We start from the raw sequence: 144,179 nt of genomic DNA, 5'->3' as shown, positions 1-144,179 counted from the left end.
GGTAATGCACGTGTCCCTGCTCAGTGCTCGTCTGCTCGGGTTCTCTACCTGTGACTTCGATTACAGTTCTTAGCAGGAATCAAGCAAGACAGCCCTGAGCTGTGCAGTACTCTGATGGGTGCCCATGCAGAAGGCGGCCAGAAATGCACAGCATCATGAAACTCGCCCCATGCCATCCCTAAGATGTCATGCAGCGTAAAGGCAGAAGGGAAGAAGAGCCCTTGCCGGCACTGCAGTGCACCACAGCAGCTACAGGACAAAGCCCCCTGGTGGGGGCCCTGCTTAGATTGGCCAAAAAAAAAAAAAAAAGAAAAAAAAAGAAAAAAAAGAAAAAAAAAAAAAGAAGCCTTCTGGCTGGAGGGTTAAAGCCTTTCCTTAACAACATAACCCCTGTCGCAAAACAGCTCTTTCGTTAAGTCGCAACTGCAGAGGGGTTTTGCTCACTCAGCCACGTCCCTTAGAGGTGGCTGGAGGATGAGATTTGCAGAACCCCAGGGAAGAGGTTTCTGGCTTGTCCTGAGAGAAGATTATTATGCAGCAAATATTCCTACAGCCTTTCCCAGGCATGATGAATAAAAGGCAGCGAGTACATGCTGGGTTTTTTTGTTGTTGTTGTTTCCACAGCTAGCTTGGAAAGTGAGGTATCGCCACAACATCTTTTCTTTCCTCTTCAAAACCAGTCATCAAGAAACCCTGTGTTTTTGGTATATCCAAAGATCTCAGGAGTTGCATTGGATTTTGGCATTGGAGATCATACAGGAAAGGATCTCAAACAGGAAAAAAGAAAAAAACTAACCTCAAACAGGTTGGTATGTGAGTACATTTTAAACAAATCCAGCATCTACCATGCAAGTTAGAAAGAAAACATTGGACAGGAAAACTGAGGGCATTAGGAGAGGATGTCTAACCATGATGTCAGTTAGCACCCAGGGCAGGCCCTTGAATCAGACCTATTTGTACTGTTTGACCATCTTCCCGATGCATAACCCTCCTCCCAACTACCTGATTATTAATGGCTTTATTGGAGACACCATGTCTCCGTAGCAACTTACATTAAACATGCTCAGGCATCTTCATGACTCCACTCAGGCAATTTCAGTGTCAATTTCCTGCATCCTGCCACCAGATACGCATAATTTTTCATGCACACTACTTTTAGTACCTGCCTAGAACAAGGATTTCTTCAATTCGTCCTGGCAATATATGTGCATGAATGTGGATAAAACATTTTATTTCTACCTTTTCAAGGAAAAGAAATTAAGAAATTGACAGGGATTATAAACAAAACCTGTGTCAATGTCATTTACCCTTACTGAAAGTCACACAGAGTGATATTTATTTTCCACTATCCAAAACCACTGGTAATGTCTTAATGCTTGGCAGCAGCAGTATCTGATCTCCTGCTGTGTTCCTTTCCCATTGTCCTGCCAAAGCTGAAAATTTGGAAAGTGGAACATCTTCTGAAACTGTTTTGGCGTACAGCTTGTTGATGAGAGGAAAGGAGTTTGTCTTTAGTACTAAGCAATACTGGAATTCTTCTTAGTTGCATGCTTTATACATCTCTTCAGTTTTTAATTGTACAAATAAAATTTTAAAAATACCTCATAAATGTTATATGGAGTGGAAGCCTTACTAGACATATTTTACCATGCCTTGAGTAAAAAGTTATCATGCATTTTTCCTCTTCCGTAACTAACTTTTGTGTAATGATACCTGGAAGGCTTTAACACAAGCACATTTTCAATAATGTTATACTACCCATTTAAAGACAGTCACTGTAAGCAGTGGATTCCTCTGCCTCAGGGGACCAGGGAACTTCAAGGCTTGTGCACTATCCTGCCTCACAGAAAGGATTAACAGCGTCATCTTCAAGGACACTGCAAAGTAGCATGTGATGCAGTGCACCAATTTGCTTAATAATACATGGAAAAGAAGGGGTTTTTTTTGAGAGGGGGAGTGTTGTGGCCCACTGACATCACTAGGGTCTCTAAACTGGATAGCAACCATTAAGACGCACACGGGTGTGGGAAGTTCACATAAAAGGAACATGGTGGGACAAGTGTGAGCTTTCCAGAGGACTGCCACACAAGGCAACAAGGAGAATCGTACCGTGCCCTATTTTGGCCTCAGAGAGCAGCTGTGTGAGTACAGACCTCCTCCAAGGTCTGCTAAAATGAATACTTCCACTGGCTGCAATAGCATCAGTGAAGCCCCAAATCAAGGCAAGAAACAGCAAGAAACATGAGAAAATTGAGGGAGCTGATGAAAACAGAAAAAGCAAGGAGGACTGCAGCCAGAGCAGAGTGTCTCCTGATAACATCAGGAGATGTAGAAGGTAGGGTCAGTGGGAATGCTCCATTGCAGGCCCAGATGTGGCCAGACTTTTTGGAAGGCGATCAGTTCCTCACTTCCTACCTTCACACTCTACAGACAGGAGGGTTAAGGCAAGGAAGAAGGAAGAAAAAAAATTAAACTATTTCCTAGTGGAGCTGTTTGGTATGGCTCTTTTGGGAGGAGTGTAATTTGTTATCATTTATTTGCCTCCATAAAAATGAACACAGTGTAATGCCAGCACTATAGCTCTATGTGAGTACCCTTAAAAGTAGTAAACCTAAGCAAAAGGAATGGACACGTCATTGCCCCCAAAATACAATTATAAACACTCTCCAACTTAAATAACATTACTACTGCATATTTTAAAGGGAATCTGAAAGGAGAAAGCTTTTGTCAGTGAAAAGTAGGATCCAACACAGTGTTTTAACCAGCAAACCAGCTGTAACAATAAATGAAAGAAATACATTTTTGCCCCGGCAATAATATGCTTCAGAGGTGCAGTTACACAGGATACCTGCAGTTTGCTGGTATTAAAGAAGGGTGGCCTCTGACCCTTTGCTTCATAATTCACCACAAGCATGCAGGTATCCGGTGTAAGTGGCCATCATTTCACACGGTATTACTCACTTGCGAGTATAAATCACGGCGGCTGGGCCAGGGTACCCAGCTAAGAAGGAGGGTGGGCTAGGTGAGACGGTACCCTTTCATTTCCCGAGGGTCGGCTTTTTCCGAGGGATCGCGGGCTCCTCATGCCTCAGTTTCCTCATCGACGAGCTGGCACACATCTCTTTTTGCAAAATTAATCGCAGTTTCTCACAGGCTGCCTGCCTTGCGGTGGGCTTTCGGGGGGAGGAAGCTCAGATACTCTTTCTCCCTCAGGTTCCTTTTATTTATTTGTTTATCTAGTCTAAATACTCGCTGTGGAGAGCGGTGCCGAGCCCCCAGCCGGCCGCCCTAGGGGCCGGATCGCGGCCCGGGGGGTGCGGAGCGGCCGCCGGAGGGCAGCGAGTCACGGACGGCACCGGCTCCCCCCCGGCACCGGCTCCCACGTCACCGGCTCCCGGCCACCCCCCCCCGGCTCTGCCCTACCCTCACGGGGCCCGACACCCCCCCTCCCCGGTGTTTTACCCCCTCGCATCGGAGGGGGAGGCGATGCGGAGCCCCCGCCGGCCGCACCAAGCGGTGTCCCGACCCCCGGCGGGGACCGAGCCCCCCGGCCAGGGTGCATCTGTCACCCCCCGCCCCAGCTCCTCCGAGGATGACGGTGTGAGGGGGCTCGCCTGGGCACCCCGGGGTGGGACGGGGGGTCGGAGGGGACCATCCCGCTTGCGGAGCGGCTTTCGGGTCGTTTTTGCGAGGCGGGTGGGGGGCGGGTTGGGGGAGGTGGGTTTAATTTTCCCTGCCTTCGATTGAAGGTATGAATGAATTAAATTTCCGTGTCAGGTATGAGAAGGGTAGGAGAATATTGTGTGTAGATAAACCTTGCCGCCCCCTGCCCCTGAGAGACCCCCATATACAATGTAGAGATGATGAATAGGCTCTGGGAGAGGAGATCGAAGTTCAGTCCGCACCGGCTCCACTCTCTCCTACAAAACTATAGGGCAATTAATTGTGGCTTGTCCCCTCATCCTTCATCTCCTGGTGGCACATATCGATGGAGATTACTGCTGATGGACCATTTTATCACCCTAAATAAACAGTCACCACCTTCTCTAACCTCAATCTAATATATGGCTATCTGCTATGTTTAAGGGTGCTGGGTAACTAATGATGTAAAATAGCTAAATCATACAGGTTACCAGCAGTCTAGAGAAAAAAAAAAAAATCCAAATATTCCCCATACCGATCCACTTCACAGCATGTTATATATACAGTGTGTCCCCGTAAATTGAATGGGAAGAGGCGTGCAAACTGCTTGCTTGCGTGACACTTTAGTTTTACACAGCATATTTATTACAGTGGCAGGCTGGCGCTTTCTGGTGCAGGTAGAGGAGTCGCAGACTTCTCTGCTGCGAAAGCCTCTCCCCAGCAGCGAAGGGCAACCCTACCCGGGAGCAAGCCGACCCCGCACCCCACAAACTCGCCCTAGGAGATCTCCTCGCCGGCCCCCTCCCCCAGCTCCCAGAAATACCCTCAGCCTTCCAGATTCAGAGCTGGGAAGAAAACGGTCCCCAGCCGCCTGCCACATTATCAGGATTTTAACATAATCCCCTTTACTTCCCTGGGAGTAAAGACTGCAGGGCCCTAATTAAGGCCGTTTCTTGGTTGGTTCCTTTTTTTCTCTTTTTTTTTTCTTTTTTTTTTTTCCCCGAACTAAACCCCTTTCAATTTAAAACAATTACACACAGGCCTTTAACCCACAGCTCCTTGGCGGCTCTCGCCACCCTCTCTCGCCCAAGACCGTGCCATATTCATTGATATTTGACGACCAAGGCGTGTGTCTATGGGGAAACCGCCCCCCATCCATCTTCCCACGGCGGCCGCCCGGCGCCGGGCCGGGCCGGGCGCAGGGGAGCCGGGCCCGGGGGGTGGCGGACAGCCCCGGAGCGCCTCGGGCTTTCCCGGCGCGGAGGCGGCGAGGCCGCCACCGCCCCCGCGGGAGCCGCCAGCCCGCCCGCTGACCCGTGGCTCTGGGGCGGCCGCTCTTCGGGGCACCGGAGGAGTTTGCAGGCGCCTCTCCCGAGCGGGTCAGCCCGGGGGGTGAATCCTGCCGGGAGGGCCCCGGAGAAGATAGGGATGCTCGGGGATGGGGAGAGAGGGCGTTTGAAAAACAGAGAAGAAGGGGATGCTCGGAGAGGGTGTAATTTGAAAAAGAAGGGGAAACGGGGCACTCGGTTGGCGGAGGAGGTACATCTAAAGTTAAAACCCGAGCAGCAGGCGGGCGCCTTGCCGCCCACCCCAAACCAGCAGGATGCAGCCAGCAAGGCCGAGGCGGCGGCCCTGCACCCCGCGGCCGGGAGGGGATCGGGCCCTGCGGGTTTCTGTCCCTGGCTGGAGAGACACACACCCACACCCACACCCACAACTACACACCTACACACACACACACACACACACCCCGCAAGGCGCCTGCTTGTCCGCCTCGGAGTTTCGGTGGGGCAAGCGAGTATAACTCCAACCGAAGTCGATCGCGCCACCCCTCAGCCACAGCCCCGACCTCCTTCCCCTCAAACGGGCACCGGAGCGGGGAGCGAGGGACGGGGTCGGAGCGGATGAAAACCGCCGCCAGCGCACGGACTCCTTCCGTGACCCCCCGGGCACTCCGGGACGGCGCAGGGGCAGCCAGGACGATGCCCTGCGACTTCGCTTCGCTGCGCCTCCGGCCCTGCGAGCGAGTGGCGTGCGTGGCGCGCCACGGACCGCAGCTCCCCTGCTCCTTCCTCACTTACTGTGCGCTTTTTTTTTAATTTATTTTTTCTTTATTTCTAAGAAGGAGTTGCCCAAAGCAAACACACCTGGTCCGAGAAGGTGGAAACACTCGGGTTAAAAGTTTTGCTCACTTAATAACCGCTGGAGGGAAAGTCGCCTTGTAAACAAGTTCAATGATGAGACTTTTTAGACCTAGCTGCAGGAAAAAAAAAAAAGGGGGGGGGGGAGAAGGACAGACCGTGCTGGCAGTCCCCGGCCCCGTCCTTCGGACGGCGAGCGCGGCCCCGTCCCGGCCGGACACGGGTCACACGCGTCCTTTCCGCCCATCGACACCTTTGCTTTCTCGAACCCACCTTCAACAGCGCGGTTGGGAAGAAACTGTGCAGGCTTCGCCTGCAACTCTGCGGCATGCTATTATTCCACTCCCTCCTTAAAAATGCTCCCCCCCAGATCGCTTTTTTTTATCTTCCTTTCTCTTTTTAAAACCTTTATCTTGCAGATTTGCAGAGCTGCTCCGAGAAGTAAAACATGTATTGTCTGAACGGTTCCGCTGGCGATTAAAAGTGCATTTCAGATTCCATTAAGTGCATGTAATTTATGAGATCACGTTTTCTGCACCCGCGAATAGAAAGAAAATACACTAACACGTTTCACTACAAGGTAAAACTAAGCATGAGGAAGTCGCTCAAAACAAAGTCGGTATCCAATATAGAAAGATTTGCAACGTTAAGAAGCGGGGGGGATGCCCACCAAACTCAGAGTCAACTTTCCTCTCGCTCTTCAAGATGTACGCGCAATGCTTGAGACTATGCTAGCATCCACGCAGTTCAATTAATACACAACAGAGTTTCATGGAAACTTTCAAAACAAACCCCGCATCTGAAATGAAATTAAACGAATACGCATTTCGCTTGGGCATGTGTTTACGGACCGCTGCTTTGGGGTATCGTTTGTCCGTTCAACAGCCTTCCTTAAATAGATATTTCAGGGAGGGGGACAACAAAAATGAAGAAATTTAAGATACCTTAGGATAAAAGAGGGTGTTTGAAACAATGGGAAAAAAGTGCACACGCTGAAGCCATGTTCCAGTGTTTTAACAGGGACAGATCCGTATGCTCTGAATGTTAGCAATAAATCTGATCAATTAATATAGTTCATCTACTTTTTTTCACCCCGTGAATCTCCTCGGTTGTGTAGTATCGACAGATACAGGAACAAAAGACAGGCAAAAGAACCAATTTCCAAAATCACAAACCTCTCATCGATACGGATGTTTGATAATAGGGGTGCCCCCCTCTCAAAAAAAAAAAAAAAAACTACAACAAAACACCTCTATAACTGGCAATACCAGTATTAAACGTTTTCTAACCACCAAGTCCTAAATTAATTCTGACAGTCAGGCAGACGACTTTTTCGTCTAGAAAACCAGCTTTTCTTACTAAATGATCATGTCATGCTTTTCCGTAGGGGTGAAAACTAAAACCGGCGAGGTGTTAACGAGGTCTGAAAGGAAAACGATACTCCGAGATAAGAGGGAGGAAAACTTTGCCCTCGTCCATCGGATGAAAACTGCAACTTTTCCCCTGCCCAGCTCGGAGAAGTAATTGATTTCTGGGTATTCAGCGAAGCCCGGGCTTCCCAGGCAGGAACGGAGTGAGACGAGCAACGCGAGAAAGGACCAGTTTTATAGCAAGTTGCTCTGAAGCATTTCTGAATCCAGTTTCCTAAGTAGCCCTCCGAGAGAAACCTACCCCCACAGCAGCCTTCCCGGGGAAGCGTGCCTTCCAGGGAAGGACGTGGGTCTCGGACAAGAAGAGCTATCGTCGAGGGGCTACCGCCCGCCTCCCGAAAGCACTGGGAACAACGCAAAAGCAGCCTGAAGGAGGGAAGGGCAGGGCGGAGGATGCTCCTCACGGAGGGAGCGGTGCAAGCACCGACTGCCGTCCCCCAGCCTGGGGCGTCCCGAGGCTGTGCCGATGCGGGGGGAGGAGGAGGATGGCGGGGCGGGGGACTGCGACATGGGGCACGATACGTACGGTTGTTGGGGTCACTGGTGTGCTGGTTCAAGGGGATGATCTCCATGCGTTGCTGCCCGTACAGGTAGTAGTCCAGCTCCTCGGCCGTGCACCGGAACCGGGCGGCAGCGCGCTCGCCGCATTTGCTGCCGCCGCCGCCGGCCCCGCACAAGTCCTTGCCCTGCAGGGGAGCGGGCGCTCCCCCGGCCGGGGGCTCGGAGCTCTGCAGCGGCCCGAAGACCGGGAGCTGGGTCACAGGCAGGGAGGTCAGGCCGGCCAGGGAAGCGGCCGCCGCGGCCACGCAGGAGGAGGTGGAGGAGGAAGACGGAGTGGAGGAGGAAGAGGACGAGGAGGCGGAGGAGAGAGAGGCCGGGCGCTGGCGGAGGCTGTCGGCCGGGGGCTCGGCTCTGTCGGGCGGCTGGAGCTGGGCGAGGGCCCCGCTGCTCTTGAGCTGGCCGCTCTGCGGGAAGAGCTGCTGCCAGTGCTGCAGATAGGCGGGATCTACCTTCAGGAAAGCGGATCCGCCGGGGTCGCCGGGCTTCAGCATCGCGCTGCCTGTGGAGCGGAGAGGAAGGGGGACAGCAGACGTGAGACCCCCGCCCCGCCCCGGACGGGCCGCCCCGACGCCGCGGCGCCTCTCCGCGCTCGGACACGCCGGCCCACGCGTGGGCGTCCCGCGCCGGCTGCCCGCGGTCGGCGGCGGGACCGTCCCCGACTCGCTTCCCCGCCCCTGCCAGGCTCGGCAGAAGAAAAACCTCGTCCCGAAGAGCCCCAGGGCGGACAGGCGAGAAACGCGCTGGCCCCGGCGACCAGACTTTGCCCCCCCGCCTCCCTCGGAGCGCGGGCAGGAGGGCAGCAGCGGCGGCGGGCAGCCCCTCACGCCCGCGGACGGAGAGCCAGCCGCCCCGGGGGGCGCGCAGCCCACCCCGTCCCCGGCGCAGGCAATCTCTTTCCCTTTCAGTTCCCTTCCCTCCCTCGGCGGGAGCAAACGACTCACAAAGTTGACAACAGGGAGGAGGAAACTTCAGCCCCACGCACAGACGCGCGCGTTTTTTTTCTCTCCGGGCGCTCCAGCGTTTACAGGAGGAGGACGCGGCCCGGCAGCACCCCACCCCCGGGAGAAGGTACCCCGCTGCGGCCCCGGCTGGGCTGGCTGTGCCGGGGCCCCCGCCCCGGAGCTGCCTTACCTGAACGGGGTGCGCCGGAGCGGCTGCTGCGCGGTCGGCGTGCGGAGGTGCGGGCAGCCCCGACAGCCCTGGAGGCGGAGGAGGGTGGAGAGGAGAGGCTTTCCTGGTCTTCGTCCAGGGGGAACCGGTGTGATCCTCTCCCAGGTGCCGGGGACCGGCGGGCCGGCTAGCTGCGAGCCGCCGGGCTCCCTCTGCCGTGGCTGCGCATCGCAGTCGCGCCCGGGCTCTTTGCTGGGCTCTGGCAGCCTCCGGGCTAGACACGTGGGTTTTACGACAGCGCAAAATACAAGAGAGAGTGTGCGTGCGTGTGTGTGTGTGTGTGTGTGTGTGCGTGTGCGCGTGTGTTTGGTGTGTGGTGTGTGTGTGCGAGAGGGAGGGGAGGGAGCGGGAAGCTACCAGCGAGCTTGAACGCAGAGCCCTTTTTTTTTTTTTTTTTTTTTGGCAACTTCCCCCACTTTGTTCCTTGCTCAACTTTTAAAGGTGTCCCTTTCTTGCCTTCCCCTCCTCTGTCCCTCCCTCCCCCGCTCCCCCCACCCCCCGCACCCCCACCACCCCCTACGCCACCCAGCCTCCTCTACAGCGCCGGGAAGAGTCGGGCTCTCGCCCTGGTGGAAGGGCAGCGATAGCCCGGCGCAGCCCCGACCAGGAGCCGCGTCGCTGTGCGGTCCCCAGCGCCGGGGCGGTGGCGGTGGCCAGCGAGCGCTTCGCACCCTGCCAGGCTCCCGGCAACCACGGCCTTGCCTCACTTGCCTTTTGCTCCCCCCGACGAGGGTGGATTTTAGAGACCTTCCCGGCCCATTTCGCTGTCCTGATACTCTCCCGGCTACTTCACGTGTCTCCTGGCATGACCCCGGTCCCCTCGGCTACCTGAGACCTGCCCCAGAAGGTCCCAACACCGGTGAGGAAACTCACCGCCCCAGAATGTCCCCTGCAGCACGTCTCTCTCTTGCTCTCTGTGCTCGCTTACAGCACAGAGCAAGAACTATGCAGACGGAGGTGCAACCTGTGGCGAGAAACTTCTCATTTCTAGCGACCTTTTCTTTCCACTATGCTTAAAAATTGGCTGCTTTTTTTTTTTCCGCCCCGCTACTCAGTGAGTATTTTAATAGGTTTTTTCAGTTTCTTTCCTACACTGTATGAAAAACTAGACGAGAACTATAATCTCTTATGTATAGAGCATGTACATAGCATCCCATGCATTTAAGACCAAATACTTACACAAAGTGTTTGTGCCACCAAAACATCTCTCTAGGTCAGAAAAGCCCCCACTGTCAGGTGTCCCGCTGACACTAAACGCACGCTTGCTGACAAACATAACATGTCCGCGTGTAAACTGTTTTTGCCTTTCCCCCCACCCTGTTCCTAGTTTCTTTCTTTCCCACCCTTCATCCTCGCAGACCCTGGGAAAGCTGCTGCTGTTTAGACTTTGTCTGTGTCTAAGGCAGGACATTTTAACACAAATTTGAACAGGGCTGGGGCAAAAAATGTTTTGACTGGCGTAATTTTGACAAGGTCATCCGTCATGTGCTGTATAGATTGATAACACCTAAGTTAAAAGCAAACACGAGTAGGAAAGCCCCCCGATTTTTATGGGTTATAAAGTTGGCTATAAAAGCCTTCTTGATGTCTTTGATCAATTCCATTGTGCAACATGTAATGAATTTTCAGCCCTTTCGCTCTAATAATCCACGTTCTGAAGTTCTGAAACGCTGCCGTGCGCCGTGCAGCCGAGGAACAGAGGTGCGGGGTGGGAGTCTGTCCGCACACTCGCCATCGTGCGCACAGCGCGCTGTTGGGTACCCTCCTCTGCCAATGGGTTTTCTCTGTTTTCACCGCATTAATACAGTGTCTCGTCCTTGGCCAGCTCCCTCCTGGTCACGATTTTATATCGCCCCTTACGACTCTTTTCATTTTTTTTTTTAAATGTGCACTTCTGCGTTATTGCTGTTTTCCTTACCGGACGTCTTTTAAAAATACCCAATCGCTTTTAGTGGCAGCAATCTCTGAAAATTCGTTTCACGCTAGAAAAACGTGATGAAGTGGGGAAAAGCTCCTTGCTAATGGGCTTAAGTACATTGTCAATATCTGCACTTGCCTTGAGTTGTTAACAGAAATATTCCATGCGGGTTCATATTAGGAGGACTTTAATCTGTTACTGTGGGTTGGGGGTTTTTTTGGTTGCTTTTTTTTTTTTTTTCTTTTACAGCTAGAAAAGTAGCGCTTCGAGCGATCAGGGTGTCAGAATGAAATTTATAGACCCCCTGACACTTTGGGACCCAGCCTAAGTGGAGGAGAGGGGAAGAAAGAAGTAGAAGGCTCGCCGCCTTCGCCCGTTCTCAGGGCCGGGCGGGCGGCGGGAGAGGGCGACGCGGGCGGCGGGCGGGAGGGACCCGGTCCCCGCAGGTCTGCGGGGCTGCGGCCCGGCAGCACCGTCTGGCGCTCCCCGTGACTCCGGCGGACCCAAGAAGCCTCGTCCTTTGGCTTTTTATTTTATTATTCTTTTTACTTAGGGACAAGCACCCCCGGCTGCGCCGGGCTTGCTCGACCCGCGCCGGGAAAGGCGGATAGCGACGGCGGGGAAGCTGCGGGAGCGGTGGGGGAGCTGCGCTGCCGAGGGGCGAGCGGGGGGAGCGGGGCGAGCGGGGCTCCCCGCCCCGGGGAAGGGGGCGAGATGCCCGCTTAGGACAGAAAACGGCTCTGGTCCCAGCCTCTCCAAAAGTCTCCCGTCTCCTTCGTCCCCTCGGAAAGAGCTGGACTAGCAGATCTGCGAGCGTGTTTGCCAGCCCCGGAGCCTGCGCCCCCCCGGGATGGCTGTAGCCAACCCTGACCTCTGGTCTCGCTTCCCCAGGCAGAGCGGTGTCTGCGCGTCCCTTTTGTCTCCCCCGAGTTTCTCTACCGCCTATTTGTTACTATTTCTTAGTCGTTGGTTTGATTTTTTTTTAATTATTATTATTTTTTTCCTCCTGGATGCGACTTCTGTGTGTAAAGATGCGGAGGAAAAGGAAGGAGTTATTAACTACTGCCTCTCCTTCCCCTTCTCTCAGGCTTTTTCATTATTAGAGGACGAGCGCTGAAACAAATCACATTGACCGTTTAGAAAGCGATCAAACCTTTATAAAAATCCATCGCCTACGAATCGATTGGTGAATATTTGCTAGGAATTTGTTCAAAAGAAATAAATAAGGAGGGTAAGTGTATTAAATGCAAAGGGGGAACACGGTGGTGTTTTTCTTCATTGATTAATGACCTCTAAAATAAAACAAGCGGGAAGAGGAGCCAAGATCGATAAATTAACTACCCAAATTCATCATTTTCCCTGCGATTTTTTCTTTTCTTTTCTTTGATTGTTTTTGTTTGTTTGTTTGTTTTGTAAATAACCCTTAGGAAGGATGTCCGTCTCTTTGGAAACTTGAAAGTTTTATTTTATGCTGGGGGTAGAAAAGGGAGCTAAACCCCTCTTAGGAGGGGATTGAATCGGGGACACCCTATCTGATTTCGTTTGACACACAATTAAAAAGTTTGCCTTTCATATTAATTAATTCTCCTGATCTGGGTAAGACAAATGGTCGGTTACCTCTGACAGGAGTCCGATAAAGGATTCAGCATCTTTCCTTCTTGCCCTAGGCGTCTCCTCATTCCAGTTTTAAGGTCATGAGCGGCTGAGTTAATAATTCATTAATATAGACATTTATTCAGATGGGATTCATGGGGATTCGCGCTCTCCTACAGCTCACCGTCTGGATTTAGTTTCCCTCGAAGCGAAGAAGAGGGGGAGGAGGAGGGATGGAGGAAGGCTCTACGCAATGCACGGACCTATTTCTACACACGTGGTCCGAACGTGGTACCCCCAGCGAGAACCCTGCCTGGGGCAGGTCAGCCCACCCGTCCGGCAAGCCCGGGGGGGCTTCCCCCGAGCCCCGCACGGCCGGGCGGCCCCGGCGCCGCTGCCGCTGGGGAGCGGGGCCGCGTCCCGGGCCTCCCCGCGCAGCGGCGGGGCGACGGGGCGGCCTGGCGGCACTCGCCACCTCCCGAGCATTTCCTGAACTGAAGCCAGGCACTTCCCCCCCTACGTCCCACCCCGCCTCCTTCTCTTTCCCCGAAACTGGAAAGCAACCAAGGCGTGGCGAGAGCGGCTAAAACTGGCCAAAAAAGCTGTTTCCCCCACGCCCGCCCCTGGCTAACAGCACGCCCCGGGGTCAGGCGAGGGATGCGGAGCGGAAAGGGCTGCGTCGGTCCGGCGGTGGCGAGCCCCGTGGGTCGGGAGAGTGCCGAGGGAGGAGACCCTGCTCTCCAGAGCCCGGACCTCCGCGCTGAGCTCCCTGCGCGCCCCCGGCGGCCGGCGACCTGCCGGCGCAGGCGGCTCAGCCCCCGCGTCCAGCGCCGCCAGGTGAAGGGGCCAGCCCCGCTGCGCGCCCACGGAGACACCCACCTCCTCCCCCACCCTCCCCCCCGGGCTGCTTTCCCTCGTGGGAAAGGAGCGGCGGCAGGAGGGCCAGACCCCCGCGGGCGGAGCGGCGGCCGCAGCCGCCGGGAGGGGCCGCAGGGGGCGCCCGCGGGGCGAGGGCCAGGGGGAGGCGCGGCGGGGCCGGTGGCCGCTGCCGCGGCGTTGCCTGCGAGACGCCCCGGAGGGATGGCAATGAGAGGGGTGCGGGAGAGGCAGCCCCCCCTCCCCGAGGCAGCCGCCCCCCCCTCCCCCGCTGCCCTCTCTCTGGAGGTGCTGGTGTGCGGCAGAGCCTGGGAGGTGCGGGTCCCTGTCTGAGTCCCTTTTTGGGTGCCTGGGGGATGAAGGGGTCCCTCAAAAATTGGGATTGGGATGCTTCCTTGGGAGCAGGTAAGAAAGCCCCGAGGAGGCTGTGGGGAGAGCAGAAAGCACCTGGTCACGTGGAATTGGACTGAGATTATTAAATGATTTGGCAATGGCCACCAAACAGATGCCAGCCCGATGCATAATGACTTTCTGCCACTATTGACCTGATACGGATGTGAACTAGTGACCTTTGAGGTGAAATGCTCTATAGTCTATTACCAATTCCCCCAGCCACCAAATCCCCCTCACAGGCAGATTCAAATATTTATGTCCATCAGCAAAAAAAACTCTGCTCCAAGCAAGGCACACCGCAGATGGGATGAGAGAAGGAATTACTCAGTTGTAAAGACCAAGTAAAAATAAATCAAGTCAGGGTACAAATAAAGTTGAACTTAAACATGCCAAACTTGGGTTAATTTAATTCCTACTTTCACGCACAGCCTATCTGAAAGTATTCTCAATTATTGGACAATTAAATTAACTATTCAAATATAGGTTTTGTCTCTTTTTTCCCCCTTTTTTTTTTAACCAAAGACACAGTTTAATCTATGATACAGTATATTAAGACAGCTTTCCAGATAGGATTATACAATTTAAGATCCATTCTCTGGGTGATAACAAGATTAGTAGTCAGAATACTTTAAGCACATCTGACATCTTTAAGTACAGTTTTCACAATTTTTTGATTTCTGCATGGTTGAGTGCACACTCTTACACGTATTTCATTCACTGTAGTTTCAGAAAGGGTGTAAGGGAGCACTCTGAAAGGCAGACCTCCTTTACAATCCCTCATGTCAAGCTCTCCAAAACTAAGCAACTCAACATTTTGAATGCTTAAGGAAGACTGGGTGGCTACTTCAAACAGCAAAACATAGTCTAGAGAGTTTTCCTGTACTTTATCTAAAAATAGCTCTCATAAATACGGAATCTATTAAATATGATTGTTTGCATGTGACATGAGAATGATAAGGTCTGGACAAAACTCAAGAATAGTAGCATGTCAATGGTTAGTATTGTCATGAGAATGCCGTGGTTTTACCACAATGTTTGCATAAATAAATGGAAATTATGGGGTTCTTTTTCAATTTTGGCTTAGCATCACAATCATGACTCAATGTCAGAAAAAACCAGAAAACCCTCACACTTTGTGTTTTCCACTTAACTGCTTTTTCACAACATATACTTTTCTAGCAGATTTTTCTAGGCCTGCACCCTGGTAGTTTTTTTGTTGTTTTGTTCCCCCCCCCCCCTTCATAAATCACCAGTGAATCTATTGATGAGGAAAGGAAAAGACTGACAGCCCCAGGGAACAAAAGTTCAAAGCAGGGACTGTGTCTTCCTTTGCCTTGTGTACCATGTGGTAAAAGGCTGCAAGAACACATCTGAAATACCTGCCCTGCCAATGTTCTTTGTTTTTTGCTGGACTATGTCTGGTAGATGATTTTTTGCTTAAAATAAGCCTCTATGTGGTACTTACTTCAGTAAGTCAAATTCTGGAATACAGGTGTTCATTCTAATGTCATTATTCAGGAACAGCTGTTTTGGTAAACTTTCATGTGTAGAGAAGGCCTTGGGGAGAGGGTGATAGCTCTTCTGGAAGAGACGTGTGGTGTGTACCGTTCACACTGTGAAAAACCTCTGGTCACAGCTTTAGCACCGAGTAGAAAACTTTGGGCTGCTACAGCAGTACTAATAAATAGCACCTCACGACCAACGGAGTTTACGATGTAAATGAATAAAAATGAACAGCATATGAAGATGAACTTTACAGGACGAATACCTAAATCAACAATTGAAATAACTAAGTAACTACAGTAGAGACCTTGCCACTCCACCATAGTTGCTTTCGTTCTATTTCTGGTGCTTTAGCAGACAAATGTTTGTTTCAGTTCTTCACGTGGTTAAGTACTTGCCATAATGTTACCTGGAACTATGGGTTCATAGCAACTGAAGTCTAGAACTGAATCCAGAAATACAGCTGCTCAAAGAATAAATGACATAGATAAAACAACTGGATTTTCAATAGAGAGCATTCATATTGCAGCTGGCAATTTTCTGCTTACTTTCTGACATCCTCCAGCGTGAATTATTCATGGCAAGGGAGCCAAAACCAAACCAGCTGATGTATGGAAATACACGGAACAACCACACAGCTTAGGCTAGAAACCTGCCTAAGCGCCCCATTGTGAAATCCTGCACTCTTCCCTTCTCACTAACAAAAAGCAGTTTTTCTAGTTTCCTGTTTGCCTTCTGACAACCAGACTGGCCTTATTATTTCACCTTGTGCATCCGTGCTAAATCTATACTGGGAGCTAACTGCCTTGTTTGGAGAAAACAAGTAGGCTCTCTGTATCCTGTCACAGGCACTTAGCCTCTAGCCAGCCGAACAGACATTAAAAAAAGACAACCCTAAAACCCAAAGCTGTTAGAGAGACATGATTTTGTGAGCTATTCCACATTTTGGCTGGAACAGGTTAGGTGTTCTGCTACATTGGCAATGCAAGTACTGATTTTTGGGTTTAGAAAGAAGAGATGGAAAGTGTACACTGAAAAGAAACACTTCGGTCACTGAGTTCAAGTGCACTACAATTGCAGGCAACTGTGGTATAGCTGTTAAGTTCAAAAAAGTTAAAAAATAAATCCCTTCTTTCTACTGTATGCTTTAAGAGCCCTACCTTCTCCTGCTTCCCGCCAAAATACCCGATAACAAACTTGAGACTTTTAGTAGAAAAGACCCCCAAGAAATAATCTCCAGAATACAATGTACCATAGGTAAAGAAATGGAAAGACAAGGGATGCTATGGGCCTCTGCGCTGGAAGAGGAACAGGTCAAATGAAAATGATCAGGGGACCTTAGAAAGTGAATACCCCACACAGAACAGAGGAAATAAAAATGTTCACAGCAGCCGCTGATAACCACAGGGAAAGGTTCCACTAGGCCGAAATGTAATGGTCAGTTTTATCTCATAAACATAAGAAAATCTTAACTAGATAATACTGAGAACCCTCCAAGATGTTAAGCACATCAGTGCACTTGTAGCAATTGCTGATGCTTGAAAGACAAACACAGATAATTTATCAAAACACAATTTTGCATCACGAAAAAGCAGAAAACCCAAGGCCAACCACCACAGATAAAATGGAAGTACAAAGAAAGTGTGAGCCAGCTTACAGCACAGGTAACGCCTGTGTTGGCAGTTTGGAATAACTGTTGAGGAAAATGAAGGGTTATGAATCAAACAGCAAGCTATAAAACTCCATCTAACTTCTTGACAACAAATTTTGCAGGAAAGCAGCAGAGACTTAGGCACTGGCTATCTGCAGCCTGCTGTGCAAACTGTCTGCAGAACAGCTACTGGCTACAAGGGGCAGATGGAACTTGACCAGAATGTGAGGACTCAGGTGGCATTCACGGCTGTCCCGTGTGGACGACTGGGTGAAATGCAGGAACAAAATTTAAGCTTCTGCCTGACAACCACTGTAGAGAAATCTCACATTTCAGAGCCACGGGCTAAACCATGTTCACCTGCAAGAGTGTCAAATCTATACGTGTGATTGCAGTCACTGCTGCGATCACAAGACTTTGGTTCCTCCCCAAAGCCAAGAGCAAACCTCGGAATGCTGTTGCTGTAACACTTCACTTCTGGTACACACACAGTTGCTCTAGCAACATGTATGGGATACTTTCTTTCACTTAATCTCAAAAGGATTACCATTGCTGCTTTTGTTCCAGTGAGAGAAGCCCACTACAGAGATTTTAAGACATACTGTTTAGACTTCCACAACAGCATAGACTGAAGGTCTTGGAGTTTTCAAAGTACAGAATTTGATTTTCTGATGTTCTTTCATGTTGGTTATTTAACTTACAGTATGAGAAAGTGACTTCAAAACAGATTCAACAGTTTATACAGCACATTTATAAGACAACATGTAAATAGTAAGGTACAAAGGTGTTTCATATTTTGGCAACCTAACCACAATATTACACTTTCACTTTGGAATTTGTTCTTAAAGTGTAAGATGCTATTGCCCTAAAATAATTTATTGCATCTCTTCTGAAGCTTACAATATTCAGACGGAAGTAGGAAAAGCAATCACATCCTTATTCAGTCCAGTCAGACTAATGCAGAGCACCCTCAGAGGCAGGTTAATTTGATTCTTCTGCTGAATGAGAGGGACCTCCCACACTATTTGTTGTGCTGGCTGAACATGCTGTAATTTTTAGCTGTCAGATGACAAAAATAAGCCATAGCTGGGAAGTTCTTCACACATACACATATATTGAGAAGAAATTCTCTGTGTATGCTCTTTGTGTGATGCTGGAGGCTGTGATATACACAGCCCGTGTCACTTAAAGAAGACAGGTGCAGGAGGAACTTGCAAAATGACCTCTACCACTCCACCAGAAAGGCATTTGGGATAAGTTTACGATTTCTTTCTTTAACAAAGCGTCTACTAAACAGAATGTGCTTAGTGCTAAACTTGAACATTTGTTTGTTGATACCTTATTTTAGGCTAATTAGTCACCTAAATGCATTTACTCTTTTACTGCAAAACTGCTGGTAAGGACTATTGTTTCCTTAGAGCCTTTATGTTTTTGAGTTTTCCAAGAGTTAGTATTTTTAACCTATTACATTTAAATTTCCAGGGAATATCAAAAAAGTCAAAGTCATGTTGCCAATATAATGCATGATTAACTGACATGCAAAACATGCAGTTCAACACAGTTTTTTCAAGTCAAATTAATCATTACTTGTGTTGTTTCTTTTCAGACATACAAACTGAAATTACACTTTGTACATATGGATGGATTATTATGCTATTTATCTGAAATGGATTAATAACATTCTGGAATGTTATCACTACTTTTGATATGAAACCACCCATTTCTCTGTTAGAACACACTTTTAATGCATGCCAGGCAAGTCAATTAACCTAGGACTCTCTTGACATTCAAAATCTTCTACATTTCAGAATAATTTCCTGTCTATTCTGCACCTACATGGATTACTAAAACATGCCACACACTTCAATAGAATGGTACTACTTAAGATAAAATGCCCTAAAACCCACTGATAACATAAAAACTTTAACAGTGACTTAGCTTTTACTATTTAATCACTTAGGGTACAAGTGAGCTTCATTACAGAGGTGAAACAAAAGGACTTATCACACAAATCTAACCTAATCTAAATCACGACTTGTCCTAGCCGTCAAAATTCCATACACAATATTTTTGAAGTTCTGAATGATTCAAGCAAGAAATTAAGTTCACTTTCTCTGTTGCCAAGTTGCTGTCCTTTCTGTTACTGAACAGCAGACTCTAGTTACATCTCAAGGAGGTGAGAAAGGTATGCTCCTGATCTTACGCTTCTGCTCTGTTAAACTTCTCTTTCCCTGAGTAACCCTGGCATGTACCTTTCAAAATGTATTCCTCCTGCCATTTTGACTGTTAATTTGGTTGTCCACCATGCAGTCTTGTTCTTTGTGGTACTTTCTGAGAGTTCTTCAGATTTCTAAAAAAATCACAGAAAAGCAGAGGCAGAAGATCTGAGTAGCTAGCAAGAAAGCCCAGAGACACTTCTTTCAGAAACACGCATCAGGAAATGTAAAGATATAGAAGTAGTGTACAGAAAAACAGTGGGAAAAAAAAAAAGTAGAGATGATATTTTTCTGAGCATCTCTTTCAGGCTTTCACAACCTCAAGACAAAGGCTTTATAGATTTAGCATAGAATTGCAACATTAGACTACCTTCAGTGCATGCAGAACAATGTAAGTAATACAGACCATAAATAAATGTTATATTAAAGCATTTCTTTTATTATTATATAAATAGTTCCAAAGCAAAAGTAATAGGCTGGAAGGAACAAAAGCAAAGACAAAACATGCACTTCGAGAAGCTCCCTTACTTCTTTTTTATTTCATTTTTTGGTAAGCAAGAGTAAAGAACAGTAAGAATGGGCAAATTTTGATGCCATCAGCATCAAAGTCCCACTGATTTCAGCAGGATAAGTGCTATAGTAAACACTATCAGGAATTCAGAGTACAAAGCTTCCATTTTTAAATCAAGCACTTATTGCTCACCTTACCATTGCTGGAAAATACTGAAAATTTGCATGCTTTGATCACATACTTTAGACAAAAGCAGTAAGAAAAATTTTAATATATATTTATGCCATGGCTAAAGACTACAGTAATTCTCTTGAAGAGTGATTTGGAGGGAAAATGATTCCTCAGCTAAAACCACGTGACCTGAAGAAATGACAGAATCGTTATTACTTCTTTTTAACTTTGCCTAATCATGTACAAAGGGTGATAATATTCACAGACCGAATTCTGAATAACCTGAGAACCTCTTTCAAGTTCAGCATGAGAATTCAGTTTTTCCACAAAGCCTTTTTAGGCTTTGAACAAGACAGCATTCAAAGACACAATTTTCAGAGTTTATCTTCCATGGAGTATGCTCAATGGCTATTTTCTGTAGTATTTTTTATAAAAGAGAATGAGAAATGGTATGCTGATGTGTGTGTAGGCAATATAGCGTTTCCTGAATACAATTTGAACTTGAGTCACAAAACACTTATCTTCATTCATTTCTGTTAAAATATCCACTATGGACAGATATAGAATTCTGGAAATTAATCTGACGGCTACGTAATATGTTATCTTTGTATCCTAAGAAGTAGATTGAAAATCAATAGGGTTTCAGTCAGAAGGAATAGACTCTGCATAAAACAGAGTATGATACTGGATTTAATAGATCTGGTTTAGTATTCACGAGAATTTTGGAACACATTTTCACTTGACAAATGGCCAAGCTACATACTTGAGAAAAAGATGAGTTAGTTAAAGGTAGTCACCTACTAGCTTGAATAAGTACGTGGAAGTTACCATTTCAAAAAAATGAATTATTGTTAAGCATATTTAATTTCAGTTTATTCAATGGGATGTTTACACTGTACTGTTACTAAGAAAACAGTTCCTAAGCATTTTACACCTAGATTGGTACAATTGTCTCTGTTTAAAATCGACTGTGACTGTGGTCCGCAAAGTGACCATATAAAAATGGCACCTTCCAACAGCCTTACTCCTGGTCTGCATTGAGTCATAGCTGCTTTTCCTTCTTCTATTTTTCTGTAATTAAAATATATTTTTTTACCACTTTTAATTCCTGGTAGTTGCATAGAATCAACACAGCTGTGGGAGAATGAGCTAGATACTTTTCCTTTTACATAAGATAAGCAGATTTATTAGCTAACCTCTGATTCTTTAATCTTTATTATCGGTGATATGGTGTGATCAGAAAAAAAAGCAGCTTTACTTTTAGAACACAGGTTAGGTTTTCAGGACTGGCTACACTGAAGCCCCTCAAAAGAACAAATGCAATATAGAAAATCTAAGAGAAAATGAAAAACACAACTTTCATTGCACTACAGTTATATCCACTTAAAAGCCATATTTTAAGCATTTTGCTATATAAAATCTGTTGAAAAAAATGACTAGTATTTGATACCTTGAGTGTTTGATTACCAAACTCATCTAAAATACATTTTTGGTTAAATACACCAGTAATATTCCATATATTATTTTAAATCTCTGAAACAGTGACTCAAGAAGAACGGAATTAAGATTTCATTTTTCTATCCCTTTAAGATTTCACTTTCTACTTCAGGAAAGTCAGATCACTTACTGAAATATCCCAGATAATTTCAAAACATTCTGGAAAATAGATGTTGACATAAAGAGGACTTGACTATATAAAACATTTAAAATAATATAATCTACAAAGAAGAATGAACTGGTATTTTGTCAGTCTTTTCAAGAAACACAACAGACACCAAATGTATCTAAAAAAGGCTGAGAATAATACCTATTAGTTGTCTATAAGATAAGAGTTGGTAAAAAAGGGCATTTGATTTACGAGGCAGGAATACCTTGAGCGTCAATAAAGAATGCAAACAAGGAAACCAGGTGCAGTTTCTTTCTGGAACCAATGACGAGTGATTTAGCTTTACATGTCTTAGGTTTACATTTCAAGAAAAGCTGAGCAGAAGACCAGTGCTAATAGACACTGTGCTGCAAAATGGAGTAATCTAACACCTGAACACCTAAGCAGACCTCCCAGACTGTATAGCATTAGATTGCATCTGGGCAAATGAATACCCAATTGATAGTGCTGTACACATAAAATGGCCTAGATACGAACATTTTGCAAAGGATATTACAAGACTTGCACTGAGACAGATAAAGACTAAAAGAAACAGGACCTAAGGACAAAAACTATGCCATATAAATGGGTTGAGACTGGATGGCTGAAAAACTGTGAGATGTCAGTAATGACACCCCTTTCTTCATGATACTATACGCCGATAGCTTGGTTTCTGTTCCCAGACCAGCTACGCTCCCCGGTAATAAAAAAGGCAAACTTCCCTGTCTGCAACAGTGTCTTTACGGACATACTAGTTCTTATGCATCTTTGTAAAAAGCTTTCATACCTTCTGATGAAAAATGATGTATGTGCTAGGTATTACAACTATTAATTGAATTACAATGTGGAAACCCACACACTGGCCAGGAGAGTTGGTTATTAACCATCAGACCACTTCTGCTGGCCTGCTTTGTGCTCTGGTATGTACAAGATACTCTTGAGTATGTGTGCCTGAGAATATATGCATGAGAGAGAGGGACAGAAAGAGAAAGGCAGAATCACTATGCACATAATAGAACTCAATGAAAACAAGAACTAAATCAATCTCGGTTGCCAAGAGACCTAATATTCTATTGTGATCAAAATAATGCCAAAGGAAATAGAGAGATCTAGCAGCAGCAGCAAAAAATTCATCATCAGTCAGGGTATGAAGATCAAAAATAAACTCTTAAGAATATTGTTTCACAGTGCAGAAGACAGGGTCCAGCCTGAGAGAAAGCCAAGAGACTTCTTTGAAAGATATTGCCACATTTGCAATGTGTTACAATCACTAAAATAAAATTAAAAAGAATGATGATTGAATATTAGATGGCAACATGCTGGATCTTCTATTGGTAACAGATTTTTTTCTTAAAATCTGGACTGATAATTGTTTTACTTTGTGGCTTTATTAAGAAGTTCTCCACCATCAAAGAAAGATTAACAATGTGAGAACCCAGAGGGATTAGAGAATCAAGAAAAACTGTAACTGTTTAGACCAAAGATTTGGCAAAACATAATAGTGCCTTGAGGTGTTGGAGCATAAAATGCCAAAAGTATTTGTAGCTTGAGAATTGTGACAGGCTCAAGATTTGGAACTACAGAATTGTTAGTGTTGGCAGCCTCGTTAGAGGGCAGCTGACTCACAATGATCTTAATTTTGTTCTCAAAGTGGGATGTGAACAGTTCACAAAGTTCTGTTGATGGAGGAAGAGCCAGATTAGACAGCTTCCCTGCAATAAAAAGTTAAAGAGAGTAGGGCAGTCTGCCCGTTCAGCAATTAAGTTGGAATAATAAACAGATCTGGCTTGTTTCAAAACATCTCTGTACACATTTATATGGTCCAAACTTGTAAGTGTACATGCAGTCAAGAAGTCCTCAAACAGCATTTAACTTGCAGCCCAGAACATTCACTTTTGAGTACTTCTGCCAAAAAGAAGTCTACAGAAGTGGTATGCCCTTTAGGATGTTATGAGGGTGGTGCAGCTATTATATATTTAGGAGAAAATCTGGAACTTCCTGAAGCAATCAGTAGTGTAACAGGAAGCTGCTTTTGTCTGGCAGACAATTATATTTAGTTAAAAATGCATAGAAAGGTAAGGTATCACAAAACTTATTTAAGTTTTACTCAGACTTTATTCCATTAAGATTTTTTTTATTTGGCCAAGAATAAATGGTAGGAACAAGTAAAAAGAAATAGTGGCAATTAAAAACCTCCTTCACAATTTTTATCTACAAACCCTCTTACCAATATCTCTAACATAGCAGATGGCTATCCTCCAGATGAAGAAACCAGGCCAGTGAAAAAAATAGGTCTTAATCTTACATGGAGTAAGTATGGGTTTAGACTTCATACATAAAAATGTATTATTTGAAATCAATGGAACAAATGTCATGTGAACAGCTAAACATATGTGCAGTATTTGGGGGGCTTTTGTTATTTGTCCCAGGACACAAACATAACTGTTATGAAACCGAATTAGGACACTGGAATCTCCTATTCTCACTGCCTCTGCCTTTTACAGCCAACGACAAATAGAGATTGCACTGTCACATTTCATTCCCAGCAGCTGAAGAACAGATGACTTCATAAAGCACTGTCCACACACCTCTGGCACTTCTGAGGTGACAACTTATGTCAGAACAGCTTTATTTATATTGTTTGCCTTCAAGAGGGCTGTCTCAAAAGTTGCTCAACTGATGTTAGTGGTGTGTTAAACTTTAAAGATAAAAGGGATGAGAATTATGAAGTATGAGGGAAAAATCAGACATGCTGAAAGAGTATCTGAAATGAGCTCAATAATAAGGTGGGGACAGGGGTGGAATAAAAAAAATTAACCTGCCTCACAGAAGGCAGGGAGAGAAGACTACTGCATCACATAGGAAGCAGGCTAGGCTAATGCCTAGACAAGAAACACGAGCAGGAAAAACAGTTAGTGCAATGCCTTAAAATCTTACCATTGCTGATAGAGTAAGACTGAGGCTGACTGACAACATGGGAAAGTGGATTTACTTTATGCCATGGCTGCATCTTCTATGGCGTGTTTGTCCCAAACAGCTCGTGATCTCAACTGATCTCTCAGGAAGTCCCACAAAGACAGACGACTTGATTTAGATTACAGAAAGCCTTGGAGGCATGCTCTGTAGAGGAATTCTGCTATCAGAGGATACTGTACAACCCATAACTTTTAAAATCCGCAGTGATTTTGACTCTGTGCTTCAGCTATAGCCCTATTTCTATCATGGTATTGAAATAATGAGAAAGCTTAAACCTGGAAAACAAATTCAAACAGCAATCCAAACACCATCACAAGACGTATCAAAAATTATTCCAATGCAGTAAGAGTGCCTCTCTATCACAAGGCGTATGAGTCTGGGACGCAAGATCTAAGAGTCCTAGATATTCTTCAGCTATCCCTGCTTGTATGAAATATATGGTATGCACATGCAGTAATAATTCACAATGAACTAGTGACATTTATTGAGAGGATGGAGCACAAGGATCACAGCTTCATCTAAAATCCCAAGAAAAACTGTGCAATGGTCTTGTACAATTGCAACTGGTAGTAGACTATTTATTTTACGAATTTCACTGTGGAAAGTCATTCAGTGGAAAGTGGTCCAGAAGTGAATCGATTTCCTTTGCCTGTGCCCTTAAATTTGATGAATAGAGCCTTTGGTAAAGCTACTGAAAGTCCTATTCGTGGCAGCTAGATCACGGAGTACAATGTTGTTCTTGGAGCTAACTCTGAGAATGGGACGTTTAACATTTGGGGGGTTAACTACATATTGCAAAATCTTTCCTAAATTGCCTCCACATTCATATAGGTTTTGCCTTGTTTCTCTTATGCTTTTTCCATATTAATTACTAGCAGAGAATTCTTCAGTTACTTCTGCATGATGAAGAAGAGGATAACATGTTGCTGTTTGTTCTATTTTAGGAACTGGAGCAATTTGCTTTACCCTCAATGGCTTCAGTGTTTATTTTTGTAAGATTAAAGACAGAGTGCATATGGCAGTAATTCTGGTATTTCTTCTTGCGGATGAATCACACAGAACAGTTGGACACATTGGGAAATCATATTACTGCATATTTTATCATCAGAAAGGGTTGTAAGCAGTAAAGTGACAGAAGTTCAAACTCTCAGTAAAAACAGGAGGTTAATAGAATCATGGAACATTTGAGGTTGGAAGAGACAGCTGGAGGTCATCTCGTCCAAGTCCCTGCTCAAGCAGAGATACCTACAGCCAGTTGCCCAGGACCGTGGTCAGGCACCTTTTGAGTATCTTGTAGGATGGAAACTCCACCACCTCCCCGAGCAACCTCTGCCAGTGCTTGGTCACCCTCACAGTGAAAAAGTATTTCCTGATGTTCAGATGAAGCCTCCTGTGTTTCAGTTTGTGCTTGTTGCCTCCAGTCCTGCTATGGTGCACCACTGAAAAGAGCCTGTCTCCATCCTCTTTGCACTTTCCCTTTAGGTATTTATATACATTGGTGAGATCCCCCTGAGCCTTCTCTTCTCCAGGCTGAACAGTCCCAGATCTTTCAGCCTTTCTTCATAGGAGAGATGCTCCAGTCCATTCATCATCTTCATGGCCCTTCACTGGGCTCTCTCTAGTCTGTCCATGTCTCTTGTACTGAGGAGTCCTGAACTGGGGTCCCATCATCCACACCAGCATTAAAACTGCATTAAATAAAAATTTTTAAATTAAAATTATGACATATAGTAGCTGGTTTTCCTGATTTGACATGTTAATTAATATAGAAATTAATAATGTAACTTTCAGTGATGCTACAGGGAAGAGTGATGAGGAAAAAAAAACAAAGCAGCAAGAAAGCTGTTAGCAAGAATCGTGCATGTGTGGGCACAGCTGTATGATTTAGCTCAGCTACCCAAATGTTTTGATCAAAAGAAAACCAACAGCATCATTTAACACCTAGATAACCCTTAACTTTTTTGTCTCAGTCCTTAGTAGTGTGAAAAAGAGGAATTCACTCCTATTCCAGTCAGCCCCACTCTGTAGGCCTAACAAGACATCAGAAGTGATACAAAAGCAGGCAGAAGGAAGCTGGCAACTGCATGGGACTGCAACGTGGGCAAGTCATCACCAGCATCTGCGACAGATCCTGAGAGGAACTGTGTTGTTGAATTAGTCAGTTGTCTTTGCAATGCTTTGCAAAGAAAAATACAAAAGCATTTATATATCTGTTGAGTAGAAAGGAAACAGGCACAGAGAGGTCCAATCGACTACGAGATCCTAGAATTGAGTCTGTCCTAGATGGCTATTTGACATTTTTTAGGATGCATCTACATGTTCTATTTAATCTAACATAACAGCAGGCGTCTCTCACTATCCCACTTTTCTACCCTCTGTTTTTTCTTCACCAACATAAAACTGGATCCACTAATTATGCCCCATCTATTAATCACATGCCCCATCCCTGGAAACATTCAAGGTCATGTTGGACGGGGCTCTGAGCAACTTGATGATGTCCCCGCTCATTGCAGGGGTGTTGGACTAGATGACCTTTAAATAGTCCCTTCCTACCCAAACTATTTTATGATTCTATGATTATCAGGCTCTAGAAGGAGCTGTTCTGGTTCACTGATCCACCAGATAACTAATCTACAAAAAAGAAGGGTATGTTCTCTATCAGATCAGCAGGTTTATCAGACTCCCTGCATAGCTGTTTGATTATTTCATATGACATAAAGGACCAGATAGAGCTTGCCACTTGCGACGCACACGAAGAGAGAAGAAAGAATAGGATCACCTCTTTTTGGCAATAGCCCACAATTAAGTCAGATTAGGAGCAATACAGAAGGACATCTTTGTCCTGTTGCACCTGTAAGGACTCCCATCAGTTTCTTTTCTTATCTATCACAGACCCTTCTCCCCACAGTCATACTTCTCGCTGATAGTAGCATCTCATGGGCTACCTGTACCATCTCCGGTTCTTACACACAGATCAGTTTCCCTCTTCTATGACTGGAGAAAAGGCCTTGAAGAAAAGAAGATTAAGGAGTGTAGGCTATGAAACAATGAAAAATAACATGTAGCTCCAGTTACAGAGAAAGAGGATAATCTTCTTATCAATGTTATTCATTGTCTAATCCTTAATAACATACAGTAACATCCAGGGGACAAATGTAAAATGGGTGGCTAGTATTATCATTAGTGAGTGAATACTCAGACTTGTTACCTTTTCCTCTCCTATTCTATCTGCTGCAGACTTTCTGTTGAAAATTTTTCTGAGTAATTATGAGTAAACACAAAAGGTCTTGACCCAATGGACCTTCCCCTTACCATGATATTCAATGGGAAATGCTCCTTTGATGACCTTTGGATGTAATGCTATAATGACAGCCTCATAACTGCACATATGTTAAAGTTACATGTTAGGCTGATGAAACCATGAAAACTTTTTTTTCATCCTTTTGATGAAAAATCACTGTTCTTGGTCCATAGACATTACATTTGGGAAAGGAAAAAGGGGTCAGTAAAAGCAGCTGAACTGCAAAACCAGCTCCCTATCTACAGCACTCATCTCTCAAGCTACTGTTCTGCCATGCTGAGAGAAGCGCAAGATACATCTGTTATTAGTTTTTAGGTGTCTCTTGGCTGGCAACTTCTGAAACATCTACTTCAGTCCTGCAGAAAAAAAATCCTTTGGTCTCCAAAGAGTATTCCATTCTAATCAAAGCGATTTCTCCCTGTTTCTCTACATTTTTCTCAAAGTCCAATAATGCTACTCCTGTTTCCTATGGGGTTGAACCAAGGCAGGAAAATTGAATTAAATAAAATTTAAAATAATGGAAATCTGCAATCTATAACTACATTCACAAAAAAGGTTTTGCCTACATGAGGCATACCAGTAATTCTTGAAAATAAAAAGTATATTCCTTGTTCATCCTTGGAACTTTTTGAACCTATTTCTTCTTAGAATAAAGTACCTCAGCCGTAGCTTTCCAACTAGAATTTGAGTAAACACCGTCTTTTATGTCATCCCTTCTGCTCCTGATCCTGACTCCTTTCAGAGTCAATGGTAGTAGCCACTAGGGCTATGTGTTGTCACTGGGAAACTTTAATAACACTTTTCTTTTGCCTTCAAGTGAAAAAGGAATCACAAGGCGAGACCAAAAATACGTATTTCTGAGTGTAATTTGGCCTTGTTATTATTACTTTCTTCAGTCTGTCTTTTTCTTTTTGTGCTGTTGGGATTTCTTGGAAAAAAGGCATACAAAATAAACATGAACTGCTTGTCTTTTCACTGATTCTTCTCCTCATAATTATACCCTTTTATCCAGAATAAACTAGATTAAGTCTGTTCTCCCAAGTCCTATTGAATTTACCACACTGATCATGAGATAACGCTAAAAGTGATGTGTAGTCACTAAGTACACAAGATTTGATGTAGTTGAAAATAGTCTTTCCTCGTGTTGTGGTGATACTAGTCCGAACTAGGTTGCCACACGGCTTTTGACATCAGACTTTTCTCCTGATTTAAGGCTTCCTGAGGTTAATGGCAGCTTTGATGACACCTGAAGTCAGACCAGGCACTCACCACTTCCGTTAGCCCATTCACTCTACTCCTGTGTGCACTTTTTTTAGACGATTTCTTTCAGAGTTTCTGGCAGTACTTTCCAGGCTGGAATGTAAAATTCTGAGGCTGTTTGGAAAGCCAAATCCTCAAAATACCAAACTCTCTTTTCAGCTGCCAATATTTTCATGAGAGAAATGGAACTGCCACTGCAGCTTCTGAGCTCTCATAAGTAGTTGGGTCTGTGTCAGAGATGGCTGTGACAGTGTGCGAAGCCTTTTTCCTGCTCCTCAGTCACAGGGTCCTCTTACCTGGAGTATCCTAATTTCTCCTGCTTCAGGAATGGCAGCTGCCAATAACTAGGGTCTGCTACCTTTTAATGTTTGTAGGGATAATGTTCATAATAATACAGCCCACAGCTCATGAACTATAGCTATGTATAATCATATATGATCATTTCTCATTTCCCTGAGAAAGGAGCTGTAGCTGCATTCTTTGCAAAGACAATGGTGTATCTAAAAGACCTCTTCTTCCCTCCCCAAGCCAATTCTGAAAAACACTTCCTTGTGAAGCCCAGGGTTCTGTTAAAAACAGTCTTATTATTCTGAAATACGATGCCTTCCAAACACATCTGTTATTCAGAAAACAAAATACAGACAATTTGCAACTGGTTAGTGGACTACAATTTTAGAATCAAGCAAATAATTTAACTGATTTCAACCATTTACCCATGTGGTCAGTCTTATAGCCATTACCTGCATGATATCAGCAATAGCACATGATATTACTGACAACAGCTGGGATTACTCATGCCATAAGCTTTGTTTTGTTTTGTTTTGTTTTTTCCCCTCCAAGGCATGACTTTAGCTTCTGTAGCTTTGAATGCCTGTAAAGATCATTTGAAAATATACTTGCTATTAGATTTTCTTGTTTTGCTGACATTACTGCTAGGTAGATACAGAAAGGAAACATTAATAGGTGACGAAGCACAGGTTTAGGGAAGGAGAACTGCTTTCTACCTCATTCAACTCACTCAGACAATTCAGGACTTTGAAGATGATCCTGTTGGAAAAGCAGATGCAAAGCTGGCTATGAGCTCAGTGCCTGATGGGCTCCTAACATGCTCAGCCAACCAGCTTCAACTGAAGCAGCTGAGATTTGTTTAAGATCTTAACAAAATTCACTGTTTGCTTTATCAGGTCCTTGCCGAGCAGGGAGAGACAAAGTTTCCAGGCAAGCTAAACGTTAAATAAGGCATTTGTGGATAGTGACACTAGCTGGTTATCCAATTTCAGACAGGATGCCAAGGCTTCATAGAGTGACACAGAGGTCTGTATACTGCTGGAAACAGTATCTCAGACAGGTATTCAAAGCATTATCTCACAGCACAATTTTGACCTTGCTGTGATTCAGGATGAGCTAGTTCCACTTGATTTCTTGTCAGCATCCTGATGTCTTAATAGCAGAAGCAATCGCATCCACTGGATGATAGGGAAACAGTTGTCACTGTACTGCTGGGAGCTGCTGCAGTGAGGACTCGTCACTCTCCCAAAACAGTAACTTTTGAAAAATACAGATGGGGCCTGCAACTGATCTCTGTGTAGCAATGAGGTAGTGATATAAGTCACTGTGCAGGCAAATGAGCTAAAACTTTTTGTGAATCTCTGAAAAAGTCAGTGGAAAGGGAAGAGAAGGGAAGGGAACCCGAAGCTTTAACGTCATGTTTATTCCAGCTTGCCACAGTATGAACTTGTGCCGGTCTTCTTACCTGTCCCTCACAGATGACCTGCTCCTGACCCAGCTTTCACAGAGGAGTTCTTTCTAATGAATTCATCTGAAAGTCATGGTCATCTTATTTTCCTCTGGAGGTCAGGATTGGGACACCTGACAATTTTGGTCATTCGTGTTATGGCTGAAATACAACTTGTGATACTATCTGTAGTCATGGGGGCCTATTCTAGGTCTGAAGGAAGAAGCATGAATCACGTCTCTGTATTTGAACTGGTAAGAGGTTCAGACACAACTATGGATAAGCTTCATTTAATCAGATCATAGCTGTGAAACGTCTCTTCTACCACTCATACATTCTGGCAGAAGAGACCACATGTGGACACTCCTAGTCTCACTAGAAAAAAACGTCCTTAGCCAAGCTGATCCTTACAGGCTGCCAAATGTCCAAATCCTACACTACCAAACGTAGAAATCCTACTCAGACAGAAAATGCAATTAATGGGGAAGCATCACAGACAGAAGACAGAGAGAAGAAAAGGTCAGCCAACAAGGACACCCCTGCTGGAAGGCTTCACCAACGCGCTGTTCATGTGCTCTTGAGTATCCTGCTTTGACAGAGGCAAACACCAATTTGTAAGAACTGAGTTTACACTGATGCTAAAGAGGCACAAAAAAAGATCCAAGTTCTAATTTACATTTCAAACACTCATTTTGCTTTTCTAAATGGTTTGAATCTAATTTCCTAATGACATTATAATTTATGAAGCGTGTCATTAAAAGACAACACTTTAACTGTGGATGACATTGTTTATCCTCTAGGGGAACATTTGCTGCATTAGACATAATATACATAGCCAATGTGTTTATGAAACGAGTACCAATTTTGTCGTCACTTTCAAGAAGATTTACTGGTTCAAATTTACAGATTGGTGTCCTAAGTGTGAAAACAGTAGTTTGCATGTCACATGATATATCAGTCTGCTTTTATAGCAACGTATGAGCACAACAGTTGTGAATAAACTTCGGATTTACAACACTACTGAGGTCTCCTACAAAGGGATACATATAAAGCTGTCACTTCTCTGGCTACGCTCTCTGAAGTTAGAGAATTTTGACACAGAACATTGCTAAATCTAAGAAAGTGCTGGCTTTTCTGTCAACTGGGAGAGAGACAGGGCATAGCCCCAAAAAGGAAAAAGCTTTCCTGGAACTGAATTTTAAGTATTCACTGTAATCCCTTGCCTTTAGCAGCAGCCACAACTGGCAGTCTTACGGGTGACTTTTTTCTCACTTGTCAGGTTGATGGAAGGAAAGATGTGAAGGAAGAGATCTGTAAAAAGTGACTTCCCTAGAAGCCTGCAGTGCCAATGAAATCATAAGAATGCTAATGTTTAAAGAAGCCTGAACATTTTGGAACAGAATAGTACATGGACTTTATCAATCTGATGTTTTAATGAGGAGAAAAATGCCACCAGTAGTTTGCCAAGCCAAAATTTCTCTATTTCTAAGAATACCATTGACATATCCCTAGATATAATCAGAGAAACATCTGCTCTGTTTCTACTCTGCCGCTCCTTCTGCTAGAAACCAGGGCCATATTTTAAAATGTGTAAAAACTGACATAAAAATAAATCAGCTTCCAGGTAGCATTTATGGGATTTGAGTTAAATCCACAGAAGTCTATTTTGAACTGAAAAACAATAATCAATGTAAGGCTTTTGGGCCTCTAATGAGGATTATCTAGGATTTAATGGATTAAATAATATAAATGGGATTCTGTAATCTGTTTCACCCTCCAAATCATTCCTTTGTCAACCAAAACTCTCTGAGATGTGCCATCCAAAACATTATGTAATTAAGGTGTGCTTTCAGACAGAGAGAAAATATGGCATCCAGCAAAGTATAAGCAACCTAAAGACTGAAGAAATAACAAACTTTTCAATGGCATTACAATTACACTAAGCATTTTAGAATGTAAAAAAACGTATGAAGTCATATTTCTGAAAGCATTTCCCAGTAAAATGATATTAACACATCTGATCCTTGAGCTCTTTATCCCAGGTTCTTTTGCTTGCAGTCACAAATTTAATTCCTTTCTGTAGAATCAAAGAATGGTTTGGGATGGAAAAGACCTTTAAAGGTCATCTAGTTCAACCCCCCTGCAATAAGCAGTGACATCTTCAACTAGATCAGGTTGATCAGAGACCTGTTATATTTATTCACACCAATTTAAATTCCCCAGACTGTTTCCACTTTTTCTTTGATGTTACAATGCTTCATATCAATAGATGATAAAACTGAAAATCAGTAAAACACTTAAAGGCAAGGTACTAAGAGCAAGTACATACAGTTAATGCTTAGCATTCTTGCTTCACAGGAAATACAGCGAACAAAAATGGCAAGCAGAAAACATGTAATCAGCATTGGTTTCTGATGAATTAAATATTAAGAAGTGACAGCAGTATGAGCAAATTGTCATTCCAGACAATTGCATTTCTATGCATTATGTATATTCTATGTATTTTGTAAGACATTCTTGTTTTAAAATGTTTTGTGTAGTCTTCAGGGCTTAGGTGGGCTGCTGACACTTTAAAAAAATATCTTTAAAACACTACTCTTTTCTACTAGCTTAACCCTGTAAAGTCTAAAAACAATACTGAAAAATTCCCCAATCGCTGAAAGCTCCTTTCCAAAAGCGAACAAGGTGTTTAAAATTCCCAGCTTTTCATATCAGACGTCTTGGTTCTTCTTTTGATAATGGAAATTCAACGTTGAGGTCCTTCAGGCACCTGTGAACATCTGACTTGTACATATAAAGGGTCCTACAGCCATCAGTGCATCTCTCCAAAACTGAGAATCAGAATTATTTCCAAATTATCTAGAATTGCTTTCTCAGAAATAACACACTCACATTACCATTCATTACCAGCATTATGAAAAACCCCATGATGAAATACAATGGTGACTGCTGTAACAAGTTACTGGGCAAAAAGTGTAGAATTTACAAAGCCCTCTAGAGTAGGATTTTTATAAAATAAAACACTTAGAATAGGAAGAATCCATTTAGAATATATAACAGAGAGGGAAACAAAGAATAGCTTCAATGGCATTCATTTGAATGCTGCAGAACCCACACAAACACCACTAAAATGTTAATACGTGCCGAGTTACTATGTTGTGCTAGTCAGGATACTGGTTTTTTTTTAAATGTGAGAAACCATCATACTTTCCTAGACGCTGCGACATAGAAATTCTTAACACTGATCACTGTACAGGACTTTACATATAATTGTCTCTAACACTGTTCAAATAAAAGATATTAAGGAAAAACACCACCTATATAATACTTGCCTACAGGTGAGCACTTACTGCTCATCTTGTAGGCAGCACTAGAGGCCTTTCCTAGATCCTTACTTAATCCTGGCAGAGTTCCTTTAGCTACTGCACACATTTAACACACAAAAATTTACAAAAAATGATTTCGTATAGACAAAGGATCATGGTATGTATTTCTCAGAAATTTGATCTCTCATTGGCAACATCTCCAGAAAGAATATTACAGCTCTGATAAAATATTTTCTTTACTCCAATGTGTATTTTCATAATGAGCTGAAACATGCAACAAATAGGTTGGTACTTAAGTCAAATGTATGCAGGCAACTGCGTATGTGTATGAAATCTCTTTCACAGTTAAAAAGAAATATGCAGGTGAAGAACCAGACCCAAATCTTTGTAGGTAGCTTAAGATATTTTTCTTATGTAGTGTATTCTGTAAGATAGTAGATTAATTAATCTTTTCAGCAACACTGCATCTTACTGATTAGAAACCTACTAGATAGATGGGGTCCTTGATCAGATGCTACTTTTAGCATGGTAATAACAATGCTGAACTTCAGGGACACTGAAACTACACGTCTGTTTTCTCTGTATGTTCTAAGCCATATTTCCTGTACTAATAAGCTAACGTACTTCTGTCAGCACAGCAGGCTCCAGAGTGAGTTGGAGAAATATCATTTATTCTCTCCTTTCATGCATCTTGAAACAAACCACCAACATATTTTTGTCCATTTAAAACCATCCTCAAAGCAGCCTTCTCCCTCATTCTAGATACCCTGGTCTTTTTTAAAATTATCACTTTTCATATAAAAGCTCTCTAAACATCTGACCGCTTTCTTTATGCCTGGTAAAGGAAAAACTCTTGTACTTGTTCATTGGCACTTTATTCTTCAACAGCTGTAAGCCCCGCTTTTCCTCTTGACTACTACAATCTTCTCTGGTATTTGGAAGGTGGGGACCAATCCCATTTGCATGCCTTCTCAATCCTTAGTATGTCAGTCGTCTTCTGCGTGTTACTTATATTCTGCTACTGTTTACCTCCTAAACAATTCATGATCTTTCTCTGTTTCACTCTTCCTATTTCCTTCTTCCCCTACTTCCCCCTTGCTCACCCCCCCCCAACAACTATATTAATAATAATTAAAAATCTCACATGAAAAGAGCAGAGCTAGATCAATTCTTCACCATAGTCATGTCATGGGATGTTGCTTCGCAACTTTTTCAACTTCCCATCAGCGTTTTTAAGGAAGGAGTTCTCTTCTCTTTTCTTTTAAGAGCCCAGAGCCACAGGTTGTATATCCTGATTGGTACCTTTGGGCATTACCAGGCTATAAGTACCGATTACTGGAAATTAAAGCTACGGACAAAGGCACACTTTTCAAACACCCAAGTATTTAGCTTTAGGTGTGAACAGTTCCATGGAAGAGAGACCACAGCTACAGTTAAGGGATGTACAAAAGTGTTTGGAGAACTAGAATGTTTATTGTAAGGAATAATCAGAGAAAGAAAAACGCACAGAATTTTAAGGTGCTACAAAGAAGTTTTAGGTTTTCAGCCTTGAAAACAAAGAAATCTGACTATGTACTTCCTTACAGCTAGGCTCTACTATTAGTTTTTTTTTCTTTTCCCCTAAGGAATCTTATGCAACTGCTGATGGTATGAAAAACAGAATTCAAATGAATGACTATGTGCTAAATGCTCACTGCAGTGAGATGTGCAATTAGAGATAGCTCTGATATCCTGTAAACAAATGTGCTCAAAGCAAAAATGGTTCTGGCTCCAGCTGCACTACTTTGAAAACACGTTGCTAGTATCACCTAAATAAATGTTTTGACCATTAGAGTGGAAAGGGTGACACTTCAAATTGTGTTTGGATACAAAATTTAAAAAGCTTAAGAACTATTCACCAAAAGGAAGACACTTATCCGGAGCATAGGGCACATTTATTTTGCATAAGTGCACCAGATGACAGGAGAAGTCTAAGCCATTTTACAAGTGATTTAATAGAAGAGACAGCACATATGATACACTCCATCTTTCTGAAGTCACACAAAGGAAAAGATAAAAAGACACAAACAAAACTCCCCATAAACGTCTTTCTTCATTATTCATGAAGGCCATATATAGTGACTTAGAATTTGTGGACCTTAAGTTGTTTTTTTAAACTGTTGTCTCTTAGAATTATATGCAGTCACAATGGCCCTGATATTTTATAACTTTTAACCATTTTATAATACAGACAATGTATAAGATGAAGTGGTGTCACTTCTTAGGCTTTATGGGATTAAAGTTTGGCTTTAAACATGAGACTTTACTCTGCCAGTGATACATTAAAAATCCAAGACAAGTAGTATGATGGCATTATGAAGCAATACGGACAAAGATCAAGCATGGGAAAGATGACACACTTTCAGTGATTCACGTTTGGAATCAAAAACTCATTTCAAAGTGAGGAACTGAAAATAAAAGCTCAGTTACAGCTGCCTTACAGAACACAGAGCTTACTCCAAGTTTTATCCTGGCAGCTGTCAAGCAGTTAACACTGATGAAAGTGTCTACAGAACCATAAAGCATTATTATTACCTATATCATGCCCAGAATTCTTTTTACCTGTATAACATGATATACTAGAGCAGTTTGGATATGAAATATTTCTCTATTACTACAATAAATCATAGCTCACTAAAATGCCGTAGTGCTGAAAAGAAGTGCTAGAATTACTGCCAATGCTAGTACTACTAGAAATCAAAATCTGTCAGATGCTATACGTTTAATATATCTCTCTTCTCTACCCATTTTAAATTGTAAAAAGCCCATCAGAAGCAATGAAACACTTCATTATAGATACTATTACTTAAACTGAAGACTGTCAAACAGTAGCAAATTATTCTTTTAACGGCTTGATTACTTCAGAAGACAGCAAGCACCAAAATAATGCAGGTCTGATAGCTCTAAAATGCAGAATGTCCTGTGCACCATATTACAAACACAAGATAGTTTAAACACATTATTTTAATGGGCTATGTAATTTTTGTCACAATAGCCTCACGTCACTTGATCAATTTTTTTTTTTTAAAGCAAGAAATTATCCGTAACTTCTACTCACATTTAAGGGTAAAGGTAACACTTCAACTAAAAACTACACAGCCAGACGACTGATGCCTGCTCTAATATTTGACCCATGTGGAAAGATTGAAGGAATTGGGGTTGTTTAGTCTACAGAAGAGAAAACTGAGGGGAGAAATGATAACAGTCTTCAAATCAGCTGCACCGAAGGGGAACAAATTGTTCGTGGCTAGGAAGGATAGAACATGAAAGAATGGTCTTCTGTCGTAGACCCTCTCCCGATTTTGCACTTTATTTTAGTATAGAGCAACTGTCCCTGCGCAAAGCCACAGTGAGTTCAGTGTAGCTCTCAGACAACTGTACTCAGTTGGTCCGTGTAAAGTTTGCGGAGACCTCCAAAACCTTCAAGATAGTTATGAATAATTAAAACAGGAAAATAAAGAGGTCATAACAGATTTTTACATATTGGTCCCTAGTTTTATTGTAAGGATCTCATTCTTTTCACAGTTAGTACAAAGCCTACTGTTTGTCTAGATTTTGTGGACTTTCAGTTTGATAGTTGTGACATCAAATTCCTACAGAAAGAACATGTACTTTCAGTGTCAGGAAGAGATTTTCCATGTAAAAATGAGTTTTCATTGAACATATTAAGTTTCTGCTTCGAGATTTCATCCTTAAACATTGTTTTATCTTCTTCCAAAAAAATGATTTATCAGTATCATTAATGTGCATAAACTTCCCAAGATAATGTAAACCAGGTCGTGTCTCATCTTGCTGTTTTTAAGTCTGTTTAGCTCTATTAACCGCTCTTTTCATTCTTCCTGCTGCATACTACCATCTTATACATGGATGAAACATATTTACATTTCAATGAAGAGGGAAGCCATCCTTGCAAACACCAACATTTTTTATTGAGAGACTGAAAGGGAACTCTGGGGAGTACTGTGGATAGTTCTGTTCAGCACACCTGCACTGAATAGGCCCTTCCATATTAAGGAGTACTGAATTAAGGAGCTGCCCAGCCAGACCATCTTTTCTTGTCTTTCCAGCTCATTGCTTGTTCCTCTGCACCTCATGATTTGAATGCAAACCTAAAAATATTACCTTCAAAGTGCTGAAGAATTTTAACATGCCCTCATATATGATCCATGCAGAACTTTTTTCCATTTTCATCATATTCCTCTGAACATTCAACAGTCTGTAACATTTCTGGTTTAATGTAAGCGTAACGACTACAACTTCAGAGCACAGAAATACTGAATAGGTAGCTGTAATAAAACAGATTGTAGTGATAAAGACAGATGGAAATGTTAAGTTTTCACCTTCTGGATTCTAACTATTGAGATCTATGTGATTAGGTACATATGGGCCGCAAAAGGTTTCTGTGAGTATTTACTTAAAATCCCTAACTATTTTCTAACATATTTATACAATAATACTGTCCTTTTAAAGTTTATACCCAACTACTGCAACGAATGAGTATATCTGTGGATTTTGTTATATTTATGCAATAAATCTTAACTCCAGAGCTATTAAAAAACTATTATGCGGTGATGCAATGCAAGGAAGGCAGATGAATCTTAAATTCTCAGTACCTTATCAAGTCGTCAGAGAAAATAAACACATACTCAGTTTACTCTGAGTAAACTCTCATACTCCCATACTCTCTGAAAGTGCACTGACATATCAAAGAGTTTAGCATAAGAGACAGTGAAGTTTTGGGCCTGCTTTTCTATTTAATGAAGAATATGAGTGTGAAATATAGCAACCACTGACCACGGGATCAAAGAAGTACTTTAACCACCTATATACACATGAACTAGTTTTGTTTCAGGACTAAGACAAACCGATCTAATTAGCTACAGGGAAACTGGGTAAATGTCTTGAACCATGCTCTGAAGCCCCACAGCCTTCTATGCTGACAGTGAAACCCCACGGTCAGGGCTTTGGTAAAGCCCTCAGTTTTACAAAATGCCTGCACATAGGTCAGGTGCTAAAGTTAAGCCGTAGATTAGTCCAGGTGGTTCTTTGACCGAGGAGCTACAACCGCAGATATTTCACACCTCTTGAGGAATGGGGATCTATTTGTGTCAGTCATCAACTAAGCAAGATGATAATTTAGTGTTTCTGCTCATGTGCTATGTAACGTAGAATCAGGAACCACCACTCTGTGCTGTGCCTGGGAAACAAATTTTTACTACAGTCATCTGATGAGAAATCTCATTGCGCTCAGATGCACTAGTGTAGGCAGCATGTGCGGCAGAATGGAAAACAGCAGAAAAGTGACATCCCCTGTAAAAACCAGTCTATGACCCATCTATAGTCAAAGATGAGCATTAGTGGATGTCTGTGGTATGTTTTATTTTGGATCACTTTTGAAGTAGATCTTTCAAACACCCTCACTTACTGTGCTCTGGTGCTCAGTGCAGAGGTCTCGCCATGCACCAACCTGATCCCTGTCAGGTGAAACTAAACCAGTAGATGTGTTGCGGGCGCATGCCCAACACCCTTCAACTGATAGTGGGCATTTGGTCAACTGCACAGACCACCTGAAATGCACACTATAGACATCAACTTTTCAGCTATTGTGTCTACTTATTCGCTAACTGAGACAGTGGCTCAAGCAGGAGGCTCAGCAGCAATGATGGTGTAGCTGTAGCGGCGCAGAGCTTGTCCTCCCTCAGGCACCCCACCCGAGCTCTGGGCTGGCATTGCGACCTGCACCAAACTCCACCGAGGCGCTGCGTGCTGTATACCCCAAACACAGTTGCTGCTCAGTTTAATCCCAAGCGTGTTTACGTAGGCCACTGTCTGCCTCCCGCTTGCAGCGTATCTGTGTCCACTATTTTTTATTTCAGATGCTGGCACTTGGAAGGCCACAAACGTAACTGCGTGTTACAATTTGCAAATTTTCTGGGGACCGTAGCAGCAACACCATTTGGGACAGGTCCTGAGTGCAAATGATTTTTGAGCAGAGAAAGTAACAGGCCAGTGCCAAAGGTAAAGAAATTTGCTAGACAGGGAGGAGGGCACGCAACAGCTTCGGAAGGAAGTTTGATGAATTCGCTGGGTGCAGCTCCGTTACTGCCCACAGCTGGGGTGCTGCCGAGCAGTGCACCTCTAGCGCTAACACAAAGGAAACCAGAAGTATCGCAAGGGCCTTACATCCCAAAGATGAAAGATCAGCGATCCACTTTCAAAATCCCCCGAGCATCTACTGTTCTGGCTACTTCACCCACTCGTGGGATCTTCGAGGAACGCCCCCCCCCCACGCAGACGGACCGTCTGAAGTCGCAGCAGGACTACTTGGCTACTTCGCCCCTTGCAGGTACCTCCAGCTCCTGTTTGCCCGGGCGGAGCCTCCGAGGAGGCCACACAGCTTCCCGCGCGTCCCACAAGGACCGCGCACCACGACCATCACACACCCACACACCCCCCCAAACCCAGCTAGGGGCCCGGGGCTCACCCTGGCAACTCCCCGTACCCAAGAAATAGAAAAGTCCCTCGGGCGAAAGCGGCGGGGTCTAAAGGCACCGCACCTCCCCCGTCTCCCACCTCAGCCCCCGCAGGGACTCCAGCGCCCGCGCTCCGCAGGCCCTTCGCGCCTCGCCCCTCCCATCCACCCCCCGAGGCTAAGCAGCGCCAGCGCCGGCCGCGACTCGGATGGTTGACCGCCCCGCCGCTCCCCCCGCCACATGGCGCGGGAGGAGCCGCCCGCCCAGCGGCGGGCGCAGGCGCCGCAGTGCTCGCCTCAGCGCCATGGCCGGCGGGGGGCCGGCGGCGTTCCTCGGCGCTGTCGCTTGCCTTTGCTTCCTGGCCCCGGCGGCTGAGGGCTTCAAGAAGAGAGGACCCAGCGTGACAGCCAAGGTGACTCTCGCCCGCGGCTCTGCCGACCGGGAAGCCTCCCCCCGGCCGCTGGCCTGAGGCGAGTCGGGGTCGGTGGGACGTGAGGGGGCCGCGGCGGCTCCTCAGCGGGCACCCGAAGGGGGGGGATTTTCCTGCCGGCTTGGGGCCCGGGGTCGGCGGTCACCGAGGCGCCGGGGGCTGCCGTTCACCCTGCTTTTATAGTGTGAAACCGGCCCCTCGCCGGCTCCCCCCTTCCCGGGCCGGATTCCGGTCAGGAGGGAGGCCCCAGCGCGGGTGGCGTTTGAGGAGGGCTTGGACAAATGCTTCAACTTTCCCGCTTTATAAGTGTTTTGGGGTTGTTATTTTTCTTCTTTTTCTTAAACCTCTTTAGGCATAGCCCCTTTCCGTAGGCGCTGGCGCACCTCAGACTCTTCAGTGAGCCCAGCCTGCATCTGGTGACTTTAAAATCCGTAATTACATCCTCGCTCTCCGCTGTCGCCATCGGCGGTCTGTCTGGGGCTGTGTGGAGGTGTCTGCGCTGGCTGTAACCACTTAGCTGTGCTGGGCTTAGTTTTTGTGTGTGTGTCTGTCTGTCCCCATCTTTGGTGAAACTGTGTGTGTCCCGAGCTGTCACTGTATTTTCCCTTTCTTCCCCACTCGGTCCTGCTCGTGACAGGCCTGGGTGCCTGGTGTGGGTTAAAAGCTGGGCTGAAGCCCGTGGTGCCTCAGAGCCGGCTGCCAGCAGAGCTGCCGGCGTCGCCCAGCGTGGCCCAGTGTGGCCCGTCTCCTTGCTGGGCAGGATGGTGCCCGCGGCGATGGCAGATGGCAGGGCCCAAGAGATGGGCTCACCAGCCAGGCCACCTCCACGGGCATGGACCTGGTAATCGCAACACGCCACCAGTGCTTTCCAGAAAGTTTTTGCTGGTTCAGGAAGTGGGACGTCTGCCCCAGCTTTGGGTGAAGTAGGGATTAGGTGTTTCCACCTCTTCACCTGCACTCAGGAGTGAGCGTCGTGCTCGTGGTGAGATAGACATCCACTCGTGGAAGTGTGACAGGGCAGGGGCAGATCTGCTTCCTCAGCTTCATAAGCTGTGCCTTTATATCTGGACTCCATTGCCACCATTGTCTATAGTTGTCTGCAGTCTTATTGCCATCATGAGTTTGGTTATTTTTTTGGTGTCGCAGTAAATCTCATACGTTTCAGCCTCCAAGTTGTCTTCTGGCAATATATTCCAGTTTAATTATGCATAAAGTACTTTGCTTCTTTGGACCTTCTGCCTGGGATTTCATTTTATGCTCTTTTCTGATTCTTACGTTGTGGGACACAGAGTATTGCAGCCGCCCATTTTCTTTGTCCAAGCCACTCGTAACTTTACAGAGCTCATCAAATCACACCAGTTTTCTCTCTCCCAGCTTGCATAGTTTTATTTAATCTTTCTTCATGTGAAAGGTATTCCAGGTCCTTGAGCATCTGTGCTTCCCTTTTCTCTACCTTTTTAAAGTTGATTTTATCGTTCTGCAATAGAGAAGCCAGGATTACATGCAGCACTCATACTCTGAGTGCGCAGTGCAGGTGTATACTGTGCCCATCTCTTGTTCTTACCCATTTTTAATTATTTCTAACATTCATTTCCCTTCTCTGACCTTCACAAGCCCAGGGCCAAACTTTTCATCAGGCTGCTCAGGGTGACCCCAGATGTCTTTTCTGAGTTGTAGCTGATTTGGGACCCGTGGTTGCAGCTGTGTAGTCCTCTTCCACATGCAGTATTTTGCACTTATCAGGAGTTCATTTGTCATTATATTACCCAGTCTTTAGGAATCCTGAAATCTTTCTTTCACAGTCGGTTTCCCTCCCCCCCCTCCGATAATTGAATAGGCTTGGATGTTTTTTTCTTTTTGATATACACCATCTTCCGTAAATTATATATGAATATGTTATGAGAGCCAGCCACTCTTACTGGTGGACTCTTTTTCGTTTCAGTCTTGAAATACTTACACAAATTGCAAATAAGATTAAATATATATATATATATAAATGTTAATAAGACTGAAAATTTATGATATTTATTTTCTTTAAGAGTCTGGTGAAGAATCAGGCCAGATCTTTTTTGAGATTTGAGACTGCTGTGTTGACCAGCTCACTAGAGTCTCCATGCTTACTGAGTTTGCAGAGAACTTGAGGAAATATGCTTAAGAGGACATGGCTTCTTTATGCAAAAATTGCATCTAGGGCTACCAAATATTTCCATATTTGATTTCCTGTCCAGAAATACGCACAGACACCTTATGTAGTGCATAATTAGGAAGTGCAGAGCTTTCCAAAAATCACCAAGGGCGTAGCACAGGTATGTGGAGTGCTAACAGGAAGCTGGGAACTTACTGTTTGTTCGCAAATGTAGAATAAGCTGAAGCGAAGCTTTTTAGAAGTACTGGTCTTGCAGCTCAGGTAAGCAGCTCTGCCGTGAATGAAGCCGCCTGCTTGGGTTAGATTTACCATGTATGAGGGACTTGTCTCCATTGTGCTCTGTGAAAATGTTTGATGTTACTGCTGTCTGGAGTCATTGTTTGGTAGCCTCGGTTGTGTTACTCTCATATGCTTGTGTTATTTCAGGCAGTCCTTCTACTAGGACAACACTTCCAGGCAAAATAAGGTGCATTTAGAAAATGTAGGCAGGCAATAACCCTTACCTGGATAGCCCTGCCGGCAAAATTCAGAGAAGTGTGTCTAAAAAAAGGTTAAGAAGTTAGTGAAAGTGTGCTGTTAATACTTTGGGAGCCACACATTTAAGAAGTATGTTGTTTAGTGCCAAGTGCCAAGGAAATGAATGAGGTGTATCAAAAGGAATTTTATTTTCTTTATGGCGCTTTTATAGCGTTAGCCAAAAGTTCAACAGTCGAAACCACATGGAAGATCAAGAAACAGTAGAAATGTTTAGTAGGAGAGCGTGAAAGAGGCATTCACATTGGAGAGACTGTGGTCATTTATTATCATCATTGGACTAATTTCTTAGCATTGCAGACAAGTAATACTTGGTCGAGTGCCACAAGGAACAGCAAATACCACATCATAGGCATACGCATTGCTGTTTCCTAGAAGTTGTAATAGTCTCTATGTAACTTTTTCAGAACTTCAAAATGCCTCATTTCCTGACAGCTGTTCCTATTTTCAGTTAATTGTTGGAACATTTTTGCACGTTCAAATATGCATTCGTATATTCTGAACTATATTAAAATGCTTTATAACTCATTTGCCTTTTTGAAGTTGTTTTTTAGCAATGTTAATGTTGAAACTTTTAGGCAATCATCGGAATAATGTAGCCTGGTTATTTCTTTATCAGGTTTGAATTCATATTTAGGAAAGTGACTCCTTGCCTGAGCCATCGGATTTTCTTCCCGCTGTTTGTCAATTTAATGAAATTTATTTAGGCTTTTGCCTATACTTAATCACACACATGCTAATGCCTGGAGGAGTAAAGATTGTGAGTGGATAGCAAACTATCAATTGTGGGGAGTGTCAGTACTATAGTTTATTGTTATTGTTCACCATGCTGGAATAGTATCATTGCTTTTCCTTACTTTCAGATTTGATCTTTTCTGTACAGCTTTAAAGACATGCATGTATGGGAAAAATCTTCTTGAATGCTACTTTCAAATTTGTGATACAGCAGTCTCATTGAGCCCTTCAAAGCAAAAAGAATCAAAATGTATAGTCACCAGTTCTCAAAGAGTTTTCTGCATAATCTGAATTTGGTAGCTGTGAAAGCATTTTTCTTGAACAGCATCCTTAGGAATTGGAGGATCCTATTAATGTAGACCAGCCACAAGTATTTCTTACCACGTTAGCTTTCAGAAGCTTGGCCTTTTGTTGTGCTCATGTTTGTATCACTTTTGTTCTCTTCACAAAAATGTTCAGGTGTTCTTTGATGTGAAGATTGGAGACAAAGATGTTGGCAGAATTGTAATTGGATTGTTTGGAAAAGTTGTGCCAAAGACTGTGGAGAACTTCATTGCGCTGGCAACTGGAGAAGTATGTTTGCAGTTTTCTTCCAATGTGTACTGAAGTTTGGATTGGGAAGTAAATATTTGTTTAATGCTGTTTCCATTCTGAACTGTTGATCTTAACTCAGTGGAGCCTGTGCAAGAGTGCCATCCCCAAGGCTGTGCACTGGTGTGTGTCTTCTCAGGTCCTTGGGGCTTGTTTCATGAGATGTAATTATGAGGTGTTGGGTATCGCCACCTCAATCTGTCCCTGCCATGCAGTTCTGGCGTGTAGAGGTTCTGTGGTCAGATACCAGTCAAATAAGACAGTGGCTTTGGTCACCTGAATAATACCTGCTTTGTGGCAGTGCAGCCTAGCTGCATTCACCTGCGTCTCAGTTTAATTTGTTTCTTGCCAGTATTTGTCTCCAGTGGTGGTATATTCTGTGAAATCTGGCCATTCACCACATGTGCATTTCCGTATGACTGTATGGAACCGGATGTTGTGTTCATTTAAAGAATTATTTCATTTTCTTAGAGAGGATATGGATACAAAGGAAGTAAATTTCATCGTGTGATCAAAGACTTCATGATTCAAGGAGGAGACTTTACAGCTGGAGATGGATCAGGAGGTAACATGCTTAGTATCTTCCAGGTTCCCTTTCCTTTCTTTGAATGTCTGCTGAAAAGATGGGCAAAACAGCTTATTCTCTCATTCTTTCAGCTCACATAAGTCCAAAAAAAAACAACCAACATTTGTTTTAGAGCATCTAGTACTTTTCCAGGCATCTTGGAACATAAGCTGCAATTATTTGATTACCTGATTATAATAAGTACGTGTAGAGCTTCCTTTGTCCTCAATTTTTGCAGATAGCTCTTTTCTGTCAGTGACTTGTCCCTCTTCAAGAAGCATGGCTTTGCGTGGTGGGCTGGACCCACGTGATCAGCGGAGCTGCTCCTACAACATCCTGTCTCCAAAAGATGGACGTCTCTGCCCTTCCCCTGCTCTGGCTTTGCAACAGCGTTCCTTCCCTGAGGCACTGACTGATTGCATGTACACGTGAACCAGTTCAAGTCATCCAGCAGAAAACTAATCTGTGATGAAACAGTGAAAGCACGTAGAGGGAAGGCAGGTAGGGAAGGAGTAGGCTGTGTCCTTTCTGCCCTCAGGTCAGCCAGTTCTGTGGAACCTCCTGAAATGTGCGATGGGAGGGAATTTCAAAAAGGGGTAGAGAAATTAGAAAATGAAGGTCATGCCCCTCTCTTTTCTCTTACTGAAATTAAAACAATGAATTTACTGGTGGTGTGAGTTCTGGCTGTGTGTATCACTTCTCCCTGCCAAGCCTCCACGAGACTACTTCAGTCCACTAAGAACAGCAATCCCAGTGCATCATCTCTTGTGTTGCATGCATTCTAGCTTCTGATTTCTTCTCTTCCTTTACACACCCATTCTTTATGTGCTACAATTTGAACTTTCTGCATAAAATGTTAGTGATTTACCCGCTGGGACAGAATGGGAAACACACATTCCTTTTCCTTGCAGCAAACAATGGGAAAGGCTAAAATACCAAAGACAGGGTTTTAGCATTAAAGGTGAGCAGTGTCCCCGTTGTGCTAGGCACTGTACAAATAAGAAATGAGACAGACAGCCTTCTCTTTTCAAAGTGATGGGGGTTTAAATGTGACTGAAAATGTTTTCTCTTCTGAACTATCTTAGAAACATCAAAATCCTTATGTAATGATAGTACAAATCCACACTGAGTCTTTTAGGCTAACTTCCATTTTTGGTCTTCATACGTTTCTTAACATGTCTAAAACAATTTCTTATTAGGAGGAAAAGTTGTAAAAGCAAAGGCTAAAATTGTCACAAAACATGGCAAACTTATTTTTAGTGGCCATAATTATGTAATTTAAATTTGTTGAACAGGGTGAAGTATTCTGTTGTTCAGTGATGTATATAAACAGGACCTGTCAGCTTGCCTGTTAAATTCAAAGGATAAAGCATCATCAGCTCTAAATATTCTCTCCTTACATGCGGTGTTTAGCATACCTTTTTCTTTACACACAAAATGCTTTTAGTTATGGAATCACTGATGATGGAACGGTGATGTTGCTGTACATATTCAAACAATGAATCTTCAAGTCCTGAATTTATATTTTGTTTTGCCCACTTTTGAACAAAAAGTCAGGTTTTTTGGTTGTTTTTTTTTTTTTTTTAAGTGTGCTTTCGTATTTTATGTCATAGGAAGAAGCATCTATGGAGAAAGGTTTCCAGATGAGAACTTCAAGCTCAAACACTATGGAATTGGATGGGTTAGCATGGCTAATTCCGGCCCAGACACCAATGGATCCCAGTTCTTCATCAGTGTGACAAAGCCTTCCTGGTTAGATGGAAAACATGTAGTATTTGGCAAAGTCCTTGATGGAATGGTAAGCCAAAAGTCGTGACAAGGTTAATCCAAGAAAATCTGGACAAATTCTGCCGTGTTATATCTGTGTTAGTGTAATTTACACCATTGTGGCTCAAAACAATTGAGTGTTTATCTAATATGTACATGGTAGAAAACATGAAGAGCCTGGAGCTGGAGGATTTAGAACTGAAATAGCAAATGGTGACTGCAGAAATGGAAACTTAAATCGTGCCTTTGGTTTTCACGGCTCTTGTTTCAGACCACTAACCGCTGAAATCAACACTGACACCTTTGCAGATTACAAATGGAATAAGTTCAGGTCCCCCTTTCACTAATGCTGTTAGCCATGAAATAATTGTATTTCTACAAGCTAAAATCTAATTTTGGAGGCTGTGCCAGTTATAGATAATGCTTTCACTGTTAGGGTTTTTAGAAGCGTGTGAATGTAAAATACACAAAGACACATTTTCAGATCTGTTTAAAAAGAAAAAAAATAGTTAATTCCCTCAAATTGTACACAAAGGCCAAATACAATTTAAGTTTTAAACTGGCACTTAAAGTCATTATAATTTTAGTCGTCTGGCTTTCCTTTTTAAAATTATTCCATTTAATCTCTATTTTGAAATGAATGGGGAAAACATGAGCTGCTGCACTGACCAGTTCTTTGAGGAGTTCGAAAACCTCATCAGAGCACTTGCCCCCCACTCCCACGTTCATATTGAATTCAATTCTCAGGAGCTGCAGTAGTAGCTGGAAATTTTTGAGGAGAGATTTAGACTAAATTCTAGTTTAGTTAGATTAATGGACAGATATCCAAAGCGAGGTTGTCAGTATTCCTAACTGAATTTTGCCCTTTAAAAATTCTGCTTAAATTAGTTGCCTGGCCTGAGGCCAGTATGTGTACCTGTTTGACTGGAGAGCATGGTACCGCGCTTGAAATCTGTGTATGTGTTATACTAAAGATAAGAGCAGTCATCAGGTTTCTTGAAGCACAGTTATGCTGTATCATTAGAAAAATAATTACTGCTCATCCTTTATGATCTCTGGATTCACTTTCTGCTCATAGGCTACAGATAGACCTTGTATGTGCTAGACTGATCAGCTGAAAGGGTGTTTTCAGTTGCCCCTTCTTTATATTTTTGTTGGCTGAAAGTTTTTGTAGAAGGACAAACAGCCTTCCATGTGCTTCTGCCAACTGTGTGTGGGTTGCAGAGTGGCACAACTGTTAATGTAGGGGGGGGGGGGGAAGCATGTGGGAACTCAACAGGGTAAAGGCCCTTGTTCAGAAGTTGCTTAATAAATAATAATGCTAGGGGCACTTAGTTGTTTACCTGGTACCAGACGTGAGCCACTGGAGTTTCCTTGGCTAAACTGAACTTTTTTTTTTTTCTGTTTTAACAGTCTGTGGTGCACTTGATAGAACTACAGCAGACAGATGAACACGACCAGCCCCTTCAAGACTGTGTGATTGTGAACAGTGGCAAAATAACTGTAAAAGAACCATTTGTGGTTGAAGTAGGTGACTGGTAAGACCAACAGTCAGAATGGAAAGTAAAACCTAGTCACTTTGCTTTAAGGCCTCTTTTTGACTGATCTTAACTATCCATTGAGTTTTCTCTTCAAAACATACAAGGCTATATTTAGACAATACCTACAATTTGCTAAATACATAAAAGATACAACCATTTCTATAACAACTTGGTGGAGCTGTCACTCCTTGAAATTCAAGACATATCCCACTAAATCCTAGATCTTGCAGAAAAAGTCTTTCATGAAAAATTTTAGAAGTACTTCTATTTTTTCAAGGTTTGAAATACAGTCATTTTATTATCTTTGGAAGTTTTTGCAGTATTTGTTTCTTCCTTTCAACTGAAAATATTATTTTCTGTAACAGTATCAGCATTTTTAAAAATGAAAAAAAAGTAAAATAGAGAATTGTTTTGAATAAATAAACTTTGATTTCAAATGAATACTTAATGAAGAGCTTTTTCTATTCCCCCCACCAAAGGCCTTTTCTTCTTACCTCTGCTGATTCTGCCAAATATGCAGGGGGTGCTCCTTTCCAGGAAATGAGGTTGTAAGGTTAGAGCAGGGAGGCTAAATTTCTCTGATCTTAATGTGCAAGATAAAGTCCCCGCTGTCTTTCAAAAAACCACAGTATTCAGATACAATGCTGTAACCAAGAAAGAGCAGCTCTGTCTCTCATTAAGTAAGATCATCAGTTAGTAACTGATTAAAGTAGAGGGGTCCTTGTTTTACAGCACAGTGGATTTTATAACAGCTAGCTAATGTTATTTATGATAAAGCTCCGTGCTTTTTCTTGCAGTTTTGCTGTATGTCAGAGATGCGACTGTACATTCGTTATTTTTGTAATGCTTCTTAAATAACTTTTAATCCATCTTAACTGGTAGCTTTTGAACAAGGTCAGCATAATGTACCTCTTAGAGGCAGCTGCGTTTGTTAGGCTCCTTAGTGAGTTACGTAGTACCCCACAGGATAGAGATGGGGACTTTTTCTCCTGAGTTTCCAGTGTTTTTGAACTCAAGATAGAAGAGCCAATGCCAAGATCTGATGAAGGATTCATCCACCTGCACTGCAGGCAGCACACAGCTTATCTTTGTAGGTGTCCTGAGGGTGTCCTGCCCACGTGAGGTGCCCAGACGTTGAGTGGTGCAGGGGAGGAGTGGGTACTACAGCACAGAGCTTGTAGGAACCGACTGGCACCCCTGTGCAAGGAAACAGGAGAACGCTGTGGGCAGGGATTTGCCTCAGGTGTAGTTACAGGGCGGGCTTCTGCTGGTTCACCACCCACAGTCCTGGGGCTTCTCCAGAAGGTAAATACTGACACTTTTTGTCAAAGACTCATGAAAGGATTATCGCCCTCTTTAAAACAGAGCTAGAGAAGAACTTGTCAAGAGCCTCTAAATTTGCCCAGTACTAGGCAATCAGACTTCTGTTCTACCCCTGTTCATGTTTCTTTCTGTTAACCGTTTGAAGTAAAATTCACTGGGAAGCAGCGTTAGACAGTAACAGCAAGAATGCCTTAGACTCCCTCGCCCAAGTAGCTTTCCGCTAGTAGCCGAAAATTTTCCTGGAGGTTGGTACCACAGACAGCACAGAGTGCTGCTGCCTGAACAGATGCTGCAGCCACAGGCCTACCTTTTCTGCCAGTCACAGCTTTTCACCGTCCCCAAGCAGCTTTAAAACAGGTTTTGTAGTCATCAGGAGGAAACGCCTGTGTCTCCAGGATCAGGCTTCTGGTCATGTCTGTCTTTGCTATCATGGCTTTTGTGCAACCGGCCCTTCCTCTGATGACTCCAGTGACTCACTGGCTGTTCAGTTACGCTGAATTTCTCCACCCCGCGAGGGAAAAGCCTAGCATGTGCAGATAGCATGGTGCTGAGGGTCTTAAATGAGCAGACACCCAGGTATTTTCTCATGCTTCATGTGGAGATATCTGCGAGACCCATCTCTGATGGCACAAGCTCAGAGAAATGTCTTGTTTGAATACAAATGCACAACAAAGACACTGAAGTGGTACATTCAAGTTCTAGTAATTTATTTTGTAATGTCCAGTAACACATACAAATTTCCAGTTAAACCTGAACAAATACATACTAGCGCGTATATATATCAGTTTTAGTTTTATCATTTTACTACTTAATCATATTCTTGCTTTAGATTACCACAGAGTTGTATGCTCTGTGAGTAATAAAATGTTAAGATATGGAATACAGTCTGCAAGTTGAGGTGAAGAGTAAACACGCAAACAGATTAGGTGTCATAACTGAATGGAGACGCATCAATGCCATGTAAAATCCCCTGGTAGATAAAATCATTTCAACTGACATCTAGAAAATTTCCTGAGAGCACTATGTATTTCAGAATATGGAAGCATGTTTTACAATAGAAACTCTCCATGCACCTGTACTGGTTCTTTTCCAACCTGATATTAAGAAGCAGATTCAAAATAATTTAAGAAAAATGAATAAAATTCTTTTAAGTCCCTTTCAATTTCTTCTTGCTTTAATTTTTTTTTTTTTTTTGGCAATTTCTCACATACTCTCTTCAGTGCCAGCACTTTTGATCCATCCACTGCCAGCAATGGGTAATGTGCTTGGAAAAATCCTGGTGCAACAAGGTTTAGTGTAATTTATGATAGTAATCATAGAAATAATTAGTAAAGCTTTCAGTTCTATTCAAAGGTTAGTGTAATTCAGTGTATGACTTTCAGCTTTTAGTGTTAAATAGTTAGAGCATGTCAATATATAGAAGGTATAAATAACTTCAATACTGTTTCCATATCTTTTTTTTTAAAAGCAGCAATTGTAGTGACATTGATTTTATTTAAAAAGATAAAATGCTTGAACTTAAAGTGAGGTTGTGCCTCTTGCTTCTGAGCATGATTTTTCACATCACAGAGTTTTATTCCTGTTAATTCCACTAAACATGACTCGGAGACTTGATTCGGCTTCTTCTAGGCACGCGTCACTTCTACCTGGGCAGTAAATGAGGATAAAATATTCCATGTAGAATGCCTTCTATAACCACATTTGGAAAGTCATCTGAAAAAAAAAAAAAGAGGAAAAAAAAAAGGAAAAAAACTTGCCTTCTTATCTACGTCAGTACAATATAAATGTTTTTGTGAAACTTAACTAGGTAAGGCCCCGTGTAATTTGGGTTACTGCATCACTCAACTGCTTATCCGTGTTGGGGATGTGCTATTAGTAATGCTGTTTCAGCACTAAAGCCACTTTAGTGTAGCACTGGGCATTGCATGAATGCGCTGCCAGATTTGTAGCTTATTGATTTAAAGGGATGTTCTAATACTTAATGCTGCTAGGCTCCAGCTCTTTATCTGAATCTTTTCTCACAAGGAAGATGGATTACACTGGCAATTCAATTTCTAACAAAATCTCAATATACTTGAAGGAATTCCAAGATTGCTACTGGGAATACTTCAAAGCTGTTTTTCCATTGTGGTTTACAGCAGTGTTTAGGCTGAGAGGACTTGAGGATGCCTATACAATCAGAGATGATTATTTGAGGCGGGAAGATTTCAAGCTGTCTAAACGTAAAACGTCATGTGTTACAAAAAGTCATCCCATAATATCTGAAGGAAAAAAACAAAAACCAAACCACTATGTTCTTACCACAGACCTAGAGCAATCTGGCACTTAATTTTCATGTTAAATTTAGCACAAAAGAATTACCTGATAAAACACAGTAACAGATCCACACAGAGGAATGGCAGGATGTACCTTACTGAAGTGAAAACATTTTTCAAATGCACCGACTCCTGTGTTTTTAATGAAGAGTTTACTTAAATCACTGGGCATTAAGAGTAAGAATTTCTGATCACATCGTATGATCTTAAAATTGCTAGTACCCCAGGAGACGGGTTTGCCTAGAACAGGCTATTTCTAATACAGAACTTTCCACGCTGACCAACCTTTCCTTCACCTGTCAGCCTACAGGATATTCAAAAAGGGGAAATGCAACTTCTATAGAAATCATTACGTACTTGATAAATTAGATCCCCTAATGTAGGTGGGAATTAGGTTTTGCCCCTAATTCTTTTGCTACAATCATTTTGGAGGTAAAAATATTGAGCAAAAAGTAGATTTGGACTTGGTACGAAAAAAATCCTTATTAGTTTAAAGGTGTTATCTCATAAGGTGATTCCAGTGTATTAAAGATGTGACAAACAGAGGTATTCTAGGATGTTTTAATGAACTGCAACCGCCACCACAAACAACAGATGCATAACTCTCCCCAACTTCTCATAGTAAATCACCATTATAAATTACTTGTTAATATTTTGAATCCAGTAATGATTCCTCAAGTCCTGCAGGCTCAGCTATCCCAAATCACCCTGGTAGAATAACCCTATGCTGTTGTCATTAACGTTATTAAAAATAAACTTGTAAGGGCAATCTGATGCGTTCCTTCTAAATTAAATGCTGCAGTTCCAGCAGCATTTACCAGAACCAGTTTTTACTGGTTCTTCTATAACATACAGAATATATAGGAAAATACGTATTGATTAAAAAAATGACACAACTGTACAGCATCAGATCTACTGTGAGGCTTTGTTCCTTAAAAAAATCAAGCATATTAAGTTAAAGATATAAATATAGATATATAAATAAAGACTGAAGCACAGTCCTGCAGATCTGTGATACTTAGATGGTTAAAAGAATCATCAGAACATTTTCAAACAAGTGGCAGTAAATCTGAGATTCCATTTTTTAGCTGTTGAGGTATCGTTTTCAATTTGCAGCATTTTAGATTTTTCCTTCCTTTTTCTTCAAAATAGTACATAATTTCTTATTTCCCGCACCCTCACAAAGAAGTGGCCACCTTACGCAAAAAGCAATGTCCTCACGCGCTCAGACTGTGTTAGATACATCACAAAAAAGTGGGTCTAACAATCCATGAGGTCGGTAACTTGGAATCTTATTTTTGGAAAGTTGTCTTGCAACTCAACAATGCTTGAAGTCCAGTCATTACCATAATGGCAAGACTGTATTTTACAAAGACAATGCAATGAGGGGGAAAAAAAAAATTGTTCTTTGAGTGTCACATTCCAGAAACAACTATTTATTTAATTAAAACCCCACAAATACACAATTTCCTGTTTTATGGGGAGATGTTAACACAGGCATTCCTATATCCAGGAACAACTAACTTCACTTCTGATCCAAGCAACCGTCACTGTTCACCTACATCGAAGAGTACATACAGTGAACAGTTATTTGGTAATGGACACTTACTTTTGGTCATAGTTTGAACAACCTTGGCTGCTTTTTACAAAGGAATCGGACTCTATCAAAGTAAGAACTGATCTGAGAGAGAAAGTTTTAGGAAGTTCATCTGTATTTTCTCTGTGCTGCAAATTAAAAATGAAAAAGAATTAAAGGCAGTGGTAGATGTGTAAAACTTTGTTTCTTTCTAACTAGACTTGTGTCAATGAGTAGAGCCTCTAGACTTACGACTTGGTTTTCTTACTCCTTTTTTAAACTACAACTCACATTCTAGTTTGTGTTTTAATTCATTAAGCTAACTACCAAATTAATCTGATATTTTAGGGTCTTCAAATACAAAGAATGTTCACCTGCCATGTGAAATTCTAAATATTGTGTGTTAAGCCCAAAAAAATGCCTTGGCAAAAGCCTGAAAAGTCCTTTGTTTCAGATGTCATTAATGAGGCCTACTTAATATTTAAACGTGTCATGCATTAGAAGAGGCTTTTATCTTAATCCAAGTAAAGCGCTACTTAAAAGAGTAGTTGCAAAATTGATTATAAAGCTCCTGATGATTTCAAGAAAAGGAAGTTTAGCTTTACTTGGAGTACGCGTTAGGGAAGGATGATAAATATCATCACAGAACTGCAAAATCTCGAATAGAAGTCTCACAGCAAAACCTTGCATGTGGGCTGGAAACATTAAGTACTGTCTTCATTTTTCAGGATAACTGTATATGAAATCCATTTTCTCTCTCAGGAATGGTATGGAATTAAACACTCTTGAGGAATCCAAGTTTGCAATTAAGAGGAGCGTTAAACAGTAAGATTAAGACATGCGATGTGGCTTGCTCTAAATAGTAGTATAAGCAGCATCTGGACCAACTTTTAGACAGAGGCAAGTCTGTGGGCGCCTCTGCATTACTGTTGGGTCAGGAGTGACCTTGTGAAGTGACCATCTGCCCTTAATGTGCTTCGGTTCATCAATTTTGTGATTTGCCCTCCAGCCTCAGATGGGCATTCCGTTCATGTGACCAGACTAGTGCAAAGTTGAAGTAAAAACTAAACGACCCTGTAAGGTGTTTTCCAATGCGGACCTCGGTCACACAGGACCTCTGCACTCTGTTTCAACTACAACTTTTAACTTCATTAGGACTCCATAGGGTCAGTACTGTTGGTCTGCACCACTAGCCAGAGTGGCCACTGCCTGCAAGAGACACTATTTAACTCTCCAAATACATGATCTCAGTCCCTATGGTTTTGAAAAACAGGTTGAAAAAACAAGAGAATCACAGAATGGCTGCAGCTGGAAGAGATGCCTGGCTATCATCTGGTCCAAGCCCCTGCTCAAGCACAGACACCTAGAGCCAGTTGCGCAGGACCGTGTCCAGGTGGCGTCTGAGAATCTCCAAGGATGGGGACTCCACCACCATACTGGGAAACCTGTACCAGTGTTCAGTCACCCTAACAGTGACAGAATGTTTCCTGATGTTCTTGTCCTGCCACTGGGCACCACTCAAAAGAGCCTGGCTTTGTCTTCCTTACACCCACCCTTCAGGTATTTATATACATCTTGAGAAAAGCTCAAGGAAGTACTCTTCGTTGGCTAAGAAACTACAAGCAAACAAGTGTTCTTTCCTAAATTTACTCTTAAAAATTTCATGATTTTCAAGGCAGCTCAAGAACCTGACGCTTGATTTCAAACAAAATGCTACATTAAAAAAAAAAAGAATCCCAATTTGCAGCTCTGGGAGAAAAATTCGCCCTTGGAAGTGTACTACATTTTTAATCCAAAATGTAGTAGACATAACAATTCAAACAAGTAAAATGACAAAACCAGGAGGAACAGACTACTAAAAATGGTATTTTTTTCCTGCACACATTTAATTTAAAAGAGAGGATAAGTTCTCTGAATTAATAGTGCAGAGAACTTTTTGTAAAAAAAAAAAAAAAAAGAAAAAGGGTTTATAGCAAGCTCTTTCAAACACTCTTTTGAACTGTGTATTAAGAGATGAAGGCTAACATAAATGTCCTGTGAAACACATCAATTATACCTAAGGTATACATTCTTCTTTTCTTTTCCCCTAAAGAGCTCTAGAGGTTACAAACGATAAGAAATAGTAATAATCCAAATGGAAATACAAACATGCTCACAGTAGATCGAGTGGTGTTTAGGGAAAAAGCACTTAAAAAGGACTGGGCCACTAAGTTCAAATCCTTCAGGCAAAACAGCCCAAAGGGTCAACAACGAGAAAAGAAAAGCAATGTTCTTCGTCTTTTGATTTGAATTCTCAGTAGGTTTGTCTGAAAGAACAACTGGGGGAGAAAATTCCACCCTTTTATAAATCACCCACCCCACTTAGTGTTTTAATGGTTTCTTACATGAGAACTATCGTTTTATTGGCAGGTTATTAGATTTTGGACCAGTGTCATTTGACTAGGCCGGTATTAATAATAATGTGTTTTATGCGGTGCAGGGTCAGATCAGTAAAGCGCTGTTAACAGATGACAGGTTTGATTACCGTTGGCTTTAGGCAAGACATATGGATCCCTTAGGAACAGCAGCACGGGCTGGTGGGACAGTTTGCTGGAAAGGTCAAGAACAGGGATGTCAGTATCAAGGGACAGCAAACAGAATATTCTACAAACTAGCTTTGATAAAGTGAGGTGGTGGAGCCGCGCAGGAGCCATGCCGGTGCGTTTCTGCACACCAGGGCTGCCCTAAAAGGGCAGGCTCCATCCCCTGGGAGCAAAGCTCTCTGCTTCTCAGCCGCGCAGTGAGAACATCAACATGCAGTTGGAGGTGAAGGGGCTGCATCCAGGAGGGGCGGCTCGCAGCTGGCTTTGAGACCTCCTGATCCCGCTCTGCTCCCTGGTCCTCGGTGTAATTCAGGCTACAAGGTCACCTACAACCAGGCTCTACGGTCTACAGGCTCGTCAGGCCACCAGACAGACTCAGAATTTCACCATGTTCTTCTTCCAGCCCCCAAAGCGGTTGCTGTACATCTCACCAACGGAGAGGAAGTCCTCGGAAGTCCCCCACAGGCCTGTGTCCCACCCTGGTCACGGTACAGACATCCTCCCCCAGCCAGCACCAGCCCTCTCCGCTCTGCTCTGTACATATACGTGCCAAGTAGTGCAACCAGATATATACAAAGCTCTATCAAATGCATAGGGGAGAAGCCAAACCTCTGTAATTTCTTCTGCTAATTCTTGCTACGCAAAACACACTTAAATGGGTAAAAAACATTCCCAGAACTACTTCAGAGCTAGCAGTATTCTATTAGGGTTTTGTAAGGAATTTTTCAATACAAGCATAAGGATGCTCAATTCATACTACAAATGGATGGATCTAGCACAGCTGATGAAACTAGCCATAATATTTAACAAACACATTCATTTTAATCTAATTATTTTGCCAACTGCAAGGAACAAATACAATAAACTCCAGTAATTTCAAGTAGTTTATTAATCTGGTGTCCTAGAAAGAGTAGGAATCAAGCTCACCTCGATTCTTCGGATTCTGTTTCATCAAAAGAGCTGCAAGTAAAGCGAGAGGAAACTTCAGTTACAACAAAACTAACTATACAGTAAAAAAACACCCAAATCCTTCAGAGAGCAACATTTTTCTGATCAGTAGCTGCACAATGCAGTGTGATGGAATGAATGTGGGAGATCGTATCATTTTACAACCACCACTACTTGGAAATGACAGCATCCATTTTACTCTTAACAGATTCACAAGTGTATCTATCTATCTATGAAGTGATGGCGTACAGTCCCATTGAGGGTGCTGGCTGATGTTATTAGCTACAAGTGCAAAATCCAAGTCTGTTAGCTTCTGAATGATTCTGGAGACTGCCCTGGGCCATAGACACCTCTGAGTGTAAGGGGGCATCAACATTATTTCCGCTTTTTTCAACTTGCCTTCTCTCCAGTGCAGATCCACACAGCCTCCCCCAAAGTGGAAAAGGGACACATAGCTTCCTGGGGAGCAAGTTCTGGCTAGACTTTCCAACTACATCAGCTGGCACAGCAAAATAAATTATTCTCTCTACAAACATTACAGCTGCAGATGGTAGCAGAGCTTCCAGTCACACTGTTCGGTATTTCTGTAGTCATTACACTCATCATAATCATACTAGGATTCCGTTCTCCCACCCTGATCAAGAGCCCTTCCCAGAGAAAGGGCAATGGGGCTACTGGGGTAGATGTCATCAGAAAGGTGAAAGTCCCCCTTTTCAAATACGCAGAGGGAGATCTTGAGATGATCACAGAATGAAATTCTATTTTGTCCAGATACCAGGACCATAAAACACACGCAAAGGCTTTGTTCTATGCAACTTCAGTGAGTGTTTATGAATATTCTACAAAATTAATTTCAGTAGATACTTCCAAGATCTATGAGAAAATCATATTTTTCTCATCTAAACTCTTTTGCTTTCCAAGAATATTACATTCAACCTCACTTCTGTCTTTGAACAGGCTGGATTTATTTTACCACCTTTTGGGGATATATAAACATACTTAACATGAACCTAATGCCCATTTATTTTACAGTGTTAGAGTTGGCAGCAAGACCATTTTAAGTCAATGGAACTGGATCAGCAGTGAGTGGATATGGGCCTTTTGGCCTCCATGTATTTTTCAGTAAATGAGAGCTTACCCACAGCTTTCTGCTTTTGGCAAGGTAGGTACATGGCGAACGTTCAGGAAATCAAGAAATATTTTAGGGAGCTCTTCATTTTCTAAAATGACTGTCTGTAAAAAAAAAACAAAAACAAAAAAAACCCCAAGTTTTTTTAATATTTTAGATATCACACACTTTTATTCAAGCTACCAAAACACTTCCCACTTGCAACACTTTTCAATTCTTCTCTGTTTTTTTTACAGCTATTTTGGAGGGCTTCATTTCAATGGCAAAACCACAATTCTTAATGAATCACATATAAATACATTCAACTTATGCTATTACATTCTTTTTCACATGCCATCACTGGTGCCAAGCTAGATGCCTCTCAAGCAAAGATGTCTGATTCTGGAACTAAGTTATTGTCACACTCATTTGTGAATAAAATTCTGATTATTTAAGACATAAAATAAAGCAGCTACACCTCAGTGCTTTCACGTCCACCTCACAGAAGACTCCTGACCGACCCATCAGTGGAAAAGAAAGTCTCCACTTTGTGCAATTTTATTAATGCATGCCATGGTAAATGCTAACAAGAGAAACTCTTTGCTTGGCTTGACAGATCAGCTTGCAACATACACCTTGTATCTGCGCTGTGAGTCTTAGGACAAAGCTCTGACCAAAGAGCTGCTGGCTGGACCTGCCACATTCCTCCACAGCAATGACATAACGGCCAGATTCCATTCTCCTTCATTTTTCCATTGATGAGATGATGATCAATTTTCAGTAGATTAATTAAAAATATGTCGCAGATAAATGAGATGCTTAGGTGCAAGCTCATCATGAAAGAATGACTTTCAAAGGAAACAACAGATCCCTGACAATTTCATAGAAGCAGACCAAAAATAATTCTCAATTTTTAATTTTCACAAGTCAAACAAAACAGTCCATAAATTCAACCATGTCTCACCCAAAAGATTAAGCACCTGTTTATTTACTGTTCGTACTGCCATACAATCTTACAACACACGAACTTCACATGCAAATGAACGCCACAAGCTCTTGCCTAAAGAGTTTTCCTTCGTAAAGGTCTGGATCCGGAGCGAACGTATGCATGGAAGAAACTTCACTAGATTTAGAAATAAAACGACTTGCACAAGTAAAGCTATCCACGTTCATCCTGTTCATTTTCACACTCTATGATAGGAGAAACAAAGCCCAGAGAAGAAACAAGACTGGTGATGGGAAGAAGCATTACTCTGTTTACATTCAGGAGGTAACTTGTTCCTGTGTGTGTGTTCTTTTACATTACAATATCACTAGGGAGACACAATGGTATGTAGAGGATAAAAGGATAGCAAAAAAAATTAGGTTGGAAGAGACATCCAGAGGTCATCTGGATTTTATAGCAGGTTTTATAGCAAATGGTTTGGTTATTTGTGTAATGAAAACCCAGCTAGTGTTAAAATTACAGAAGATGTGCACAGGCATCAAGAGAGAAACACATTTAAAAACAAAGATATTTGAGAACTGGTTCTTTTTTTATGTTACATTTGCAAATGTAGGCTCTCAATCCAGAGTTTACATTTCTTCAACAGCTGTCGCCGTCACTAATGAGTTAGAAGAAAAGAACAGGGCAAAATGCAGCTTTTGAACTTTTCTGTTCTAGATTTCAACGGATGTAACAAGCAAGGAGGTCTGAAACGTTGGCAAGTGTTAAGCCTTTCAGTTCACCTCTATATGAAGATGCTGCATTAAAAAATGCCACTTCATCTGCATACTGCAAAACCAGCACTCTGCCGCTGCAAAATTTATCCTATTCTGCATTCAGGTTATGCACAGAAGGAGGGGTGGAGGTGGATGCATATTCAGAGGGCGTGTGAACTGCATAACAATGCGCATGATTTGCTCAAATAAAACCATCTTACTAATTATATGCAATGAAGAACTGCAAAAAGTTGTATAAAGATGTTTAAGGGCATCCAATGCTTACGTGCAACCTCATGCTTGCACCTCCTGACGGCTTCTTCCAAAAGTTGAGCTGCCTGCTGAGGCTGCTGAACAGAACAGCGATTGTCACGGAAGAAAAGAAGGATACATCAGTGTATGAAAGGAAAAATCCCGACAGCTCTTACAAACCTATTTGTTTCTGCTTCCACGCGCTCCAGATTAGTATCTCATCCTGTTTCTTTTAGTTTTTGTTCATGACACACATCAAGTCAACCCAAGCCCTGCTAACCCTGCCCTGGCCAAATATGTATCACAAAAAGATGGAAGCAAGTAGCATCTGTTTTAGTGTGTTAATCCATATAGTTTGTCAACTGTCAGTAACTCTGCTTTGGTGATCAATAAACTTGAAAACGTAGCATTTGCAGAGAAGCAAAGGCAATTTTGCACTGCACTGTATTTTGGATGCCGCCTCTGTTGACTGGGAATTTTGTCATTTCCAGAATTTTATGAAGGGAGGAATGACTGCATTGAACAAAGAAGGATTTTTCAGCTGATGTGATGTGACATACATCTCAAGGAATTAAAGAATAAATGAAGGTACAAGTTAATTATACTAATAAGGGTGCAAATTATCTGCTGCCTTGACTTCATTGGCTTCAATACAAAAAAGGGCCAGCACATAATCCAGACATTTAATATACATGGTAGAAACCACAGAAAAAGAGAGAAAAACCTGGGAACAACAACAAAAAAAGCCAGCCACACTGGATTAGGTATGTCTGTATAGCTGCATTTCCTACCTCTGCTGGTGGTCCAGGGAAAAATGTAAGCATTCTCAAATTCCTATTTAAGTTGTTAAAAAACATACTCTTAAATCAGAAATAAATTTTATCATAATTGGCTTAATTTACCTGGAACAACCCCTGAAACAAAGATTTTTGACTTCTGACTGAAATCTTGTAAGAAATACATATTTTACAAACTTGATGATCTTTAAATAATAGCTGAGCAGAAAATGAACCAGCAGGTGAAGTTTCTAAACCACTATCTATAATCTGTGATGTAACATGCTCAACCGTAGCCTTTGTTCAAGTGAATATATGACACTGGCTTGTAAACAGGACTACTACTGTGTTTACACTGCAATCAGAAACTTAAAGATATATATTTTCAAAGAAATAAAAACTCACAATTAGTTTGTTAGTAAAGTCAATTTCTAATACATCTGATTCTGCCATGATCACAGCAATGAGTTTCAAATATGGGCCCCAGAGTGCTAAGTAGACTAATTTAAGAAAAAAAAAAACAAACCAGCATGTGTATTTCCTTCCTAAAATAAATAAAAACCCCAAAACTAAAACACCTAACACAACCTCTGGCAAGTGATTTGGGAAGTGACTCCAGAAATGTATTTTTCAAACTCATTGATTTCAGCTGTACTAAAGAGTATAAGCGCCATATTTTCTTAGAAAATCGTAAAGGGTGTTTATCTGTTACTGTCACACTTTAATGAACTACTCCGTGCTTCAGGAAAAAAAAACCAACCCACAAGGGAAAGCCTGATGTTTACATCAGCAGAAATGTCTTTTTCATCGAAAGGGTGCAATTATTATTATGTAACACAAATCACAAAAATCCCAATTTTTCTACCTTATCAGTTTCATAAAATCATGTTCCCTAAGGATGTCATTGATTAGTTGCACATGTTCTTTCAGTGACATCTGAAATACTTAATTGTCGGTTATCTTTTCTCCTTCAGCGAGTAAAATATAGTCACAAAATTGCAAAGGGACTTGTTCTGCCTTAACCTTAGCTAGATGCCATCATGCAGTGGAAAACAGTGCTAAAATATCACAGGATAATGCTCTCCAACAAGGGAGACATATAAACAGCATAATGATTTCCCACGAGTTTCCTTTTTAGAAAATTGTCACTAAAGCCAGGGTAAATGGTGACATATCTTCACAGAGGACACTGCAAAATCGAACACTGGCATTCTAGTTAGGTCCAAACCTACTCATCAGCCAATTATAACAGTAACTGAACATCTTGCTGAAAACCTGAACAAGACCACTGTGCTAACCTTAGGAGATCACGCCACAGGAAGGCATCGTTTCCACAGATTTTTATTATTGTTGTTCATTTTAATGAAAAAAAGATTTAAAAATTAATTTATTACAATCACCTATCATACTTTCTCAAGGTTGCTGGAACAGCTGTTGGAGGGGGAGAAATCAGAGTCGGGAGCTGAGTTACAAGGTTTTTAAGAGTCCTTACAGACTTTTCCATTCAATCGGGTTTAGTTTGAAATGCTGTACTGTTAGGGTGAAAAAGTTCATGACAGTTTTTCCTCTCTTCACAGGGAAAGATGCTTCACAATACCTAATTCAGTGGTGCAGCTAAAATGGGGGAGAAGAAAATCAATACATTCCAGCTACAGTAAGTAGGCTGGAGTGTCAGTCTCCACTGGGACCAAAACCCACATCTTTTAGAACACTTTAGAGTCTATATTCTTCTATTAACCTGCTTTTCCTGAACTGCTTTACACAGTCCCATGAAATGATAAAAAGGTTACCAAAAGAACACATTAACTAAAAACCAAGTAGACGAAGGAACCAGACTTGTAAGAGAAAGCTTTCCTTTTTTTAAAGTAATAGCAGATACAATAATGTTTTATATTACCCATTGTAAAGAACTATGAAGAAACTCACTCCTTTCTTCAGGGAGGATGTTGTTACAGGTTATCGACCAGAATTATTTCTAAATAAGTTGTCACTGAAGTTGTCGTAGTAAGGACTCTCCACTTTTCATTACTACCACAAACATTCACTGATGGGCAGTTTTGTAAGAACAGGAGGAGGTTATCAAACACGCTTAGAACTGTATAAAGATACAAGAAGAATTCAAACACACATACGACACAGAAGTGATGCTCCATATGAAGTACCAGCTAGCTAACACTCCCAGACTACATATACATATCAAGGGGAAGTGAACAGTAAGAGTGCCATTTACACAGTGGAGCTTGAAAGGGAACAAGACCTTGACTGTAGGTTTTACATGCCAAAATACTTCCAACACAGATCTACAGGTCACTATCTGAAAGTTAATGTAAAGTCACAAAAGTAAAAAAAAAAGTGCAGAGGGGAATTGCACCTCTGAAGCTCAAGACTGGAGAATAGCAGAAAAATTCCTGCACCAACCATTTGTTATACCTCCAGTGAGCTTAAAACTCACCAGATACCTCCTGAGTGACAAATCCATCTATCGCAGCATTCTCAAGCTACGCAGAGGAAAAATGAACTAGACGGAAGGGAATCCCAACACGTTAAATGACTGCTGGATCATCACTGAAAATATGTATGCAGAAATTAATGACAGTGTCTACGAGCTATTAACATTTTTACTTAAGCCGTAACCTAACCTAGCTTTACAGAATGTTACTGATCTTGATTAAAAATACTACGAAGTAAGTTTTAAGGTAGTAAGTACTTTAGTTAGAAAGGTAGTTAATTACACATTTACAGTTCCAACTAATATTTAACTACTAAGTGTCGAGTGGATTGACTTGAGGCTAGAGTGTACAAACATAAGCCACTTGATGTGAAAAACGCAATATTGAAATGTTTTTTCAGAAAACTGGGAACATAATGTAGTGGGAGCAAAAGTGAATCTCTCTGCAGCAAAATAGGAGACTAGCCCTTGAAAGATGAGAAACAAAGTGCAACAGACTACAGTTCCTTTGAAAAATAAAAATGAAAGGAAGCAGTCAATATCATTTCCTGAGACACTGCTCAAAGGACTGGAGGTTAAGACAAAGCTGGATGAGAAATGAAGAAATCAACAGAGCAAAAGGAAAAGAAGCAGAAGGGCAGGACGAGTTAATGATATTAAAAAAAAGTTACTAGGAACAAGAAAGGCTTTTAAAAATAAGCAACAGGAAAAAGTAGTACAAAGAGTAAGCAGATCCATTAATGACAAAGAAAGACACCAAAATAAATGTTGATTTTAAAATGGCTGAAGTGTTTTTTAAAAGTCAATGGACCACTAAGACAATGGACAATTAACAAGTAATTAAGACCATGTCAATAATGCTGCTGATAACAAACAGGTGCAAGAATACCTTAGACAATAATATACGTATCAGTAGATCCAGAAAATACACATCTGGGATGGTAAAGAAATGAGTTAGCTATGCTTGGAAAAGTCTTCTCAAGAGTACAGGGGAAGAAAGTTTAGAAAAAAGCAACTGCATTTACAATCCACAATACAACAACAGGTAAAGCAGAAAACGTTTAAACTTGTAGGACTGTTTTCTGAAAGCTTAAAGGAACTAAATACCAATATGCTGTAATTAAAAAAAAACCCCAACATTCAGGTTGCAAACTACGACACCTGACAAGTTTGGAAACCGGTAGTTTTTTTTGTTTCTCACACAGTCAGATGCTGCGCTCCTTCTATGCTGATCCTTGTGCACTGACAAAGTCAGATGGGAAAAAGACGCAAAACCACCCAACAGTATCTGATCAGGTAATTAAAGACTACCATAAATACAGACTCTAAAGGCAAATAAAACTGGTACTGAAAATGTCAGTTCTAGATTTTCCAAATTTGCAAATGTTTCTTCAGTCCTAAGACTGTTCCTCTAAATTTAGTGCACATTCCTGTCTTCTTAGTACGTCATAACCCTTTCTTAGAGTCATAGAATCACTTCGGTTGCAAAAGACTCTTAAGACCATCCAGTCCAACCATTAACATAGCACTGCCCAGTCCACCACTAAACCACGTCCCTTAGCACCACATCTACACATCTTTTAAATGCCTCCAGGGATGATGACTCAATCATTTCCCTGGGCAGCCTGTTCCAGTGCTTAACAACCCCTTTGGTGAAGAAATTTTTCCTAATACCCAGTCTAAATTCCCCCTCGTGCAACTTGAGGCCATTTCCTCTTGCCCTATCGCCTAATACTTGGGAGAACAGACTGAACCCCACCTCTCTACAACCTCCTTTCAGGTAGCTGTGGAGAGCGATAAGCTCTCCCCTCAGCCTCCTCTTCTCCAGGCTGAACAACCCCAGCTCCCTCAGCCGCTCCTCATAAGATTTGTGCTCCAGACCCCTCACCAGCTTCGTTGCTCTTTTCTGAACGTGCTTCAGCACCTCAATGTCTTTCTTGTAGTGAGAGGCCCAAAACTGAACACAGTATTTGAGGTGTGGCCTCATCAGTGCCGAGTACGGGGGGATAATCACTTCCCTAGTCCTACTCACCACACTATTCTTGATACAGGCCAGGATGCTGTTGGCCTCCTTGGCCACCTGGACACACTGCTGGCTCATGCTTCAACCAATACCCCCAGGTCCTTTTCTGCTGGGCAGCTTTCCAGCCACTCATCCCCAATCCTGTAGCGCTGCATAGGGTTGGTGTCACCCAAGTGCAAGGCCCTGCACTCAGCCTTGTTGAACCTCTTACCATTGGTCTTGGCTCAGCGATCCAGCTTGTCCAGATCCCTCTGTAGAACCATCCTACCATCAAGCAGATCAACACTCCTGCCCAACTTGGTGTTGTCTGCAAACTTACTGAAATCCCCTCATTCAGATCATTGATAAAGACATTAAATAGAGCTGGCTCCAACACTGAGCCCTGGGGAACACGACTTGTGACCAGCTGCCAACTGGACTTAGCTCCATTCGCCACAACTCTTTGGACCCAGCCAGCCAGCCCATTTTTTGCCCAGCAAAGAGTTCTCCCATCCAAGCCATGAGCAGTCATCATCAAGCCACCAGCATTCATCACTGCCAGATTTAAACTCTGAACCCTCTGAAAACTTTTAGTTTTCCTTTTTTTTTTTTTTGATCCTCATCAAGGTATGTCGAACTGAGGTAATAAAATACACGGAAGAGCATTTGCTTGTTACAGTAAGAAGTCATCAGGATCACACAGTATTCTTTCAACAGGCCTAAGGGAACTCACTGATAAATTTTATGAATTAGCATCGGTGTATACCATATTGTTTATGGCCACTTTAGAACCAGAGGACTAAAAAAAGACAAACATAATTAAAAAAAAAAAAAAGGAGTAGTATGAAAGAACTGTGATTTATAAACTAGTATGCCTGTACCAGGGAAGTTAGTAACAACTTCAATAAGGAGTACAATTAGTAGACACATGCGTAAACACATCTGGATGGAAAAGAATCATAGGGCTGCTGTTAAGGGAGCCCCTTTTTCAAAACTTACTGCAGCCCCTGGAAGGATCAACAAGCACAGATAAATGTGGCCCTGTTGGTAGAGCCTGCTTTCATTTCCAAAAGGCTTCTGACAAAGACCCCCACCAAAGGCTTTAAGGCAAACCTAGCAGCCACGATCCTTGCAAAGATAAATAAGTAGTTACAAGTCCTCACAGAGAGTTTAGGAGAACACAGGTTAGGAGTGATGCCTATGGGAAAAAAAATAACCAACAATGATGGACTTTAGACTGACCATTAGCAATGAGGGGAGTAAGATGCTGGGGGCTACATTATATCCCTCAAAAGATAAGCTCCCTATCCAGCAGCAATTAAAAAAAGCAAATCAAAAGTTTATTGGAAACTATTAGAAACAATTAGAAAAGGAATCAAGAAATCATCAGAAATTATATCTTATTCTTATAAAAAAGGAGGGGCTTTAGACAGAAGGAGGGACTTCATGGAACAAGTAGCTAAACCACGGGCCACAGACCATTGCAGGTGCTGCACACTGAACAGACTGATGTAAGAGGAATTCATTGAACTGAAAACACAAAAACACATGGAAATGGAGAGTGTATTAAGGAGGAATTACCAAAGCATGTTGTCTCTGTTGTCCCTCATGTACCTGGTTTTAAGCACTATCAGAGGCAGGCTGTGCTCCCAGGAGAACCTCTGGTCTAATCTGCTCCAACTATTATTTTATGCTATGCCAAGTGAGTTACAGGGTTAACTGTACTAGCCTGCAGCAGTAAATGGCTGTTCCACAGAAGAAAGATGGAGTATGGCTGGGATATGGCCAACTCACTCTCTCCTCCCTCCATTTCACTCATCCTTTGTGCCTTTCAGGTGGTTGGAAGAGGCCGCTCCCACCTGCCAGTCCTCACCAGCAAACCCCTACAGTAAAAGGTAATTTGTCGGCTTTTGTGCACCCACAACCCCTCTACCTCCTTCCTCTCCCAGCATTAGTGATGGTGGAGATTTGCTGAGGGGACATGGGAGCTCTGTTCTGCTTTGTGGAAGGACTGCTGGGGACAGAGGGCCGAGCTGGAGGCTGACCCGCTGGGCAGACAGCATCCCTGTTGCATGCAGTGAAGAAGAAGGGGTGATGCAGGGATGATAATCCAACACACCTCGCTTGCTGTCAACTCTGAAAAGTTTTATTTTAGCAATATGCACACTACTTAATGATTTGCAAAGCTAAATAATATTACAACAAAACAAAAATAAAACAGAAAAGAGTTACTGGAACACAACAAATGTTTTAAGAAAACTTAGAACGTGACTTGGAACCAAATATTGCTTGCCTTGTTTTACTGGTATTGAATACAAATTATCTGAGAGAAAATACATTTCTGAATGTAAAATAAAAGTGAAATGACTGTTTCATCAATTCACTAGAAGTTTTATGTAGACAGATTGCAAGATATATTAAAGTAATTCACACTTCATTAAAAAAACTGTTTGACAGAGAATACAGTTTTAGCTGCAGAAGGGCTGCAGTGTTTGTATTTTCATGTTTAATTTCTAGACATACTAAAATATATAAAAAATATTTTTTTCTCCTTTTACCGTGCCTCATTCAAAGCAGAATTTGAAGAAAACTGTCCCCTATTTCTGCACAGAATATGCTTACTGTTTTTTCCTACACTGCCATATTTTCTATCTACTGTATTTACTATGCTTGTAAATAGTCCTTTATAAGGAGGAAAGCTATGAGCAAGCCTGAAGAAAAGGCACAGTTAAAAAACACTAAGCTATACTCCATTCTTCAGAGCCAAATGCAACAGAATGATACCTCAGTAGTCAGAGAAACGGAGGGGTATCTCTGCAGCATGACCCGCTTTTTCTCGATCCCCAAAAAACCCACTCTCTGGATAATGTCACAGACTACTCTGTTAAGGTGCAGATGTTGCACCGAATGTTAGATTTTTTGGTCAGATAATGTGGGTTTGGTCAAATAACACAGTTTCAAGAGAACTGAATAAGCCCAGAAAAACACTGAAACATTAAGAATAGCCTTGAATAGCATTTTCACTCCTTTTTGCTTCATAAGAAACGTCCCACGGCTCTAACATGTTTTGCTGGGAACAAGGAAAGAGTCAGGTGGTTCATGAAGACTGAGGAAGTCTCGCTTTTCACAAGAATGACAATTTCACGCAAATGTGACATCAAAAAGTTAGATATCATCTAAGGATGGTTTCCTCATCTGCATTGTTTCCACAAGATACTGTAACAAAAACACTATTCAACTCTACAATAACTTCTTATTTGGTCTCCCTGCTATTTTCTTGTCAGAGGTTTGGGGTCAGAGTAAACTCTTGAGAAATGACTCGACATTCCCTTTGAAACTAATTAGACTAAGCAGCAGGTACCCGCTCCAAAGTCCGAACAAGAGCATGTAGAAAGCACAGGGAATTCACTGCACCTAGGGTTAATGAACTCATTGTGTCATTTTTGCAGAGGTAAAGAAGGGGTAACATAGCTGACCAAATATATTTAGATTTATATGGTGGGGTTTTTTTTTTGAGTTTTCTTTTTTACTTTAGAGTGTTGGTAGCCCTTTCAGCAACTGGCTTTCTTGTAGAACCACTGTAACACAGAAAACCCTGCTTATAAATGTGCACTTTTCCAGGTCCCATCAAATTAACTTCTGTTTGTAATAATTCCTATGTTTAAAACATTTTCCTAGCCCCCATAGGAGAGCAAGACCCAATCAACTTAGAACAATGCCGTAAATGCTATGCTGACAGCATTAGCCATTGATTCAAAAGCATCTGTTTTCTGAAAAACTCACCAAGGTTTGTTCTCACCGAAAACCATTCATAAGAGATTTCTACCTCGGACTGAAACAACTCTTAACTCTCATACTACCACACTTGTAGATCTTGACAGAAGGGTTACTTCTATGTTAGAACAGATCAATTGACAGCTGCACCCCGCTTCTCAATACCACCCACCATACTACTCTTCCAGAAATAAAACTTTAAATTATCTAAAACGTTTGTCTTAAAACGATTTCTAAGCTCTCTTTACTGAAACTCTCTTCTATCATATACCTACATTTCATTAAAATCTGTCAAACAATTAAAGATCTTGTTCATGCCAAAATTCTGCATTAAATACCCTTTCAAATAAACTTTCACAGAGAGCTATCTTTGTCCCTCTCTGCTCCCCCCTCCCATTTCATGAGAGATCCAACAGCAAATTATTAAATTCTTTACTCATCAGTGAAATGAACTGTTTGCAGAATGAAGCATTTGCAGTATGATTTTGTCTTTCTAAGGAGTCGACAGTCTTTACAAAAGTGGGAAAAGACAAGTATAAATAAAAAAATATAGCAGCTAAGAAGTGTGGTGTAGAGTCTGCGATGCTAAATTCTGGAAGATCTTTACAATCTTAAATACCTGCTTGCTCAGAGATTCAATCTGCAATGGGAATTAATGTTACCAGAAATGCTAGAACTAGACAAAGTAAGTCCCTTTCTCTGCAAGCATGCGAGCCCTGCTTTTTGTTTGCATAGAGCTGCTAACAGAAGTTGCAAGGTTTTCCCTGTTTTTTCTTGCCAAAAAACCCACCCCAAAGCAAGCCCCAAACCCCCCTGTCCTTCCATTTTCACTCCCACCTCCCTGGCAAAAAACCCTCACCTCTCAGAGAAATAAGCACGCCTTGTTACATGCTGCTCTGTAACTATAGGAGCAAATCAATAGCAGCTGAATGCCATCTGCTTCGGGCAGCAGAACAGCACCAAAAGTGTGAGCAATGCATCTTCCCTTATTGAAAGGTTATTTTATGCAAGTAAACAATTCATCGTCTTCTTGCACGCTTGATGCTCATTTACCACTTTTGATCAATAAAATATGCAAAACAACAAAAAAATTGAATCCTAAGAGTAGTTCTGATGCCAGTGTGATAGTTAATCAATATCAGGTCTCTCTTCAGTAAGGCAGGCAGTAGGGTAACTCCTTTATTGTATGAACCCAGGAAAAAGTGTGGAAATGTGTCTTGCTGCCTCTAAAATGCAGTAAGAGAGTGAGAAACACAACTTTTGCACACAACTGCAAATTAAAAGAAAAAGAAAAAGGAAACAGAGAGCACTATTTTAACTGTATTTTTTCCCCTCACTATGCAAAGAGTACTTAGGTCAGCTTGCTTGATCATTTCTTGCAAAGAATATGCTGTTAGGCTGTTGCAAGAGCTGTATTATCATTAACACAGATATTTGGTTAAATTGTAGCCATTGTAAATCATACTTTGGAGAGCACCCTACTCTGTTTCCTTCTATAGCTGCTCTACCTTATTAAGCCTTGGTTTCCAATGTATTTATGTTTCAGGTGAACTCAGTTTTTCTGTTAAAAACAAACTGCTATGGGAATTTCTTTTGCACAGTGTTTCTTTTAGTCAGACCACAAACTGCCTTATTACATTAAGCCTCCTGACAATTGATCCAAGTAGAATACTTCTCTCCCAACAAAGAAAACGACATCATTTTTACAGATATTGCAGAACAAAACCTCCAATTTAAACAGGTTCCTAAAATAACACAAAATACTTGAAATAACAGTTGCTACTCACAAAGCCTCCCTACTCTAGTGAGCCACATATCCTAATGTTAAAAAAAAAAACCAACCTACTCTCCCATGTGAACAGCAATTTTGCAGATTGTATCACAAAGATAAAAGCCACAAATTTAGTTGCACACTGTATGTTCTGATCTGCACTTAATACTGCATTTTCTTCACTGTTCTTTCTTGCGTGTATCTAGAAACACAATTATTCAGGTATGTGGCCTTTACTCACTTTTGGTTATTTGAACTGAAAAAAAAGCTTGGTACATTTCTGTAAAAGAATCTCTTATGCAGGGCTTCCATTTAAGAGAAATACCAAGTACAAGACTTAACACCTTCCCCCCCCCGCCCCAAGACGTTTTTTCTCTATATTTGCAATGCAAAGATACTTCCCAATATACTGGTCACAGACTTCCAGAAAAGATTTATTAAAGTGAAACCAAGCAATACCGAACAAAAAAAAAAATAATAAATTCATGATCAGATTAGAACCAAACACTAACTTTCAGTCAAGCGGCAGCAGCTATACACAGGAGAGACAGAACATCTCTTGTTCATTGTTCAATTCTCATAATTCTTACAAAAACAAGACAACTGGAAGAACATATCTATAAATCAACTTGTATAGAATTTTTAAGGTAATTACCGATAACTAACAAATCACACATTTGAACATACGAAAAATGTTCTTCTGACCAGCCATTGAAACTTATTAAATGAAAGACAGATTTGGGTTTTGGGTGTATTTAAATCTGTGAGTTACAGGCAGATTTGTAAGCAAGAGTTCAAAATTTTTCTTATATAACCTTGTAAGACCCCAAACATTTGTAGTTCTAACAGGCAGCTGCCCCTTCTACATAATGAAGCTTGGATCAAGCTCCTTCTACATGCCTTCTTCAAAAATGCTTATGAGTTTACAGGAACTCCAATACATGGTTTAATCACATTTATAGAAGCCAAAACAATTTTGATCAAATTAATAATACAGAACATAGCAGTGAAAGTGCAGTAGCTTTGAGTCAATGACCCAACTAGCAGCAAGGGTATAATTTAAAGTCAGAAATTTCCAGTGCATGCACCGTTAGCCACAGTGAACCTGTTACTGCTCTAAAGGGAATTGTTTGCCTCTTATTAGATTTTCTACAGCACAGCCATAAGTGATAAATGTACTGCTGTACTCACTGTCAAGTTAATCAATGCTGCCAAAGTTTTGTTGACCTAACAGTAATCCATAAAGTGAGCGGCATTTTCTCTATCCCTATGACATCTCGGTCCTCAGTGGGGATACAAATCTTACAACAGCTTCTTAAAAAAAATGGAAAAACAAAGCAAAGCAAAGCAGGGGGGAAAAAGATATTTTCAAAATTCTGTCTTTAAATTAGCAGACTGTGAGAATTCCTTGCCTCTCTGACAAATTGCTTGAAAACGAAGGCCACACAATGGATTCAGTTTGATGGTTAAAACACTAGCAAATGGATAACTTGCCAGAGGATAAAGCCTTGCCTACTAAAAAGAAGGTAAAAGCTTCAGAAGTATTCCAAGGAAACAGTTGGAACACGATTTACTTGTGACTACAGATTAGTGCACTGGTTCAAACAGAGCACGGTGCAGCAATTCTGAAGACAGTAATGTGAAAACAATAATAAAAAATCACCACCAATAAAACTTGTCTATTGCTGCGTCTGGCTGTGATTCACAGTCCATGAGAGGCATCACCACTGAAAAGAAGAAAAAGTCAGGAAACAATTCGTGGTAGAACGAGCTATTCTATAAACAAACTGCTGCCATGCTCTCACAAGCAATTATAGACATATGAAATATGAATTGCCATTGATTTTTCTTCTAGAGGTCACTCTGCTCCATGTTTTACGCACTCTAGGCATTTATTTGGGTGGCAAACTGACAAGTTTTTACAGAATTAACGGAGCAATGTAATCCTTGCTTAATCGCAGGTACTTCATTATGGTTCTGTTCCTTGACACTTGTCCCTCCCAAAACTCACTAGCAAGGGAGTCCACAATAAAGGTGAGGAACAATGCAATTACTTGTGAAAAGAGACCATCCTAACTTGGTCAGCGAATGCTGACCAAATACTACTTCTGTGCTGATGGAAGACAAGTAGCATCAGTTGCGGGGCTGCATTTATCACAGCATAACAATTCCACAGATAATGTTCTGATTTGTCTAAAACTCTCCACATTCTTATTATTGAAAAAGGGATGACTTCTCCAGAGAGGAGAATCAAGATTGCAATTTAGCCCCCTAACAAAAGATAGCTATCTGGATTTCTGTTTAAAATTACAACATTAAAATAATGCTAGAATGCCAAGCTGCTCTCTATAGATCTCATGTTTTTGACGTCACACTTAGCAATTGCTTGACGATCCTTACTGAGCAACTGGAAAACTACTTAATTTTGGCCAATACAGTCCACAAATGAGGTTGAAACTGAGAATCATGAATTCATGAATCAGATATTCTGGCATTTTCAGATAGCAATCTTCTTTACTTCTATTATTCATTTTTGGCACAAATATTTGGTCTATGAGTTTCCCATGCAAGAAGAATCGCAAAAAGGCTGTGTTGCACTCTTGCTTCTCAGTAGTTATTCTGTCCCCAAAGGCTCTGGTTTACCCTAAAAGTAAGCTATTGCATCTGAAGCTAAGGTTAAATTGTTATCTTAAGTAACATTTTGTTGTGCCTCAATGAAAGGACAAAACAATGCTGTAATACTGTGGCATGGAGAGCTTAATCAGACTCTAGACTCCATGATAAGCAAATAAAAGAGAGCATGCCATCAATGCAAGTATGTCTGGAGACATGGTACCCTGAAATCAAAGTGGATGTGGATGTAGTATAAGGGTTCGGAAAAGAGTTATAGTAGAACTGAAAACTACAAAAGACCTTACACATTCTCTGTTGACTGGACACAGAGGTGACCTCCAACACACGATCATCAGAACACAACACTACGACTGATACATAGATTGAACAAACCAGTGAAGGGGACAAAATGAAATTTCAGGGAAAAAAACAAAATGGAAAATAGGTGGGAAGATGGGTAGTGACATATGAAATTGAAAGAATCTGCTATAGATATAAAAATGGTAACATGGTGGTTAAGATAACATATAGATATAAAAATGATAACATGCTAGTTATAACTGGTAAATACACTACAGGGAAAATAATTCAGAAGTCTCCATCCACACATTAACAAGCTCAGCTTCTCCACCTGTCCTGTATCTCAGTGTTAATCAATGGTCCGATGGTAGACTCTGACTTCCTTGGTTAGCATCAACACTTTGTAAAATCGGGCAAAAATAATTGACCAAAGTAGAGCAATTGGGATTCTTTTCCTGCCCCCCCCCCCCATTCAATTTTTTTTGAGATATGCCAAGCCTGGCCGCTAGACCACTTCACTGAAATGCTGTCTGTACTTTTATATTACTAACACAGTTCCTGAGTATCTGCATTGGACCACAGTTATCAACAGCCTCCTGCATCATTAGAGAACAAATTAATCACAAGCTCCACTAACCTTTATTTCCAATACTACGAAAAGACCTCAATATCCTATGGTAACTTACTCTTGCAGTACATGTCCTCATCATTCCAGTTGGATAACCAATTAAGGTCACATGATTAAACTTGCCTGAATTTGATTAATTATTAAAAAAAAAATCCATCTGTAAAGCAGGGAAACACTATTTCATGGCATAGAAATACAACGTCACTACAAAAAAGCCAACAGCTTCCTAATCCTGAAGTTATACAATTGCTGCTGTTCAAAACCATTAGCATGTATCACTGCCTGACCTTGACTGAATCCAAATACACAGAGAAACATCTGATGGGACAACGTAGAGACAGCTGCTTAAATGCTGATGGCTGCAAGATTGTGAATCCTGTGCATGGTCTCTGCTCGTCTGTAACCTTCTGTGGCTTTATGAGTGCTTTTGAAATGTTACATTAGGAATCTTCCCCACTGAACCAGGTGTGAGAGCATGACCCCATGCTGAAAAGCGCGCTTGGAGATCTGGATGCCCTGACATCTGGAGAAACTGGAAGAGGTTCCGCTCGTCTAACTTCCTCATGATTTCTTGGAGACATTCTGAACAGAAGCCGACATTACAGGGGAGCTGCTCAGAAAATCAGTTACTCACAATACAGCTGTGATCTCCTAGTGACTTGCCAGCAAGGACATAAAGAAAAATACTATAAATGACCTGTGTTCAAAGTGCTGCGTCTGTTGCAGCATGTCTGTTATCATCAGTTCATGTGCCGATATGACACCATACTATCACAGTTATGAATGCTGTGTTTCCCTACTGATGATGATATTCTGGAAATAAAAAAATAAGGTGCTCAGAAAATGGGGGATGAACTCCCCCAGTCAAATACACGTAACTGGAATGACATTTTCTCAGAACGTTTTATTGGGAAAGTTATCAATGACCTTTTCATTTTCCTAGAATAGACATACCCAGTGGGTTGCAACAGCATAAGAAATAAGATTTTCATCCAACCATTTAAAAACTGTAATTCTACAAAAGCAGACTCTAGCCACATCACTGGTCAGTGATGCACCACACAAACTGCTGTTCTAAGAGAGCAGTTTTAAAAGCCATGGCAGCTGGTATATTTGTGCTGTCAGTTTACGTGAGTGATGCCAACACACAAAGCAGTGATACAACTTGCCTAGCCAAGGCAGTTCTGTAAAATCCAACTTAGAAATTAGTCTGTTTAGTGTGTAACAGGCTATGTGTATCCTCTCCTGCCTTCCTGATGGAGCACATTACTCCAAAGTCTTTTATACACAACAAATATCAACAACTGAACCAACATGCAATATTTTCTTTGAACATACTAATACTGAAAGCCTATAAATCTATTTCAATATCTAAGATGATGTTCTCCTCATGCTGATACACTCATTCGCAAAAGGCAAAGGGCTGGCATTTAAGGGGAGCATCAAGGTGGTTCTCCTACATTTTGTCATTAAGGGAAATATCCAGAGGACCCACGTGCAGAATGATACTTACACCATGTGAGTCAATACCATTTGGCATGCACAGACAGCTGGAAGAAAGGAACACCCATCAAAAATGTCTAGATACATATCATTAGGGACACCCACCTGTATTAAAGAGGAATCAAAATCTAACGTGCTAGGCTTAAGTCTCTATCAAACACAGGGGTTACTGGTTATTAACATAAGCAAACCACACTTAGAGATTACCATGTCTACTAGACAGTAACAAACACAAATGTTGTAGTATAAACAGGGCTTTCTTGACATTTAGATGCACTTGGAGTAAACCTTGTGATCGGCTCTGAATTGCAGGATCTGTGATTTTCCCATGTCTTATTTTCTGCAGCACGTTGAAGGAGAAATGTACATAGCAAAGGTGCTAAATACTATTTGTCATTCCTGTAACACAGGTCTTAAAAAGAAACAGCTTTTAGTGCTTTTGTTGTGAGGAGAAACAAAGACGACTAATTTTTGTACCACAGATAAAATTTTCCTTTGTGCTTAGTGGTTACTCTCAACTCTATTTTGTTGCATCAGTGCTTCTTATTGCTTTATGTAAAATTTGCATTCATTGATAACGTTGGTTTACTCTGACTGTTATACTGAGCTTTCAACTAATTGCTCTCAATTAATCTGTTCCACTCTTTGATAGCTTATTTATCAGATTGGGAAAGATAGATTTAATGGTGCTTGCTGGAAACAAGTTCTTTAATTGGAAATACCAGAGTGTTTAGCTCACTTCGTGCTCTAGCAATTAAGGACAATTTGGAAAAGCGTTTTTCCCCCTACTATTGTCTCCTTGATTAGATATCCAAAGAAGCAGACAAAACAAATGACAATACCACCTAGCAATATTGGTTCAAATAAAAGCCCAGCAGCCAAATTACTTACTATGAGAAATGTGAACCATCCCCATCAATTCCAATGCTGTGTTACATTCATTTTGCTGTATCTTTGCCTCCCAAGCAGGCAAACAGCAAAATTTCTTTCAAAATGCATAGCTCTGTGCCTGCCTCTATACAAGCCTCTATACAATTATCCCTTTCCACAAATAAGCCAAATCAACAGAAGAAATTATTTTTCTTGATTAAGCTCCCACATTTCTCTTGGGATGAAACAAAACAAACAATTAATCTTTCCTTATTTGTTCTCAGAAGAACCTGCATCCCTTAAATGTACGATAACCAGGGTACCTGTGGCAGGCAGTCGGCAGCAATTAGGCTTGTGCTGAAAATGAATGGACTAGAGTCAGAATGCCTAATCTGCTGAGAGTTTCTACAGGAGGGCAAGGTTAGACCAGGAAAATTCCCTTGCTGTGGAAATACTGTTAAAAATTACCACTTGACTTCAGCATAATTAACAAGGTTTGGGAATTTATATGAACTGAGTAATTGAAAAGAATTAGCAAGAGATATATACATTAATCTTCACCAGTTACAACGTGCCTAATGAAATTAAAGGTTCTACTTGTACTTCACACTTTGTTTCTGCAAACTTTTTTCATCTACAGAAGAAAAAGTATATTAGATAAACACAATGGACAATGATAGTTATGAGAAATTAAAAAGAAGATACTGCATCACAAAACTCAATTTTTGTATCTATACTTCTTAAAAATTTTCTTATATGTAATTCATAATATTTATCATAAGAATGATAAATGAAAGAAACTCTATGAAAGTTTCTTATGTCAATGACCATATTTTTAAAGTCAACAGGAAAAATCCATATCAGAATTATAAATTTGCACATCATTCAGTAATGCATATTTGTTCATAAATGTACTTGCACTTAAATTCAAGTCTGTCTCAATCAAGACATTCTACAATCAACAGTTTCAGTAAAATGAGCGTTTTTACACTTAACTAAATCCATACTACATTTGGATTACAGAGACAATAAGCAGGTGAAAATTAAAATAAAGGCAAGCAATGCCGATGTGTGTGGAGATGGACAACATTAGCAGAAGATAACATGCGTTGGTTACTCTCCTAGGCTACCCATGAGCACAGGACCTTTTCCTCTTAGTTCACTCTGAAATCCTTCAACATATCCTTCAGAAAGGAGACATGCAAGATTGCATAAAAGCCAAGAAAAAGGAACACACACAAGGGAATTATATCCAGTGCAGGAGAGTCCAATTTACTGCAGGACCAAAGGAGAAGGCTCACTGACCACCTTCGCACAACCTATCTGAAGAAGACAAGTCATCTCCTGCTCTGCTCACCTCTTTTACCTGCTGATAGACTAGCTCTTACTTCTTGCCTAAGCAGCCCTTCTTGCAAAGAATTTTTCTGTTCCTGTGCTCTTTCCTTCCAATATCTCTAAAGCAGAAGCTTGAGAATTACTGCTTACTTAATTCAGTATATTTCCAGTAAAACCATGTGATCAGTTCCACAATTTTTGTTGGTTTTTTTGTGTTTTGTTTTGTTTTCCCTTCAGAATGGTTTATGCTAAATGATACAAACAATGTTAGATAAAAACATTAAAGTCATTATGGCACACTTCATAGAATCATAGAATCACAGAACTGCCTAGGTTGGAAGGGATCTTTCAGATCATCTAGTCCAACCATCAAAAAAGTGAAGAATTGTCAGGTTTAGTGTATCAAACTTCAATTCAGTATCCTTATGTATAAGGATTTATTTAATATTGCTTACATATGTAGTATGATCCTGTAACACTTTCCCTCCCAGAATCAGTTCTTCATCCAAAGCACAGAATGGATGGCAATCAGTTATTCAGCATATAGTCAATATTTTGTTTCCTTCCTCTCACCTCCAAATGTGGCCTGTGTCTTAGGTGGAAATTTAAATCCTGCTATAAAGACAGAATTATTCACTTCTTCATGAACTTTTTTCCCTTGCATGTGCAGTTCATAAATATGTAAAGACTATTAATGATTGGTCTTCATTCACACAACAAGTGTAGGCAAAAGAATACTATCAGATTGCACAAAGGCAATGATTCAAATCATATGCTAATTTACTGGACAACCATAACACAACATAGTGTGCTATGCTACATTTGCAAAACTAAAATACTCTTTCACTAGAAAAGAGTATTTTCCCTTAACTGGCAATTCATTAAGTAACTTTAGAGATTAATTTTGAAGAAAAAGCCCTTAAAACTTAACTTGCCTCGAAAGTCCAATTAAAAAAAGCAATAGTCAATTGTATACCAAAAATAAGAATTAGCTTATGTAAAACAACACAAAGTAGGAAATGAAAATGTGTTTAAGATGCTGTAGATTAATTAAAAAGATGGGGGAAACTGAGTCTTTCTACTACACTTCAGGTGGTGATAATAAAGACTCTTTGCCGGAATTACAGCTCCCTCCTTCCTTCCTTCAATCGACCAAAATTGTTTGACTTCTATTTTTTTCCCCCCAAAGAAGCTTGATACAGTTCTATTAAATATTTATTAAGGAAAAAGAAAATTTAATGCCTTTAATGCCATTTCTCACTGTATATAAACTCACAATTAGTACAGTTTGATGTTCACCTTAACTTGGGCAAAAGTATGTGATACAACAACATTATGACATACAGATAATGAAAAGAGAACAAGCACTTAGGCACGGTTTCTAAACCTGTTATGACTTCTAACGTAAATTCTGCTTTTAACTGAGTAAAATTTATTTTGATCAGCTCTAACATGTAGAAGTGAAATGTGAGAAAAGTTCACGCAGCATAATTCTATACGACAAAATCAGATGATTGAAAATGAAGGAAAAAACATGAATCATAAACCACAATGTAGCACCACTTGAAAAGCAAAAAATGTAACTCTTAAAACATAAACCAGGTAATTTTCCTAAGTGTGCCTGAAAAATGCTTGGAGTACTTCTGCAGGAAACACCTCTGAAAACACTCTTAATAAATGGCTCTCCTCTAAATTATCTACAGAATGTTTTTGCTTTCCTGTTTTATTTTGCTTTCCATCTCCTCTTAACAAATATGCAATCCTGCATGTGTCAAGCACACTTCTTTAAAATCCACAGCCATCTAAAACCAGCTATGTATCTGTACCACCAAAGAAACATGTATGCACAACAGAATCTTAAGAGAGCTGGTTGCAGCAATGATGGATTTAAGTTATTAACCGATCAAAAAAAGATGGATGGTGGTCTGCTTTTCTTAATCTACATCATCATCTAGATCTATTTAAAGATATGTGGTACACTAACAAACTTAGTTAAGGTTTCGATAAAATCAGTGGAATAATCTGCCCTGTTACATTGAGACTGTATCGATCAATAAAATCACTTGTACTAGGAAAGTACTGTTAAGTACTGACAATCCCAGCCATTAATATTATTTAACACTCTGCTCACAATCTTTAATGAGGACAAAGAACATTTTGCCTTTTTATACTTACCATACCATTGCTTTTAGAGTTCCTTACAGGTACAGTTCAACCTTGATTACGGCAGACTAAATGGAGTTAGAGAAGGAAGACACTGAATAATTTTGGATAATGGAGAGAATTTTCAATGTGATTAATACACGTGGGTGACTCAACAGATTTTCCAGCAAAACATCAGTTAAACCTGATTTCACTAAATCCAACTTTTACTTGCAACTTCCTAACACTAGATTCATTCTTCCAAATGTATTCACCTGTATCTAAAACAAAACTTGTTTCCAGAAACAGCAATCAGGAAGATAAGCACCTATTCTGGACTTGATGGAAAATTTTATTTTCTGCAAATAAGCCAATTTGGTCTTAAATTAGTTAGAAACAGATTTCAACAGCAAATGTACGCATAGGACAAAGGGAAGGATTGCCTCTGCAGAAATCTTTGTGGTGGTTAATGAATGACACAAGGAAGTCAAAGCAAATTCCATCCAGCTCCTGCTCTCAGATATGGGGAATGGTTGAACAGAAGCCTAGTGGTAAAAAACCCACAGTTTTTTTTTCATGCACAGAACAAGGTGGAGAAGAACAAAAATAGGCCCATATTTTGCACAAAAGTTTTATAGCTTGAAATTTCTTCCTCTGAGTTTGGCTTTTAAATATACAGCCAATTACCTCCCATGTGTAAAAGATTTGGTCTTAAAAGGCATTAGCCTTTACAAGTGGCTTTGCACAGTGGCATCTGACCTGCACACCTCTTCATTATATCAATATGATTCAACCTCGTCTTGTCAGCCTTATGATTCAATCTTTTTTCTTTTAAGAAGTGTTTGTGATACATGCAGGGCTCAGTTCACAAAAACACATTAATGTTTAATCAAATCTAGTAACAAGCTGAAACACAAGTATGTGTTTAATTACTTTAAGAACTATATAAGAAAGTTCATAATGGTTCAGACCAAAGGTCCGTTTAGCACTGTATCCTACCTCCAAAAATGGCTACAAATGGTATCAAGGGAGAGTATAAATGAGAAAGACTAACATATGAGACATTTTTCTTCTTTTGCAGCCTCGAAAGTTATTTGCAGATTGAAAACCTTCTATGCTTGATATAAACTACTCTTCCATGAACGTTTCCAGTCTTCCTATGAAACAATTTAAAATTTTGCATTCACAACAGCCTTCGGCAAAGACACACAGGTATACAGGAATAATGAAATGCTTCATACAGAACACACTTCTGAGAACGTACAGGAAGAACAACTGTAATGAATATTAACATTGACAGAGTGGATAAATATGATGAATGTGAATTGCACAGAAATAAAATTTGAAGAGCTGAATGATCACTGAATAGTTCTAAGATCATTTTGCTATTACATTTCCAGAATAAAATTGTAACCAACTTGATTTATTTTTATTGGGCAAAAGCAAACGAATGTCTCAAAAGTGCACGTATTACACACTGAGATCTCAATATTTCTAAACAGATCCAACAGCACTGGTTCAAAAACGTCTACCACTACAGCCATTACATTTGTTTTCTTCTGTAATATTGATAATGGAACGTCAAGAACTGTTCCATTTTAAAAGCACTTATAGATTGCTTCTCATGCTAGAGAACTATGTCAGCTTCAACCACCACACACGCCAAGATCTCCCTTTCTTTATATGAAATCCTAGCTTTTGTTCTGCCCAGCGGAGCTCAGGCTGACTTTTATGTACTACCATGGGACATTTTTTCCTCCACTTCACAAAGAGAAAACAGTGACAAATCCTGTGCACCACCAAGAATTTGTTTTCCCCACTTTCCGATCCTACCCCACCTAAGACAGCTCTGAAGCAGTACTACTGAAAGCAGTAACTTTCAGTTACAGAGAAGAAGTATTCAGCTACTGGAAGGCAAAGCTCTAGCCAGTGTACAATGTGGAGTACTTGCAGACTGACATCAGGAGTCCAGATGGCTTTAATCAAGCAGAGACCTCTCCAGTCTTCTGGACAGACAAGGTTATAAATGACTGAGGTCGCATTTCTCCTTGTTGGAATAGCAAGAGGCAAACAGAAATTGAATCAGTTTAGTAGAGAAGAACTAATGAAACTTCCCACTAGGTGATGGAAAACTCTTTTTCTTCACAATCAGGTAAAAAACCCTGAGAAATCAAATTATCTCACTCCCCAGAATGATAGTGAAAATGGGCAATGACTGACACTCAAAGAAAACAGAAGATTCTTATTCTCAGTTGAAATACGAAAAGCTGTATTAGCTCTAAAATGCTCTGCAACACAGTTTCCAAATCAACAAAAAGATCCTTTCAGCATTTTAATTTTTTTAATTGAATCTAAAACTTTTATGAAGCAACAAGCACACAACTAGGTTAACTTAGAAGAAGACAGTTTCAAAGGTTTTGATGACCAAAATCAGAGTTGTTTTTTTTTTTTTTCCTGGGGCTAGGGAAGGTTATTTAATCCTTCCATCCAGATTTAGTGATTTGTTCATGCCCATTGTCCAGTTACAAAAGGCTATTTATTTAAACTTTACTACAAGGAACTCAGTATCAACACTTATTGAAGTAATTAAAGAAAATCAGCGTGGCCCACAAAGAAACAACACCTTGGGCCAAATTTTCTGTAAGATATTATTCCTTCTGCAGTCACTAAATGCAGAAATAGCTCCTTTGTCTTAATTTTTTTGCAGTTGCTGTTGAACTGTTCTCCAAAAAAAGAGTAAAAAAGTGTAATATAATAACGGGTGATTTTCTCTTTTATATTTCTGATGAACTTACTCATAAAGCCACTACAGATTACTCATCACTCCATCCACTGTTTTCCTAACTCCACCCTGCTGGAAACTAAGGAGACAGGATTGGATTCTACTTTCTTAAGAGCAAAATCATAACAGATATGGTTTTATTTATCTTTTTCAGGAAGGATTGGTAGTTAAAATATTTTTAAAGAGAAATGCATTTTGAAGAATACTGAAATATAGGTCAAAGTGTTTCTCAGATCTCCAGATTATTCCCTTAAATGGAAAACAAATCTCTAGTCCAGTTTCATAAACTCCATAATTCATTTTGAAGATTTGGATTCCTGAAACTGCTGGAATGTTGAAGTTCATCAAGTCTTCAAGTCTCACAGCCAAGCAGCACTTTAACCAATCTTATCTCCAGTATCAGGACTGTTCTCTTTGTAAAAAGTTCAAGAGTAAATAAAAGGCAAGTATGTTTTCTTGACCTCAGCCGAGAGAGAAATATTAGCTCTACATATTAACTCTGGTTAGAGACATATGTACATATAAACCCTACATACATACAGGGCAGTTCAGAAGGCTTACAGCCCGTGTTTTATACTAGTCTCGCCAGTCACAAGAAGAATTTCTTCAGGTTACCCAGACCACAAGAAACAAGTCAGAATCCTGAACCCCATCAAAAATATGGGCCTCCTCCAAAATCTCTCTCCATAACCAAATTATTTCAGTGAAGACGAGCAGCAGCTACACAGTCTCATGCTGAGGTGTGGGTGACACTTCACAGTGAATTCTGTTAACGATGCCTGTTATCTTGTTGGACTGATGATATCAGCAAATGATGAGATTTCTTCTGCCCAAGGGGGTTAGAAAATATCTATTCCATTGAACTTTAAAAGGCAGACCTGTCAAAGGGCAAGTCCCTGGGGCAGAGAGACTGGATGGCAATAACATCCAGTGTCAGCTTACTGGGACAAGGATATGACCTAACTCCAAATCACTAGAGAGCAGGTGGCTAGATCAAATTCTTTCCCATTACCAATTCTCTGGAAATAAGCCCCATAAAAACTGCTCCTCCAAGAGTACATCATATAAAATCTATTTGTAACAAATACTGATCAGATTGACAATGCAGCTGCAGCTGCTTCAATAACCAATTAGATAAGGTCCCTTAGTGCTGCCCTTAGGAATCCCAACAATCTCTTCAATGTCCAAAATAAAACCCCAACTAGCTGTCCAGTTGGTCCATCCACAAGATGACTTACCGAACTCATACACAACAAGAACTGTGCAAAAGGGAGCATTTCAAGTAATCTTTATCTCCTTTAAATACACTTCCAAAGAAGACTGTATTTCTTCATTGCTTTGTGATAACCAGTCAGTCCAAGATTATACAGTGGATTAAAAAACCCAAAAAACCAACCACCACCCAGAAGCTACAATGCTGATTAATGGTCTGCCCTATCATCTTCCACACTTACCTTCACCTTCTGGTACTTTCAAGCAAACATATTTCTCCACGGTCACAAACATACTATCAGGAGTCACAGATTTTCAATGCAGGTCCAGTTGGCAGCACTTCTCCAGGCTCCCTACACAACTAGCTACCTCAAATCTGTATCCTCTACCTTTTCTCAACCACAAACTCTTCAGGAAACATATCAAGAGAAGGCATTTCGTAATCATAAACAAATAATAGCTAAGTTCGAATCCTAGCAATCTAATACTACCATCAGAGAGATTTTTGTTAGCAATAGTGCAAGCCAATGATTTGTTTTACAAATTTTAAATCAAAACCACCTGGATTCTCACCTCTGCTGTATTACAAGCTACAAGCTCAGATATACAAAAAAGTAGCTATTAAATAAGAATTTATATCACACTAATTGATTTATGGTAACTCTTGGTTGATAGCCACCACAAGGTAATTAGAGCTGGTTTAGTCCTCTTCCACTGTCAGTAATGGGCATTTTCTTATTTAGCTGAGACTAAGCCAGCTCAGGCTCAAACAAGTCCTCTGTACTGCAGGTTAATATCATGCACAGAGACAGTTACCACAGATCAGCAGAGGAGCAATGGCTTATTGCTTCGTACTAATTTGCTTGAATGTCTGGGGCCATGCTCATCTTTGCATCTGTTTCCTCATTAATAAATTAAACATACTCCTTTTTTCCTCTTGTCAGTCACTTGACTGTTCCCAGTATTCATGAGGGCTCTCGTATTATTATTATTATACATGCAGTTAAATTACTACACATACTGGTGCTTACTAGTCAACTGTTCCACAGTATTAAAAACTTAAGTTGTAAATTCCAGCCACACTTGTAAAATATAAGTCACTTAAAAATAATATAGATAAATTATTCTTTCACAAATCCATGAAAATTGATCTATTATAACAAGAAAAAAATCCCCACTCAACTTTTCATAAACAAGAGAAAAATAAGCCATCTGATGAATATTAGTTAACAGTGGATACTGACAAATTTAAGAAAATTACTATCTGTATCTCACAATTTAGTAGTATTTGGTTTATTCAGAATTTTGCTATTCTTCAGAAAGATATAATGAAGTGTTTCTGATCTTCTGTCCATCCACTCCAAGAAACAACCAACTTGTGCTGAAAGGATTTAAGAGTGTGGTTTCATCATGAAAAGGTCACAACAAAGTAACATGGTACTGGCAACTGCAGCACCTTCCGGCGCAGAGAGAGGAATTTCTTGCTTTTCTTTATCATCTGAAAATATGTTTGCAATGTTTTATATACATAGTGTTAAATCAAAAACTGTCCGTGTCTTCTGAAATTGTAGCATGTTCCTACACTGTGTCCTGCAAGATGCTTGGCACTATTAAAACTCTCCTGATAACTGACCTTAATATGAACTTTTAATTGTCTAAAATCAGGCTCTCATTATTTTAAAAGTTAAAATCTCATGGATGATTACTTCTGCTTTCTATCAGCAGAAACAGAAATTAATGACTTTGACAAGAATATTACTGATTTTTGTTCTTGTTTTAATTTAGTATGCACATTAGTGTGGGTATAACTTAGAGGCTTGTCATGTTTTAATCAGATGATGTCCAGCAGTCCCTTCCAATCTAAACGACTGCATGTTCCTATGATAGCCAACAGTGATAGAAGAGTAAAGTTAATTAAATGTACAAGGCTGCACAAGAACAAGAGTTGACTAACTCTTCCAGAAGGGGGAGATGTTCTTTTAAAGTTTATCAGCAATCAAAAACTGCTAATCAATCTACCCCTGTATCTCTTTAACAAAATCAACCTTGTAAGAGAAATTGGTACATGTGCCCTAGTAGTGATATTCTCCAAAAGACAGTTGCATGAAAATAAAAAAAAAATTAAAAAAAAGCAACCAAAATTCACAGCAAATGGCTGTAAGATAAAAATATACTGATGATGGAGCAAGCTGTGCTGACAGACACCAAAACCAAAAAGGCTTATTTCTTTTTAAAACCAAATTGTCTCCAACAGCAATGTTTTTTCACCCATACAATAAATGTAATTTTTAGATGCCAATGATGCTATAAATATCATAGAGCAAGAAGGAAAAAAGGATTAAATTTTTCAATTTAACAACAGTAACGAAATATTAAAAAAAATAAATTAAAATTAACTGTGTTGCCTGAAATGCTCCCTATATCTCAGAACAAAATCTGAGCTGTGTTTTTCTCCTCATTCCCAAATTTTTTAGAAGTTTAATGTCAGAAGTAGTACTATCTCATCTCACACTCTAATTCCATTCTCCTCCTTAGGCAGTTTCCTTTTACAAACCTTCCCAAGAATCAGGGTGGTAACTGAGCGGTGCAGGTTACCATCTATTTTCTATGAATGCAGCTCACTGTCCACTATGTTGTAGTTCACCATTCTTCCAGTTGTGCCACTGCAACTGTGGATCATGACATAAATCAGACCTATGAAATTTCTACTGTTTTTACTACTCTGATCTGAGTAAAAAACAGAATACTCTCACTCTTGTCGTCCTCCCAAAACAATTATCCTCTGACTCAGATAATTTCTATGATCCTCTTCAATAAAACAGCACTTGCATCAATACAGCTGAAGGTGAGGTGAACTGGGAACACGTCTAGAGGAACTCCTTAATCCGACTTTATCACCACAGAAATGGCTGTGAAAGTACACCACAGGACATTTTTAAAGCAGTCATGGTGAGATTGAAAATTCCGTTTATTAAAAAAGGCTGGGATTTATCACTGGTATATTTAGATTTCTATATGTCTCAGTCATTCCTGCAGACTCCCTTTACAGCCTGTAGTAAGATCAGAACCCAAAAAGGTCCAGTCTGGGACTTTAAATACAAGTTTCCAAACCAACTGAGATGAATATGGAATGATAGGTGCCTATTTCAATTAGATGAACAATTCAGATACAGGCATGTACAGTAGAGGGATATGAATTTGATGAGTTGATTCTTCTCTAGTTGGTCTAAATAGAGATGAGTTAAATAAAGCCTCCTTGTATCTCTTCTGCAACACTTCTGATTGGTATGGTCAGAATAACTTTGGAGAGAGTAACATTATTTTCCCCATTTTAGGTACAGGAAAATGAGATACTAGTAGGTTTGCCAAAGTCAGTCAGCAGCTTTTGCCAGAATCAGAAAAAAAATGAAAAACAGTCTGGATTTCTAGCAATCATCACTGCCAGTAAGTAGCTCATCTTCCCCCTCTAAAATTGTCTGTCAGTAGAGCACCCCACTTTATATGTTCAAACGCTTTGGACACTACCACTCTGAAAATGGATGCTGCTTTTACTTTCACAGTGCCGAGAGGAGATTCACCTGCAAGTACAACTCCAAGCCTTGCCGTCGCTGCTCCAGGACCTTGGGGACCCAGTTTCTCACATGCTTTGAAGGGATCTCTGGAGTTCTTATGAACTTCTTGAGCTGCAAATGAAAAGAAACGCAGACAGAAACGAAGTATAATAGCGTCCCTTTAATAAAATAAACATGTTTATTTTAGAGATGAGGCAGTACAGGTTAAATAACCACGCATAAAGGACAACAGCATGGCAATGAAATTACTCACCATCAACTCACTGAAGTAACAGCAGACTTCACACCTACGGGCTGCAGTTAATAATCTCCACATCTATCTGCCCTGGTACCCTACCAAAAATTTGTTGTGAGTAACCGCCTTAGAACAAAACTGCAACAACTATGTAAGAATACTTGACATGAGCTCCCAGTTAGCTAGCCTGGGATGATACCTCACAATGTCACCATGACATACCCAGATATTACCTTGCTAAGTGCAGTGACAAAACACCGAGAGAATTTCTAACTCTAGATTTAGGCAACTGTGAGCAGGTGGGAGAAGTCCAGGGAGGAGAGCTAGCCATTTCTCTGGAGAGCTCGCAATAAAGACAGCAAAATATCCATGCTCTCAAATTGCACCAACAGACCAACAGTTTTGTGTATTTCTCTTATACAGAGAAATGGCAAGATTGCCACTGAATATATTTCCCAGAGAGCTCCGTAACTATTCCTCCAAAGATTCCCACAGGAAAGCTTTTATAGAGATATACAGGAATGTGCATATGCATACACATGAGGGCATATAGGTGGACACAAAAATACATTCTGACAACACTGAGAATCCTCTTGCTGGAGCAATATATTTTTTCAAAACCAAAACACATCTATGTTTTCCTCAAAACTACAGAGCAAAAAATAATAACTGGTATAGACTCCATTGCATTTTAATAGAAGGTGACATTAGACATTCTTTCTGTTAGATATTGCCTCTGAGTAAATCCGAGGCAAGGAATTCAAGGAAAGAAACTCAAAATTGACTTTGACATGCATACCCATGGGAGACTGAGAATTTACATTTCATCTTTGAGCTTGCTGAGATGTCACTATAGGAAAAAAGCAGTGCCAACATATCAACGTCTCTACAATTACAAGTAACGAAGCTGCAGCAAGGAAACCTCAATTGCTCTGGAAACATTTTGTGACTTCCTTGTTTCTTAACAGTGCTAAATTACAATTAAATGTGAAGTGAGAAAAACAACCCACCAAAACAACACTCCAAACCCGTGTACTTTTACTGACTGATCTTAAAGCCAGACTATAAACCCCCAATTTTTCCTCTAAATTGGTCGGGAATGATGAAGAAGCTATGCTCACAGCTGTTGCAAACTATGACAGCACCTGCAGATGAGTAACAAATGAGGAGAATGCTCCAGATGAGGGGAGACAGATCTAAAACAATACAAGCATCCACCAAGGCCTAGCTGCTTACAAGATAAATACTCTGTGGCTGGTACCTCAGCTGATGATTAACAATCCTTTCGTGCTTTGTGGCCCTGCTATATAAAGCATCCAAAAAACAACTGTGTAAATGTTCACACACAGGTACTGTGTGTAGGTATAAAGCACACGCTATACAGATGTACAAAGAATAAAACATAAGCCCATTTTCTTATGCTTACAATAATCCAATAATATATTGCAACAAATAATTACTACAATGTCAAAGAATATTAAGCAAACCTATGTATATGTTAGCTATGTTGCTTCAGAGCTGTCCCTACACAAGAAATATTTATCTGAGGACAATTATTGGCTGCAATACCTTCCCGTTCGTAACACCGACATAATACCTATTTCTAGGGTCTATTTCCTGCAACACTAAAAGATGGCTCATATTATGAAGTAAAGAATTATTTGTCTGAGTGTGAAAAGTCAGTATGATTTACAGTGTATACTAATTATTCTAAAATTACACAGAACTTGCAAAACGAGATGTAGAGAAATCAAGATTTTTGCAAATTTCACTGCAGTAGCTGCGACGCTGTCACCTTCTAGCATTCTGCTGCTTAAAAATAACTACGAATATTTAAAAACGTAAAGGAAAAAAGTATAAAAAGGGATTAGAGAATAAATACGAAAAAATGGTTGTATTTTTTTACTATATTATACACATAGAAAGAATTTAATTATTTCTAAAAAACTCTCCATATGAGAATAATAAAACTTTTGTTCAGACTTGAATACAACACTGTAATGTCAATGGTGGATAACCTGAAAGGCCTGGTTTGTCATTCATAACCAGGGCAAAGTACAATGGTTTATGCAAACTATTTCAGAAAAGCCAACAGCAGTGGATGGTTTCTGTCAAGGCAATAATTTGTACTCCTGGTGCTGCATGGCGGTCTTGAAAAGACTGTACACCCTTTCCACTACAGCCAGGTTGCACAGGAAGTGGGGCTTAATTTTTTTTTTTTTTTTTACACAACTGGAACGTGAGAAAGGTTGAGCCCATGAAGGAGACAAATCCAGCCATGTTCTTGGAAATGGTTTTGTTAAAAAAAAAATTATAAAAATTAATCAAAACATTAATTGGCATTCTGATGAATGAATAATGTCCTACATAAGCAATGGAGTCCTCCTTCCTCCATATGATGACAGTGGAGCATGTTCTTCTCCAGTGAAAGGCACGGTCCCCCCTTCAGCCTCCATTTTCTACCACAGTTGTTCTCTACGGAAGCTTTGTTTCTCCTGCTCACTACAGACATCTCCAGCACTAAGGGCACCTTGAATACACAGTAAATCTAAAGATACCTTTCCAATTGCCAGTACGCACAGCAATTTAGAGTGAAACTTACATTTTAAATTAAAGGGGAAGGGAGGAACAAAAAAAAAAAAATACCCTATTGGCATGCTGAAAGCAAAGTGGTATCTGGACCTGAGTATAAATAGTGTCATGGGATGTAAACAAATTGTTCACAAAGAACAATCAAGATACAAGTTCAAAAATATTCTTCTCCAGTACAAATTGTTCAAATACACAGCCTACTTTTTTTAAGAGCATTGAGATTTTCTGCTCTAACACAAAACAGAGAAGAAGAAAGGGTGAAACCACATACTGTATTACCAGAGAATGCTTTCTCGGGGATTTCTGTAACACTAAATACTCTAAGAAAGGTTCAGAGCACAAGCTGTTCAACCATGTTTACTGAAATTTTACTACAACTTCAAAAAACAGAACTTAAGAAAAGAGGTATACTGTTGCCAAAATATGCTAAGTGCTTTGCATCCGTACATGGAACAAATAAGAAAAAGTCATTATCGAGTTGGCAGAGTAATTTGAACAGACAGAAAGCAGATGAGGAATAAGATGAAACAAATTGAAGAGTGGTGCAAAGTGTCTGGTTAGAATACCTGTTTTTCAGGTTTGTTTATTTTGCTGCTATTTCTGGAAAGAAGAAAGGGACCATCATTTATGTTTTTCCTGGTGTTCTAAGGAGAAATCTCTGGAAAGGAAGTTACTGCAGAGGAATCAGTGTACAAGGAGACAAATCTGAGAGCAAGACTGCAGTCATTCGTGACTTTTGTGTGGAGTAATTGTGCAACTCCAGAAATTACAGTGAAATCAGACAACAAGGGGAAGAAGAAAAAGCAGAGGCATTCAATGCTTTTTTGCCTCGGTCTTTAATAATACTGATAGACCTTGGGCTGCCCGGTCCCCTGAGTTGGAGGGCCATGACTGTGGGAACAGTGAACAATTTGTGGACCATTCAGTGCCCGTTTGTGAACACTGAAATTGTGAGGAACCAGCTGTATCAGCTGAATGTTCACAAGTGCTAATGGGATTCATCCGAGAGTTGGTGGAAGAAGATGGCAAATGTTACAGCAAGACCCCTCTTGATCATCTACCAAAGGTCTTGGGAATTTGCGGAGGTCCCTGCTGACTGGGAGCCAGCCAGTGTTAGTCCAATCTATAAGAAGAGCGTGAGGGAAGACCCAGGGAACCTGGGGTTCAGACCTATTAGTCTAACCTCAGTACTTGGAAAAATTTTGGAGAAGATTATCCTGGGTACTATTGAAAGGCATTTCAAGAATAAAACAATTATCAGGCACAGCACCCTTCTGGACGAGTTGTCCAACTGTGAGATGATCAGGTACGCACTGCACTGGGTGAAGAACTGGCTGAAGGGCAGGGCTCAGTGGGTGAATGGGTAAATGGGGCTACTTCTGGTCGGCAACCAGTCACCAGTAGTGTTCCTCAGGACTCAGTCCTAGGGCTAGTTCTGCTCAATATATTCATTGATGACCTAGATGCAGGAGCACAATGCACCATTACAAAGTTTGCTGATGACCCCAAACTGGGAGGTGCTGTTGACTCTCTTGAGGGACAAGATGCCTTGCAGAAGGATCTAAATAGATTGGAGCACTGGGCAATTATCAATGGCAATTATCAATAACAAGTCCAAATGTCAGATCCTGCACCTAGGACAGAGTAAAGCCGGGCACAAGCATACATTGGGAGAGAAGCGGCTGGACTTCTCAGGCTCAGAAAGAATCACTGTGCCCTGGCAGCCCAGAGAGCAAACTGCACCCTGGGGTGCATCAAACACAGCATGGCCAGCCGGTCAAAAGAGTGATTATCCCGCTGTATTGAGCAATAGTGCAGCCTCACCTTGAGTACTGTGGGCACTTCTGAGCCCCATAATTTAAGATGGATGTGAAGCTCCTTGAACGTGTCCAGAGGAGGGCAACAAAGCTGGTGGAAGGGCTGGAAGGCATGCCCTCTGAGGAGCAGCTGAGGACTCTGCGTTTGTCTAGTTTGGAGAAAAGGAGGCTGAGGGGTGACCTCATTGCCCTCTACAGCTTCCCAAAGAGAGGAAGAGGAGAGGCAGGTGCTGATCTCTCCTCCCTGGTATCCAGTGACAGAATGTGTGGGAATGGTTCAAGCTACACCAGGGGATGTTTAGACTGGACATTAGGAAGTATTTCTTTCCCAGGAGGATGGCAAAACACTGGAACAGGCTTCCTAGAAAGCTGGTCAATGCCCCAACCCTGTCAGTGTTTAACAGGCATTTGGATGCTGCCCTTAATAATGTGATTTAACTTTTGGTCATCCCTGAAGGCATCAGGCAGTTGGACTACATGATTGTTTTAGGTCCCTTCCAACTGAATATATTCTATTCTGTTCTACCCTGTTCTACTCTATCCTGCTCTATCCTACCCACAGGAGACAGTCTACTTGGGTAGGGTGCGTTTTAAACATATAAGTCTTGATTTTCCCCTCTTAATGTTTCCTAACTTATTTTTGTTGTATAATTTCTACTCGCCTGCTTTACTTTCTATTGCAGGATTATTCTCATATGTAAAATAAAGCACACATATTGCAAGGCTTGGTGGTGGGTGTGTGAGTTGTGCTACTGATTCTGATACTGTTGCTCATGCAGTATCATATTTAATGCAAACACAAGGGAGAAAAATATCTGAGACGTACATGAATTGAAACACTTAACAAGGAAATGAGTATTAAAAAGTGGCAGCTAATACCACAACTTGGGCAAGAAACAAAAAGGCAAGAAATACTGCCATATCTTAATTACAGTGCAGTAAAGCAAAATATATTCTTTTCCTTTGAACTTTTGAGGGCTAACACACAGATGGGTCTGTAGTTGCCTGTTGTTGACACAAGTTTGTTTATATCCATACATCAAATAAGGCTGGCAAAATCCACCCTCACTACCACCAGGACAATGCTTGTTCCCTGAATAAGATGATTCCTGAGCTGATTCAAGGCCACCAGCAAACATGCTGGTGTGGGTAAGCTCCTCTGACACTGCAGTGGCAGGAACTGTAAATGCCCATGCTCCCCTCTGTTGGTTGCAGAGGAAGCTTTTCCATACTGAAGGCAAGCAGCACCAGTCGAAGAAGTTGAGCGTGCACCCATAGTCCACTGCCACTGAAAGCTACAAAGGAACAAACAGCCCCATTGCAGCCCCATTGCTGGCAGTGGGCTCCAATGCTTTTCTAGAATCTCCTTCAGAATACTTGGCCTCCATAAGGCAGAAAAAAATGTAAAACTTGCCTTTCAGCTGCACAACTGTATGGCAGCATTCAGTTAAGTCTGGAGTGCAGAAATCATAGTTTTCCTTCAACAGTGATCAAAACAGTTTAAAGAACTCTTGAAAGTACTGAGTTCCCTTCTACATATTAGCACCATGATTCAGTAGACAAGTTTAACAGAAATTTTTTATCATGTTCATTGTATGAAGAGCAGCTGCATGAGATGATCTACTCCCTTTTTTCCATTTCTAGTTTCCTGATATATATAAGTTGTTTCCAGAGCTTTACATAGAGCAGGTAAGCAACACAATTTACAGAACTAACAAATTATTTTCCTAATTGGGTAAAAATGAAAAACGTATTTATTTGGTGTAGGAATGTGTCTTATTTTGTGATTTTACAAGAAAAACATACTACAGACAGCATTTTAGCAACACAGCGTGTAAACAATAACCAAAAAGGAGAGTTAGTAACATCTGAGAAGTCATCATTCCTTTCCACAAAACAGAGAAGAAACTGAATTAGTTGGGAACTCATTTCCAGAGACATGGCTCATAAAATGAATTTAAGATAAACCATGTATTGCAACAATTTCAAGAGAGAGGAAAATATCACAACTAAGGCAAAACAAAGTTACATCTTATAAAGAAAGAGATCACTACCTTTTTATGAAGTGCATGGAATTCACTATACCTCTTCTCCACAAAGTGTTTCCTTCCACTCATTAGCACCTCTATTTTAAAGACCTGAAAATTATAAATAATAAAAAGGAGATTAATGTACTAGTACAAACAGTTCTGTGACATGGCTGTGACTGCACATTTTACCACAGTCATTTCAGTAGGCGGCCCCAAAAAACCCATGACGACCCATGACCATGTGCAGAAGTACAACAATGGGAAGTATGGTCGAATCTTCTGTTAACAAGTTTGTTCAACAAACATACAAAAAGACAAGTTAAGCCTGGACTGTATACTGTACATTAAAAACTAAGCACTAAAATATTCCCATTCAAAAATACTTAATATATTCTGAAGTAGTTAAAACAAAAGATTAAAACAAAGGATGATAAGAACAAAAGAAAAAAAGAAAAGAAATGAAGATTCATTCTTTTTCCCCTCTTACAATACGGCACACTAACACACTCACACATATTCAGGAAGAGCTGGATAACACAATGCAGTATGTTATGCATGGAAAAGGAGAAATAAATGCAAACAGTGTATCATAGGTTAATTTCCTCCTAACCTACAAATTCAACTGTAGCCTCAATTGAGCTTGTGCTACTATCTACACCCTAAGGAAAAAAAAAACCAAACCAAACCCGAAACATTGCAAATGCTTGTTTTCTTTGTATGATACATGTGACAGCTTTTGTTGCTGCCTCTGGAAGGTTGAAAGGCCAGGAGAAGCAGCTCTCTGGATCCACTAATTAGTAGTCACTAACATGACATTTTCTTGATTCGCAGGTCACTGGGTCAGTTCTGAGGGCAAGTGATGAGAAATACTTTCAAGTACTCAAGAAAACACGGTCTATTAAATGAAGACAAGATCAGCAGAAAAGCATACGGAAAAGGTGCCTGGTCTATGTAGGAGTTCTTTGTTTTCTGTTTTGCTCAGAAAATGCTGGAAATAATTATTTCCAGGACAATGAGAGATGATGTTCAGGATAGATGATTACATCAAGACCCAAGACTTAGGCCAAATAAGAAGTTATTTGAAATATATTTGCAAACTGTATTTATGCCTGAATGCAGAAAAAAGGGGTTTTTCTGTCACACTATACCCAGCTAGCATTGATCAGAGCAAACACACAGGAACCATACTGGATAAACACTTTCTATTGTCTACTAGAACCTGCCTTTCAAACAGGTCAAAATGCTATGGTTTTCACCCACTAGCCAAACCACATTAGAAACAGACAGCACTTTATTTAATCCAGACTGAAATGCGTCTACCTTTGTTTGAATGCAGTATGGATGGGACTGCAGTCATTTCACACCAATGTTTACATTACCAAAATTAGTTCAGATTGTTGTAATCCATCAAAATAACTTGTGCCACATTGTACCTCTTTGAAAAGGACTATTTCTGTGTCCTAATCGCTGTGAGCAGATGACCTTATTTGGGTGTATTGATTTTCCCCCCCCCCTATCTATTTAGACTATTTTGGGAGAACAGCTATTGGCTATTAAACAATTTCCTCTACATGTGAAAAAACTCCAAGGCACCCTTAGGAATATGTTGTAAGTTCAGAGTTGTAAAGAGAATCACATGCAAAGAAAAATCAATGTAGGCTTTTTTCTTTAGTTGAGACTTAACATCCTAATTATATGAGGGGAAAACATTATTTACATCATTATTCTACACACTGTATGAAATAAATAGTTCTGCAAGGAACAAAACGTTTTGGATTGTACAGGAAAGCCATTGTACTGAAATAGTTTCAAGGATACCTTGGTGGGAAGAATGGTTAACCGAATATAAAACTAGTTAAGTTAGAAGTGACAACAAGTCACTAGTTAAGGTTCTGCAACAGTTCTGAATAACTTAAATCTCCAGCAATTATAAGCGACTCCTAACACCCACTTACACCTCAGTCAGCTAAGAGCCTCCACACCACTGTTAGTTTAGCGTTTTGCTGGCTACAGGGTTTGCCAAGCAATTTGGAGAAGTCTAGGGGGCTCCTGCCTCAGCTGTAAGCACTCCTTTGACAGGTAACTTTCTTGTGAATCATGGCTTGGCTTGTGCGGTCCCATTTTGATTTTAGTCATATATGCGCAACTTCAGAGAAACGTCTTTCCCTCCGAAAGTCTATAAACCTGTCATTTCATAAAGGAGAAGAGTTGGAATATGGGGAAGAAAGGAAACACAAAACCCTCTGTAGACTTTCTTCTCAAAGCACGTATCTATCTTGTTCTGTGTTTCATCACTGGTTAAGGAACTACAGAAAAGTCTTCCGAACACCGGAAAGTACGCAGCATTTATTCAGCCTCCTTTTTAATCTTAGCAAAGTTTTAATTAGTTTGCATAATTTTTGCTAATGACACTAAAGAATATACTTGCCAGTTACTTTTGCATAAGATGTGAGAAGAGATAACCACAGCTTCCTGTGCACTTGTCCTTCCCAAAACCAGAAATCTGCTACCTTTACACCTTCAACTGTTTGCAGCAGTACAGAGGTTTTAACTTTGCCTCCTACCATCCAAAGCCCTTGGATCCAGCTCTAGCAGACATCTAAAATTTGCAAAGCTGGACAACAGATCTGCCCTGCAGGAAGACGAAAATTACTGTTTGAAAACAAACCCCGCAAGTGGCATTTCTAATCTACTCACTGTGGCACCTATATTTCATAAATTTAAAGCAATTTGTGATAAGTAAGTAGAAAATCTGTATATGTTTTTGTTTAATGCAAATCTAAGTATTAAACTGATTTACAAAGTAACTTATATAGCAGAAATGCAAGTAAGTGAAATAACACGTATTGTGCTTATGAACTTGACGTTATTACATGATTTTATTTAGACAGCATAAATTCCAGGTTTGCCTCCTCACTGTTTACCAGGTCACAATTCTCAAGAGCAAACGAAAAGCACAGAAGTGAGTTTCTGTGCCACTACTTCGTATAACAACATGGCTTTGTGTGAAAGACAGAAAGATACATTAGCTTACGAAAGAGATAGGATCTTTTCATGGATTCAAAATAGCTATAGACAAATCACACACAAATTTAACTGAGCAATTGCAGGCCCTGACAGAAAAACAATGTAAGGAAACTGGTGAACATAGATGAAAGTGCCAAAATAAAGACGGAAGAACTATGGGGGAAAAATGCAACACTGCAAGGAAATTACTTTTCTTGTAAAAATGTTCATGTTCTATGAACAGATAACTCTGAAAAGACATATGACTTTTTATAAGTGACAACTAGTTAAATGAAAAATGCAACAATTAATCACTGAATAAGACAAGTGAAATGCTTTTCCCATAGTCATTGAAATACCAGAAATTACACTACACTGAAAGATTTGCAGTTCATCCTGAGTAGGACACAAGGGACCATAGATATGAAGACACCAATTAGAAAACTCTTTACAAGTACCGTGAAACTAGAAACAACTCATCTTTCTTGGGTTACTACCACAACAGTTAATGATGCTTGTACAAAGCCAGAAGATCATTATCCATTAAAAGCATTCTTCCACCAGAATTTAACCCACATAAATGGTGTATGGGACACGCACCTTTGGTTTGGATGCCAGTACAAATAATGTTGATCTTTTGCCTAGCAGAATCACAGACCCGCAGGTGCTATTCATAACCATCAGAACCATGAAGGAAACTCTTCAAGAATTCCTAAGGTTTTCATTAAGGAGATAGTAAAAACTTTCACGTCTGCCCACAAAACAGGTTTATGTACGATACTTCTCAAAAAACACCTTTCTTCCCTCTCTTCTTCGCCTCCACTTTATTCCAAACATATGGATTATATTCAGATCTTGGAAACTACTTTCTTACTTTCTTATTGTTCACAAGTATGCTTAATTTTGCCATTTTCCCGAATTTATCAGTTTCTCACCACTAGCAAACCTCTAACTAAATGATCCTTTTTCACTATTTTCAAGAAGAATACCTACTTTTCTCTTCCTGCTGCAGAAACTGGACAGTACTACTAAATAACTAAATTGGATTATATACGGGCAAACAACTGGTACTCTATCACTGTGAACTTCCAAGACAGAAAGCACAAATGCAAGTAAATAGGAACCAATAAGACATACAAGAACGACCCCTGCCTTCCTGTAAACCCACTAGTGTTTTAAGTGCACATCAAGAACTGTGTGCTAAATAACACTGATACTGCCCTCCTTCAGTTCCTACAGATGTCAAATGCTGACACTGGATACAAAAGGATAGCTTTTATTTGATGCAAAAACATCCAGCTCAAGTAACTTTGTCTCAAAAACCCCAGAATTAACAGTTTAACAAAAACACACAGACAAGAATGACAAACATGACCAGGAGTATGGAGGAACACTAATGAGAACAGTAACTTCTCAGCTTGGTTTTCTATTACACAAGAAATACACAGATGGTACTTTTATATTCCCTCATGAAAATTACACTAACTACATGGCTTATAATTATGGTAAATTAATACCATCATATTGTGTATATTTATAAATGGAAAAATGAATTGCAAAATATATAAACTTCTGAAAAATTACAGTTAAGAAAGAGATTTTGGGCAGCCTTGTTTAGAGTGAGAAGATACAAAAACCAGAAACAGAAAAAGAGAAGTTTACAAAAAACAGATACATTTGTCTAACATTGACCAGGAAAAAAAAAACCAACACAAAATTCTAGTACTGTGCTTTTCCCTCTCAAGACCAAGCTTACCAACACTAATTCTATTAAATATGTTACTTACAGAAATAAATATATCCCTTTAGATGCTTCAGTATGCTTGACAGACTTTTGTCTGACAAACGGCTAATGCATTCAAAGTGTCAAGAAACTCAACCTTAAACCTTTGTCGTGGCTGTACGGAAGGAATTCCAGAGCAAATGAAAATGACAGCTACGGTCCATGAAACACTAATAGGATTTCCACGTGTTTAGTGTTTCATTGTTGTTCAGACAATGGCACATTTTCTGTCTCAGCTGTGCTGTGACTAGAACAAGACCACGGCATATAGTAGAGACCAAAGATGACTTTAAACCTATTCCTATCCAACTGATGCAGGGAAAACGATAGTCCACAGAATCAGTAAGAGCAGCTGGGTGGTGGTGCTAACCAGAGCTGCATGTAGCTTCAGCAGCAGTTCAGTATCTCAGGGGTGTAAGCGCCTCATGGCAACGCTCCATACTTCTGAATGCCCTCCACAGCAAAGGCGGAGACGACGGTACTCAGAGCCAACTCAAACTTCATAGCAGCCTTGATAAAACTGAATCTCGCTATCCCCCAAATGAAAACAAATTAAGTTATTCTGACTTCATCCTTTGGAAGGGGGGGGCAGCAAAACTCAGTTCTACAGTGGGTACAGTGCAGCTTAAGGGTGCAGAAACAGGCTTGACATGGGTCACAGCAGCATGAGGTAAGGGAAATCTCCCTTTTTCTCTCCTCTCCAGCCATATTCGCCTCAGCTCTACTTCTCTCCATCTTGCACCCACCACTTACTTTGGGTCATTCCCACTATGTCCACTTGCTGAGATAAGACCTTCTGTGCCTTAGGTAGATTGCTTATAGTCATATCTTTGCTTCCTCCAGTAGCAACTGCTCTCCCCACTCTACACAAGCATCCCCTACACAAGCTCCTGCACGGTCTTCCCATGAGGAAAGGGCCCCCTTGCTGCTGCAGAACTGGGAAACAAGTTGGGGCACAGCTAAGAGGTTTAGAGGCAGAACAGCCCTGAAGAGCTCGGTTTGATCCTTTTGGTTTTGCTGAGGCCCTAAGAAGGGATGAAAGTGGCTGTAAGAGGTAGTAAAGGAAAAGAAGCAAAAGATTAGGTATTAGAAACTGAGAGTAATCAGTGTTGGGGGGGGGGGGGGGAGGGGGGAGGATGAACAGGGACAATGCTGAAAGTCATCCATCCTTCCTAGGCGCAGGTCTCACATGTGCTAAACTCTTCTTGCTGATGGCCATGAGAGCAGGCTGAAAGCAGGAGCTGCAGACAGGCAGCTCAGGTAGCGCAGACGTTTGCAGCACTGGTCCTCACAGGCAGGCAGTGGGCCCAGAGCTAGCACTGCCTCTCTGCAGACCTGGGCAACTGCTTGTTGTGCCTGTGCTTTGACCTACACAGCTCTATTCAACACAAGTGTTCACTTTTTCTGAAGGGCCTCAAAGAGATTGAGGTCCATTACATTATCCATTACAAGATGCACTTATCTTACCTAAAGTCAGTTCAAAAACTGGGCTGGACCCACAAACAGCCCGTTTCTCCCATCCCAAGCACTCTCATGTCTGTTATATGAAATCAGAGTCTTTCACTTAATCCCAACTACAATGTACAATATTAAGTTACAGCACAAGAAAAAAGTACAGTTTTATTAACTATGGAAATCAAGGCTTGGCATTATGCAATTATGACATCGCTTTGTCCAGAGTCTGTGAAGGAGAAAGACCATGTCAGAGAAGTGAAACATCCACTGCAGGATTTCCAGATAATATTCCCAACAGCTCCAACCTCTGTGAAGCAGTTACCTGACCTCTCCTGGCCTGGAGAAGTAGCCTTACTGTTTTTATAATACAATAAACAGATTTTCTACTGTGACGTAAACACATTGAGAGGACAAGTATATTTTTTCACTGACTCCTTCTGTTAAAATGCCATGTTATTGCAATCTAACTTGGACCTTCATTACTAAAAAAAAAAGCTGTGTACCTAAGAACAATCAGAAGCACAGATTCTTACAAATGCGGCTCCTACTTCAAATGTCTCCTTAGTAATTTTATGTTACCTTCAGCCCTTTATTTACTGAAAAAGCTGCCTCTTCACTAACACTTAGCAGTGTAACGGGTACCAGTACCTACCCAAACCAGACTACAGTCTCTTTGAGAGCCTTTCAGCATGCAGTTTGTCTTTCCCACCAATACTACAAAATAATTAAGGATATTCCCTTTCCTATGCTCTTTTGCAGCATGGTCCTCCTCCACTCATAAAATGGCAGTGTTGGTAGGAATTATGTACAAAAGACGTGCATAGGACTCGGGGGTATTCTTCTGAAGATGGCCTTTGAGAAGTGTGTCATATTTCTTAGGGTATAGAGGAAAAGGTAGTAAAACAATTTATACTGCAACCCAGTCAGACAATTTTGTAATTCCTACAACATGGGAAGCTCGAGGGAGGCTTCTACAGAGCTGTCACTGTTGAATGAAAGAGTAGCTGACATATAAGAGTAAGTAGTTTTCTGATTTTTTCAACTCTCTTTAAACCAATCTTTTCCAAACACATGGTTCATAAAATCCCATAGGAACTTCTCTGTCATTTCCTGAAAAATAACTTACTTGGCTTTCCAAGCTAAAAAGCCTCTCCCTTGCCAGCAAAACACTGACTATGGAAATCTAATTTGTAACCAAACCAAGAAGCTACAAGACCTGACTTGCTTTTGGTATTTTTCTTTACTAGCCCTGCAGAGCTCAACAGTTACACAGATGACACCCTTTTAAAAACTCATTGTCACTGCAGTCACCTATTTGGCTAACTTCCTTAGAATTAAACTTAAGGAAAAATGTGTTGGTCTTTTACTGAAAAAGGGAAAAGTTTCTAACACATGCTAATGCCTACAGCTACACAGACAAAAAAATTAGCCTGCTCTGCTCTATTTGTCCATCTGGATCATCTCAATGTCTCTTATCGGAAGTGTTCTACTAATAGAACAACCATAAACCTTTTTATGGAAAAGAAGAACTTTCCAATAGAAATAGTACATTGAGATAAAATTGAATATTACAAAAAATAACTGATGGCAAAAGTATATTTACATGAAACGGAGGAATTCCAAGCTTGATGAAATATAAGGACTCTTCTATTTTGTTACAAAATCATTTGCTGTTTTATCTGGAGAGTCTATAAAGAGTCCTCTTCCGTCTCAAGGTGGGACGCAACTCCTAACCACAATTAAAGTGCCCCCATATTGCAGCCAACTAGCTGCAAGAAACCCCTTTTTGCAAGAAGCTAGACACAAGACTATGTTTTTTCTGGAAACTTTAAGTCTGTGTTTGTTTGCACTTGTATTTGCTGTCTGCAGAACACCTGGGCCACCTAAGCCCTCCTAAGCACAGATGTTTTGTTTACAAACAAAAATGTCAAATGGCATCAAAGAACACATTAAAAAAAGCATACACGCAGCAGGGTCATGAGCATTACAGTTCAAAAGAGCTGGCTTTGTACTGTCTCATATTCCATTGCATGTGAATTTAGTCTTTTCCTCTGCTAGTGACTAACTAAACACATATGAACATGAAACATAACAGTATTTAGTCAAGTTACAGTATATACAAGCTATTAAAAATCAGCTCCACATTCTTCATGGTGAGTAAATACCAGGCGAAAGAAATACTGTATATCTACCTTACATCTTTTCTTATTAGGGTCTCTGCGATAATCCATCTGAGAAGTCTCTGCTTCTCTTTACCTGCCAACATAAGTAGTTCATCCAAATCATTTTTCAAGAGCGGTAGTCAAAGTAGTCAAAGGAGGTTGCCTTTCTGAATGTCTGTGCAGTTTAGCAAAGATCCTTCATGTATTACATTTAAATATTGGGATTAGCCTGTCTTCAGCCCCAAAATGGAGGATTCAAATGCTATTCTGTTAATACTGAAGATAAGCATTTTCAGGCACTTCCTTTCAAGGAGTTAACTCATCCAAACTTTCACTAAATTAGCACTGGTCTGCCTTCCAAAATGGAAACCTAATTACCTCTGCTATTGCCTACAATCTGTGTTATTCTTACATGAAACTGACAGCATTATTTCAAACATCAGCAAACATCTAAAAAGAAGAGTCATTGTATCAATTTATCAAAGAATGCCATCCTGCTCACCAAAGGTTTCTCTTGCCAGGTTAATCTATTTTGAATAGTAATTCAAAGTGGCATGAAGAAATAAGTTCAAATGGCATAAGGCAGTTTTCACTTCTTACTGGACTAAGCCTGCTGTGACTGAGAGAAGCCCTAAAACAGGCTACCAGGATGTGGTTATCAATACATCCAGCTGCAGACAACCAGATGGTTCTTCATGTGGAGGGAAGATGGAGAGAATGGAAGCGACAAACTCGGCACAACTACTGAAGAAAACAGAAGAGCAGCTATCGCTAACGCTGCCCAGAAATAATAGAATACTGTGCCCAAATTAAGACTTTAAGTTTTTAAGCTTCTGAATTTACATGCTGTGACTAACAGAGCATTTATGTTGTAGTTGGCCTGGTGGTCACAGTGAACGCAGATATTCCTGAGCCAGATTTAAACTAGTTCAGGTACTGCTGGCAGCAGCGTGGGTAACACAAGCTGCAAAACTCGTGGCAAAGTCTGGACAAAGCGGAGTACCGAGGGGGGCCAGCCTGGCTCTCTCCTGGTTACATCTGTGGGAGCTGCAGCCAGCGAGTACGGGCATCCCACAAAAGGTAACAGGGTGAGTGTGAAGTTCAGAGGGATACAGGGTTCAGATTTGACTTGAACACAAGGGAAGAGAGAAAAGTATTTCCTAATTTGCTTCCCTTAGAGTTACAGTATAAAACACAGCAAGTAGGTGAATCTCAGACACTTCAGGTAGAACAGCAAAAGAGCTAAGACAGTACAGAATTTAACTCAAACACCCATGTCAGAGAAAAGGCAATATCTGAACGTTTATGGAGACTACACCTAGTGCAATTATGTCAACATATTGCATAGGTTCAAAAGCAGCAGTAATACTAAGACACACCAACACCCAGGATAATATATATAATTAAAGTATCCTATTAGCAATTTTGCAATGCAAGATTGAATAACCTATCAGAGAACACTGGTTGGGCAATTAAATATTTATCATTTCAAAGACAATGAAAATTGATTCAGTGAGAATTATGTTAATTTGCAACTGGCCTCTCAATCACTTGGAAGATAGCGAGGCAAACATCGAGTAATTACATGCCTGCACATGTATTCAGCCAGATAAAGTATTACGTATCCAACACATTTCAGGAAGATTTTAAGTAAGTTATAAATTGAGTCTGATGCTGGAAACGTGGAAATAAAAGCATGCATATTGCAAACAAAGCGTCAGGAAACAGATGATTGAAAATCATGCTAAATGTTTAATTGCTCACTGTCACTTGAACTGAAGATAACATTTGAGGAGATTTGTGCCTTGTGTTAACTAGAAGCATCAGAGTCAAAAAACATCATTCATAGGTCTAAAAATCTGTGACTGTCTTTTCATCAAAGAAGAAAAAAATTAAAGACACAGCCAAGCACAGGCTACCGAAGGACTAACTTGGCTTGAACCCTTCAGTAATAAAAGCTAGTAGATTCCTGAACACAGCACTGTGAGGAAACAATATCCATAAACTCATTTTTAGCTGAAATGTCACATTTCATGTCCTGGTTCTTGGCTGTAAAAGAAATATTCATTTACTGTACTAGAAAACTCTGTATGTTCACCACCTGCAGATACTAACCAAGTCCCCTATACACACAGACTTAAACCCCTACATTCATTTGGACAAACTCAAAAGTACTATCAAGAAAAAAAATGGCAGATAGCAATAAGAAGTCACTACAGATATCACTCCTTCCCTCATTCTGAGGCTTCAAATTTTCTTTTTGCCTTTTTGTGAACTTAGTGAAAACTTCATTCCCCTACGCAAACTTCATCGGATCTTGGCATTTTCCTGGTTCTCACCTTTTGTACTGAACAGAAAAACTTTTGCCTTTTCTATTCACACAAAACACTGCCATAAATAACGTCTTCAAATATTTTTGTGTTACAAAGGGTCTATTATTGTCTCCAGTGCCTGCCTGCAGAAGGAATGTAACCTTTCCTTAGTTTACTTTAAAGTCTTAGTTGCACCAAAAGTTGATTCTTCTATGTATTTACAGAAAGTTCCACTCTCTATTTACAGGGCAGAGGAAATGCAACTTACCTGATCCTATATGTGTATGAGGTGCCATCTTAACTCCAACTGCCTCAGCAAGCAACTGCTCATCTTTCTGTGCAGCCTCTGTCCCTACGTACCTTTTCTGTCACTTACACATGTGTTTCACAGGTAAGAAATCTGAGAGGATAATGAAGGGACATTCACCTTGCATCAGCCAATTCCTCACCTTCCTGTTTCACACTGCAGCTCGCAGACTACTGCTATTTTTAATTAACATCTCAATAACATTTCAAGAGGACCTGTGATGGAGTTAATTTAATAAAATACATTATCAGAGTTAATGGCAGTGCTAGGAGTAATTATAATAATCTAATATTTTCCATTACAAGACTGTTCTCAGTTACTTATAGTTTTGCCAACCTTTAATTTTTGGGCTTAGATTTTCCATATCAGGTATGTGATTCAGACAGAAAATATTTTTAGAAAGTTACAGCTGAGACAGTCCAAACACATACTTAAGGAAAAATATATTTTACTTTACCCATGCCAAAAAAACCCAGTCAAAAACCCCAAACCTAACCCAAAATAAAACCCAAACCATTTCACACAAGTTCCCCCAAGACGCGGACAAAGACCAGGAAGACAGCTGGGAGGCAAATCTGGCCAACCCATAAACTTCTGGAAAAAAGCCCAACTCCTAACAGAACTTTGCGGGGAGTATGTGAATAATGTAGGTTTTCCAATGGTATCAGCACTGCTGGTGCTTTGTTGTTTCTACAGTGTGTCCACGCTGACTGAAAGTTTATGGCATCTCCACAAAGTTAGAGCAAATTTTAGGCCTACAGAATACTCTTCTACAGTTCAGGAGATGATGTTGGGGAGCAGAAAAAAGACTAGAGAATGTTTTTAAGTTTTTGTAAGAAAGAGACGCTAGACAGAAATCTGCACTATGGCGTAGGGGAACAACACCCAAAAAGACCACACTGCGTTACCATCAAAATAAGCAGGCCAGGGAAGAGCAGGAGAAGGGGCTTTAGCCTGAGGTACTCCGGCTCCTGCAACATTGAAGGGAACGCATGATTTTGTTGTGTATGAATCAGAAATGTGTATTGCTGCATCTGCTTCCTGCGAAAACCCACTGGTAACACATGGTATTCCTCGCCCTCCCACCACTGCTGGTGGGGCAGCTGGATAAAAACTCAAGCGCCTCTTAGTCTAGAAGTCTATACTAGGGACTAAAAGCTCCACATCCACTGGTCATATGTCTGAGGCGGTACCTATCCAAATGATATTTTCCCTTCCCTTCATTCTTAGTTGCCTGATCAGGGGTACAAAGTAGAAAAAGGGGAAGCCATTAAGAAAAAATGGCTGTGAATTAAAATACTTGTAGTGTCATTTAAGCTTTTTACACAATGTAAGCGAGCATCCCTGTGTATACTTGCAGCGGTCACTCACACACTACTTTTCCCCACTGAAGGTCCACTCAGCTCAGCAGGCAGGACTGACAGTGTGATGCAAACAAATGAGCAAAGGACAATGTCCTTAGGGGCTCTTTCCATGTAAGAACTAAAAAAATACTTTAAAAGGCAGGAAAACCATATGTACAGGAAGTGTGGCCTCGAGATTAAAGCAAATAACAACATCACAGTCACTTCAGAAACTTTAGATCTAAAATCCAAGTGCTCCTGCAATGTTGAACAACTTATTTCATGTTTTTCCTTGGAAAACCTACTTAAAGCATCCCACTTGGGCACAATTAAGGCCCGAGGTTAAAAGCGCAAGTCCTCAGAGATGAGGCGGATGCCGAGCAGAGGCGTACAATGTGCTTACACCCCCGCAGAAAGCAAACACACCCCACCTCACATATTGTTGTACAGGTCCTCATTTCAGGACACGAGAAACCAACCCTGGCACTTACTCGCTTCTTCCTGGTTTTGTCAGGAAGGCTTTTGAATACGGACTGCACGTAAAATGTGGATGGGAAAGAAAACAACAACAAAAAAACCCCAAAAAACCACCACGAAACCTGGCAAGTGCACATACAAGCCCAAATATCTCCTAAAGTCAAGTCCACCACGCACTGCCAGCTAGGTGCTGGCATCTAGCTGATTTAACAGGAGAATTGGTATTGCTGCAAGGACCACTGTTGTTCTACACGTAGATCCAACATTTTTCAATGCCTCCTTCCAGGGTATATTAAAGAGGTGGAGGAGGAAATAGAAGATCTACTCCACAAAATGCGGTATTGATTTTTCTACCTGAGGGAAGAGACTCTCCATGAAAAATATCTCTTTGCTCCTCTACCTCAAGAGAGAACAAAAGTCTCAAAAAAGACATTAACCTGCAAAACCACGAACCACTGCAGAATTTTGCTCTAGCCAGTGTTTTTGGCACACGTAACACTACGTAACTGAAAAATCATCAAATAGCATTCATACTTCAGGTAGTCTTGAAATACATAAAAGGAAAAAAGCTATTTTTCTTAAAACTTCTTAAATCACTGCAACTACTAACAAATTTCTGAATGAAATCAGTGGAGGACTTTTAAGTAGAACAAACTCCTCTAATTATTTTTTGAGACCACAGAAAATAGAGTAAACCAATTCATTAAAATGTGCAGGTAAAAAAACCTGCTAGCGTTAAAAGGGTGACATTTTCTTATTCCCTTATCACATGTAAGCTTTGTAAAATCTTGACTATTAATTCTACATGAAATTGTAACACTCTACTAAAACTGAACATAACATTTCTGACAGTGAAGACTGACAGGATATGTAATGGTCTTCAAGAAAGATATGAAGTGTTAGTGCAGTTTACAGTGACAAGTTATAAAATAGTTTCATGAAAAAAACTAGAAAACAAGGATTTGAATGCTTTTGGACAGTTACTGCTTTACGTACATATTACCCAACATGCTGGGCTTCAAAAAAGTCTTCCCCCAAGATGTGCCACCATTAGCAATCTGCAAAATAAATAAATAGCTTGTAAAATTCTACCTATCAGAAATAGAAATAAATACTGTAAAACGTATAATCCTACTCCCAGATCTTTCTTTGCACTGAAAACAACATTTTGTATCAAACCTCTTTCTATCCATTTTTTTAAAAGAACCAATGGAAAATTATGGCATGCAAAGCTCACTTAATTTTTCTAGAAAAGTCAGACTAGCACCAGATCTACTGCCATATCTGGCCTATTTAATAGTTCCATCAGAAAGTCTACATTAGATAAACACTGGAGCAGGGGCCCAGAGAGGTAGTGGAGAAAGCCGAAACATGATAGGACAAGACCCTGCGCAATCTGATCTATGTTGGGCCTGTTTTGAGCAGGGGTGGGGTCAGGGGGTGCCTGGACCTCCATGGGCCCCTGCCAACCCAAATGACTCTACGATCCTGTGAAAGCTCCTTCCAAGTCAGGAGGAAAATTAAAAAGACAAAAACAATTGCTTCCTTTTCTGTGCTTGTTTTTTGGAAGACAGTTTGAAGATCCAGTTATACATTCACGACTTTTCCTCTGTCACAAATTTGTACAGTTTTGTGTTATCAAGCAGCAATTTGTCCTTCGGCTTTGCAGAATAACTACCCTGAAAAGTTAAATTTATTCTGATTTATCAAATGATATGCTGAACCTGTTGTTTCTGTGAAGATCCTGTTCCAGTATTTTGAAGAAGGTGGGTGGGATGGGAGACAACTAGCTCCACACTATTTCTCTTCTTAAGTGTCTTTCATTTTTCCCAACAGGTACAGGGAAAAAAAAAAAGTCAGGTCTAAAAGTCACTGTTCAAACAGTAATTTAGTCATAACTGACAACATCCTTCCTAAATTACAAATAATGCTGGTTTGCTCAAGTGGCAATTACTGAGAGCCAAGAGGGAATCCCAACCATGCCTCCCCTTTGTGATTCTCTCCATTTCCTCTGTGACTCTGGCAGTGCTTTCTTATACATTCATTATTTCCATTCCAAAAGAGGATAATATTAGCTTTTATGGGTTCTACAAACAAGAATGAAATTTCTCAGATTGCTGGTGATGTAACAGTGTCTTCTTTGTTGTTATCACTGAACAGTATAGCACACTGCTCCAACAAAGGTTCAAAAGCTAACTAGCAACAACTGTCACTCTCCATATGTCATAAAAGTTGATGGATTAATGAAGAAGCTTATCAGATTACGAACGCGCATTAATCATGCACTCAAGATTACATACCAATTAATACATGTATCTTAACACAACGAAAGTTACCATTTAAATTCTATCTTATGTGATTAGGATTTAAGGTGAAGCTTCTAGTAAGAGAAGATCAATGCTTATCGGTGTTCAGCAGCCTTCAAACCTATGTTCAATGAAACATTCTGAAAATTGAAAATACAGCAGAAATTTAAAGTAAAATGAATTTAATATCCAATAAATAAACAGTATAAATTTACATAAGCAAAACTCTTTTTCCGTGTTTATTTAAATTGGTCCACAGTGTCATCTCACAGGAGTTATACTCTATTGATGCACCTCAATCCAAATCTCACAAAGACTCAGGCAAGATGTGCCCAATTCTGTGAGTATGTTCTAAAGTGCAGCAGGATAAAAGTATTATGCTGTCAAAGCAAACTATTATTAAATGTGTAGCATGTAAGTGTAACTCTACTGTTGGGTAAAAATGAAGGTGTCCAAAAATGCTGAGCATATTAGAATAACCTTTGATAGGCACAGTGTCTATTTTGAGGATAAAACTGAAGCAAGGCACAATCTCAAGACACTACAGAATACACAAAGATACTCGAATGATCTTTATCAACAAAACATCTCAGTTACTACATGAAAACAGAAAGCATGTAGAGGCAGAACAGTAAATAAACCTCATTTAAAATACAAATCTTGTAAGCACATGCTTTTATATCTAACCAACAATATGGAACTGTGAGATGATCTTTTCACACTGCAAAATCTGTAGACATTTTAAAGTTGTTTGTTTTTCTAATTTTAAGGTACCACAATGCATCCATTTATTAATGAACACACTGTCCTTAATAAATAAATAAATAAATACATTGCCTGCTTGTAATAAGAGGCATTTAAAATATTCAACATATCAGAAATAGAAGTCTCAAAATAGTTTTCATGTTTTTGCTTGTTCTTAAAATGGGAATTCAAATGCCTTAAATTTTTTTGAAAAGTTCCAATAATGACTAAATAATGACCCAATACCATCCCTCTTCTACCCCCTTCGTACAAGCTAGCTCACAGTGCTGTCATACCAATCTAGAAAACATTCTTCCGCAGATTATGGTCCAGTCTAAACTAAGAACTTAAAACATGTTTCTTCGTTCCCCCATCTCCTATTTCAACGCATTTTAATCAGTGAAAAGTTGTACTTTCTAGACATTTTGTTAATGCGAAAAAAAGAAATTCTCTGACTAAAAAAAACCTCAAGTGACTTGCTTCCAAATCAGATTTGTACTGTCCCCTCTCAAGACACCTATTTACATGAAATCGCTTATAGTTTCTCTGCCTGTATAAAATGCAGATGCCACTGCACATCAGGCCTGTGTTTGCCTCTTTGCACAGACAGTCCAAAACAGTTTTCCTGATCTGTTTCAACTTGAAATGTTGTCAATATATGGATTGTCTTGCTTTCTAATTCAGTGAAAAATCTAGTTTTCCATTAGTCTCTGCCTTTCTAATTTTCGATACAGCTTTACTAAATGTAATTATTAAAGGCAGATTCAAGAAAGCAATTACTGAGCTACTGGTTTCTATCTCTGAAGTCTTAATAAGGAACAAGAAGTTGAAGTGACAGAAACACTGCAAAATCTGTAAATAAATTAAAAAAAAACCAACCCTGGCTATGTGTTTACTTTAACATATGCAATACACAGAGTGAAAAATCAGAATCGTATGGAAAATTGCTATGATCAGTATATGTATGGGGCAACCATACCACTCCCTGTTATCACAAATTAGTTTTAATCTTTATATCACTGTGCAGTACATTTAGAATTGCAAGTGTATTTCAGAACTGTTGCAGAAATAGCTCTAGAAAGATTTTTTTAAAATACCATATCGAGTGGGATTGTGAACAACAGCATTTAACCTTCTTCATTTGGGGATTTTCAATGTATTCTGGAGGTTACAACATTTTGAGAAGTTATACTTGACTATGAGATACCTAATCGCAGTTGACAGTACTAGCAATCAAGTATTAAAAGTACAACAAAGGTGATTTTGTAAAAAAAAAAAAAAAAAAGACACCCAAAAATTAGTTGTTAGAAAATATGCAGTAGATAGTTTTAAAACAATCTAAAAAGATTTTTAAAAATACTAAAAAGTATCCTAAAGCACAGGAAAGCTCTAAGTTGCAGCAGAGCCCACTTGCTAGCTTCTAGAGAATTTCAATAACCATTCTCAACGTACTTGAGTTCAGACACACAAGACTGCAGCCAGAGTATCTTCCTTCTGTGTAACGATTTCCTCCACCCCACAAGTCAATTATCTCCCTCTCTCCACCAGAAAAAGTGGGTAATATCCTGGCCACAATTAAGTCAGTAACAAAAGTCCTGCTTAATAGCTACACCTTGACAGAACTCTGTTTTTGCGACAATTATTCTACACACTCTACTGCTATTGTAAAATCATTTTGGCCATTTTATGTATCAGAAAGAGTGACAACATTTCTCATTTGCACGGCAACAATACTGGCTCTGAATGAGTTCATAAGCCAAAATAGAAATGAACTCAGAATAATTTTCTGATTTAAAATAAGCACCAGCCTGCACAGGGCTTTCCAGCAGTCTCCCTTTCATCACAATAGTTCATCGTATGCATTGAATTAATCCAAATATGCTAGCAAAGTCACCTGGGATCACCTACTTAACTTCTCTGTGTACTCAATAGAAATGTAGATGACCACCTAGCCATTTCTTGTATACGACACAAAGGTAAATACTACAACATAAAGGTAATTATTAACAATACAAAGGAAAGGCAGAAGTAAGACCTGATCCCAGAAAATACAGGGAACTCAGTTAATTTTTGAGTGGTTTTGGTTGGCTACTCTTAACCAAGATTCACACCCCTCTCAAGAAACGTGGTCTAAGTTTTCCAGTCAAGGACAACTACTGTTTAAAAGCCCTGTAGAAAACCCCTTAGAGATGCAGAATAATCTGAGGGGCCAAACCAAGGACTCCAGAAGTCAATGAGAATCGTGACACTCACTCTGAGAGCAGGCCTCTCAGCTGAGACATCCTGGTACACATGGGCAGTACAGCGAGCGACCTGTGAAGACCAAATCTCCAGCACATAAGCACTGGCCACATGGCATATGCCCAAAGCATGCCGTAGAGGAACCACAGTACCGAATCTGAGGGCTCCTGAGCTTTTCTTCATACAAATCACACTTCAGTCTAAAGGATAAGAACATTAAAGCATGATACTACTATAAAGGTAGCAAAGACTCAACTGGATACAATAGACAGTTAGCTTCATTACACACCTGTATACACATGCACACACCATCACACAAAGGTAACACCCCCATCTTCTCAGCAGTTTTGCCAGTGGCCAGGAGGGGAAGGTGGAGGGCAACTTGGTACCAGCGAGATTGCTAGTACAAGTAGGCTAGAGAACAGATCTCTCTGTTAATGCACCAGCAGGTGTTACTTTAGATTAATAAAACCACACATTTTTTTAGAAACAGACTTCATTTTACTAATATATTTACTTTCTCTTCAAAATCACTTTTTCCTTCTTATGCGGTAGTAAATACGGTGAAGATAAGATGTCTGTGCTGCATAGGAAGGATTAAACTAACCCTCAAGACACAAAGCCAAATACCATGCTCCTGTTCAAACAGCTTGAATGTTTATCTAGCCCCAACCACCTATTACAGAAACTTCCTCTCCTCCCAGAAAATTGTGGTCTGGAACTTGAGTTGTAAACACCTTACGGTAAAATCAGAGAAAAGAGTCTGTTCCACCTTGTGAGACCACAAGATACAACAACTATAAATGAAATACTGAGTAGTACTAGGCTTTCTCCTCTTTGTACAAACTCCTGTGGCCATTGATCCTCATTGTAATCATGAAGTTTAACCAAAAAAAATTCAAATGAAAAAAAAATATTGCCCATTTCAGCTACAATTACCCACTATGGAATATAACTCTTTTCTTCTTTATTCCCCTATTGTCAATTTTGAAGGGTTTTTTTTAAGCTTCAACTACAAAAAAAAAAAAACAAAACCAACCAAGAAAAAACCTTTTCCATTTTTTGGTTCTATGGTGAAATATTGAAGAAGTGAATTCTCTGATCCTTTGAAAGAGTATGCTAGCATGAGTAGATACTTTATGCACTGCACGCTGCCCAAGAGAACATTTGCAATATTTATTTAATATTCCTTCACTTTAACAGCAAGTAGGACTGAAGATTTAGTATCAGAAGACAAGAATAAAGTAAGAGGTAACTTTTAAGCGTGCCATTCAAAACACTGCGTTCAGTGCTGTCCTGTAATATAAAAAGCCTTCTATTTTTCCTCTTCAGCCTTTTTGACGATTTGACTTGTACAAGCCATGGCCATTTTGCTGCATGCTTATGGAAAATGAAAAATCTTGTCTGTAGCAATATCAAATCATTTATACATAGCAGACATCAGCTGTCATTTCTGTCTACCCCAGCAGTACACCCCCTCCCACACTTCTCTCTTTAGTCTAGGTGAGCTGTCAAGTTTCTAGTTTCTGACGTGTATTTACATCATTCAATGACATCTGACAGTAGTGAAAGGCCACAGAAAACTGCTTATTGATCAGAGCAAAACTAGTTGACGGAACAGATGAGGTTGTATCACAGAAATGCAGCCACACTCAGGTGATGACATTTAGCTCCCTTGTATACAGGTGCTTAATGGAATACAACTTCATTATATCATGCCACTAGCGCTTAAAGAATTGCACAGTTCTCATGAGTGTTTTGTCTATGCGGTGATGAGGACAATCTATTTGTACTGGTACCAATGTATTACTAACCTGTTTTGCTCATGAACACTTGCAAACTACCAGCCAATGTGTCCTGATGAATATACTAAGAGACACTGAAGACTCAATCTTGCCAAAATCTAATTGAGCTGACCTTTTAAAAAAAGATGGAATTACCATTTAGGGAGCTAGATCTACTCAAGATTTAGTTCTGTGCAATTCTGTGCTGCTTAGTAAAGACATTTTAAATGACCATTTTTATGCTTGGGACTGGTACAGTTTCCCAATGGAAGTGATAACTGATCATTAGTATTTCAGAGGTCATTATATCACCTTGCATTAGAGTCTTTCAAACTGTATTGATTTAAATACTGAAGAGTTCTTGGGCAGAGGCTCTCCATACAAATCGTTCTGCAGCTAAAATATTAATTTTCTTATTTTTATTACTTTCTCCTTTTTGCTATCTTGAGTAGAAAACCACACCAATGTAAACTTATTTTCCGCAGAGTAACCTGTAAGGATATAATTACAATATACAATCATTCCCTACAGAATCTATCTTTGCATTAGCAGTCTAACTGGAAAACTCAAAGCAGTTTTAGCACAAAGTAAACTGCGCTGATTCAAACCAGCAAGTACCTGAATAACCTGAAACCATGAAACTTCTAGGGGTACATGGATGACAGAAGAGAACTCAGAAGAACTTGCTTTCCATTTCACGTATTACAGTAGACAGGAGCAAGTAGGTCTTTATTTAAAAAAAAAAATATATTCTGAGGTGGAAAAGGAGCTGATGGTTCAAAAGCAGCTCTTCACAATGTGTAAGTGTTGTTCAGCCTTTCTAAGTTAAGCCTTACATTCAGGTTAACTACTTACAATTGAAAACAATTTTCAGATTTAAAATAAAACTACTAGCCACCTAAGATACTCAGAAAATCCTTTCCATTTCAAGGGGAAAGAGGTAAAAGACTCAGCTCTCAGAGAAGGCATCTCCTATCCTGTGACTTAGACAACCAGCACGACACCAGAGGTTGACTAAATCCAAGTCCTATCCATAGATAAAACCATGCTTTAAAAATAACAGAGGAATGCAAGTGAATAATGCCTATAACAAGTAGAGTACATCTTCTGCTATTTCTCAGTAGAAACAACATGGACTATCCTATATTTGACCTATTAATGAAGAAAAAACATGATAGCAGCGTTGCTATTTTCAGTTCAGTTGTGTCACTGAAACTTATTTCAGACAAAAAGAATAGTTAGATGTGTCTTATTCTTTTCTTGGTGCTCTTGTAACACAATTGCTGCAGAAAACCTAGAAGAATTTTGCTTTCAGACTGTAAAAAACCTTGGGCTAAACCGAGATTTTCAGAGGTCATTTGGCTAAGTTTGGATCGAGTTTCCCAATTTCTACTCCAAAGGGGGAAAAAAAAAAAAAAAAAAAAAAGCAGCCGCACAACAATTACAAGACTTAATTTATTTCATTAACCCCGGCAAGACACTTTTTTCCCTTTGTTTTTGTTTTTTTTTTTCTCAGAAGCAGGTGAATTGTTCTCACTGAAACTTAAGAAGAATTTCAATGTTTACTAATTATTTGTGATGGAAAATGTCATCCCAGAAGCCAATATTTACAATGATTCACAAAAATGAAACCAAAGACTTAGTCTTACCAAATGGCTTTCAAATGCATCTTCAACATTTTTCTACAGTTACTTTGGTACACCTCTAACAGAAACTGTGTCATCTCAGATACTATGGTTAGCTGTCAGCATTTGTTTGCACATACACAAAACCATGCGTATTTAATATGTACAGACCTAAGGGGAAAATGTAAAATAAAAAAAAAAAACAAAAAAACCAAACAGTCACACATTCAATGTATGTGATGCCAAATGTCTGAAAAGCAAACTCTCTGAAATGTTCTTGAAGTCAGTGGGAAGGGAAGAGGAAGTACTCCAGACAACGGACAGTATAGATAGGATGCTATTTTATGTATATTTAAGAAACTTATTCTAGCACTGACTTTTTTTTTTTTAAACAAAGAAGTCTTCTTCATCCCTGCCATAAAATCCTTCACTACATAAGCTTTTATTCATAAGAACTCAAAATTATCAAGAAGAATATCTTTAGACAAGAAGTTGCAGACAAATTATGTTTTGTCCTTTCCAAGTCTGGTTCTTGTACGTCGTGCTTATACAGAAAACAGGAAATTCTCTTCATCTCAGTTGTCTGATATGCATAAATATCTGGGCTCAAAGCCTTGACACTGATACAGATGATGGCAGCAATTCATAACCAATTACGAAAAACACAAAAAACCCAAGTGAACCTCCTTTTAAGTTAACTCTGGATCTATAACTGCTTTATTTGAAGTGCACAGTATCTATCTGAAGCACAAGAAACATCTCTCCATTCAGTGAAGTTAATCTATTTTGAGTCACTCTGAAAATCAAGGATATGCCCAAATTTTGCTGGACATACCTTGGAGGGAGTTCCCTTAGGAAAGGCAAGAAGCCATACATTTCCACTGTAATAGAATAGAAGCTAAGAGGACTGGAAACAGAGACTGTATGGCAGGCTGCTGACAAATGCACAGATAAAGGACATGCAGAATTTGAAAGTGAATTATAATAAACACACTTTGCTCTTTCAATCTTTAGATAACATAAAGTGACTTTTACATCTGTAATGTTACTACTTAAATCCTTTTAGATTCAGCTTTTATTTTCCTAAAGCAGATCCTAACTGTAGCATGGAAGAATCTAAATGACTTGCTCATATTTAGGGCATTATTTTAGTATTTCTTTATTTCATTACAGGAAAACATACATCACAGATATTTCTTTCTATTTCAGAAGAGGCAGAAGATTTTTTCTTCCCTGTGAATAATTCACAGAAAGCCTACATCACTGCATCTGACTTCAAAAGAACAGAAACTGAGTCTTTATGACAGGGATATATGAACTGGGTAAATGCCCAAGCCATTGCTCAAAGCACGCCTGTAGCAGTATCATCCCATCTTTCTAGACAGGCACACTACGCTGAAGCAATGACTTTTCTGTTTTCCTAGTTGAACTCAATGGAGTTAAAGTCAAAGTCAAAAGAAAAACTAATATTTGGATTCATTATGCATCAGAGGCATCTTTCTTTGTTAGTGAAGAAGTATAGATTTTAGTGCCATAGGCTGTTGTCTTATAAAAGGTTTACAATAAACTAAGAACCTACATTTTTTAAAGGAATCCTGAAAGACTAAGAAAAACAAATGCATGTAGTCACAAAATGTTTACTAATTTGCAGTAATTTACAGTTCTCTCTCCGCTATCTTGAATCCCAAAGCACAAGACACTACAACCTGCATCACATAACGACATCTTTCTATCGGAAAACACGTTACTTAAGAGGGCTCCTTTGAGCAGGGGCTCATCTTTGCACTGAAGGCACATCAAAAGCGTCCCACACTGAGGATTTAAGACGACTTCTCACTGCACTCCCATGTCACTTTCTGCTCCCTTCTCCAGCTTCAGTCTTCTTATTCTGCTCCTTGACAAAGACCGATTTGTGTTCTTTACAAAGTTCAGTGTACAAGCAGTAACTTCCAAAACCTGTACGACATTTACTACTGTACATTGTAAAAAGTCTTTTCACCCTGCCTAGGTGGCTCGACTGTTATCAACTCTCAGTTACATCACTAACTGTTTTGGTCTGTGAACTGTTCGGGTGTTTTTTACTAATTTTCCACTTTTTTTTAAGTTTTAAGATTTTTATGTTAAGTAAAATAAGATTTGAGTTAAAAAAAAAGTAATGGTGCATCTGAGATTTAAGAAAAAAAAGCCTAAATAGAATAAAAATTTATAATGTATGTACAGAAAAGCAGTATATAAAGAAAAAGAAAAGAATCACACGTCATCTAAAACCACTGAAACATTGCTTCAGTCAATAAAGTGACAGAATATTTTTATCTTCTCAGATACTGAACCTGTTCCCTTTATAGGGTCTGAACATATGAATTTGGTGATTTTGTCACCATACTTCAAAAATCATTATGTGGACATATTTTCAAGAGAGATGAGCGTATGTTTCGCCCATGGATGAAGTAGTAAAAGGATTTCAGGTGTTTTTTTTCTGGTATCTCATTCACTAAGTTGCCATTTGAAAGTGTAGTTCAGTATGCTGACATTTTGTCATATTCCCAATTCATATCGAGACCCTGAACTCTCCTTGAAAGTCTTATTTCAATCTACCTCAGAACAGATAGACTTTTTGAAGAAAAATTGCAAGAAGTAATACAATTAATCACTGAGTAATGCAACAATCATTTGCCCTAACCAAACATACCCTTTTAAAAAAAACACACTACAATCTCCCAATTATCACTACTCATTTACCATTAACCATCAGAATAAATCATACATAGGCCACGTTAAGTACTATGTGCTACAGCAACCATTAGTATTACCTAACTGAAACTAATAATCTAAATTGCTACCATGTTAGCAACATACCATTAACTTGAGCCACTGCAGAATTTTGCCACATATTCATCAACTGAAGAGGTGGAAATATTCACATGTTCAATCTTTTAAAGTTTTGGTAAGCATAATAAAAAATAATGTATTTGAAATTAAAAGAAGAACAGGCTTTTGTTTCAAAGATCAGTTTTGAAGAAATAAAGGCTACATATAAAGGTGTTGAAATATTTTAGGCTGAGATGACCAGAACAGCCAGTAGACTGCGGCCAGAGAGAATCAAAAAAAGCTGTAATTCACTTAAGCTACAATGACTTCACTAGAGATGCAGAGAACAAACATTAGAAGAAGGAAAAAAAAAAGTAATCTCATGCTACACTAAAAAATATTTACACTGAAGCTGAAGTAATTTTGTTAATTCAAGTAACTGAAAAGATACTCATAGCTTTACAGGATTACTAAATGGGTTACTCTATTCCAATCAAAAATGTATCACAGACATTTGAAGGCATTTTTGTGCTTATAAGGTATCACTTTTTAGAACACTTAATCAAGCAAAATATCAATTTTATAAAATAAGAACACAAGGAAAACATTAACAATCTCTTCCACCACTTGTTCCTCCACCATTCACTCTCCCATGCTGTGCAACTCTTAGTAAAAAGACAACAGTTAGGAAAAGGAAGAAATAAAGATTTATTTTATTATAATGCACAAATTAGCAACATAAGTGCAATTTCAATCAACTCATTGGAAAAAGGGAGAAGGACACACATTTGTGCACATCTTTGGTTCTCTCATCAGAGTGGAATGTGTGCAAAAGTGATCAGCACAAGTTTTCAGATACTGCTCATCAATCAAATTAAGCAAATCTCAGCAGGCACAGAAAAACAAGCAATGCTGCTACCTACTATCTTGCTATTACCTCTTTCTGCTCCCATCTGCTGTTGTACCAGTATTACAGAAATTAATCACACAGGTAACCTCTGAAGCAAAGCCTACAAATATTACAAATACACTCTTACTCTCTCAGTTTCACCTGACTCTGCACGGTTCTCCATGCTTTTCTGAAGCAAACTACCAGACCACTGTTACTTGCCTGAATCAGAAACTGAACTCTGAGGTCCTGGATCTCAGCTAGAGCACCTGGCTGGAGTAGTTTTTCCTGGAAAACAAAGCTTTCTCCATAGACCACTTGCACTGAAGATTCTCAATAGCTTCAAAATATTTTGAAACAAGGCTTGAGAGCCGTATGTGAGCTCCTGCAGGCACAACTGTAGCACAGAATAACATATGTACAGAAACTACGGCAATAAGTGTGGAAGAGGAGATCATGGGAAGGACACGAAAACAAACAACACGGATAGTTACATCTAATTATGTGCAATGCATTCCTCATTAAGAAATCTCAGTAATGGAAGTATTACAAGGAACAAATCTCAGCCTTCATGTTTAATTTAAAACTGGTTAAATGCCCCATTTAAGAAAGGACTGAGATGCTTACGTCCTTTCATCTTTCTTCAACCTTGTATAGAAAACATTTCAAATCCTAGGATATAGATTTTTAGGGGAGGGCAGGAGGGGAAGAAATATTTCATAACATTCCTACTACAGAAAAACTGGAAACAGATGCATCTTATATATTGGTTCGAAGTGACCACATTGATTATCAACTAGTTGCACGATTAACCACCTGACTTAGAAGAGCACGATATTATCAGTCATCTATTTCATTTAACAGATGCACATTTTAGAAGGAAAAATATGCCTGGTATCTTTCCACTAAACTCATTAAAATGGCTTTAAAGTTTGTTGGGTTTTTTTTTAGTGAAATAGAAGAAAATATTACTGAAGCATTTACATGGGCCATCAACCTGCCTCATGAGACTTTCCAGCCTCTTTTGTTGTGTCAGGGCATGGAAATACGTCAGCTCCAAACAGAACCACTTTCTTTTCAGCAGCTCTTCACAATTTTTCAGCAAACTGTGAAGACTCTCTCAAAGTTCGAACCTCCTGAAACAGTATCATTACACATCCAGTTTCTGACACATCCACGCTTTGCAGTTAGCTTAGAAAATGTAAACTATTATATGTTTTGTATGGATATTCCCAACTCAAAGAGAATAGAATAATATAACACAAAATGAGTAAAATTGTTCTCTAGGATTTACTATTTTCAAGTGTGCTAGCATACACAATTAAAAACAGTAATTAAAATTACTTACACATTTCCTAAATTCAATGCATAGAGTGACCCCTACTGGTCTGCTAGGCATGCCAGCAAAGATACAAACTGACAAAAACCATCACTCCCAACGAGTGAACCTGAGATAACTTACACCAACATTCGAGGCAAAAATACTCCAGTGTTTTCTATGGAATTTTAAACATTCAGTATTCTTGTTATTATAAATAACAAAATAATTAAGTTAAAGGCTTGTAAAGAATGCTTATCATATACCAGTATCTACAGCTGAGAGCCACATTTTATGAAGAATTTCAATTTTTTCCAATAAATTTCTTAAAAAACACCCATGAGAAACAAACTTCAGTCTAGTAGACGTTTTAAATGAGAAAAATGTGTACTTCCTGTACTTTCCCAATTAAACATGAATAGCGGTTACAACAATAAGCCCCCATGAATCAGGCTGCGCTTGCTACTCTTGTGTTTTATACATAAAAACCAAGGTCACAGAAGTATCTAATTATTTGTGTAAATGTTGTCTGCTTTAATACACAACTAACTAATAAGCCAGATAAACAATAAAGTGCTCTGTAATACACACACTTTCTCACATAATATACTATTTTATTAATTTAAACAATTAATGTTTTAGGAGGATCAGTTCAAGATCTTAACACTAATATGAGTACACTCAGATTAATAAAAGAGGCGGCTCATTTTCTGAAGTGCTGAATATGCTCTTATTTTTTATAAATATATATATTAGACACACATACACATGCTTATGTGTGAAATCAGTACCCCAACAACTGAAAAACAGCAAGGCTTTCACTAAGTGTGAATTCTAAGTGCATTTCTTTGACCATTGAGCTTTTTAATAACACACATTTGCCTCTGATTCCATTTCAGCCAGGATTAATTCCAAGAACTTACTAAGAGAAAGCAGTGCTAATTCCCACTCCTGAAAAACCTTTGCTTAGAAAGCTTAAGCAACAGAAATACAAATTCACTCTTCTTTCTCCTTCAAAATCGCTGCAAATTAAAACGAATATTCTGTAGCGACTGCAAGTTTCCACTGTGTCTAAACCAAGTCAGGCTGGTATTGCTCAATATGTGCTAATACTGGGAGCTTACAATAGACATTCCTCATCCCAGCTGCTCAGGAGTAGCTGGAACCCCAAGACAGAACCTGGACGTCAGAGTGTCTCAGTGGTCACCAGGAGGCTGGCCTGTCCCCTGCCTTTTACTTCTGACCACTAGTCGAAGTCATTGAAGCGAACAATTACAGCCAAAAGTTACTTTTAAAATGCATTCAACCAGTTCTAACTTAGCACACTAAATCCCTAGAGCCTTCAACAGGAGCTCAACATTTTATAGAGATTTTATTTTTGGGAGCCATATTTAAATATTTACAATGTTACACAAAGGAGAATAAAAGAAAAAAACCAAACAGTGACGTGCTATAAAAAATTTAAGAAGCCTGTAACTCGGCGCCTTTTTTTTTCCCCAAGACTATACAGTGAACTTCACTACTGTTTTCACTGAAATACTGAGTACTAAAACATCCACTGTAAAAGTATAAATTTAGACGTTATTACCTCAAAAAAAATACAACAAAAGTACACTGAAGTTAAAAGTCAAGCACTCCAAAGTCAGAGAATTCAAGAAATAATGCTGTCCATGTAGAACCTAATCAGTCCCTCCAGGCTTAATGCCTCAAGTGATAATTAAAAACTTGTTTCTCAAGATCTTGGCTTGGCACTACTCAGTGAGCATTGCTGTGGTTGGTCTTGCTCATGTTTCATCCCAGGTCTTGTAAGTGCCATCTAAACACAGAACTGAACCAAATACCTAGCTGAGTAGTGCAATTGATTTGCTTGACGGACAGGTCCCCAGACAGACCTTGACAAGCCTGAGGAGTCCTGCACCTGAGTCGGGTTGAGGGAGGTGATTCTGCCCCTCTACCCTGCTCTGGTGAGACCCCACCTGGAGTACCGCATCCAGTTCTAGAGTCCTCTGCTGGATCGGGTCCAGAGGAGGGTCACAAAAATGATGAGCGGGATGGAACACGTCTCCTACAAGGAGAGGTTGAGACAGTTGGGCTGGAGAAGAGAAGGCTCCAGAGAGACCTTATTGCAGCCTTTTAATACTTAAAGGAGGCTCGTAAGAAAGATGAGGAGAGGCTTTTTAGTATGGCCTGTTGCAACAGGACAAGAGGTAATGGCTTTAAACTAAAAGAGGGTAGATTCAGATCTGATATAAGGAAGAAATTTTTTACGATGTGGGTGGTGAAGCACTCGAACAGGGTACCCAGAGACAATGTAGATACCCGATCACTGGAAGTGCTAAAGGTCAGGTTGAACCTGATCAGCAAACCCCGACTAGTGAAAGATGTTTCTGCCATGGCAGGGGGTTGGACTAGATGATTTTTAAGTGTCCCTTCCAACCCAGACCATTCTATATTTCCATTAAAGGGGATTTTTTACATTTCCAAGCTATCTACACCAAGAAAAGGGCCCTAAAGTCTATCAGAAACCTTGATTCGGTCTCTGTGGAAGTAGAAAGTAACAAATGCCAAAGCTATTGCCAAGCCAGCTTCAATACTAGACATACTACTACATCAGTAGGCTGCTCTGATCAAACTACAGCTTTTTATTCGTATTAGTTTCAAAGCCCCGATCCCTGTATAGCAGTGCAAAGCCACACTGTGACCGCATGGGTGTAAGTGTATTTGGCTGACTTGGGGATTTCCACACTCAGCTTCTTCTCAGAGTATTATTTCATGGCACCTCATCTCTTCTGTCCCCCACTAGCAGCTGGGCAGTCCATGCATGCAGTGAGCTCTCAGGTTAAAAATGTCCATAAGAACATTAGTCAGTAATCAAAGTTAAATCTTTAGTGTTTAGGACAGAGGCATATCACCATACTGCTGTACACCCAATATTTTGCACCAAGGCTTCTGTTTTAAGGTATTACTGCACATTCTTTGATCATTTCCTTAGTGTTAAGGCCAAAAAGCTACATCTAAACATGAGCAATAAATTAATTACATATATCAAAATTAAAGTGAATCTAAACTATCTGTGTATGCCTCTAAGGAGCAGGAGAGGATTAGAGTGGCAGGTGGCAGAGCACTATTATATTGCCTTGTTCTTGCTCTATCTGTGACTTCTGGCAAAGCACACAGTCTGCGACCCAACGGAGCATGTTAGCGCCCAACAGAAAGAACATGGGACGAAGCACACAAGAACTTTACTGAGAGTCATTACACAATGCCTCCTGCATGAGGGCAGAGATATGGTCTGTATTTCCAGTTAACATGCATGAAACATCAGGAAATGGAGATGACACTGATCTTTGAGCACCGAAGCATACACTGACAAGCAGCAGCTGATCCCACAAAGCTAAAAGTACCTGCTTGACTAATTCATTAAACAAATGCAAGATTAGGTGATACCTACAGCACATCTGCAGATAAAGGTATGCAACTTGGCAACAATGGTTGCCCTACAAATTCTGCAAGTGCTCTTTTAAAAAATACAATTCTTTGATCAGGTTTTGAAAACATTTGGGAATAAGTGGCACAAACTGCTTGGTCTTTGTTCTGTTATCTCAGTCATTAGTAAACCTGAAGAGCCTTCTAACTTTCCAAACTTGTAAAGTCTACTTTCATGCCCCTTCAAATGAGACAGGACTGAGGTGAAACACGTCTGTGCTCTTCAGGTGTTAACTCTGGGAGGGGCTCCTGCATGGCTTTCAGCTCCTACAAAAATGTGCCCGTGTCCTTTTTTAAAAGACAGATGAGTACAAAGGGTTGGACTGGGGCTGGAGACCCAGAGCTCTGATCAGGACTCCTGTCACTTCTGTCCTTGTGCTTCTTTCTGCTTCACAGCTAAGCCACCAATCTAGACAATTCTTAATAAGCTACCCATCTAGCAATTCAACATTTAGAAAGGTTTCATTTTATGGCAGATATTACACATAGGAAAAGGTGTACTGAGGTAAGTGTGGCACTAATTTTTTGCAGTTTCTTGACTAGCTTATAGAGGGAGATCTTGTCCCTAATGTTCTGCACCTCCCTTCATTGCTATGTACATTTAAAGTTATGAAAACAGATCAGGGGGGTCAAATTCTGAAGTACTAAACCAGTTACACAGTGAACACAAATGGTCTACTGAATAATATTAGCAGTGCTTAAAAAAGAAAAAAAATAAATAATCTGATGTGACAAGTCTGCTCTGAGCCCTGCTGTCACCTCAAAATTTAAAGCTGGGAGCAGAAAAAAATGATTACCTGCCAGGAGGACCTTGCAAAAGGCTCTCTTGAGCAAACTGACAAATGATGTTTCTTCTTCTGTATACAGAGATGGAGCGGCTCATGATTGTTTCAGCAACTCTTCCACTATGAGATGCTCCTACAATTCCCAGGAGAAGAGAACAGAGCTACTTTGGGTAAACTCTCAAGAGTTTTAGAAAGCCACAGAATTTATAAGTGATAAGAGGTTAGGGGGATGGATATAGGTAAAATTTTTGAAACAATGCAAAGGACAATTGCCCAGTGTCAAGGGAAGCTCACAAAAAGAAGCTTGAGGAAGACTTTGCTGGGAGATGGCCAGCTGGGCTTCAGAACATCCACAAAATTTGCTTACATGGGCTTTCTATATATTATATCCCAGTACTGAATTACCTCAGGTCTATTCTGGCTCTGTATTCCTGGGAGTTATCTGGCTCAGCCTGCTACCCACAGGCAGGATCAACTATACTTCTTACTCTTGACAGAAACATCTGAATCTTGTATAGACAGAGTTTACACACCCTGCTCCTGAAGGGTGTTCTGGTGCTGCAGCATCTTTATTATTCAGCAACATTTCATAATTAGTCTCTTTTAGTTCTTGTGGATAGGACAGGAAATTGCACAACATAGGACCACAGCATCTCCAATCCACAAACTGACTGCCTCCTTTCTTTTCTCAACAGCCTTTTATGTTACTAAGGATTATTATGAAGCTCCTGCTCAGTGTTCTCTTTTCAATTTAAACAGCCCCTGGTGTATTTCATTCTTCACACTGACCAGAGATGCAGAAGGCAGTGTAACACGTCATTATTTCCTCCTACACTGCCTTCTCCTGTGGACACTCTTTCCCACACACTCAGATGTTTCTTAGAATGCAGTACTAAAATTGGACATGGTACTCCATTCTTAGTATACACTCCTTATCGTTGATGTCTTTTTTAACATTCATCTTTTGAAACCCCAACATGCATTTTCCTATTCTGCAACAGCATGACATGAGTGACATGGCCATCTTGCGATGCACGATAAGACCCAGATCCTTTCAGGAATATCTGTTACCTAATCTCTTGAATCTTACTTCATGCTCCTGATTATTTTTGACAAAATACAGCACTTAGCACTACTTCCTATTGAATTAGCACCCCATTTTCCTTTCTTGAATAATGTTTCCAATTCATAAAAATTATTTTTAATTCTACTTTTGTTCTCCAGCACGTTCACAGTCACTTCCACCTTGGTGTTGACAGCAAATTTAATTAAGGACAGTCTTATTCTATCATCCAGGTTATTAAAACATCAAATCACGCAAGACCTCAAGCAGACCCCTCTGCAATACAACCCAGTAAATCCTTCCATTATTGACATACGCATGGGCTTCTGCGTACCTGCACCTACATATGTACAAACGCGTGTGTGCATGCACGTCTATGTTCTGCCCCTATCTGAATACAAGGAGATTACACTGACCGCAGTACTTGGTTGTTTTGATGTTTGTTTAGTGGCAACTGATTTAGATTGCCTTCAGTACCAACAAACTTGTGTTAACAGCACGCTCACTGGATTCAACTAACTTGTACTTTTCACAACAAACCACATTTTTTTTAACTAGGAAATAAGGCAGAGCTGTTTCACTGATGCACAAACAGCACACACGTAAGCTAGCACATTGCAAAAGTCTACGTTGTTTTAAGAAGTCATCCTACAAAAACCTCCACCAAGAAATAAAAGCAAAACATACTTCAAAAGCTGGTTTACATCAAGCTTAAAAATAAACTTTCCTTCTTTCTTTTTATGTGCAATATTGAACAGTGAGTTCTGATCCTAACACAGAATTTCCCTAAGGAACTGTATAACACAACAGTATTTTTCTGAATATATTTAGAACAGAAAAGGAAAAAAATGCAGCCTCATTTTAAAATTTTGCTTAGTTATGCAAAACTGCTAAGCAAATGTGGAAGCTACAGTGGGAAAGAAAGTGCAGACTTGCACAGACTTGCTAGCGGGGTGCTCAGAGTTACACTGCTGTCAGAAATTCCCTAGGTAAAACTAAAAAGAAATAGTTTGTGCTCAAGCATTTTTACAAATTCCTCAGAGATACCATAAATATTAATAAGAACATATTTTAAAACAGTCTGTTAAATATTAAGGCATGTGCATGTACACTATACTAATGTACAACAACCGAATAAAAATCTGCTCTTCCCACAAGATTCACTAAAATATTTCTTTTTTGGCTCTCCAGAGAAATCCTTGTTAACCCAAACTAACATGTTCAAAATAACAAGATTCAATGATCCGGCAGTTTTTAAGAACAGATTACTGACATGGTTTTGAATGTTTCTTAGATGAAATCACTAACATTAACACCTTCACATTAATCGACTGGTGTCAGCAGAATTCTGGAGAGCTATGCTGCAGGCTCCAACACCAAAGTAGTAATCAATTAAGGAAGTCAGCTGAAAAAAATGATGCAAAGATCAGAGTTGTCAATGGCAAAATAATTTCATCCAGTGGTGTCAAAGGAAGAGTGAAAAAATGCCACATATTTACTGCATTATGCAAGAAAACTATTCCAAATAAAGATTTAGTAATCCAATAATTGTCAAATAACTATTGCAATTAAAATCTATGAAGAAATTCTTCAGGAATCTATATTCTAGACCATATTTATATAATTTTATACTAGATACATTTCAGTATAAATTGTACAAGTTTTGTTGTTTTTTTTTCTTTTTTACAGTATTAAAGAATGTACTTGCTAAAAAATCCAGTTATTTTATTTAGAGAGTACTAAAACTCCAAATAATAAATACAGAGTTAAAAACCAAGAAAAAAAATATATACAGTTTAGTGTCCGGAAATTAATTAACATTTTTACACACCTTTTACATTTTTCTTTTTGAATAGGAAGAAACAAAGCTACTGATTTTTGACTATATGTTCCATCTGTAAACAACTCTTCAGCACAAATAACACTGCTCTATTGAGCTGCTGAGTTCTTGAACCTGCTGAGTTAGCAAGGATGTCCACAGCAGGGTGTTGAGAAGGAGAGCGTTAAATACCACTCAAAATAGGGTTCTCGTTTCTCCATACTCTTTGTTTGGCTATCACCATCATGAGGGCCTCTACCATGCTACGTGCCATAGAAAGCTACCTGACACAATCTGTAGTGCATTCTTTACCTTCCACAAGCAAACCATCAGAATCTATTAAAATTACTTTACGCCGATAGCACTAGAGACATGACAAATCACAGGCCAAGAGTCAGATACCAAAGAATGTGTCTCAGGGCGTTGGGGCCAGGCCCATTTGCAAGCAAATGATATTGTGTGAAGCTGGCATGCTCAGTGCATGACAAACTGATGCAATTTCAGTACTGTCGGAGAAGCTGGGTGAGATTTCTCTGATGCTGGCTACGGTTAGTGTACAGAATTGTGCAGAGTTCCCAGATTTGAATCACTTGGGGCCTGAGAGGGCTTCACTTGACAAGCCACAAATAATTACACTACACTCTTTCTATTGTACTCTATTATTTTGCCTCTTATCTCTAGGCTTTGAGCACTCATGAACAAGCAAGGTCGCTTCTATTTTGACCATGATGCAACAAAACATTGTTCTTTTGTGATATGATAAATAAAACACAGCCCTGCAGACTAAACATTTTTATCAGGTCCATTTTCCACTTTTATAAGCAACAACAACTTTGGGAGCTTCTTAGAAGAGTAGAGGTTGGAAATAACCATGCAGGCAAGTTCATGAGCTTTTCACTTAGGAGTGTGATACAGCTATCTCGTTATTGTAAAAACTCATTTGAGAAATGGGGCATTAAGTTCTTACCCCGTAACAGATAACAGTTGTATCTGTGATTACTTTAAGCAGGTTTTTACCCCCTTTCAAATCACCAATTTTTTGACAATTTAGTTTGCGAGTAGCAAAAAATAGTTTTGAATGTGTGCAGTATGTTGCCAGTTCTTTCCCAGATACCAAATGCACTTCAAAGCTAAAGTAACTGCATTGTCTATATCAGTTCACAAAATATGTCATTTAAACACCTAGGAAAGTTTTTTGTTGGTCATATTATCCTGGCCAATGCATTTTAAAAGAGTAATGACATTGATCACGTCCACAGGCAAAAGAAAAAGCAGTGGCTTTCATGGTTTCAGGAACTAACTTTTAGTCATCTTTTCTTAGTTTACAGAACAATTTCTTCTTTCAGAAGAAATTCCCTTCTTTCTCCCATGGTCTAGGCAGAATTTTTAATTTAGAGTTCCATATTACAAACCAGATGGTTCCAGGGTTTTCAGCCTTAAAACTACATTTAGGGTTTTCTAAAGCCACAATTAGATACAAACCATCTAGTAGTAATGGAAAAATTCAAATATAGAACTAAATACACATAGAGAAAAAAATCATTCTACCAAGTACCTTAAAACGGTTTCTGATTTCCATTAGTGTATTCTCCTTATGTTTACTTTCCAGATAAATACACAATAGCAAGTAGGCACCAAAAGGTAAAGAGAAAATGTTAAAGGACCTAGACGCAAGTGCTGAAATTAGAGTATATTCTCCTACTTTGTCTCTAATTCAGGCCAACATAAGGATTGTCTTATTTGAGTGGAGACAATTACTATCCTCAATAACACTCCTAACAAGTTCTTACCCAGTTGTTTTAAAACACATCTAAAAATATCCTTTCCCTCTTCCCAACTGGCACTAAGAATTTATGGCAAAACCTGAAGTCTGACATTGTAACATTTTTGCCAAGGCAAGGTAAAACCAAAACTACTAAAGGAACAGTTTTTGATATAACGGAGAAATATGGAAAGGAAATTTTAAAAAAATAAAAAAGCATACTCAGCTGTACTTCACAATCTACTTGAGCTTAATAATCTCTCTGTGAAACAGGAATTTTTAAAACATACAGAGGAAATAGTGCAAAGATTGTACTCCTACCAATCACACATCCACGTACTGAGTGCTCAGCAAAAGGAAAGCCTCTGACATTTTCTATTCAATACCAAAAATAGAATTTTTCAGTATTTACTGACTTTTTATGCTCCCTCACTGCAACATAAAAATGGAAGCTAGGTCTTTGGCTTTTAGAGGGAGAATGGATCTTTAATTAAAATCTAGTTTTTAAAAGTTCTCTAGCCTGCTTTTAAGAGTGGAGCATTTTGGAGTTTCATCTAGTGTATGTCATCATGAGACATAATTTTTTTTTAGAATTTGGAGGAACGCAGAAAAGCAACAGGCTAATTTATTTTCTGATTCTATAATGGCATAACACTCAATTACAAATTTGGTTTGCATTTTTTTCCCTGAACATCCATTTCTTCACATCTTTCAAGCAAAGTTAATATTTTTATAACATTGCCTGACATTACTATAAGTCTATTAATCCATTAATTTATGATTAAACTGAAGACACGTTCCTTATGTTTCCACATCTCAAAAGAACAACAATGTTAAGACTGTAACTACCATCACAACTTGACTGCAAGGAAAACTCATGACCAGGGAGTGCTAGTACTGGAAAGAGCTTGATTACTAAGTAAAGGGTATGGAAGGGAATCTATATGCAAAGAAACAGTCCTGTGCAAGACCAGAAGTGAAGGCAGTTAGCATGGTCACTTTTCATAAAAGCAGTTCACTGTAATCAATACAAACTTGCTGTTGAACAATTGATTGTTTCACCACATAATCAAGATTCTTTGTTTGTCTTTACGTAAAAGATGATAGGAAAGCTTTAGATTTCATTATTTTCCAATTTGGAGATACTGCAGCACATGAATACCTTCTGCCTTGGTATAAAAAGGGAATCCATTTTTAAAAAGTGAATCAATTACAGGAGGAGACAAGGAATATAAAAAATAATAATAATAATGAGGATAGGTATTCAGGGTAAACTAGTGGGAGAAAAGACTTTCACAGAAGTTTTATCTTCACTATATTAAAGAATTAAGTAGTGAAACAATAACAACACTGTTTTCGATTGACATTACTTTTCACAGCATCTCATCAGGCAAACAACTATGACCAAGTATAGGCAATGCTTTTCAAGAGTGATTTCTGAAACTGTGTACCATGTACCCAATTCAGCAACTGTCACCTCGATGCCCTGGTCTTAACTGGGACCCACAAACATTCTGACATACAAATAAATAATATACTAAATGGAAGAAGCAGTGGAGGTTTGGCTGTCACTTCTTATAAATTAACTACTCTAGCTGCACTGGTGGTAGCTTCAACATCCAAAAGCATCTTCTCAGATTTCCTATTTATATGTTTTTAGAACTGAAGGTTGTTTTGAACAGGAGGTGGAGCTCTTACTGCACCAGCAGAGGAGGAATGAGAGGAAAAATACTTTGTTTAGAACCTGGAATGGAAACGGTGCTCCTTTCTCATGGTATGCTCTTTCTGTCCTGTCTTATTTCAATGCCTAAAAGTATCCAAGCACTACCATTGCACCCCAAAAATTTTATTTTAAAGAAAACCAACAACCACACAATGTTTAACGGCTTGTGTAATGTGGAATGTTTATAACATGATATATAAAGTTGAAATAATAATTTTTAAAAATAACTGTTCCCAGGAAGAGAATATCCCTGTTCCAGCTACAAAATCTTTAACATCAGGACACCTAAGAACAAATAGTTTGTTAACAGACTACATACATTTCTCCTCTAATTTCCCATTAAAAATAGAATGCCACTTTCAAGGGGGACGATGATACTTCTGCTTTGTCACCAAAATCCCCTTCCAGAATGCCCTACAAAATGCTATTTAGCCTTCCCCAAGCCACAGGAAGTCCAGGTTTATAGAAAACTGAAAATGAGAAGTTGCTACAAGTCCTCATATAATTCTTGTAAACAGGAGAAATAATGGTTGCTATTGTGCTTACAACAGGAGTATTCAAAACGCAGTAGCTGGAAAGCTTCCATTAGCACACTTCCATGGTGCATACCTAACGTTAAGTACTTCCACTGTACCCAAATGTAGTACTGAAGTTCTACCACCAAGTGCTCTGCCATGCAAGCCTGCCTTCTCAATGTTCTCCCCACCACCAGGCTGACAGAAAGACCTTTCTCCACCTCATCAGAGCTGGGTGGAGACTGACTAAACTTTGTCCTCAGTGGCCTGTTGCGTAAGAAACACAATTAGGTCACTAAGCTGCAGCATAAAATCCCATCGATTTCTTTCCTGTTTCTTGTGAATTCAAAGATTATCATTACAAGAACCACTAAGATCTACGTATATTCAGTCTCCATACAAGCAATCCTTTAAGTTCCTCCAGGTAAAAAATTCAAGAAGGAACTTAAAAAGAGAGACAGTTAAGGCCAAGACGAATGTGTCCATGTAAATTAGCAGCACAGACAACATTCCTCACAAAGACTACAAAAACTGAGATCTGTAAGTGGGTGGATATCTGGTGGTATTTTCCAATGCATAATTTGGATTGTAATGGTTTGAAGAATTGTCATTCAAAGTTTCCAGTTATTCTAAAAATAAATACCTATTATTAGAAAGAAAGCTTTCTAAAACTGCTCCTGCAATACTAATTTAATTAATGTAATAACCTAGTCACTGCTGTAGATGAAAAACACATCCTCAGCTTCTCCAGGACTCACCAGTCACCTAACATAAAAATGGTATCATATACTAAAATTCCAAGGTAACTTAATAAATACCATGACAATGATGACTAACTATCAGTTAAACCTGGAATGAATTACATAAGGCATTAAAAAGTTCAAAGACCAATTAAAATGTGCTTTACAGTAATAAAAAAAAAAAAAAAGAAGAATGCATCTTCCCTCATGTTGCATTTTAAAGCCTGGTGTGTTCTCACTCTTGGGAGGTAAAGAATGTACATAATGTTTAACACTATCTTTGTTGACAAGATTTTACAAGTATCACAACTTGATGCTATACAGACAGAAAACACCAGCAGGAACAGTTAAGCATGAATCCCTCTGATGAAATAATTCCATTGGTAGTGTCGTATTATTAACAAAGTTTTGCCACTACTACCTCTCAAAGATTCGATGGAATTCATATATATCTTTATTGTGATGCATGTTCGAACACTCTGCTACCCCCTATCTTTCTGAAAATGTAACTTCCTCATCAAAACCACAACTCAGTAGATCTTGGGAGAGAACTGCGTAATGCATGCTTTGCAGTTATGGTTTACTGACAGAATGTGTCAAATTTTGGTCTTTCAGATGGTAAATTGATATAGGTAATCATGCTATTGCTTCTTTATCCTACTGCTGAACCCCCCTCAGGAATATATCGAAAGTGATTTCTTACTCAGAGAAATCTTACATGGCCCTTTCCACTAGGATTTCATGACTGCGAATCAGGGGGCTTTAAGCAATTGCACAACAATTAGAGATCACTGCAGTTCTATTCTCTGTGTAATCTGTCCACACCTCGAAGCAGATTAAACACATAAAAAAGGAAACAGCTTTAGCTGATTGTTATGTATACATTCAGTCAGTTTTTCACTTTGATTTTACCTTTTTCCAGTTTCTGCCTTAGCTGTCTTCCTGCGCACTGCAAAATTCTGTGTGTCTTACTTCACACTCAAGTTCCTGTTGCATATCAAGTGGTCAGTTTCGTATCACTGACTCAAAGTCTCTCAACAGGAAAACAGACTGGAGGAAAAAAATTTCATCATCACTGATGACAAAGGCACACCTTAACAACAACAAAAAAAATATCTTCAGTAACAGAAATCTTTGGCCTAAACTATCAGGTCTATTTCTTTCACTTCCACTATTTCTTCCATGCTCCTTCACTGGAACTGAAAAAAACAAGTGTCAAAATAGGATTTTTCTGACATTACAGAAGCACTGGCACCTGTCAAATTATCTTTATCTTCTTCATCTTCTCAGGTAGGAGACAGAAGTATCTGTACAGACCTACTCTGACTGCCTTGTGGAGTAACCAGGACATTTAAAAATCCTCTACGCAGACACTAAGACAATAAAAAAGTCTAACTGATCTATCATCTATTATTTCTGGTTAACTTCTTTGAATTTGGAGTAACTGGTCTGTTACTGATTTCAATAGGACTTATGACACAAGGTAACACGTGGTGAACTTGTAAGCGAGACCAGTAAGCAAGCAGTCTTCACAATGGCAGATTTCATACTCAAGGCACACAGAGCCTGTTCAGGTTTTTTAAACTATCATGTTCACACAGTCCAGAGACCCAGTGAAAGGGTTAGAATAATAATACTTTAAAGTGTTTTTACATAAACTTACTCACATAATTACTCCGTCCATGCTTTATAAATACAATATTTATAAATATTCTCCCTTTATCTTTCACATTTATCACTTGCTACTGTGGCTTACTCTTAGGCTTCATATGGAAGAACATCTAACAACTCCCCTTTTTGACTCTACGCACATTTACAACAGTAAAAAATGCTGGAATACATAAGCTATACCAAACTTTAAGTTCTTGTATTTTTATACTTCCATAAATGAGAGTATGCCTAGTAATTAAGCCACTTTTACCATGGTAAAGTCCATGGACTTTCAAAAAATCCACAGTACTTCAGGATCTTTCATGTCATATTGTACTTCCACAACATCTGCAACTCCAGGAGCAATTTGGGTAGTAGTATTGGAAGTGTTAATTAAAAACGTAGTAAGCACATGTGTCAGTCAAGTATGCCCTCTGCTCTACAACACATTTAAATGTATGTCACCTTGACCTGCAATATACCACTGTAAAATTTTTTTGGTCAATATAAGTCAACTGTGTACTAATTTATTCAGTAAGTTTCCTAGCATCTGAATCAACATTAGAAATCTAACTAGTATTTATTATTCTGTTATTGACAAAGAGAGCATATTTAAATGATAACAAGAACACATGGGTGTCATTTCGAAGTTGAATTGTTCCCTAGGGACACCCTTAGTAAGCGTCTACATTTAAAGGTCATTCACTGCCAAATTATGAACAACTGTTGCATTCATTAGCACAGGCTCAATAGTTTGGACGCTAGTGTCATCAATTTAAACGGACAATGAAATTTAATTGTCCACAAGGAAAACAGACATTTTCCTTATTCTGTGTTTCATCATTTTACGTATACTCCAAACAGAACTGGAACAAGAGCAAGTTTACTCTGTATTTTTTCTTGCAGAGGTGGTGGTAGTGAAAAAAAGGCTTTCAAGGTTTTATATCAGAGGAAGAGTGCTTTAGTAAAGCTGAGCTCATGAAAAAAAAAAAAGACTGAGAGTGTTTCCCATTTACATTGTTAGCAGAGCCCTATCTCAAGTGTTGCATTATAGACTTTTCCCTCATTTTTCTTTCTAATCTTTTATCTCTCTAAGCTGATCTTTCACTGGTCAAGACCCCACCCTTTCTATTTCTTCATTTCTCTGTATTTTTCCCCTTTGAAGCTAGGGAGAATTTCCAGTTTCTCTGGAAAGTCACTCCCACCCTGTACCCAGAGCTGCATTCTGCTTCTACAGCAAGCCCGTAGTTGATGGGTCTGTGCCCATTCCACTTTACCAGTGAGTGCTGCCTAGCCATACCAAGTCGAAAATCATCTGAAACAACAGGTTTCAGGGAAGGCAAGCTGAAAACAAAAAAAAGGAAGTTGGCAATGAGCTTCCTTAAAGAAAAGGACAAACACTCTTTTTGACTCTTTCCCTTCCAGGCAGTGAAAATACACAGTGGCAGGCTGAATCCGAGAGGAACTGGATTCTGTTCTGCTAAAGATAAGGAACCAGGAACTCCGAGACTTCAGGAAAGCACATTTTGGTAGCCATGCAGAGAGGAAAGAGTCTCCCTCCGGTCTCTCATTTCATTCAAGAGGACACCATCATCACTGTTTCTAGCAAAGAAACTAGAATAACCAACACCACACTTCTCAAGTGCCCTCTTCAGCCCTGTTTCTCTGCAACGGACCCTGACAATCACAGTGCAGAAGACACCCTCTGTAACCCCCTGGCACGTTACTGGGCTGGTGAGCAATCTTCTATCTGTCTCAAGCTCCATCATCCTTTTCTGCTATTAACCACATCATCTCTGATAGTTCCTTGTTTTAGCTACTCCAAGAAAACATTGTCATTCTGAACAAGTTATCACTTGTGGGAAAGAAAACAGTAAAACCTCAAGCTGTGTAAAGTACTACTCCTGTGATCACAAAATCATAGAACAGCTTGGGTTGGAAGGGACCTTTAAAGGTCATCTAGTCCAACGCCCCTGCAATAAGCAGGGACATCGTCAACTCAATCAGGTTGCTCAGAGCCCTGTCCAACCTGACCTTGAATGTTTCCAGGGATAGAGCATCTACAACCTCTGTAGATAACCTGTTCGAGTGCTTCACCACCCACATCGTAAAAAATTTCTTCCTTATATCAGATCTGAATCTACCCTCTTTTAGTTTAAAGTCATTATCTCTTGTCCTATTGCAACAGGCCATACTAAAAAGCCTCTCCTCATCTTTCTTACTAGCCTCCTTTAAGTATTAAAAGGCTGCAATAAGGTCTCTCTGGAGCCTTCTTTTCTCCAGCCTGAACAACCCCAACTGTCTCAGCCTCTCCTTGTAGGAGAGGTGTTCCATCCCGCTCATCATTTTTGTGACCCTCCTCCGGACCCGATTCAGCAGGTCCATGTGTTTCCTGTGCTGAGGACTTCAGAGCTGGATGCAGTACTCCAGCTGGGGTCTCACCAGAGCGGAGTAGAGGGCTAGAATCATTTCTTTTGATGCAGCCCAGGATACGATGGGCTTTCTGGGCTGCGAGCGCATGTTGCCAGCTCATGTCCAGCTTTTCATCCACCAGCAACCCCAGGTCCTTCTCGGCAGGGCTGCTCTCAATCCTTTCATCCCTGACTCTGTATCGATACCTGGGGTTGTCCCAACCCCAGCGCAGGACCTGGCACTTGGCCTTGTTGAACCTCATGAGGTTCACACCATCCTGCTTCTCCAGCTTGTTCAGGTTCCTCTGGACGGCATCCTGTCCTTCACTTGATGTTGTCTGCAAACTTGCTGAGGGTGCACTCGATCCCACTGTCTATGTCATTGATGAAGACATTAAACAGTACTAGCCCCCGTACAGACCCCTGAGGGATACCACTTGTCACTGATCTCCATCTGGAGATTGAGCCATTGACCACTACCCTCTGGATGCAAACATCCAGCCAACTCCTCATCCACCAAACAGTCCACCCATCAAATCCGTATCTCTCCAATTTAGAGAGAAGAATGTGGTGGGAACTGTGTCAAAGGCCCTATAGAAGTCCAGACAGATCACACCACTTCCCTCGTCCACTGATGCAGTCACTCCATCATAGAACACCACTAAGCTGGTCAGGCAGGACTTGTTCTTGGTGAAGCCATGCTGGCTTTCTTGAATTGCCTCCCTGTCCTCCATGTGCCTTAGCATAACTTCTAGGAGAATCTGTTCCATGATCTTCCCAGGCACAGAGGTGAGTCTGCCAGGTGGGTAGTTCTCAGTGTCCTCCTTTCTACCTTTTTTACAAATGGGTGCAACGTTTCCCTTTCACCGGGGACTTCCCCTGACTGCCATGAATTTTCAAATCTTGTGTAGAGTGGCTTGGCAACTACATCAGCCAACCCCTTCAGGTCCCATAGACTTGTCAGGTTCCTCAGGTGGTCTCAACACTGATCTTCTCTTACAGTGGGAGGGACTTTGCTACCCCAGTCCCTGACATGTGGTCCATCCACTGGAGAGGTGTGGGAAGAGAGGTTGCCAGTGAAGACTGAGGCAAAAAAGTTGTTAAGTACCCCAGCCTTCTCCTCATCCGTTGTTACCAGTTTGCCAGCCGTGTTCATCAGAGGCCATATGCTTTCTTTGACCTTTATCACCATACTGTTTTAAATGTTAATACTATACATAAGCCTGATGATGCAAAATAACTGAAATTGAACTATCTATATAATTTCACAGAAAAAAAACATACTTCACTCAGATACACTGCATTATTCCAGGTAAGCACCCATCCCCTTCAATTTGAAGGTTACATTTCAAAGAGATTCAATACTTCACAGAGTCACTTCCTGTGCTTATCTCGACTTTTCTAATGCATCAGATTCAGGCAGCACAGAACTGGTGAAACATCTACTTAATCACAAAGTCTTCAACATTCTGCAAGCCCCATCTTTTATAGCGGTATCTACCAAACCCACAGCTTCTGACTGTTAACGCCCACAAACTGAGGTCCAAAAGAATGAGAGCTGATGTGGTCTGGACACAGCAACATTCACAAGCACCAGCTGTCCAAGTGAAATCACATTTTCGTTCAATGGAAAACAATTCCTATGTTACTGGTTTGTCTTATGTAAATATCTCTGCCTACGCAATATCTTCCTAGCTAGTACACAGCAATGGTAAACTCTCATTAATCTCAGTTTTGCTGGAGGGAGGGCTTATAGTGTAGTCATTTGCATCGGCCATGAATTTCTATACTTGGAACAATACTTATGCAGATTATTTAGCAATGTAACAAATTGACAATTACATTAGAATACGCCTTGCTCATGCATAGTCCATAAACTCTTTAAAACATAAAGGAAATACACCATGTTATTATCAGCACAGAATTCCATGTTCTCTCCCACAAGCACGTCTGACTCAGAGCAATATTAGCTGTGACTTCTAGTACAGTTTCATGATCAGGGAAATCCTTGAACTGATGCATCCGATAGCTTAAAGCATGATAAATTTTGTATGGGACGTGGAATAGAACCCCACTCATCTGATTGAAGAGGCCAACTAATCATGCAAGAACAACTACCAAACTATTGAGCTTGAGAAAGTTTCAGATGCATGAGTTTGACTCATCACCAGTGACCTGAGAGTAACAGTGCTGTAATAATCAAACATTTTCACTTTCAAGGTCATTTTCTTGAAAGACTTCCAGAAAGATACAGTTTCATTTCTGATTTCTTTCATGCTTACATAGCTTAACATTTATAAAATTTAAAATAGCAAATCCTCTAGATAGGAGGATTTACTGACAGAATTACTATTAAAGAAATAAAAAACAGACTAAAACCAAATAATATATATATTGCTATGAAAAATCCTATTTGTGCAATATGCTCACTCTGTCACTTCAACTAGCCTGCCCAACTGTGATATGCTGGGATCAGTCTGTGCTATTATAACCACACTCAATCAGAATGTTTTAAAGGCGATTTCATTCCCTAAAATCACACAGACATGTTGTAGGGGGACCACTTGCATTTAAGTTCACCTAAGGCAGAAACATTAATGCAGTCACACTCCCACATTAACGCATATGAAGTGGTTTACAAGGCTTGTAAATACTTGCCAATATTACAGTATTTACAGTGACAGTGAGGACCAAAGAATATACAGCATTAGCATCAGGCAGATGCACTTGCTTCATGCAACTATGCCTACATGGATCAATCTTCTAGCACTTCCACAACATTAGATTTTTTTCCCGGTATTTCTTAACAGCTCAAAACTACCAAATGAATAAATTTAATAAAAATAAGCTAGCTTTGAAGATCCACCTTAAGTCAAACGCCTTGGACTTTGGTCCAGAGCATCCCATCTTGTGGAAAACTTACAGCTCAACAGCTCCTTGGGATGAGAAAACCACCAAGGTCAAAAAGGACATCTGAGAACTGTGTAGACTAAGCCCTCTGCTCAAGCAGGGTCAGCTACAGCAGGGTGCCCAGAACCATGTCCACTCAGGTTTTGAGAACCTCCAAGGATGGAGACTCCACAGTCCTCTGGGCAACCTGTGACAGTGCTTGACCACCCTCGTGGTAACAAAACAGTTTTGTCTTATATTTAAATGGTATTCCTTGTATTTTGATGCGTGCCTATTGCCACTTGTACTGTCACCGGGCACCAACGAGAAGAGTCTGGCTCCCTCTTCCCCATTCCCTCTGCTGAGGTTATTTGTATACAGCAATGAGATTCCCCCATGAGCCTTCTCCAGGCCGAACAGTCTCCGCTCTCTCCACTTTTCCTCACGCGAGAGACGCCCCTGTCCCGTCATCATGTTTGGCCCTGCGCTGGGGAGCCCGCACCTGGACCTGGTGATGCGCCTCTCTCTGCCGGGCCCAGCGGCACGGCAGCCCCACCTCTCCCCCCGACCCGCTGCCCACGCTGCGTTAACCGCTGTCGCTACCGCCACCGCTCCACAGCATGAAGCTCGCCTGGGCCAGGAGATGCCCGACGGGTCGAGGCCAACCTTCCTGCGACGAGGTGGCCAGAGCAGGCCTCATCAGGGGAGGCAAGGGGAGGGCAGGGCGGCCCCGTCCCGCCCCGCGGGCCCCTCAGGCCGGCACCTGCGTGGCGGCCTGGCCCCCGGGCCGGCCCCCGCTCGCCCGCCGCCACATCGCGTTCCCCGAGGCGCGGGGGTCTCCCGCCCCGCCGCCCCTCACCGTGTAGCCCCGCTCCAGCTCGCTCTCCTCGTAGCGGAAGGAGGGGATGTACACCTCCATGGCGGCCCGCGGGGAGGGGAACGGAGGGGGGAGGGAGGGGCGCCGGCTCCCCCTCAGGGCGGCGGGCGAGCGGCGAGCAGCGGCGGCGGCGCCGCGGCCATCTGCACGCGGCACGTGACGCCGCCCACGTGACCCCGGGCGGGGCGGGACTGGACGGGCCGTTCTCCTCCCCTCAGCCCCGGCGGCGGCTCACGAACGGAGGAAGGCAGGCGGGAAGGGGGAAAAACCGGCTTTAAGGGCGTGCGAGGAAGCGGTGCCGGTGGAGTGGAGGGTCGAGGCCTTTCCCCGGACTAGGCAGGGGGCTGGCCGCACGCCAGCAGAGCGGCGGTGCCACCGTCGTCGCGGTACCCAGCTCTGGGCGGGGGGGAGGTGAGAGGAGGGCGGGTTCCTCTGAAAACACCGTATTTGTAAAAGCAAAGTTTGAAAGCACCTGCTTTAATATGCCAGGGCAGCAGTGTTGCTTTGGAGCACAGAAAAACGTGGAGAAAAGAAACTAACTTCCAAAGGGATTAATTTATCCATTTGCAGCATGGCTCAAACCACTCCCTAGGCCTGCTTGGTCAACAAACTCCTAATAGCTGTACAAATACGGTACCTTTCATAATGCCTGTTGTGAACTGGTACATGAAATTAAGGGGGAAAAAAAAAAAAGGTCAGCACGGAGGAGAGTTGCCTGTATTGTGGCTGTTCCTGAGAAGCTGCCTCTTGCTTCATCATTTAGCAGAGCAAACCAAACCATTTCAGAGAAGTGTAGATGATTTCTAGTCATGGGGAAAATAAAATGGAACTTCTCTACCTCCCCAAAATAAGCATCTGTGTTGATGACTTCAGCAGTAATGGGGGCAGAAACAGAGGGTGCAATGCTGGGTGCATTTAGTAGTCAGTGCAGTTGCGCAGGATAACGCTCCCATCTCACACAAATTTGCTAACCCCAAGCTTCAGGACCATTCAGAAGCACTGCAAAATGACAACAAACTGCAGGTGTTTTAGATAGCAGTACCTTAAAACTCACCTTGTAAGGTTTTATGAATGCTGGAGAGTCTCAGAGGCTAAATGGTTAAGACATGCAACTTTACCATCTGCCACTGATCTTTTAAAGAGTAACACCCCATTATAAATTCATGTGTATACAGGGCTTGATTTTGCATAAGCAGAGTCAAGTATAAAAATGTAACTCAAAAATGGGCAGAAAACAAATTATTGCTTTTATCTGACCTCTGGTTACGCTATCTTGGTGCTTCCAAGATCAGCTTTTTGAAACATCTGAAAACTAATTTGCTTCCTTCTAGACTAGTAACATCAGGGAAAAAACATTACAAGCTCTTTTTCCCTCCACTTCTCTTCATTTTACTGCCAGTTAAATTTAATTATATTTTGCTTTAAGCAAAGATCTGTGACCTGAAGAATTCAATACAAAATGGAAGGCTTTTGACTAAAACCAAGAGGACTAAAGCAAACCACACTAGTTCACTTTGCTAAATTAAAGCAAAGTAACAACGATACATAATAAAAAATGACATGAAATCAAAGCATGATAGTCCTCAGGCATTTCCACAATGCTGCTCCTGTGGCAGTGTCCTCAACTGCAGACGACCAGCAGGACAGTCCCAGTGCTGCTCTGTGGTAGTGGTGACAGGGGCGAACAGGTTTCCAGTCCCCATGTGCTCTTGCTGTAGGGACCGTGTCTTTGGAACACAGTGATGACCGAAGGGAGTGAATAAGGAATCCCATTTTCCCCCAAAGTGTACTCTGATAAATACATTATAATCATCCCAAGGAAAGACAGGCCATATAATAGTCTATTCAGTCTGGTAAACGTGGGCATGCTAGAGAGTAATTATCATGCTACCATTATCGTTAGTTTCTGGTTAAGACTCCAGCCTTCAAGCTTAGTTGCTGTTCTTCCCCAAATACAAAATGTATGGACACCATTTATGCCATAATGCATTTATGCTGATGAGAAGCCAGTAGAAGAATTTCATGGGGGCACTATTTGTGGTTCTTTGCAATCTAATAACCAATTATTTCAAAAAGCTACTTTTCTCCCTAATATTATATAACTTATTAACAAAGGAAAGTTTGAGGCATTAATCTGGTTTCAAATTCAATAGTACATAATGGAACTTTTGACTGTGCATCAGCCAAGAGGAACAAGGAAGATTACATGGTGCGCTGAATTCAAATACGTCAATATGTTTTGGAATGTTAAATACTTAATTTGCACAATATATCATCATTAGTTGGCTAATCTTTAAAGTTACATCTAAAGAAAAAATAGGATTTCTCCACATGGCTGACTGGCCAAGGATTGTATTTGTCTCATACATTGAGGAGCAAAAATTTAATAAACATTAATTCATGAAGTGCTATCAACGTGTGTTGAAAACCATCCAGGATTCCTCTTTTTGAAACCTGATTGCAGAAATAATACAATGATTGCCACAAACAACAAAGCAAGGAGAAAATACTTGTAAGTGTAGCTTGATTTGAACTTGTGTAACATGTATTAATGTTAGTAATCTTAAAAGCAAAACTGTAAAAGGGTTGAGCTCTACTGTTAACAATTACATAGGCTGCCTTTAAATTCATCTCTTGAGCAAGCTCCAAAACGTCCTCTAAGAACTGTAGGTGTTGGTCTTCACTGCTGGTTTTTGTTACAGGTATCAGTATCTTGGGTTATATTCTTAAGTTAACTTGATCCAAAATGTAAAATAAATTAATAAATATATGCCAGTTTTAACTGTTACCTGTCATTAGACTTTAGCTTAACCTTCCACAATTACAGAAACTATGAATCACCACCATTTAG

The 144,179-nt window shown here is 40.4% G+C and overlaps 3 protein-coding genes and 1 long non-coding RNA gene across 11 annotated transcripts in view; 2 read left to right on the top strand and 2 right to left on the bottom strand.

The window, feature by feature from the left end:
• The window catches only part of PRDM6 (PR/SET domain 6), a 78,607-nt gene extending 69,400 nt beyond the window's left edge, over positions 1-9,207 (bottom strand). Inside the window, exons 1-2 of one of the 2 annotated variants that reach the window (XM_063321182.1) lie at positions 8,906-9,207; positions 7,740-8,273 (exon numbers count right to left, since the gene is read on the bottom strand). In XM_063321182.1, coding sequence (XP_063177252.1) covers positions 7,740-8,265 — 526 coding nt within the window. In that variant the 5' untranslated portion in view covers positions 8,266-8,273; positions 8,906-9,207. Of the gene's footprint in view, positions 1-7,739; positions 8,688-8,905 lie in introns of those variants that run through there. The other variant, XM_063321183.1, reaches the window with a different exon arrangement.
• Positions 9,208-40,733: 31,526 nt separating this feature from the next.
• Positions 40,734-49,281, top strand: PPIC (peptidylprolyl isomerase C). The gene is made up of 5 exons (XM_063319705.1): positions 40,734-40,943; positions 44,836-44,949; positions 45,439-45,532; positions 47,146-47,330; positions 48,713-49,281. The coding sequence occupies exons 1-5, from the start codon at positions 40,740-40,742 to the stop codon at positions 48,839-48,841; spliced, it is 726 nt and encodes a 241-aa protein (XP_063175775.1). The 5' UTR covers positions 40,734-40,739; the 3' UTR covers positions 48,842-49,281.
• Positions 49,282-50,849: 1,568 nt separating this feature from the next.
• On the bottom strand, positions 50,850-141,490 carry SNX24 (sorting nexin 24). Of its 6 annotated transcripts, none has more exons than XM_063319707.1 (8): positions 141,311-141,357; positions 108,890-108,951; positions 95,073-95,156; positions 88,381-88,485; positions 58,723-58,817; positions 57,564-57,596; positions 56,579-56,643; positions 50,850-51,876 (listed from the first exon to the last, which is right to left on the bottom strand). In XM_063319707.1, exons 3-8 carry the CDS (start codon positions 95,133-95,135, stop codon positions 51,806-51,808), a joined length of 432 nt encoding a protein of 143 aa, XP_063175777.1. In that variant the 5' UTR covers positions 95,136-95,156; positions 108,890-108,951; positions 141,311-141,357; the 3' UTR covers positions 50,850-51,805. The 6 variants fall into 6 exon arrangements, with proteins under 6 accessions (XP_063175777.1, XP_063175780.1, XP_063175776.1 ...); XM_063319710.1 differs by lacking the exon at positions 108,890-108,951 and adding an exon at positions 88,628-88,707 and having other exon boundaries at positions 141,311-141,351; XM_063319706.1 differs by lacking the exon at positions 108,890-108,951 and having other exon boundaries at positions 141,311-141,490.
• On the top strand, positions 58,887-78,770 carry LOC134508987 (uncharacterized). 2 transcript variants are annotated; one of them, XR_010069199.1, is made up of 5 exons: positions 58,887-61,233; positions 62,999-63,075; positions 65,076-65,166; positions 67,708-67,767; positions 78,457-78,770. It is a non-coding gene; the product is annotated as an uncharacterized LOC134508987 (long non-coding RNA). The 2 variants fall into 2 exon arrangements; XR_010069198.1 differs by lacking the exon at positions 78,457-78,770 and having other exon boundaries at positions 67,708-68,194.
• Positions 141,491-144,179: the final 2,689 nt, after the last annotated feature.

The sequence above is a fragment of the Chroicocephalus ridibundus genome, chromosome Z (assembly GCF_963924245.1).
Source record: "Chroicocephalus ridibundus chromosome Z, bChrRid1.1, whole genome shotgun sequence".
Lineage (NCBI taxonomy): Eukaryota > Metazoa > Chordata > Aves > Charadriiformes > Laridae > Chroicocephalus > Chroicocephalus ridibundus.
Note: the sequence above shows the minus strand (reverse complement) of the source record. Positions and strands in the feature narration are given on the sequence as shown.

What these genes read in the sequence shown, in the direction of transcription:
- PPIC (XM_063319705.1), top strand. Translation starts at nt 40,740, where the DNA reads ATGGTTGACCGCCCCGCCGCTCCCCCCGCCACATGGCGCGGGAGGAGC. An exon ending in GACCCAGCGTGACAGCCAAG is followed by an intron (nt 40,944 to 44,835) that starts GTGACTCTCGCC and finishes AAAAATGTTCAG; the next exon opens with GTGTTCTTTGATGTGAAGAT. An exon ending in GCAAAGTCCTTGATGGAATG is followed by an intron (nt 47,331 to 48,712) that starts GTAAGCCAAAAG and finishes CTGTTTTAACAG; the next exon opens with TCTGTGGTGCACTTGATAGA.
- SNX24 (XM_063319706.1), bottom strand. Translation starts at nt 141,370, where the DNA reads ATGGAGGTGTACATCCCCTCCTTCCGCTACGAGGAGAGCGAGCTGGAG. An exon ending in TCCATGCACTTCATAAAAAG is followed by an intron (nt 88,486 to 95,072) that starts GTAGTGATCTCT and finishes TTTCATTTGCAG; the next exon opens with CTCAAGAAGTTCATAAGAAC. An exon ending in GCTTGGAGTTGTACTTGCAG is followed by an intron (nt 58,818 to 88,380) that starts GTGAATCTCCTC and finishes TTTTTTTTACAG; the next exon opens with ACAGTCATTTTAGAAAATGA.